This window comes from Miniopterus natalensis, chromosome X (genome assembly GCF_054644295.1).
Source record: "Miniopterus natalensis isolate mMinNat1 chromosome X, mMinNat1.hap1, whole genome shotgun sequence".
NCBI classification, from domain to species: Eukaryota; Metazoa; Chordata; class Mammalia; order Chiroptera; family Miniopteridae; genus Miniopterus; species Miniopterus natalensis.
Window position 1 is genome coordinate 88,699,086 of NC_142103.1, and position 131,875 is coordinate 88,830,960.

The 131,875-nt window shown below is 40.3% G+C and overlaps 1 protein-coding gene and 1 pseudogene across 5 annotated transcripts; both read left to right on the plus strand.

Moving 5' to 3' along the window:
- Window positions 1-17,328: 17,328 nt before the first annotated feature.
- On the plus strand, window positions 17,329-17,751 carry LOC107534447 (large ribosomal subunit protein eL32 pseudogene; annotated as a pseudogene).
- A 5,243-nt stretch (window positions 17,752-22,994) lies between these two features.
- TAB3 (TGF-beta activated kinase 1 (MAP3K7) binding protein 3) lies at window positions 22,995-86,089 on the plus strand. Of its 5 annotated transcripts, XM_087813576.1 has the most exons (11): window positions 22,995-23,071; window positions 38,481-38,583; window positions 42,360-42,445; window positions 50,802-50,870; window positions 52,926-53,116; window positions 57,758-59,198; window positions 60,038-60,198; window positions 65,554-65,647; window positions 68,725-68,808; window positions 76,289-76,390; window positions 82,112-86,089. In XM_087813576.1, exons 5-11 carry the CDS (start codon window positions 53,015-53,017, stop codon window positions 82,252-82,254), a joined length of 2,127 nt encoding a protein of 708 aa, XP_087669702.1. In that variant the 5' UTR covers window positions 22,995-23,071; window positions 38,481-38,583; window positions 42,360-42,445; window positions 50,802-50,870; window positions 52,926-53,014; the 3' UTR covers window positions 82,255-86,089. The 5 variants fall into 5 exon arrangements, with proteins under 5 accessions (XP_087669702.1, XP_087669706.1, XP_087669703.1 ...); XM_087813580.1 differs by lacking the exon at window positions 68,725-68,808; XM_087813577.1 differs by lacking the exon at window positions 50,802-50,870.
- Window positions 86,090-131,875: the final 45,786 nt, after the last annotated feature.

Genomic DNA, 131,875 nt, shown 5'->3' on the forward strand with positions numbered 1-131,875 from the left:
CTGGTTGACGTGGCTCAATGGTTGAGCGTTGACCTTTGATCCAGGAGATTTCGGTTCAATTCCCAGTCGGGGCACATACCCGGGTTGTGGGCTCGATCCCCAGCAGGGGGCATGCAAGAGGTAGCCGATCAATGACTCTCTCATCACTGATGTTTCTATTTCTCTTCCTCTCTCTTCCTCTCCCGGAAATCAATAAAGATATATATATATATTTTAAAAGTGTGAAACACTAAATATGTATATACAACTTCTAATAATTTTTGAGATCATCAGATTGACTGGAAAAGCAAGAACCACAAATGCTGCCTACAAGAAACCCACTTTGAATTTAGAGATGGAAATAGATTAAAGGTAAAAGCATGGGAAAATATATACAATGCTAACACTAATCAAAATAAAGCTGAACTGGTTATATTAATATTGAAGTAAATTTCAGAGCAAAAAATAATACTAGGGATAAAGAGGGTCATTTAGTAATGATATGGGAGTCAATTCATCAAGAGAATATAACAATCATAATTGTTTATGAACTTAATCACAGAACTTCGAAATACTTGAAGCAAAAGAAACAGAACTGAAAGGTGAAGTAGATAGTTCCATAATTAGTCAGATATTTAAATACAGAAAAATCAGCATACTTGAACAACACTATCAACTAATGTGACCTAATGAGCATCCACCAAGAACACAATATGCATCCTTTTTTTTTCTTTTAAAATGTTTTTATTGATTTCAGGGAGAGGGAGGGAGAAAGAGGGAAAAGGAGAGAGAAACATCAATGATAAGAGAGAGTCATTGATCCGCTGCCTCCTGTACACACCTTACTGAGGATCAAGCCTGAAACCTGGGATGTGCCCTAGACCGAAAATCGAACCATGACCTCCTGGTTCATAGGTTGATACAGGGGAAGTTTTCTGGCATTATTTTTTCAAATAGGTTTTCAATTTCTTGCTGTTTCTTCTCCTCCTGGCACCCCAATAATACAAATGTTGGGCCTGTTGAAGTTGTCCTGGAGACTCCTTACACTATCTTCATTTTCTGGATTCTTTTTTCTTTTTGCTCTTCTGGTTGGGTGTTTTTTGTTTCCTCATGTTCCAAATTGCTGATTTGATTCTCAGTGTCCTCTACTCTACTGTTGATTCCCTGTAAATTAGTCTTCATTACAGTTCGTGTAGCCTTCACTTCAAATTGGTACTTTATTATGTCATCGATTTTCTCAGTGGTTTCTGTAATATGATTCTGAACTCTGTATCTAGTAGCTTGCTTGGTTCTATTTCATTTCGTTCCTTTTCTAGAGATTTCTTCTGTTCTTTCCTTTGTGACATGTTTCTTTGCCTCCACATTTTGGCTGCTTCCAGGTGTTTGTTTCTATGTATTAGGTAGAGCTGCTGTGTCTCCTGGAATTTGTAGAGTGGCTTTGTGTAGGAGGTGTCCTGTAGGGTCCAGGGGCTCAGCCTCCCCAGTCACCTGCCCTGGGCCTTCTAGGTGCTCCCCTGTGTGGGCTGTGTGCACTGTCCTGTTGTAGTTGAGCCTTGGTTGCTGTTGGTGTCGCTGGGAGGAACTGACCCCCAGGCCAATTGGCTGTGGGGACCAGCTACAACTACAGCCAGAGAGCTGCTGTGCTGGAGACACCCCTGTGGAGCAGGATTTGCTTCAGTGGGGCTTTGGTGTTCACCGAGTGCGCCCCTTGAGTGTCACTCATGGCTGTGGTAGGGTTGTCATCCAGCGTGGTCGAGTCTGACCACCAGGTGCAGTGTCTCTGGGGCCTCCCTTCCCGGGAGGTGCAGAGTCAGCCTGTGCCAGTGCCTTGCCCAGGGCCCCCCAGCATGAGCTACACGGCAAACCGTAGTTGGCTGCTCCTTGTGCTGGGCTTGGAGGTGCCCAGGAGAGGCCAAGCCATGAGCCAGTGCAGCTGCCGCTAGTGCCAGGCCTGGGGCCGCTTATCAAGCCATATGGGGCCTGCTGCTGCTTGTTCGAGAGATTTTAGGAAAGTCCCAAGCATGAGGCTCAAGAGGCCACTTGCACAGAAAAGCCCCTGGAAGTGGCCTGGATGAGCTGCAGGTGGGGAGGGCGGGGCCTCCGGGAGTCACGGGGCGGGGCCAAAGGTGAGTCTGGTGCTGGCGACTCAAATATGGCGCCTGCCTGCCATGTGCGGGGAGGACTCGCCACAGGAGCCATGGCCTCCGCCAGCCCTTCTGCCCGGGAGGAAGCCGCCCTCCGCCTCCCGCCCGGGTCTCAGGCAGGTTAGTTCCTCCCCGAGTGTCCCGGGTCCCTTCAGGCCGCTGCCCGGCGCTGGGCTCAGAGGGAGCGTCCGAGTGAGTCCGTGCGCGGCCCTTTAGAGGAGCTGCTGGGGCTCCCGCGGCCTCCGCGACCCTCAGGGACAGTCCCCGCTGGGTTCACAGCCCAAAGCTGGGGGGACGTCTCTTCCCGGCCCTGGAGCCCTGGGCTGGGGCCTGCTGTGGGGCTGGGACCCCTGGCACCTCCGGGAATCCTCCGCCGCCGAGATTCCCTCCTGGGTTTACCCGCAGCACCGGGTGTGGGCCGGCGGCCGCGTCTCCGGGATCCAGCCCCGCCCCGCCCGCGTCCCCGCCCCTCCCCCGGTCTCGGGGCTGCCTCAGCTCCCTGGTTGCGGGGCTTCTGTGCAGCCGGGTCTCAGGAGGCTCTGAGCGATGCTGGTTCTGTGTTTTAGTTGTGATTTTGATGCGGCTGCGGGAGGCGGGTGCAGCTGTTACCTGTGCCGCCGGCTTGTTTCCTCTCTCCAATGTGATGTTGACTGTCAAAGACCTTAAGGTCTTGGCTCTACCAATCATCAGCTGTGGGACTTCCACAAATGACCTCTCCGAAGTTCAATTTCCACGTGTGTAAAATGAGAATAGTAATAGAAACCACTTCTCAAGTTTGTTGTGAGACCAGGAGACTGTGAAGAACACTTGAAAATGTTGATTTCAATATTAATGTTGCCCATCATTTCGGTCAGTGTCTTCTCAGCTATCATCTACCACCAGAGAAGCACATCTGAGACACTATATCACAAAATTGTGTTCTCAGAGTTTGAGCCCCTCTTCCTCTCTCTCGGTGTGAATATTCAGAGACATTAAACTGAGGTTCAGTGTCTTTTCACCCAGTCTGCATGCTTCTACAAATTTGAATAGTCTAAATTATATAATCCCACTGTGCCGTCTAGTTCAAATAGAAAAGATCCAACTCTCTTGCAACTACTTTAGTTAAATATTTTCCAGTGGAATTTAGGATTATTTAAAAGAAAAATATCCAGCCTTGGCTGCTTTGGCTCAGTGGTTAGATCACTGGCCCGTGGACTGAAGGGTCCCGGGTTCGATTCCGACGAAGGGCACATGCCTTGGTTGCAGACTCAATCCCTGACCCCAGTTGTGTATGTGTGAGGCAACCAATCAGTGTCTCTCTCTCTCTCTCTCTCTCTTCCTCTTCCACTCTCTCTGAAAAGCAATGGAAAAAAATATCCTCGGGTGAGGATTAAAAATAAAAAATCCAGCCCCTGGATTTTTGGTTAGAGTGTTTCCTGATATGCCAAGGTTGCGGGTTCAATCTCCATTCAGGGTACATACAAGAAGCGATCAATGAGTACATAAATAAGTGGAACAAACGAATGTTTCACGTTCTCTCTCTCTCCTTAAAAACAATTTTAAAAAATAAAAATGAAAAAATATTTTAAAAATCCATTAATACATTAATCCAATAAATATTTATTGAGTGCCCACTAAGTATTGTTCTATGTACCAGGTATACAGCAGGGAACAAAATAGACTAAGGTCCCTTATATTTCATACCAGTATAAATAACTACAATAATATAAACTTCTCAAAGTCTGCTGATTTTGTTCCAGAACTTCTGTTTAGAATGGTAACTGTCTCCATTCTCAGATAAAGTTGATATTTAATTTGTATTTTGACGGTGCAAATAAAGAAATCTTTAGTGTTAGAGATGAAGTAATCTGGAGTTTACCTGATAAAATGAACATCAAGAAAATGACACATAATAAAGAAAATGAGCATGCTAAGGAGAGAAAGAAAAATCTCTCTGTGACATTCATTAATTTTTCTCTTTCATTCTCTTTAAAGGCTTATATTATCATGTAAGGGAGGAAACATCATGAGATATTTATAATATATTAGAAGCTCCAAATCCACAATAAAAATATCTAAAACAAAATAAAAGAATTTTAGAAGTAACTACAGCAATCTGACCACCATATTGAAAGATTATAACAGTGCCTATGTTTTCTAATTTTTACAGTTTTAAAAGTCACTGTGTAGTTGTTTTACTATACTTTCAAAATCAAGTTTTTGATGGCCCAGAAAGCCAGCTTCATTGCTAGTTATGAGATAATCTTTGAACATTTATACCAATCAGATAAAAACTAGCAAAAGTTTAGCTGCAATGCAGAGGAGGGGGGAGCTGTCTGGGTTTCCTTTTTCAAATGAGTCCTTTGATACTAATCTGAGGGTGCCAGTTTTCTATTTCTCTGGCCCCATGCCTCCTACAAGTTGCTGACTCATATGATGGAGTGGAATTAAGAACGTGTCTGAATCAATAGGCATTCGTAGCACAGAGTGCTAATTCTCCCCCAACATCCATTTCCTATTTCATTTAAGGAAATAGAAATTTCAGCTAGGCACAACATTACTAAAGGTCGGCAAGATCTTGGAAAGCAGCTCACAGGCATCAAAAGCAATAGCATTGGGGTAAATCAGAAAGATTTATAACATTCAGCAGTGTCTGCTGCTTCTTGCTACTTTTAGCAGCATCCTACAGAGGGATGGACTCCAGTCTGAACTAACTAGATAGCAACCAAAAATGGAAGAGAGCATAATTCTGTCAAGAGTCATTTTTGTCCGTGGCCTGCAATTTCAGAGCCCCACACAATTGCAACTGCTTTCTGCAACTGCACAGTGCAGTTCAAAGAGGCTACAAAAAAGGAAGACTTGGAAAGAGATAATACTGGGCTCCCCAAGTACCCTCCTTCTTGACCTGAGAGCCAGAGCAGAGGTAAAGAGTATATTAAGAATGTCAACCTCCCACCCAAACCTATTAAGAAGAGCTTAAGGAAGGAACTATCAAGTTGAATGACAGGAAGGTGAGTCAGCGCAGAGCACAGAGAAAATGCAAGAGAATGTGCTTGGGAGAGACCGTGGGCTATAGTTATTTCTCTTTGTTTGTCTGTTTCCAAACTAGAGCTTTTGTCATCTTTTTACAGTAAAAAAAAAAAATCTTATTGTTGGATCATCGTTCCTCTGCAGCTGTGTTTGGGGCCACTCTGACACTCGGTCTCTTCATTACCAGTTGAGGAGAGGGTCTCTTGGGTATGGCATAGCTGCAGGGCCTCCTTGAAGTGCTTGGGAGGCAGGAAGCTCTCAGCATTCCCTGCTGTCGGGATCACCCCATTGGCAGAGCAGAAGGCAACGTCAGGTGTCAATGAATTCAGCCACTTAGCAAATTGGCGAAGCAGATTAGGAAGGAAAGAAGTTTATTAAAGACAAGTGAGAAAGCTGAGTACACCGAGGCAGTGCACACTAGATGGAAAATAGTATGGCTCCCCAATTTACTTCTGGGGTCTAGCTTATATGGTCACGCGTTTCCTCCTCCCCCTTTCATGAGCTGGCACTCGACTCAGGCAGGTGAAGGACAGATCACTTTGTTCTTCAGTTTCCCACCAGCAGGCTGATGCTGGTTTGCGCATGCAGGGTGGATTTCTTTGCTCTCCAGGTCCTTCTTTTGGCTGGCTGGCTCTGATTCGAGCAGGCGCAGAAGAGCTACATGCTCTAACACGCAACGTATGCTTCATTAACATCTTAGGTCTCCACTCAAGGGTGTGTCTTTTCCCTAGATTTGACTTGGGGTTAAGTGGCCTCCTACACAGGGAGTAACTTTGATTGGCCTGGGTGGCAGGGCCAGTGCTGGGGTCCCTCTGCTGCAGGGCAAACTGCTGCTTCCCATTGTTGTCCACCATGCACTGCACATCTTCAGCTGAAAATCTGCAAAACTGGGTCAGCTGCAGGAGGGCACCTAAGGACACAAAGCTGTTGACCCCCATGGGAAGTCCCAGCTTCAAAGCCCATGGTGCAGGGCTTGGTCAGGTTCTTGGGGTTTGTGAGCCCTTCTACCTCTGGGCCTTGCTCTTCCTGCCTCCTTCCACGAGAGGAGTTCATGGCCAAGACAGATTCCCACTGCCTGGCCGCTGGTCCTGCCGGATGGTTACTTCTACATGTAATTGAGAAGCAGCATATAGACCGGAAGCCTATTAAATGTTAGAGGGAGTCTGAAAGCCCAAGAAACTAAAACTTGGTTAGCAAATGCCTATGATGATTAGAGCTTCTGGAGGGAAGAAAAACTAATTTCCCCTCTACATTTCTAGGTTCCTGCCTGAGACTCCCCTGTAATAAAAGACAGACTAACAGGAGAAAAACAAACAGAAGTTTAATAACATGTATACCTCCTGTATACATGGGAGAGACTCAGGCAAACTGAGAGACTCTTGGAAATGATCCAAGCCACCACCTTAAATACCGCTTCCAGCTAAAGACCAGGAAGATGTTGCCTGTGGGGAGTTGGTTATGAGAGGGTGTCAGGAAAAGCACAGTAAATAAGGGTAAGGTTGTTATGCAGATTGAAGTGATTGCCTTCACCTTTGATAAGAGTTTCTCAAAATTTAGTCATCCATCTCTTCCTGCTATACAGAGGGAGACACCCTTACAAATGGAGATTTCTTTTACAAATGTAAATGTCTCTTGCAAAAGGATAACTTCTACTTGGTTTTTAGAGCTTACCCAGTATCTGCTGTTTCTTTAAAATAATTAGCTCAACATAATCCTTTTGTCAAAGACATATTTTGGGGTGGCAAATTCTGCTCCCCTTCACCATCAAGCAGTGTTAGTAAAACCAGACACAAGGGTTCCAGGCTGCCTGTCACTTCCTGAGCCAAATTAAGCAGAGACAGGGTTGAATCATAGGTGAGCATTTATTCCATTATTGCCAGCAAAAATGGGAGAGCAGTTGGTCACACTGGAAATTCTGCTCTGACTCCCCTCTCCAGTTGGCTGCTATATACCAGTGAGGGAGAAGATAACCACGTGCAGCTGTGAGCTACAAGTGTCACAGGGAAAGGGGAGGGGAGGGTCTGCAGTCCAGCCTTCAGGAGCTCAAAGTCTGATAACCAGGTGGCTAATCTTATATAATGTTACAAAGAGCTCAGCCCATTTCTGGGACCAGAGAATGGAGTCAGGGAGTCAGAGCATAATTTCCAGGGTGACGGACTACTCTCCCATTTTTGCTGGCAATAATGGAATAAATGCTCACCTACAATTCCTGAGGGAAACTACCAGAGGGGGTCAGGGTCCCGGCACAGCAACCAAACAAACCATGTCCTGTCCTTGGTCTGTTCTCAAAATCTATTTCTTTACTGAGTAATGGGCCCACCGAGGCATCTTATCTTTTTACAGCCTTGTTTCATCCCCCAGTTTCCCAGGGTCTGTGAGAAAACTTCTTATCTGTAGTCAGTAGGGTGAATGATTATTAAACAACTGTGGCTCTATTCTTATTATGTGCCCTTCTCCACTATCATTAGGACACCCAAACTGTTCAGCAGGAAACTGGCTGTGAAAGCTGAACAATTCTCAAGAAATGTCCCCTGCAGATGAGGCCATAATAATCACTGGAAATGAACCTTCCAGAGAGAGAGCAGAGACTAGGGCCATAGAGGACAATGGACAAGGGCTACCTTTAAGAGACCAGAGCTCAGGGCTGTCTGATGAGCTAAGGAATTTAATCAAATGCTAGCACAAGGAGCTTTTGCATTTCCAAGCCACTAGGACTCAATAATTGCCAAGAACAGATGACTGCTGAGTGGTTCTGTTGCTGGCAGAATGAATGGGCCAGATCTCCCAGACACAAGTGGGTGTGAGGTTGAGGTTCTTGGGGTAAGACTGAAGTAAGAATTTTCAGAAGCCCCCCCACAGGAAAATGAGATGTGGTAAAAGGCTTTATTTGCGTGGAGTTACATTTCTTGGGTTCCAAAGTCCCATGTCCCTGTAAACCAGCCCTGAAAGAGGGGTAGCTGGGGTTCCAGCAGAGTCCAAAAGCAAGGCCAGTGTCCAGAGCGTCCGTTGCGCGCGCGCGCGTGTGTGTGTGTGTGTGTGTGTGTGTGTGTGAGAGAGAGAGAGAGAGAGAGAGAGAGAGAGAGAGAGAAGAGAGAGAGAGAGAGAGAGAGAGAACTTCCTTTGTTTAGATATGTAAATGTTCATGTTCCGCTTGCAGTGCCATGCCTATTCTGGCCAGGAATTTGTTTCCAGGTATGACTGACAGACACGTAGGCACCTTCCCACATCACTTAGACCTTACTGGGCATGTGTCCAAAATGCCTTTGTCTAGTCCCTTCCCCCATTAATCAGCAGGGAACAGACTTGGAGAGTGTTAAATTAGCAAAGCTGTGTAAATGGCAATGCCTATATTATCTAGCCTTCCCTTTACTCCTTTCCAGTTAAATAATAACCAGATTATTATAACAGTATCGGTTCCAATTCTCCCTTTTCAGTATCAGCATTTCTTGTCACCTTGCTCCTACTACACTATTACATTGTGGATGGGTCACATCACTTGTCTTTTTTTTATATATATATCTTTATTGATTTTAGAGAGAAGAGAGAGATAGAAACATCAATGATGAGAGAGAATCATTGATTGGCTGCCTCCTGCACACCCCATGCTGGAGATCAAGCCCACAATCTTGGCATGTGCCCTGACCCAGAATCGGACCTCAATCTCCTGGATCCTAGGTCGATGCTCAACCACTGAGCCACGCCTGGCGGGGCTCACTTGTCTTTTTAAAAAATATATATATATGTTTTTATTGATTTTAGAGAGAGAAGAAGGGGGAGGGATAAAGAGAAACATCAATGAGAGAGACACCGATCAGCTGCCTCCTGCACGGCCCCTATTGGGAATCGAGCCTGAAACCCCCAGGCATGTGCCCTGACTGGGAATCAAACCAGGGACCTCTTAGTTAATGGGTTGACGCTCAACCACTGATCCACACCAGCTGGGCATGCTTTCTTTTTTATAGATTTCAGGACCACAAGGAGACACATCTAAACCTGACATAGGGGATCACATATCACTAAGAGATTCTGAACTTTGAGAGTATGTGGTATAGGAGAGGAAAAATAATTTTCCCTCTGTCCTTCTCTGCTCTTGGCTGAGACCTGACCCTCCCACCCCCCATAATAAAAGACAGATTAACAGGAGGGAAAAAAAAGTTTAAGTATATGTATACCTCCTGTATAATGAGAGCTCCCTAAGAAAACTGACTAACTCCCCCAAATTGTCCCAGACACCAACTTAATTTCTTTCAGTGAAGGACAAAAGAAGATGTTGGGGGTGGGGGAGGCCAGTTATGCTGGTTATCAGGAAAGCCCAGTAAACAAGGGTAAGATTGTTATGCAGATTTAAGTCCTAGCCTCTTCCATTGATAAGACTTTCTAGAGATCTAGTCTCTTCCTCTTCCGAGTAAGCTCCATTTACAAATGGAGATTCCCCTTATAAATGTAAATGTCTCTTAGCCAAGGGTAACCTCCACTCCTCCACTTAGTTTCAGAGCTTCTTCTGTCTCTTAAAAACAAGCAGATCAAGATAATCAATAGGCCAAAAAGGCATATTTTTGGAATGGTAAATTCTGCTTCCTTTCTGTAGTAACAGGATTGTACTTGGGAGTCCTCTCCCCTGGCAACAGGTATATTCTATGTGTGGGAAGGAGGGCATGCATAGATGTTTGTGTGGCCAGAATAATAGCATGGCAAAGGCTAATAGTTTCCCCCTAATGTGTCTTTGTTCCTTCTCATAAAAGAATTCTGAGCTGAGTGTGTGTCCACCGAAAATACAAGCTTTATTTCCTAGTCTCCCTTATAGATAGATGTGGTCATGAGACTTAGTTCTGGCCAATGGCATGTGAGAGGGAGTGATGTGTGCAACTTCTAGATTATGCCGTTTAAGACTAAGCACACATCTTTCGCTTCCCTCCTTCCCACTAGTTAGACTCTGGAGGTGATAGAGAGCCATCTGGAATCAATAGACTATGGAAGCATTCTAAGGATGGCAGAACAAAACAGGAGCCTGGTTTTCTGATACTATACAGCACCATACTACCCTAGACTTTCATAGGAGAGATTTTATTTACCTTTTATACAGTCATAGCTTAATTAATAAGTAATTATATATCATAATCTAATTCTAGATACCACAAAGAAAATAGAGTACTTTTCAGCTTTGTATAAGAATGACAACTTCTTTAGCTTCAAGCCATATGAAATACAAAATGTGATAGAAAAAGGATTTATAACTATACCATACTAACAACTCATTCAAATTTATAAGAAAGACACCTAAAGCCTGTAGTTAAAAGAGAATAGTCAATTTATTCTTGAGGAAATACATACAAGTGAAGGAAAATTACTTGGAAAATGTTTTTCCTACACAGACATCAAAGAAGTGAAAATTAAGCTCATTGAAGATTTTAGGTTACACCTAATAATTATATTAGCTAATGCTTATTGAGGAACTGTTTCATGGTAGGCACCATGCTAAGTGTTTTACATCATTTAATCTTCACAACATTTTATATATGAGAAACTGAGACTCGAAGAGGTTAAGCAAATCACCCAAGGTCACTAATTAAGAAGTGTTCAGAGCAGGATTTCAAACCCAGCGGTGTTTGACTTCAGTCAGTACTCTCAGCTACTAAACTGTGTTGCTTCCCATGCCAAAAGAACATTTGTAATAACACACAGTGCTGGAAAGACTGGTAAGGTGGCTTACCAGTTTGCTCTCAGATACCTCACTGCTCTTCTCTGCCTCTGTTTTGTATCAGAGGAAACTAAATTGTCCAGGTTCCTTTATTCTTTGGCTGCTGTGTAGTTTTTGCCCAATGAACAGTGCTTGCAGAAGATTGGTGAGCAGGAAGAAAAACGTTTCTGAGTATTTCTCTCTTTTTCTGCTTCTTACAACATCTTCTCCGTGGGTCCAGCTTTTGCCAGACCAAACCTCCCTTGATGGTCCCAGCTAGTACTAGACAGTTCTGACCAGGCAGACCCAGTCATGGTTCTAGTTCCCTCCAGATGGCCCTGGTTTCTCATGTAAGTGTCCCTCCATCCCTGGGGGCAACAGCATCTGTCTGCTGTTGCCAGTCTCTGAGTTATTTTACCACTGACTTCTCAGCTTCTCCATTACTTTTAACGTCAATTTCCTGTTTTTAGTTTCCCTCTGCTAAAGGTACCAGAGTAATTTCTGTGGGTTTTGGTGGAACTTGACTTAATATACAGACAACACACCCCTTTGCGGAATAATAGCAACAATGATGATCATGATCATTCATTTTGACCCAGTTTTCTACCCTTAAAAATGTAGCTTAAGGTTCCCTGGCCAAGTAGCTCAGTTGGTTAGAGCGTCGTCCCCATATGCCAAGGTTGTGGGTTCGATCTCTAGTCAGGGCACATACAAGAATTAATCAATGAGTGCATAAATAAGTGGAACAACAAATCTGTGTTTCTCTCTTTCTCTCCCTTCCTCTCTTGCTCTAAATATCAATAAAAATATTCTTTAAAAAATGTAGCTTGAGGAAATAATTTAACAGAAACAACAAAAATCTGCACATAGATATACATTTTGGCATTATTTATGATAGCAGAAAATTGAGAACTACCTAAATGTTTAATATTAGGAGAATGAACTAAAAATTTCAGGGTACATAACACAAGGGAATACATGCAGCCATTATAATTATTGTATTGATACTGTTGTAATTAACCTAGTTATTAATAACAGGAAAGGAGCAAAAGGAAGGCCAAATATTATAGGCATATCATTTGGGCAGCTTTGCCAGGAAGCTACAACTTCACACTCCCCAGGGAGCCACCGGTCTATTCCCCCAGACAGCTGGGGGAAGGGACAAGACAAGAGAGAACAGAAGCATGGCAAGTAAAGCTGGGGTGACTTCGGGAAGGTACTTGACTCTCAGTCACATCTGGGAACAGGTCATTAGTCAGAATGGGCATGGCCACTGAAAGCACTTGGAATTTTGGGATATTTAATCCCCTAAACAAAGGAGATCGCTCTCTTGGCATGTTGCACTTGACTCCTGGCTTGTGGGGCTCTCTTGCCCTTACTTCCTGGCATTCTCCAGTGTGGCCTACAGCCATGTGGACCCCCAAAACAGAGGGCTAGTAGACTGCTGCTAGCTTGATGCCAAACTGGACACAGCTGCAACATGGAACACAAACTTGATATTGGCTTTGCTTCTAGCTTTATTAAAACTTTAGCTATACTTCTTCTGTCTGGAATGGGACTTTGGAAACACAGGGATGTAACTCCACGCCAAAAAAAATCACTCATCCTCCTGTGCGAGTCTCATACAATTATTTTTCTCAAGATATTGTAAGGACCCCGTTCCCAACACCCAGTGAAGAAGAGGATACCCCAATTTATCCAATAACAGTATCAGCTTTTGCTAGATTATGTTGCAGTAACAGCTGATCCCAAAATCGCTGATTTATCACAGGTTTATTTCTCAGTTACCTATCCTTTGCAGGTTAGCTGCAGCTCTGCTTCACCCCAGGACCTGGTTGGAAAGACTAGCCCCATGTTGGTCTCAAGGCAGTGAAAAAAAGAGCAAGGATAGAATTATACAATAGCTCTTAAAGCTTAGGCTCAGATGTGGGATATGTCACTTCTGCTCCAATTCCACTGGCCAAAGCAAGCCATATGACTAAGCTTGATATCAGTGAGGCAGATACTGCTCCTACAGGGAGGCCCACCAGGAATTGGCTCTGTAAAAATGGTCCCAGACGAAAGGGGCAGCAAATATTTTCAACAATCATAACATCTACCACAATAATCAAGACTATAAAGTAAGGGTGGGGAACGTCTGGCCCACGGGCCTTATAGGGCCCGTAAATCATTTGGTCTGGCCCTGCCAAGGCAACTGTAGGCAGGACTCGAAATTCAATAAATCTAGGAGCTTTTTTCATAGCTAATTTTTAAGTTGCTAATTTTGTGTGGCCCAGCAAATGATGTTATAAATATCCAAATGGCCCTTGGCAGAAAAAAGATTCCCCGCCCCTGCTATAAAGAAACATGAAAAATGTTTGATATAATGAATCTACGAAAAGATTTTACATATATTATTGTGGTTGAGTCTGCTAGTGGTCCACCAAAATCCATTCTAATGTGTTTCCTGGGTATATGAAGTTACATATAGTCATATGACTAAGTTCTAGTCAATGACGGTATCTATCTGAAGATAGTATCAGAGCCCATAGGTGAAGGGCTCAGTCCTGCAGGACTGCCCCTTCCCTCTTGACTTCAGATACCAGCTGCAAGTCCAGTTTGTTACCTGATCTTCTGATTAGCTGGCCATAAATTGGAGGTTCCTATGAGCCTTCCTTGTGCTTGATTTATTTACTAGAGCAGCTCACAGAATTTAGGTAAACAGTTTACTTGCTGGTGAGTTTATTATAAAAGGATATAGCTAAGGAACAGCCAGACAAAAGGAATGCCTAGAGCAAAGTAAGGCACACCACCTTCCTGGTACCTCCACCTGCTCACCAACCCAGAAGCTCTCTGAACCCCCTCCTTTTGCACTTTTATGGAGGGTTCATTAGAAGGCCCAATTGATTAAATCACTGGCCATTGCTGATTTTTATTTTATTATTTATTAGAGAGAGGGAAACACTGATGTGAGAGAGAAATATCAATCGGTTGCCTCCTGTACCTGTCCAACCAGGGATGGTACCCACAACCTGGATATGTGCCCTGACCAGGAGCCTAACCCACTACCTTTCCGTATATGGGATGATGTTCACGATGCTCCAACCAACTGAACCACCTTGGCAACCAGCCCCCATCCTTAGGGGCTTTCCAAAAGTCACCTCATTAACCTAACCTCAGGTGTGCTTGAAAGGGGCTTGTTATGAGTAAAAAAAGGCACTTTTATAACTCGTATCACTTCAGAAATTCCAAGGGTTTTATGAGCCTGAGGCTAGAATGGAAACAAAAACCAAATGTATATATTTCTTATTATAAATAACAATATTATAAGGACCTACTCTCATGCACCCTGATTTACCATCTCCCAGCTTTTCCCTCCCACATCACTAGGCTCAGGACAATGGGTCAGAAGATTATAGAATGAGAAGTTTAGAAAGAATTCTTGTGATGCTACCACCCTCTGATTGGGAGCATGAGATTTGAAAGGAAACAAATTATGTTTTTTAGGTACTAAAGGGGGATGAATAACTGCGTGCAGAAGGTTTATTGATAAATTCTCTTACGAAACACACCTGTAAGGAACTAAGGAAAACAACATTGGGCAGAGGGAGACACTGACCCAGAATGAAGCTGCAACCAAAGCTTCAGCCTGTCTCACATGAAGCTCTGAATCTGCAATGGTCCTTCAGAGTTGTCCCAAATTAATGCAAGGATAGCAAGACTATGTATTTCCACAGCAGCCAGTCACTAGCTGTGGGTCACCTACTGAGAGAGTGCCTAATCTTTGTGAGGCAATTGCTAGTGAGGAATATAGATGTAAACTGTCAGGAAACAACAGCTCCAGCAACTCAGGGACAGGTGTATTGCCCTGAAGAGGGGATCTTGGTGGAGCACCACAATTTCCACTACAAATGCTCTCTACCTTTGTTATAATCCTTTTTTTTTTTAAAATATGTCTTTATTGATTTCAGAGAGAGGAAGGGAGAGAGAGAGAAAGAAACATCAATGATGAGAGTCATTGATCGGCTGCCTCCTGCACGCCCCCCACTGGGGATGAGCCTGCAACCCGGGCATGTGCCCTGACCAGGAATTGAACCTTGATCTCCTGGATCACAGGTCGATGCTCAGCCTCTGAGCCATGCCAGCCAGACCTTTGCTATAATCTTAATGAAGTCACTCCATATGAACTCTTTTTAATTCATCTACCCACTCATTCTCTTCTGTTTGTTTAGCCAAAAACAGTGTTTTCCTCTCCTGTCTTCTCCTACCACTGTTGTCCACCCAGTGGATCTATAGCAAACCTACCTTGCTGCCTTACTAGACAAGAGATTTTTCTGAAGAAATCTCTTTGTGATTCTCTCAACTTGAGAGTTGAGGAAGGTGGGCAACTGTCAGCCTCTGTATGAGGATTCTCTTAGAGCATCACTGAGCTGACCTAGCATTAAGGAAAGATAAATTGAGAGTCAAAATTAATTTACTTAGAAGAAGATATTGAGCATGTTTTCTATTTGAAATGTACTTTTTGGGAAAATAAATTAGAGATTACTTTGTACTGGTTTAAGAGAATTGGCCCCTTACATGTTTTTATACCTATTATTAAACTTTGAGTCCAAACAAGGAAAAGATGTTGAACCAATTTTAATTAAGCTCTTTCTTCTGAGAAAGGTTACCACTCCCAAGATAACAGCTTTGGTAGAGATGGGCCAGTTGGGAATTGGCCACTTGGTGGAGGCACTTGGTGTTTAGGAGTAGGGAACTAGCAGGGAAAGGGTTGATCCTGGTCACCAGCTGGAGTTACGGAGATTAGTATACTGTTTTCATCCAGTTCAGATGATGGCCCAAGACCCAACCCAACTCCTCTGGCTTGTCCCAAAAAGAGTCCTGGTGAGTACAGGTGAGTCATGTTCCAGTAGGAGTACTAACCCATTATCTATCACCAGAAACAAAATTCCCAAGTCAGAGAAAGCTGAACCAAGAGACAATGAGTATGTCCCCACGGGTGAAAGGGCAACTGGTGTCTCTTCCTTCTTTATCCTTTGCACTTAATTAATAATTTTATTTCCACTTTGTAAGTGTCTTGGTATAAGACAGCTCAATTCCTTTGTTGCTTGTAGTTATAAAAGGGAAAATTAAAATAGTCTGCCTTTAGTTCTTCTAGCAAACTCAGTAGGCATTCTGACACACTCATTATTTAGGGTATTGTCCAGTACAGGGACAAGTGCTGAATGAAGGCTGTTAGGTGGGGAGTATAGAATACAGGAAAAAATTTAGATTGTAAGGAACCCCTTTCCCATTGAGAATCATCAAATCACAAGGTAAAAATCAATCAAAGGGTCTATGCAGAAGTGAAAATTAACGTCATTTAAACAGAGTATTTTAGTACAAAGAGCACATTTGTCTGACAGTGATCCTAAGAATTCATGCTGGGTTGCAGGCAAAAAGCTAACTGGAAGCAGGGATCTGCTCTTCCCCCAGAGGGATGGTCTGCACCCAAGCTTAGCTTCCCATGGGATTTCCTCCCCTTACAGGAGGACAGTAATATCCATTCAGTCTCAGGGTCCCAGACAATGCCTATAAATAGCTGGCACCCTAAATCCAGATTGCCTGGCACCAAGCAGCCCAAGTAGTCCATCTCCCACAAGGTTCCTCGTAGGCTTGCTCTATAAGAAGGGAGAACCCAGGATCACCCTTTAGGCCAGACAAGGGCTCCCTCTCACCAAAGTTCAATTAGCTACTACTTGCCCAACCTACCACCCGCAGAAACCAACACTGAGCCACAGTATGGCATAATTCCTCAAGGAAACCAGCCAGCCACTTGGGTAAATTGATTACTTTGGATGCCTTCCACATGGGGTGTGTGTGACCGTGGGGCAGCAATTCATTCTTTCCAGAACTGATTCATACTCTCATTATGAGTTCGCCTTTCCTATCCACAGCTCCACCAGCAGCTCCACCATTGAAGAGTTTACAAGATGGTCATCTATTAATGTGGTATCCCATACAGTATTGCCTAAAACCAATGGACCCCTGTTACTGCAAAGGAGTTGCGCGTGACCATAAAAACCACTCGTGTCATCATTATACCTCATCACTCAGAAGCAGGCAGCCTACTGAAATGGCCCATTAAAGGCTCAGCTAATTTTTTAGCTTTTAGACCATACCCTGTGCAGTTGGGGTGACTTGCAAAGAGGGAGCTCTTGTTGGTCTCATGAATAGCTTCTATTCTTGTGACCATGAGTGACCCTGGGTGAGACCAGAAGAAGAGCTGCCCAGCTGAGCCCAAATCAAATTGCTAACCTTCTCCATAATGAGCAAAAACAATGGTTATTATTTTAGACTCTTATGTCTTTGTTATGTGGCAATAGATTATTGATACAACAAGTAAGCCCAAAATATCTGAAATGGTACATAAGATGTATCTGATACAGCTGAAGAAAATACAGGCTAAGTTCTATCACATTCTAAAGAGAGCTTCACCAAAAGGCAGCAAAACCGGTTCTATGACTATCACCTAAACACCTCCTCTAGCCTGAATAAAAGATGACTAGCTCTGCCTACGGAGCTGGCAGCCATCTCCTACTCAGAATCACGGCTGCCCTCAGACCCCTCATAAAACCCAAGATTGTAAAAAAGAGAACCAAGAAGTTCATCCGGCACCAGTCAGACCCATCTGTTAAAATTAAGAGTAACTGGTATGGAACATTCAAGGGCCAGGTCTTCATGCCCAATGTTGGTAATGGGAGCAACAAGAAAACAAAGCACATGCTGCCCAATGGTTTTAGGAAGTTCCTGGTCCACAGCGTCAAGGAGCTTGAAGTGCTGCTGATGTGCAGCAAATCTTACTGTGCTGAGATTGCTCACATTTCCTGAAAGAACCGCAAAGCCACTGTGCAAAGAGCAGCCCAGCTGGCCATCAGAGTCACCAATCCCAATGCCAAGCTGTGCAGTGAAGAATATGAATAGACAGTTTGTGTGCAAACTGCATCTGTGTTAATAAAACCATAAAATTCTGCTCCCCCCCAAAAAAGACTAGAAGGGAGATTTTTACTACTTACTACTTTTGAGGAAACGTAGATTTTCTCTCCCACTAGGGAGGGCAAAGCCAAGTGAGGGGGCCTCCGAGAGCTGAGTGAGGAGTGTCTTCAAGATGTATCACCTTGCCCGGCTGGCATGGCTCAGTAGTTGAGTGTCGACCCATGAACCAAGAGGTCACGGGTTTGATTCCTGGGCAGGGCACATGCCCAGGTTACAGCTAGATCCCAAGCAGGGGGTGTGCAGGAGGCAGCCAATCGATGTTTCTTTCTCTTTCTCTCCCTTCCTCTCTCTCTCTAAAAAAATTAATAAAAACATTAAAAAAAAAAGACATATCACCTTCCAGCAGCTTGGTTACTGAACAGCAGCTATCTGTAGGTTGAACCCAGGCAGAGAATTTTAGAGAGAGCTGGCCACATATCCTTGGAGTTTGGAGACCAGAGTCAGCAGAGACGCTGGTGGCTGCCTATTGCCATCAGAATTATGAAGACAGGAAGATTGCTGGAGCAGCAGGACAGGGTGGTATGTCTGTTCGGCATAGCAAGGGCATATGAGTTTCCCATGGATCAAGCGAACATCAAAAAAAGCAAACAAGCTTGTGCCTTGTCAGTGGGTGAGGGGATCCTGGCAGTAAGAAGTTGTGGTTATTCCGCAACAGGCAGGGACTGAGAAGTTAGAAAAGGCTGAGTCCATGCCAAAGAACCGTACCTTGAAGAATAACACTCACCTCATGAGAGAGCCAGCATTTGGGGGCCAGTCGCATAGAAGGCATTCCCAACTAAGAGAGGACTTATAGCAGTATCAAAAAGTGGAAGAGACCAGGGGCTGAGGAAAGAGAGGCCAGACAGAGGAAAGAGCATTATTTGTGTCCTCAAATGTGTTATCGAACCTTCCCAGGGGAAACCTAAGAACCCCTAAATGAAACCAAGAGAGAAAGAGCCAATTTTAGGCATCTGCCATGTGCAGAGAAGACAAAGGCATCTTTTTTTTTTTTTTTTTTTTAAATCCTCACCCGAGGATATTTTTTCCATTGCTTTTCAGAGAGAGTGGAAAGGAGAGAGAGAGAGAAGCATCGATGTGAGAGATACACATCGATTGGTTGTCTCCCACAAGAGCCTCGATCAGGGCTGGGGATAGAGTCTGCAACTGAGGTAGGTGCCCTTAGCTGGAATCGAACCTGGGACCCTTTGGTCCGCAGGGCAATGCTCTAACCACTGAGCCAACCCGGCCAGGGCGACAAAGGCATCTTAGGACTGCACCTGTAAAGCAGTAACTTGCCCACCTCCATCCCCACCCTCTTCATCCTTGCAGGAGAAGAAACTGGTTAGCAATCTGGGAGAGGAGATGTAGAAGCCTATGGCACAGAAAGAGAAGGTTTATACCTCCTCCTTTGACCTTAAACTCCTCACTGGTGAGAGAGAACAAGGTATAACTTTATTTTTACTTTTAAAATTTTTTATCTTTATAGTTGAGAATATTACAGATGTCCCCTTTTTATCCCCATTGATCCCCTCCACCCCGCATCCACCCCCTGTCCAGGCCTTCCCCAGACCAGTGTCTGTGTCCATAGGTTATGCTTATAAACATGTAAGTACTTTGATTAATCTCTCCCCACCCACACCCCCCTCCCCACCTTCCCTCTGAGATCCCTCAGTCTGTTCCATGCTTCTATGTCTCTGGATCTCTTTTGTTCATTGGTTTATTTTGTTTATTACATTCCACATATAAGTGAGATCATGTGGTACTTGTCTATCTCTGACTGGCTTATTTCACTTAGTATAATACTTTCCAGGTGCCTCCATGCTGTCCCAAAGGGTAAGAGATCCTTCTTCTTTACAGCTGCATAGTATTCCATGGTGTGAATGTCCCACAGCTGTTTTATCCACTCATCTACTGATGGGCACTTGGGCTATTTCCAGATCTTAGCTATTGTAAATTGTGCTGCTATGAACATAGGGGTGCATAGACTCTTTCTGATTGGTGTTTTGGGTTTCTTAGAAGTGGGATCACTGGGTGATATGGAAATTCAATTTTTAATTTTTTGAGGAAACTCCATATTGTTTTCCATAGTGGCTGCACCAGTCTGCATTCCCACCAGCAGTGCACTAGGGTTCCCTTTTCTCCACACCCTCGCCAGCACTTGTACATTGATTTGTTGATGGAGCCATTCTCACAGGGGTGAAGTGATACCTCATTGTGGTTTTAATTTGCATCTCTGATGATTAGTGACTTTGAGCATTTTTTCATATGTCCCTTGGCCATCTGTATGTCCTCTTTGGAGAAGTGTGTATTTAGGTCCTTCGCCCATTTTTTAATTGGATTGTCTTCCTTTTGTTGAGTTGTATGAGTTCCTTATATATTTCAGATATTAACCCTTTATCAGATGTGTTGTTGGCAAATATGTGCTCCCATACAGTGGGCTCCCTTTTTGTTTTGTTGATGGTTTCTTTTGCTGTGCAGAAGGTTTTTATTTTGATGTAGTCCCATTTGTTTATTTTCTCTTTTGTTTCCCTTGACCTAGGAGACGTATCAGCAAACATATTGCTCCGAGAGATGTCTGAGATTTTGTTGCCTATGTGTTCTTCTAGGATTTTTATGGTTTCACGTCTTACATTTAAGTCTTTTATCCATTTTGAGTTTATTTTTTGTATGGAGTAAGTTGGTGGTCTGGTTTCATTTTTTTGCATGTACCTGTCCAATTTTCCCAACATCATGTATTGAAGAGACTCTCTTTACTCCACTGTATGTTCTTGCCTCCTTTGTCAAATATTAATTGACCATAATGGCGTGGGTCAATTTCTGGGTTCTCTGTTCTGTTCCATTGGTCTATATGCCTGTTTTTGTGCCAGTACCAGGCTGTTTTGATTACAGTGGCTTCATAGTATAACTTGATATCTGGTATTGTGATCCCTCCAACTTTGTTCTTGTTTCTCAAGATTGCAGTGGCTATTTGGTGTCTTTTTTGGTTCTATATAAATTTTTGAAGTGGTATAACTTTATATTAAGTTCTCAGTTTTGATTATTTTATGGGGCTGCTAGTTCTCTCCCCAACCTTTTTTCTAAAGTCATAGATTTTAGCTAGGTACAAGACTGCTTAGAAGAGGAACACATTCCCCAGTCTCCCTTGCAGGTAAATACAGTAATGTGATTAAGTTTTTGCCAAAGGGCTGTGAACACAAGTGATGTTAACAACTTCTGGGTTGTGCCCTTGAAGGAAATGGGTAGGACTTCTCCTTCCCGCTGACTGGAATGTGATGTGGTCCTGAGCCATTCTGGACCAAATATACTAGGACAACACTCTAGGGATGGCTGAGCAAGAAAACAGGAGGAGACTGACTCCTGCTCACTTTGTGGAACAGAACTGCTATATTATCCACTTTTGCCATGTAATAGGCAAAAGTTTCATTGCCATATTACAATGCACATTTGTTTTTCACTCATGGCTTTGTGAGTTGGCTGGAGCAGTTCTGTTTGATATGAAACCCTGAACCTGAAGCAGGTTTTCTACAAATGTTTTAACACGATGGTCCCCACTATGTGGGATGTGCAACAGGAGCGAATGGCCCCCTTTCTGACCACATCCAGCTTCCAAAATGAGTGGCTCTTAACACCCAAACTGCTCTGCTTCAGGATGTGGGTCAAATTCAGCTCTGCTCTATATGTTTCATTCTCATCAGCAGGCTGAAGGGAGATTAGAAGCTCTCAGAAGGACAGTGGCAGTTTCTTCCCATAGCATCACTTGGATCCCGTTTGCACACACTAGTGGAAACAGCATCTTGAGCCCCTTCAGAGACAGCAGTACCAGAAGATGCTGCTCTGTCCTCACAGGTCTGAGTTTCAGTTCTACAAGCCCCCTCCTCTAAATTGTAATAATCGAAACCTCTTCCCTTAGTTCCCCAAGCTCTAGGCATAGTAGCTGCTTCCTGCAGTTGCTATCTCCGTGATATATTGAGTTCTCTTCTTGTTTTTCCAGTTACCCAATTGCCAATTCTTTATTTAAAATTCTTTGTTAAAATGATCGCGGTGGTTTGTTTCCTGACAGCACCCTAATCCTATGCCTGTGAGACTCCCCTCAATAATTTTCTCAATGATATATTTCATGACAGCCCACCCCCAGTATCTGTCACTCCCCTGTACTCATTTTTATCACGAAATTATCTGTGAACTGTCATTATTGTTGTTGTTTTTTCTCTCATCCAACTCCATCTCGGGCTAATAGCTCCCTGAGGTCAGAGCACATGGGTTTCCTCAGCACCTGGCACATAGGAAACTGAATGACACACGTTTGAATGAATGAATAAATGAATGAGCGAGGAAAAATAAAACAGGACCAGAAGCAGTAAATAGTATGAGATTTGGAAGGTTCACACAGCGCCAAAATGAAAGAGAAAGTTAGACGGTGCTGTGAGAAACAGGAGGGCTGTGGCTGCGAGCCCAGCTCTGAATACACATTAAGCTCGCAATAAATAAGCAACAGCGGCATGAAGGGACAGCTGAGGCTTTGCAAAGAATGCTCGGTGACAGGGAGGGTGAGAAGGGTAAGGCTGGAGAACTCCCGGGGACGCCCTTTGGGCTCTAGAGGGACGACCCAGCGCTACGGGACGCCTCTCACTTAGCCAACGGGTCGTGCCCAGCCCTTTCCGGAGTTTCATTGTGGTTCCTCCGCCCCCTCCTTCTCCGCTCCGCGCCTCCAGAGGAAACAGGTAAAACACGGAGTACCGGGGTGCTATTTAAGGGGCCTTTCCGGGCATGCGTGATCGCCCGCGACCCGCCCCTGCGCAGGCGCATTAACCTCCTGCGAGGAGCACTGCCCCTCGCCGATTTGGGGGAGCGTACGCTCCGAAGTCGGCTCAGCTAACTCTGACCACCTTTCCAGGGGGCCCCCGCCCTCGGGTTGCTTTAGGGAAAGGCTCGCGAGATCGCCCTCGGCAGTCCCCGACGGCGCCATCTTTGTGCCTGGCGAGCGACGGCGCCCGAAGGGAGACCTGAAGCCGGCGGTTCGCACGCCGAGTTCTCGCTGAGAGCGGATCCAGGAAATACGAGGCGGGCCTCGGTGGGAGGGACGCGCTGAGGGAGGAGGGAGGAAAGGGGGCGGTGGCGGCGGCTCTCACCGTATCCGGGCTCCGCGCGGCGCGCACCCGAGGGGGGGGTCGGGCGGGGAAGCAGCGCCGGCCCGGACCCCCCGCGGGAACAGGCGGCGGGAGTGACTGCGAGGCGGCGGCCGCGGCGAACCGGGAGCAGCGGCTGCCGGGTGAGTGTCCGTGAGGAGGCGCGGCACCTGCCGGGACTGGGGCATAGGGGTGGCCCCGGGGTCCCCACGGTGACCCCGCGTCCGGGCGGTGGGCGTGTGCGCGACTGCTTGTGGCCCGGGGGCTCGGCTCGGCCTGGGACTGTGGGGCTGCCGGAGGTCTGCTCAGGGCCTGGCGCGCCCGCCCGGGACGCCCGGGGAGGCCGAGGAGAGGGAGTGGCCGGGGGCCTGGGTTAGCCCTGGCCCCCCGAACGGAGGGGATGATGTCCTTCCTCGCCGGACCCCGGACGTTGAAGCCCCGGCAAAGCGTTTGGGGAGGGGAATTAACGCGCCAAGGTTGGAGTTGTTGAGAATCGTGGGGAAGGTTAATAGTAATTGTTCTGAAAGAGGTTTGCAAATGATTGTGGGCAGGTGTAGAGTAAGGAGAAAACATCGTCTGCGTTCAATTAAAGATCACACGAGCAGCCCTCTGAGGTCCAACACAGAGTTATTACCAGTGGAGTTCTATACTTAGTCCTGTGTGCCAGCTCATTAAAGTTCATAAAAGCAGGATTTTGGGGGGTGTCATGGGGGACAAGGCAGATTATAAAGTAAGCTGCATATAAAAGTTCATACTGTTGATGAAAAGCATTTTTGCCCTTTCTGAAACGAAATTTAAAAAAATTGCTTAAGGAAACTTGTCACCTTTGCTCCAGACAGGGCTTGTCAATTCCATGTGTTCTTCAGTGAGGTTTGTCGAACAGACAATAATTTTGGCATGTGATGTATTTACTTCTGGTTTGTGAAAACAAGACTGAATGGGAAAGAAGAACAATTTGACAAGCTTCTTTTACACACTTTTTTTGTTTTGAAAGTATAAGGGGATTTATTTTTTCGTTGCAAATTTTTTGCAGTAGTATGCAAGAACATTTGTAAGAAGAAAAAAACATTTAGATCAAAAAAGGGTTTTTGAGATGAGAGTTTGATTTTTTTACAGTATTAAATTTTAAAGGGTATCGTTGCTCATGGTATGTTGTGTGATGGTGTCTTTTTATGAACACGAAGATTGCAAGCATGTACACATACATAATTTTAAATCAGTGTATGAGATGAAGTTTTTCAACTTTAACTCTCCTCCCATTTGCTTACAACTGGTTTAATCCAGGGAAAGACTTTAGGGAAGGTAAATATTAAATGTGATTTTCATCCTTTACATTTGACAGAATATAATCTATGTTTTGTCACTCTGAATTTTCTTCCACATATTTGACCGTTTTCTTGATTATAGATACCACACTCTGTACACTTTGTGTTGGAGCAAAGGGAGTTAACATTTATTCAAGCACTGGGCTTGGTGAATTATGTACTTTTGCATTTAGACCTCATTGCTACCCGGTGCCAAAGATAATGTTGTTATCCCTGTTGCACAGATAACGACACTTTCGTCTAGTCTTCAGTAGCTTTCCTGAGGAGGTCGTTATAGCTGGTAAATTGCAGAGCTAGAACTCACACTCATGTGTGTCTGATTCTAGAATGTGTTTTTTCTTTTCTACTATGCTCTGCATAAGTGTATGTGCTGACTGATACAAATTTTATGAAAATGGAAATTTTTGTCACAAAGGGACCTTTCAATTCTGTTGCTAATCTTGAAAGCTTTCAGTGTTCTTGGCTGAAGATTATCTCAAGATTTTCCCCCCAGATGTCTTCGTTTTCTAGCCAGAGGTAACATTTTAGCAGGTCTGCTGATTAGTAAGGATTCCTAGTAGCCGTAATGACCTATCTGAAATTCAGATGTTTTCATTAACTTTGCCTCCAGTTTCAGCATGCCCAAGATGCTTCAAATATTTTGTTTATTCTGGTCCTGAATAGTTTTTCAAGTTATATTATTAAAATAAAATACCAGCTATTTATAGGGGTTTGAATTTGCTTTATCATAGCTTGGAGGTATACAGACACGTACCCACCCACCTACTCCCTTACCCAGCTCTACCTTCTCTAGCAAGTGGAGTACTTGATAACGGGCGCTGGTTTTCTTCTCGTTAATTTAGTACAGAAGTTTTGGACCTAGTTAGTTCGTGGTTTGCAGAAAACACAGTAGCTATTCTGGGATCCAACATAATCTTCTATGGGGCTAGGGAGTGAAAGACTTTCGAGGTTCCCAGGCAGTATCTTAGATGAAGTGAAACAGCAGGAATATCTTGCTAGTGCCATTGGTTACTTTTATCCCTCACTGGTCTCTGCCTTTGCATTTTTGATGTGCTGCTGAGCTTGCCATCCTGGTCATTATCTCTGCGTAAGAGAGTTTAACTGGAAGAGTAGCTGCTGAAATATAAAAATAAAAAGGATGCTAGGTGCTGGCGCTCATCCTCCAGCAGTTCCTTTGGTTAGGTTTACCTGTCCAATTAATTTTCCCTGGATGGAAGTTCTGGAGAAGTTATTATGGAAATTGGGATTTGCTGCTCCATCTTTTAAGAAGTAAATTGGGGGTCTTCAGTTAAGAGCCATGTCCCATGGAAACATGGGCATTAGAGGCAGAGAGGAAAAAGAAGTCCTGTGCTCCTCGGGATGCATCTATGTGTGTGTTATATGGAGTTTGGAGCTTTGCTTGAAATAAAACCTTGGAATCCTGATGGGCAGTGTTTGGTCTGAATGAGCAAGTTTTTCGTTAGAGTTAGACTTCCAAGAAAGAGTTAAGTATACTTCCTTATTTGTGAAGGTAATTACTCGTGGTATTTGGGCTATTGGAGTGAAAAAATCGAGAAATGATAATGTAACTGAGTACTCATCAAGTAAATAAAGCCTTTCTGAAATGATTTATATTGCTGCTATATAAATAAAAGACACCAGGAAATTGTCTCCGATGTTTTTAGAAGCTTATCTTCATGCCTTCTCCATAATAAACCTCAATTTATTACCATGGCCACAAATATTCATTTGTCAAAAAGTGAAATGGAGCTGATGAAATACTTGGAACTGTCAAAATGAATTAATCCTAAATACTTAAGAACATTTATTATAGTTTAATTCATTGGCAGGTCTATTAATTTGTTCGGCTCTGCAACATCCCACTTCTTCCTGCTTCAAATTTCTTTCCTTACTTTCCCTCCTCTCTTTCTGACATTGTTCCTGCTGGTATCTGGAACCTTCCCATAGTTCTTAGTTGTCACTGAAGTCTGGCAGAGTGGATGCTGACAGGGAGGGCAACAAAACTTGAAGTCCACTCCTCTTCTTCAAATCACTGTGATCTAGGAGTTCAAGAGGGACCTGGACAAGACCCCGTAACTCACTTCATTCTTTTTTTTTTTTTTTTAATATATCTTTATTGATTTCAGAGAGGAAAGGAGGGGGAGAGAGAGAGATAGAAACATCAATGATGAGAGAGTCATTGATTGGCTGCCTAGCCCACAACCCAGGCATGTGCCCTGACAGGGAATCAAACCCCGATCTCCTGGATCCTAGGTCGATGCGCAACCGCTGAGCCACGCCCGACCGGGCTCATTCTTGTTTTTTGTTTGTGTTTTTTTTTTTACTTTACTGAGAGAGAGACAGAGACAGAGAATGGACTTGCTGCTCCACCTATTTCTGCATTCACCAGTTGACTCTTGTAGGTACCCTGACGGGGACCAAACCTGAAACCTTGGTGTATCGGGAGAACTCTAACCAACTGACCTACCTGGCCAGGGCTCCATTCTTTCTTTCTCTCTCTTTTTTTAATCTTCACCCTAGGACATTTTTTCCATTGCCTTTTTTTTTTTTTTTTTTTTAAATATATCTTTATTGATTTCAGAGAGAGGAAAGGAGAGGGATAGAGAGATAGAAACATCAATGATGAGGGTCATTGATCAGCTGCAGCCCTCAACCCCGGGCATGTGCCCTGACCGGGAGTCGAACCCCGATCGCCTGGATCCTAGGTGGACACACAACTGCTGAGCCATGCCCGGCTGGGCTTCCATTGCTTTTCAGAGAGAGTGGGGGGGGGGGAAGGGGGGGAGAGAGAAACATCTATGTGAAAGAGGCACATCAATTGATTGCTTTCCGCATGCACCCCAACTGGGGCCAGGGATCCAGCCTGCAACCGAGGTACATGCCCTTGGCCAGAATCAAACCGGGGACCCTTCAGTCCCAGAGCCTAACCAATGAGCTAAACTGGTTAGGGCTTCATTCTTTTTTGAAAGTAGCCAGAGTGAGGGAGCCAGTGTCAAGACCCTTCCCACGGTTTCTCTCTCTCTTTTCCTTCCCTCTGCTAAGTGTTAGAGGAAAGTTTGTAAAAGCCTGTCTGCTTCAGGAGCAGGCACTGTTCCCTTGTCCTCTTTTGCAGCCCACCCCAACTCCCACACTTTTTCTTTGTTTTTTTTAGCGGCTATCCCCACCCTTCATCCTTCTATCCCAAGTAGGTCTTGCCTTCCTCATCCCAGGATCTCCTCCCTCTGCAACTCTGCCTTTTTGTCCTAACCCTGAGGCCTAATGCACTGCCCGCCACCCTCCTTGCCTTTCCTTCATGCCTCTGCTTTGATCATGGAAGCCTGGGCCTTTAGTCCTAGGGGAGTCCAGACTCCCATTTAGGAGAGGGAAGAATTCTACTTCCAGGGCTGAGTGGGGCAGGGGTAGATGCTTTTATTCTTAAGTTGTATGCTAAATGGGTTTTCCTATAGGTTTGGTAATTTATTATACTTCTGTAACCTTATGGGTGTTTAAGTTTTTGCGGGTTGGCTTGGAAGCCTGGCATATAGACCTTTGTTTCCTGGGAAAGCAAGTTCTGAGGTTCAAATAGATGATTTTAAAAATCAGCTTGTGCTCCAGAAGTTTGGGGTTGCATGCTTTTTGTTAATTACTCAGTGGGATGGTAGGGAGCACACCTTTAGCTCTCCAAAATTAGATGTGTTATGTGGCTTAGATGGCTCTTCTGGGAGATAAACTGAGAGCCTTTTTAGATTGTCAGTGAAGAATTTCTTAATTCTTCTGAGAATTCAGGGACATGTTTTGAGTTCAGTCCATCCCAGGTTAATGTTTGTCATTAAAGCAGATGTTAGTGTTGTGGAAAGGACAGTTTTTCTTTGTCATAAAAGGAATATCTTGTTCCCACTATATTTTGCTGCTGTTTTGAAACTTTTCAAGGGTATTGGAATTCTTAGTTATTTTACCCTAGTTTACTTAGTGGTAAACATTGACAGTGGATTTTACCTGAAGATTTTAAAATAAAGTTTTATTTGTCTGTTGAAGTTACATGCAGTTACAGCTGTTTGTAGTGTTCAATTAAGTGAAGGATTTCAAAGTGATAAAAGCAAAGCCAAATATATTTTAAGTTTATTCGCCATAAATGTGCTCAGTTTTAGCTTGGTTGAAGGACATATTCCTAATAAAAGGCAAGATGGGGGGTGTCTCCAAACCACTTTTGTTTTATAAATGAATTTGAGTCAGCCCCCTTTATGTTGAGAGTTTACCAAATTATTTAATTACACATAGAGCGCAATGGTTAAAAACATGATCTCCAAGGGTAAAATGCTCAAATATTCAAATCTTACTTTTGACACTAACTAGCTTGGTGATCTTGGGCAAGTTGCTTAATCTCTGACCTGTTTCCTCATTTTTGAAAATGGGATAGTGTAATATCTACTACCTCACAGGATCTTTGTAATGATTAAAGGAGCCAGAGGATGTATAGTATTTAGAACAAGCCTAGCAATGGTAAATGCTCAGTTCTTTTTGTTATTACTTTGTCATCGTCGTTATTGCTGCTACTATTACTACTTTGGCTACGTTCTGAGATGACACACACCCCTTCTGTTATGGGTGTGTGTGTGTGAAAGATATTTATTTGGTAGTAAGTTTTAAATGTAAAGTTTATTGCGGGTCCAGGCAGAGGAGTATAGTAACTGTTGAATACGTCCAAAATTGGCCATAGTGAAGAAAATCCATAAAATACTCAGCTAATTTTTCCCCCAGTAACACCATTCCTATTATGTTGGGTATAAGGAACTGTGCCACTTTGAGCAAAACTGGCTTATTTGAGTAAATGCAGTGTCTTCATTAAAATTTATTTATATTATCTTGGGATTTGGGAACTGGGTAGAGGGATCCTCAATTTCTAAATGGTCCAATTATAAGAATTTCTTTTTGGAAATCAACTCCATTTTCCCACCGGAATGTCACATATGGCCTTCAGATTCCCAGGCCAGCCCAACATATCTAAACTTGAAAACTGATAATACTGTAAAAACTAGCTTCTATGTATGTATAACAGTGTCTCAGCAAGAATGGCACTGAGTGCATCAGGTACTGAAAGACTATTAACACAATGTGGTGGAGTCACATTCCTTCACGATCCTAGCAAGGACTCCCAAGCTTTGGGCAGAGGGATTTTTTCCCTAGTGGAGGCTGAGGACAGGGTGAGCAGTGTGACTTGGTCTCTAGAAGGCAGGAGGATTTTCCTGGGCTGGCTCCTCAGAGGCTGTATAGTATAGTGGTTGCCTTCAAATCTCTGTTCTATCAGTTATAGAACTTCTCATCTGTAAAATTTATTTATAAGTACTGCCTACCTTACAGGGTTCTTGGGAGGGTTAAAGGTGTTTATATAAAGCACTTTAAAAAGCACCTGGCCCATAGGTGAATGCATAGGAAATGTTATATATTTACTATTAAGCTTTACTGTTCTAATATCTCTAGAATACCCCTCTCTACTTGGTGGCCCACTGTCCGTATCTATTGTACTTAAATAGGATTGATTGTTCTTCTTTCCCACTGAGAAATGGTTTCATAGTTTTTCATGTTCATCCCTCCCTAAAGTAAGGATATTTTTTTGGGGAGGCTTTTCTGGGGTTTATTTTATTTAGTAATACTGGAGAAATAGGTAACATTTAGAGTCCTTTCTGTGAACCTGTCCCCATCCCCTTTTGGCTTTGTGGGGATGGAGATACTTTACTTGAAGATACTTGAATGTGGACATTTAATTGGGTTAGAATTTTGAAGTACAAACCTACTGACTTTTGGTGGAAATTCACTTTTTTGGAATAATTTTAGATTTGCAGAAAAGTTGCAAAGATACTACAGAATTTCTGTACACCCTTCACCCAGGTATACATAACCATGGTACATTTGTCACTAGCATTGGTACATTACTATTAGCTAAACTGCAATTTTATTCAGTTTCACCAGTTTTCCCACTAATACCCTTTTTCTGTTCTAGGATCTAATCCAGGATACCATGTTGTATTTAGTTTTTAAGTTTTAATTGTTTGTGTTTATATCATTGACACCTCTAGTTCTTTAGTAAATGAATTTCTGTGGCCGTAAAACCATTTTCTGATTTAAGTTTTCTTTGGGTCCTCAAAAGGCCAGGTATTTCCCCTGGGGATGAAAGTCCAGGGATTCATCTTGGCACTGAACTTTATAGTTTGAAATAAAAGGAGAGAGTCCTGTGATAGAGGCAAAGATCTTGGTACTGAACTTTATAGTGTGAAATAAAAAGAGAGAGGCTTATGATAGAGGAAAGAATGGTATGGGAATAGAGTGGAAACAAAAGCATTTTTATAACTTAAAAATGTTTTCACAGAGCTAAATGAGCTGTTTTATGTAGTGTTCACTTTTGATGGATTTTGCTTCAAAATGACATCATTCTTTTAAAAATGTTAAAGTTAGTAGAAAGCATACTTCGTGCTGGAGATCGAAGCTAACTGGAGTGAAATTGGTTTTTAGTACTTATGATTGATTTAGTAAGGAATTAATACTGTTAGTACATATAATAATTTATTGTCCCTAATTAGCACACTTGTTTGTTTATGTGTACTGGTTGGTTTGTGGTCATGATTGATTTTTTTTAAGTCTTTTTCAAGGGTACCATATGCTGTAGGTGCCATTGTCATTCTAAATTATCACGTATAGCTAAGTTTGATGTCAAAGTTGTCATTTAGTGTAAACAGAAAGTTATCAGTTGGGTTGCACATCATGAACTTTACTTTTAAAAGTCTTATCTTTTCTGCCCCAGAAATAGCTTTTGGCTATTAGTCATGGATGACAAAGAAATTAATTTTGAGTTTGTAACATTTGGATGAAAATATTTCATTGAATATGGTATGTATTGAGGGACACTGCCAGTAAACTAACTCTCTTGGTGGGTGGAAATCCCCTAGAACTTCCAAAAAATTGGTAGAGGGGTGAAGTTAAATGACTTCAGTTGTTTCTATTTATCAGGAGTTGCTTATGACCTTGGACAAATCACCCAACTGCAAAGGACCTTGGTTTCTTCATTAGTAAAATTAGATTTGACTAGATATGTGAATCTATAAGTTCATTTCTGAGCAACTTTAATAAAAACCTATAAGACCAAGTTGCTTGTTTTAGACCTTTATAAATCAACACTAGTCACTAAATCGAGATATAAATAAATTTATTTGGTGGGGGGAAATTTCTTTCAAATCAATGTTACTGTGAGTTTGAGAGTCACTAGTTGGCTTGACACCTGTGAATACTTTTTTGTAATTAGCATGTTGTGTAATATACCTGCTTTTAAGTTTTTGTTGATTTATTTCTATGCTTTCACCTGAAGCAGTGTGGAATTGAAACCTTGTTGCTCTCATATCTCCTAACCAATTTTTAAAAATAGGTACTCTTTCACGCTTAAAAGAATTTATTGAAGCTTAATAGCTTAAAATACATGCATAGAGTGCATATCAGTAGTGAACAGTTTGGTGTATTTTCACCAACTGAGCACACCTGTATATCAGCACCCACATCAAGAAAGTGAACATTACCAGCCACTTAGAAGCTCCTTTGTTTGCTCTTCTGGTCACCTATCCTATCTCACAACCATCACCCCGACTTAACATCACAGATTTGTTTTGCCTGCTTTTGTACTTTATACAAATGGAATCCTCCTCTACTCCCTTGTGCAGCATTATGAATGTGAGATTTATCAATAGTGTGTGTAGTTGTACACTATTCTTTCTCATTACTATATGTTCAGTTGTGTGAATATATCACTATGTATCATTCTGTTGTTGATGGGTATGTAGGTAGGTCTCAGGTTTTGGAGAATGTGATCTTGGCATAGGCAAAGATTTCTTAAACAGGACTTTTAAATTTGTTCTAGAGTTTTAAGTAGAGAAAGAATGGGGGAACTGGTTTATTTTAATATAGGCATCTAAATTTTTTTAAAATGTTAATATATAGTAAAGTCTTTTACTCTGTAAATCTCAGGGAAAGGGTCAGTATTTATAACTAAATCTTCTAGGTGACAAAGTTTGTGCTTTCGTAACTATATTGGGTGGAATTCCTTAAAAAGCGTCAGGTAGTTCCTTGCCTATTTTGACTAGTTCTAATGTTAAATCAACTTTGCGTTCTAGGAATAAACCCAGTTTCGTTAATACCACATTTTCATTTTATTTGCATAGAAAATTTGGATCTTTGTTCTTGAGTGATATTGGCCTTTATTTTGTTTTCTTGTACTGTCCTTGTCAAGCGAGACAAGGCCTTGTAAAATGAGTTAAGGAATATACCTGTTATTTCTTGTTTTTTAGATAGTATATATAATAGAGATCATACAGTATTTGTCTTTCTGTCTTTTTTTACTTAGCATAATGCTCTCCAGGTCCATCTGTGTTGTCACAGATGGCAAGATCTCGTTCTTTTTTATGGCTGAATAGCCCACTGTATATGTATACTACATTTTCTTTATCCGTTCATCCATTGATGGACTCTTAGGTTGTTTCCATAACTTGACTGTTGTAAATAATGCTTCAGTGAACATGGGTGTGTATTAATCTTTCTGAATTTGTGTTTTCATTTTCTTCGGATAAATACCCAGAAGTGGAATTGCTGGGTCATATGGTAGTTCTATTTTTAATTTTTGAAGAACTTCCATACTGTTTTCCGTAGTGGCTGCACTTGTTTATATTCCCACCAACAGTGCACAAGGGTTCCCTTTTCTTCATATCTTCACCAGCAATTGTAATGCTGGCCTTGTAAAATGAGTTTGGAAGTCTTCTCTCCTCTTCTATTTTTCGGAAGAGTCTGAGAAGGATTGGTATTGGTCATTCTTTCTCCTCACTAGTAATCTGTCCAGATTTTCTATTTCTTCAAAATTCAGTCTTAGTGGGTTGTATATTTCTAGGAATTGGCATATAATTAATTGTTCATTGTAGTCTCATGATTATATTTCTGTGAAATCTTTGTAATGTCTTCTGTTTTATTTCTAATTTTGAGTCCTCTCTTTTTTCTTGATGAGTCTAAAATTTTGTCTATTTTGTTTATCCTTTCAAAGAACCAGCTCTTAGTGTTGTTGCTCTTTTCAGTTGTCTTTTTCATCTTTTATTTCCTCTCAGGTTTTTGTTATTTCCTTCCTTCTACTCACTTGGGGCTTTGTTCTTTTTTCTAGTTCCTTGAGGTTTAATGCTTTGTTGTTTGAAATGGTTGTTTCTTGAGGTGAGCATTTATCGCTATGAACTTTCCTCCTTAGACTTGCTTTTGCTGAATATATAAATTTTGGTATGTTGTATTTTCATTTTCATTTGTCTCAAGGTATTTTTTAAAAATTTGTCTTGATTTTTTTCATTGACATTAGTTTTTCAGCAGCTTTTTGTTGAATCTCCACATATTTGTGAATTTTCCAGTTTTCTTCTTGTAATTGCTTTTTAGTTTTATACCATTGTGGTCAGAAAAGATGCTTGATTTTTAAATTTTTTTTACAACTGTTTGATAAATTATATTTTTATAAAAATTTGTCCGTTATATATTTTGGATATTAACCACATGTCGGAGCTGTTGTTTGCAAATATCTTCTTCCATTTGGTTGGTTGCCTCTTTGTTTTGTTGGTGGTTTCTTTCGCTGTGCAGAAGCTTTATAGTTTGACACAGTCCCATTCACTTATTTTTGCCTTTACTTTCCTTGCCTTTGGAGTCAATTCATAAAATTTCTCTAAGAACAAGGTCCATAAGTTTAGTACCTGTGTTTTCTATGTAATTTATTGTTTCAGATCTTATATTTAGGTCTGTGATCCATTTTGACTTAATTTTTGTATATAGGGACAAAGAGTATAGTTTCATTCTTTTGCATTTGGCTTTCCAGTTTTCCCAGCACCGTTGATTGACACGGCTTTCTCTTCTCCATTGTATGTTTTTGGCTTTTTTGTGAAAAATTATTTGCCCATATAAATGTGGGTTTAATTCTGGGCTCTCATTTTATTCATTTATCAGTTGATGGACATTTGGATTGTTTTCACTTTTTGACTATTAGGATGAATAATGCTGCCATGAACATTCATGTACAAATTTTTGTGCAGACATGTTTTCATTTCTCATGAACCTTTTTTATTCTTTTTTAAAGAAAAAGTTTTTTTATTTCAGAGAGAGGAAGGGAGGGGGGAGAGAGCGAGAAACATCACTGGTGAGAGAGAGTCAGATTGGCTGCCTCCTGCACGCCCCCTGCTGGGGATTGAGCCTGCAACCCTGGCATGTACCCTTACTGGGAATCGAACTGGGATCTCCTGGATCCTAGGTCGATGCTCAACCGGTGAGCCACGCTGGCTGGGACCCTTTTTCATTCTTGATGCTGGGTTTATGTATCTTTTTCCTCTCTTTTAAAAAAAAATTTTACTAGAAGTTTAGCAATTGTAGTAATTTTTCCAAAGAACCAATTGTATGGATGTTTTTCTATTTTGTTAATATGTGCTTTTATATTTATTATTTCCTTTTACTTCTTTAGGGTTTATTTTGCTTTTATTTTTCTAACTTTGTAACGGGTAGTTAGGTATTCATTTGCACCCTTATTGCCTTCTCAACATGCATGTAAAACCACACCTTTCAATTTGAAGTATTGTTTTACCAGCATCCCATAATTAAAAAAAAAAATTAAAAATATGTTTTTATTGATTTTTTTTTTTTTTTTTTTAAGAGAGAGGAGAGGGAGAGAAACATCAATTGGCTGCCTCCTGCATGCCCCCCCTGTGAATCGAACCCACAGCCTCTCGCTGCATAGGACCACGCTCAACCAACCAAGCCACACCAGCCAGGCGTAATTTTTGATATATAATATTTTCATTATTTTACATCTTCTAGTTTTCATTGTAATTTTTTCTTTGATCAATGGGTTATTTATTTTTAAAATATATCTATTGATTTCAGAGAGAGGAAGGGAGAGGAAGAGAGAAATAGAAACATCAATGATAAGAGAGGCATCATCAGTCCCCCACTGGGGATTGAGCCCGCAACCTGGGCATGTGCCCTGACTGGGAATCAAACCACAATCTCCTGGATCATAGGTCAAAGCTCAACTGCTGAGCCATGCCGGCCGGGCGGATTATTTAAAAATGTATTTAATTTCCAATAATATGAGAATTTTCTGACTCTGCATATTTGATAATTGGTGTCTGGTTTTATCAGTTTCTTTAGAGAACTTTCTTTGAGTGATTTCAGTCTTTCAAAATTTCTTGAGATTTACTTTTGTGGCTCAGCATGTGGTCAGTCTTTTGTAAGTATGTAAGTACTTGAAAAGCATATATTCTTCAGCTGTTGGATATCGTGTTATATATATGCCTATTGATCAAGTTTGTTATTTGTGTGTATCTGTGTCCTCACTGATTATTTTATCTGCTTATTCTTTCACCTACTGAGAGATATCTTAAAATCTGCCACTATGATACTGATGTTTCTCTGTTTCTCCTAGTAGTTCTGTCATCTTTTGCTGTATATATAATTTGAGGCCATGCTATCAAGTGCAGGCAAATTTAGTTAATTATATTGTTCTGGTGAAGTAAACATTTTCTCATTCTCAATATGACTCCTTTAACTCTAGTGATGCTTTTCTATTTTGTCTGAAAATAATTTAGCTATACCATCTTTATTTTGGCTAATGTTTACATGATGTATTTATCCTTTTACTTTTTTTAAAAATATATATCTTTATTGATTTCAGAGAGACGAAAGGAGGGGGAGAGAGAGATAGAGAAACATCAATGATGAGAGAGTCATTGATAGGCTGCTTAGCCCGTAACCCGGGCATGTGCTCTTACCAGGAATCCAACCCCAATCTCCTGTATCCTAGGTTGATGCTCATCCGCTGAGCCATGCCCGGCCAGGCTATCCTTTTACTTTCAACCTTTCTGTATTATGTTTTACATGAGTCTTTAGAAAGCAACATATATTTGTAGATATTTAAAAATCTAGTCTGATAATCTTTTTCTTTTTTGGAACATTTAATGTAACTACTAGTATTTTGAGATTATATACAGCACCACATTGTCGTCCCACTCATTCTGTATTTCTTTTTCTCTTCCTTTCATCATTTTCTTTATTGGTTCAGATATCACATATTTTAATTTTTTTATGATTACCTTAGCATTTATGAAAGTCTAGTGTTAATTGATATGTTTACCTTCCTCCTGGTTGAAGCAAGAACATTAAAAATACCTTAATTCCATTTACTTACCTCCTGACATACATGCTGTTGTCTTATAATTCAATTTTCTATATGTATATATGTGTGTGTATAAATATATACATTCAAAAGCTATACAGATTAATATAATACGTTATATTAAGTTTAGAGATAAGTTTCTGTACATATTTTAACTCCCTTAAGAAATTATTATACAGTGTTCCATTAGATTTCTCATGTTTACTTACATTTTCATGGTTCTTCATTTCTTTCTGCATCTGTAACCTTCCATTTTGCTTCAGTTTTCATTGCTTTATGATTTCCTGGTGGGGATGTGCTGGATGTGAACTCTTTTTATTTGTCTGAGAATATTTCATTTTCATTCTTGATGGATATTTTCTCTCCAGTACAATACTAGGTTGGCGGTTGTTTTTCTTCTCTCTCTCTTTTTTTTTAAATATGCCTTTATTGATTTTAGAGAGAGGGAGATCGAAACATCAATGATGAGAGAGTCATTGACCAGCTGCCTCCTGCACGCCCCCCCACTGGGGATGGAGCCTGCAACCTGGGCATGTGCCCTGTCCGGGAATCAAACTGCAATCTCCTGGATCATAGGTCGATGCTCAACTACTGAGCCACGCCGGTTGGGCTCTTTCTGCTCTTTAGAGATACCATTACACAGTCTTTCAGCTTTCATTTTTGTTGTTGAGAATTATGCTATCCATCTAACTGTTGCTTTGAAAGTAATACTTTCTACCCTGGGGATGCTTTTAAGTTTTTCTTTGTTGATTTGAACCTAGGAATTCATAGAGATTCTTAAGTTTATTGTTTGATATCTTTCATCGTTTTTGGAAAATTTCTGTCATTCAAATAATCCTGTCTCTCTTTTCCCTTCTGGGATTCCAATTAACTGCGTTGGATGTAAGACCTCACTGTATCCTCATATTTCTTACCCTCTCTTCGTTCTGATCTTTCTCCCCTGACCTATCTTCTGATTCACCGTCTCAACTGTGTCTGTCTATTGGCTGTTAAAACTGTTCATTGAATTCTTAATTTCAGTTTTTGTATTTTTCAGTTACAGAATTACTCTTTGCTTCTTTTAAAAATCTGCTATGTCACTTTCTATGGTTTCTACTTAATTGCTGAGATCAAGTTTGGTTTTCACCTCCTTGAGCATAGTAAACATAATTTAAATTCTATATTTGATAATTCTAATATTTGGAGTACTGGTGAGCCTCTTTGTGTTGTTTATATAGCTTTGAATCTTGTTGTGTTGTCTCCTCATGTGCCTGGTTGTCTTTAATTTTGTGCTGAAAAATTGTTTAAGAAATCATCTGAGACCAAGGATGATGTCTTCCAGAAAGGATTTTAAATTCTGTGTGTGTGTGTGGCATCTCTGAGGGAATCCAGGATTACTTAATTTCTGCTTTCAAGATTTTTTTTGGCCAACCAGATAACTCAAGGCCAAGCTGCGTTCTGTGTATGGCCTGATTAATTTTTGGTTTATCCCTATTTCTGAGGTGCAGCCCTTCCGGTTCCTAACCTGAAGGTGGGGGAAGAGGATTTTCCTTTTGTCCCCCTCGGCCTATCAGGCTGTCAGTTTAACCTCTAGTTTTTCTAGATTACTTGGCTCTCTGAATTCCAGCCCTTTAATGGCTTTGGCACAGTTTCATAATCAAACCCATTAAAATTTAATAACTAGTACATCATGGGGAGCTGTGGGGACCCCTAATGGTTTGCCAGGGATGCAACTAAAGTTCCTCTTGCTAGCTTTCTCTAAAGCCAAAACCTCAGAAAAGCTTTAGCTGTCCACTCTGCTGTTGCCAGCTCTGCCTTAGGTACTAGAGGTGAGTGACTGGGAAGTGGAGCAGGGTGGTTCAGGCAGTCAGGTGAACTTTCTGTTAGTATCTAGCAACATAAACTTCATTCACTGAAATTTCAGATAGTAAAGATGAACAAATGGCTGCGTTCTTTTTTGTCATCTGTTTGTATACTGTAACACTTGCTCATGCTGTCTTCTTTAAACCTTTCACGGTTTGAATCTTACCTCTTTGGTCTTTTTTTTAGGACACTGTTTTCAGCCTTTTCGTCAAGGTTTTTATTGTGAATTATCGCATGTCAAACTGGACAAGGTATCATAGTTGAAGTTGCACCAGTTGACAAATTGGAGGTAAGGAGTGTATGTTTGTAGCTGGTATTCCTGTAATATATTAGAGTAAAAACTTTTTTGAAAACAAATCCATGTTGCTGTTAATATCACCCCACCCCTTCACCCTCATCCCTTTTGTGCATTTGAGAGCAAGGAAAAGATGTTCAGGTGATTTCATGTGTTTAGATTTACGCCCTAAATCAGGACCCTGAGCAAGTTTTTTTGTACAATTCATTTGCTATTAGAAAGCTCAGCAGCAAAAGGAAGGGTAACTCAGCAGTTGATTTTGAATAAAAGGTGCTAATCTATCCTACCTAGTTCCCAGATCCCCAGTGGTTGGAGCTGGTAGAGCTTGAAAGACTTGCCCTATGGAGTAATTGGGTGTGCAAGCATATTCTGATCTTCTAACTTCTTAGTTTTTATTGTAATTCTTCTTATTCTAAGATATGTGTTCAGTAACTAAATCGTATAGGTGATAAATCTAGTATTATGAACAAATCAGGGTATAATTTTAAAAATGTAGCATAATTCTTGCTTTGAGCCATTGGTAGATTTGTATCAAGAAAAGTTATTTAACAATATCAGCTTTGATTTTTAGTTAGTTTGTTTTTCCATCTTACAAAGATGTTACCACTCTTTGTAACAGCTATTTCCTAGTATAATAACATATGTGGGTGGATGTTTTGACTTCAAACTGGACAAGATGTTATGAAGTCTGTTTTTAAATCCTTCTACACAGTTACCGTGTTGTGTAAAACAAGGTTGGGTTCAGGGTTTCTTAGCTTTGGCACTATTGATATTGGGGCCACATAATTTGTTGTCAGGGGCTGTCTTTTGCACTGTAGGTTATTTAGCACTGTCCCTGGCCTCTGCCCACTAAATGCCAATAGTGCCCCTCCCCAGTATGATGACCAAAAATGCCACCAGATTTGCCTTGCAGGGCAGAATCATCTCCATTTCAGAACCACTGAGTTAGATGATGTATAGAGTTCCTTCCATCTTTATACTTTCATTATTTTTTAATTCTATTTTCCTTTGCACCCCAGCTTAAATATCATCTCTTCCATGAAGCTTTCCTCAGTGCCCCTTTTCCTTGTCCTACCTTAATTGTTTCTTTTCCTTACAACCTATAGGTCTTGGTCTTGTTTTTGTTTTTTTAAATCTACCTAGTGATTTCAGAGAGAGGAAAGGAGAGGGAGAGAGAGAGAGATAGAAACATCAATGATGAGAGAGTCATTGATCGAGCCCGCAACCTGGGCATGTGCCCTGACTGGGAATCGAACCCCGATCTCCTGGATCCCAGGTCGACACTCAACCCCTGAGCCACGCCCGGCCGGGCTAGGTCTTGGTCTTAACCTCACTCCATTATAGCTATCGGTGTTTCTCTCACTTTGAGGACATGAATCTTCTGTGTCTCTAAGTGGAATGCTCAGATTTTATTAACTGAACAAGGCAGGAGTATTGTCAGGCTAGACGTTGTTAAATAAATGATTATCAATGGCATTTTTGTAAATCTTTCAAACCCTTACAATAGGAAATTCCCACAACTTGTCATCTTGAATTTCTAGGTTAATGAGACTGGTAACTCATTTTTAAAAAAATCTTTTATTTTTATTTATTTAAAATATATCCTTATTGATTTCAGAGAGAGGAAAGGAGAGGGAGAGAGAGATAGAAACATCAATGATGAGAGAGTCATTGATCAAGCCCGCAACTGGGCATGTGCCCTGACCGGGAATCGAACTCCGATCGCCTGGATCCTAGGTCGATGCTCAACCGCTGAGCCACGCCTGGCCGGGCAAAAAAAAAAAATCTTTTAGAAGGCAGGAGCCTCCAATAGAATGTGAGGGAGTTGCACAAAACACATCGAGGCTGTATTTAAAGAAAAGTCACATAAAAATTTATAACAGTTTCAACTTTCACATCCAGAAGTTTCTCAAATAACTCCATTTTATAAATTCAAAAACTGCCAGATAAAAATGAAAAGAAAAGGTGCTAAATATTTTTCTTACATAACTAAAATACCTCATTATATTCTAGTCAGTATTTCTCAAAGCAACCCACAGTAAGAAATACATTTTAATCATTATCTAGAACATATACATCCCTCAGACAAGTTTTTGGAATCAGTATTTACCATTACTACGTGCGAAGCACTGACATATTTTCTGTTATGTTTCTTTCTTTTTCTTAAATACTTGTCATTACCCGATAAATTTATTGTACAATTCACTAAGAGGTTACAACCCATCATTTGAAAAACACTTTTCTAAATAATCTATTAAGTAATCAAATGTGGAGATGATCTTCCTGTGGCATATGTTATGAATATGTTGTCCTGTCTTTAAATAATGCCATTTAATAATTGACCCAACTGCCCTAGTCGGTTTGGCTCAGTGGTTAGAGCGTCAACCCGTGGACTGAAGGGTTCTGGGTTCGATTCTGGCCAAGGGCACATACCTCTGTTGCAGGCTTAATTCCCGGCCCCAGCCAGGGCATGTGCAGGAGGCATCCAATCAATGTGTCTGTCTGTCTGTCTGTCTCCCTCCCTCCCTCCCTCTCTCCCTCTCCCTCTTCTTCTTTCCGTCTCCCCCCCCCCCCCGAAAAGCAATGGAAAAAAATATCCTCAGGTGAAGATTAAAAAAATAATTGACCCAACAAAGACCTCAGAACATCTCAACCAGAGAGAATTAGTTTTTTAATTACTTAAAAGTCCTACAAAGTATTTAGTGTGCACAAGGCACTATAGCTACAAGAGTATGTTTGGTTTTCATTCTCAAGATGTATAGTGATAAAATCTAGAGGAGAATTAAAAATTAATAAACATTATTTCAAGTGCTGAAAGTGATACTACACAATGACTTTTAATAGGCCTTTAGAAAGGGTAGAAAGCTATGCTGATTGAAGTTGATAGGAGAAGGTTAACATGAATGTGGTGTGGATTTTGCATTGTCATGCCAGGAGATTGGAAGCAGCAATTGTACATGGTAGAAGAGAGCATGTATGTAGGTGCACAGTACTTCTTGCTCATACTTGAAGTTCATTTTTGGGGTAATGTTTAAGATAACGTAACAGAAATTAAGATAAAGTGCTGAAATTATACAGTATAAGCAAGGTATGTTATTTTAGCTCTACTGTGGTTTATAAAATGAAGTTGAGTCAGGAGATTAATTAGAAACCTGTGTGCATGATGATTCTGATATAAGCCAATATTTGCCCTAAAATGATAAAGTTAACATTAAATTACTAGGTTTATGGGGAATGAAGATAGCTTCTAAATGATGGGGGGAGAGAATGCTCATTTGTCAAAATAAGCCAATAAAGCCACTACTATTCTATATACTATATAATTGTTCTTCATAGAACAGAAATGGGTTATATAATAGTATTTTTAGAAAAGTTATGTTATTTTGGCTATGCAATCAAAAATTTTATACATGCTTGATAGGCCCAGGCTCATCCTTTCTTCTCTAAATAGAATGGGGGGCTTAGGATGGCAAGTCACAACCAGGTATGTTGCGAAAGCCTTAAGAAAATGAGCGGTGGACTATCCTTTTGTCTTTCTGAACTGCTGCTCTCTTCTGTGGGATAATGTATAATTTAATTACTGTAGAAGAGATTTGTGACCTAAAGGAAAAGAGGACGATTCAGCTTGTGATGATACTTGGGAAAGAACCACCTGCCCTAAAAGTGTGGTCTAGCCTTCTGTTACTATGTCACCAGAAGGCTATGAGTTTTTGTCATTCTTCCATTTGAGTTCCGAAGTTAGCAGAAGGATAACTGTCTCATTTTGTCAGACTTCCAGACTACTGAAAAGGTGCTTGCTTACAGAGCTGGAGATGTGAATAAGACTCCTATGCCAGGGCTCCTGAACCACTTTGAGGTAATTAAAAAAATTTTTACATAGATTTTATTTTTCAGAGCAGTTTTAATGTTATAGAAAAATTGAGAAGATAATACAGGGAGTTCCCATATACCCTGCACCCAGTTTCCTCTATTACTAATAGCTTACATTAGTATGATACATTTGTTAAAATTAATTAACCAATATCGAAACATTGTTATTAACTAAAGTTCAGATTTCCTTAGTTTTTACCTAATGTATGTTTTCTGTTTCAGAATCCCATATTACATTTAGTCTTCATGTCTCCTTAGGCTCCTCTTAGCTGTGATAGTTTCTTAGACTTTCCTTGTTTTGATGACAATGACAGTTTTGAGGAGAACTGATCAGGTATTTTATAAAATGTCCCTCAATTGGGATTTGTATGATGTTTTTCTTATGATTAGACTGGGGTTATGGGTTTTGGGGAGGAAGACCACAGAGGTAAAGTGTCATTCTCACATTCTCATCACATCAGGAGTACACACTATCAACATGATTTATCACTGTTTGTGTTGATTTTGGTCACTTGGCTGAGAAGGTATTTATCAGGTTTCTCCACTGTAATGTTACTCTTTTTTTTAAAATTTCTTTCCATACTGTGCTGTTTAGAAAGAAGTCACTATGTATATAGCCCACACTTGAGTAGAAAGTCATGTTCCATCTCCTTGAGGGTGTTCTGCATAAATTATTGGGAATTCTTTTGCATGATAGATTATGTCTCTTCTCTGCCACTTATTTGTTTATGGGCTAATAGATATTTATTTTATACTTGTGTTATAATCTACTACTTTATTTTGTTGTCTAAATATTTCCAGCTTTGGCCCTGGCTGGTGTGGCTCAGTTGGTTGAGTGTTGTCCTGTGCACTGAAAGGTTGCTGGTTTAATTCCTGGTCAGGGCATGTGCCCAGGATTCGGGTGCATTTGGGAGGCAGCCAATCGATGTTTCTCTCTTTTTCCCTCTCTTCCTCTCTCTCTAAAGTCAATAAAAAAAATTTTTTCCCCCCACCTTTGGTCATTGAAAGTACTTTTGGTTGGCTCCTGTATCACTTTGACATGCCCCCATTCTCATAGAGTTGTTTTGTTTGTTTGTTTTTGAGCACTTCCTTACTTGCACTACCATACATTCCAAGCTCATCCTGTATATCCCCTGTTCCAGTTCTAGAATCAGCAGTTTCTCCACAAAGCCCTGTTTCCTTTTATTAGAGAATACTTTTGGTAATCAATATCCGGGTGCTAGGTGTGCTCATTGCTACTGGAGTATTGCTGCTTCTGGGCCCTCATAGTTGGAATCTTGTGTATGTACTATCTGTATATTTATGCATGTCTATATTTCTATGTATCCATTTCTATAAATCTCTGTTATATATAAATATGTATCTGTATTTATCTGCTAAATATGAGTTTATACTGATGTCTCCATCTCTGATGCATTACCACATGGATCGTTCTAGTCTTCTCCCCTTGCTTATCTATAACCTCCCACTCCAACAATGAGAAACATGGCTCCTGCCATTCACCATCATTTACTTAATTGTTCAATCCCAGTATACATTTATAGATGTATATCAGTTTTGTTAGCCTAATACTCCGTATCTGAATTGTTAACCTGTACTCCCACGGGAAACAACTTTATCAACTAGAGTACAGGGCTTATGTACAGTTCTTTTAGTCTTAAAGACTCCACTCATTTTCACAGTCATTTTGATTACCATATTTTCCTCTAACCCCTGCAGTGATACTGTTTCATACATTTGTAATACAATTAGATTCTGTCATACAGTGTCCATTTCTTTCTGGGATCTCCTGACCTCCTAAAAGGTTTTTTTTTAAATTTGTATACTTTAAGGTTCACTCTTTGTGTTGTAAAGTTCTGTGGGTTTTGACATGTGCATCATGTCATGTATCTACTATTATAGTATCACACAGAATAATTTCACTGCCTGACAAATTCTCCCATGCTTCACCTATAAACCCTCCCTTCCTCCCCACAAATGTCTGGCAACTACTGACTTTTTATTGTCTCCATAATTTTGCCTTTTCCAGAATATTCTTGAGATTTTTTTTTTTTTAATACATCTTTATTGATTTCAGAGAGAGGAAAGGAGAGGGAGAGAGAGAGATAGAAACATCAATGATGAGAGAGTCATTGATCGAGCCCGCAACCCGGGCATGTGCCCTGACCAGGATTCGAACCCTGATCGCCTGGATCCTAGGCTGACGCTCAACCGCTGAGCCACGCCTGGCTGGGCTCTTGAGATATTTTTAAAGTCACTTTTATAGGCAACTTTTGATTTCTCTAACCTATATACTATTTTTCCCCAAACACCAACTCATTATTCTTAAACAAAATATTTCTAATAAATAAGAACAAAGGCTTTCCCATTTATTTATATACCATTATATAAAGTCATTAAGCTTTGTTTATTTTTTAATATCCTACCTCCTTGTTACTAACCTCAGAATTGGGAAGCGAACCCAAGTACCTTTATTTTTATTTTGGGGGGAGGTTGATAGGGGAAGGCAGAGTGTGGCACATATGATAAGTCCTGTATAGGTGGTAGCTGGCAAATATTCACTTGTGGAGAGGAGCATTACATTTAAATTTAATCTGAGTATACTTCTATTTGTTTCTAGGGGCTATATTTAACTTGACAGTGCTTGTTTATATTTATTGATTTCAGAGAGAGGAAGGGAGAGGGAGAGATAGAAGAACATCAATGATGAGAGAGTCATTGATCGGCTGCCTCCTGCATGCCCCCTACTGGGGATTGAGGCCCCAACTCGGGCATGTGCCCTGACTGGGAATCGAACCGTGACATCCTGGTTCATGCATCAACGCTTAATCACTGAGCCATGCCGGCTGGGCCTGACAGTGCTTTTAATGATTCTTTTTTAATGTGAATAGTATTTTGGTCCATAGTATATCTCTTGAGAATATAACAGAATGTGAAATAGTCACATATTTGCTGCATCTATTTCTAAATGGTTTCCACTGTAATTAAAATCCTATACGACAATTGTTTTAGAAATTATTTGGAAGGCTCATTTAGGGGAGATAACTTATATTCTTATCTTTCCCTTGTTATTTGGTAGCACCTTTATATATATGCATGAAAAAACTTGAAGTTAGGACCCTTACCTCTGCCAGTAAAAGATTATTTGTTGTGGTTCAATATTAGCCATTTCTTGTTGCCGTTTATCTTGAAGAATTCACATACTGGTACAAAAACTCTTCTGTTTTAAAGCAATTTTGGGGTTAAACTTTACACTGTCTTTAAGAGTTATGACATCAGGCCTGGCTGGAATGGCTCAGTGGTTGAGCATCGACCTAGGATCCAGGCGATCGTGGTTCGATTCCTGGTCAGGGCACATGCCCGGGTTGCAGGCCCCATCCCCAGTAGGGGTCGTGGAGGAGGTAGCCGATCAGTGACTCTCTCATCATTGATGTTTCTATCTCCCTGACTCTCTCTGAAATCAGTAAAGATATATTAAAAAAACAAAAAGTTATGACATCATCAAAGACTTACCATGTATCCAACAATACAGGAGAATAAAGGTTAAAGCATAGACTTCAAGTTTGTATCCTCTTTGCTGCTTAAACTGTGTGACCCACGGGCAAGTTATTTACTCTCTCTGAGGCTCACATTTCCTTATTGGTAAAATATGGATGATATTACCTCTCCTATGGGATGATAGTACAGATTAAATGTGATTAAGCCTATAGCACAGTGCCTGGTACTTAGGATCAGCTCAATAAATATGATCTAAAACCAAAACCTTCAAAGCAGCAAGAAAATGGATAAAAGTTCCAAAGATTTATACTAGTATACATCTCTTTGTTCAACAATTATTATTTGGACCAGACCATTCAGAAAAATGATCAAAATGAATGATTCTTTTATTTTTTAATCTTAAAAGTCCTCTCAAGAGAAGGCTGATTCTTCTTCAAACCTGGGAAATGCTCACCTCACCAAACTTAGCATGCTAATAGTGGTTGTCAGCATGAGATACTGTTGTCTCCCTAGGCCCCACTTTGGGGTGTTCCTGGGATCTCACAGGAGGGGCCAGGATGCTAAAAACCTTGTGACACATGGAACAGGCTTGCATGATGAAGAATTGTGTTTCAAACTACCACAATAATAGTATACCATTAAGACACACTAGACTAGACTGATACAGTACTATCTTTAAGCTTCTCTTTCAAACACATTTAGGTGTCACAGATCAGCAAATGTGTCAATGAATAAAGCACGGCCAGGCCTTAGTGTCTGGGACACAGTAGAAATTAAGCAAGATGGAGAGTATATGTCCTTTCTAAACCAGAGAGTGACTCCTCACCTTCAACCAGTTGTTGCCTACTGTTGCTAGATCTTCTGATTTTTCAGAGGAAAGCTAGATATTCACATTTTTAACTCTGCCAAAGCAGATGGGTGGGTTGGATTCAGCTCACAGACCATTGGTTTGTGATATAATTACTTGAGTAAGTTAGCTAAAATGCTGGCAGAGGAAAACAGTCAGGGCCATTACAGCCTCAGAAGAGTTTGTGGAAAGAAAGCACTAGGTGTCAAGGTCATTTTCTAGGGGTTTGAGAGTTGTAGCATCAGACCAGAGCTCTTGGGGAGCTTCCTCTGGGAGGAGGAATTCTGTTGGGAGAAATCCCAGCAGCTGCTGTGTCCTGTGATGCCGCCACTACTGAATTTGGGGGGGGGGGGGGGGGGGGGGTAGCTGCACTACTGGAGGAAGCTTGAGCGATTCCACTGCTAAGCATACTATCCCAAACACCCACTCTTCATTCTTCATCTTGCCTTCAGAAATTAGGAGTCCCTGCAAAGCTCACAGGCAATAAAGGCTCGACCCCACAGAATCTCCTGGGTTTTGTGGCTTTGAAACTGTGATTTATGCCTTCACTATTTCTTCTTTCTTGACCTAGGGTTACCACCTACACAGCTGTGTCCATCTGTGCTTTAGTGGGGGTGTCTCAAGGGCCTAGGAATTTGGTCACATCCTAGCCTAGCCAGTACAGGTCAGATACTGCTTGAGTCCTCTGCCTGTTTTTGTTTTGTTTTTTAAAATATGTTTTTTATTGATTGCAGAGAGAGCAAGGGAGAGGGAGAGGGAGAGAGAGATAGAAACATCAATAATGAGTCATTGATCGGCTGCCTCCTGCATGCCTCCTACCGGGGATTGAGCCTGCAACCTGGGCATGTGCCCGAACCTGGAATAGAACTGTGACCTTCTGGTTCATGGGTCAACACTGAACCACTGAGCCACATCGGCCAGGCTCTGCCTGGTTTTAAGGTATCAAATCATTATTCATCACTTTAATATTGTATAAAAACTAGCTTCCCAGTATAATATTAGACAAACTCCATGTGTACTTTGCATAGTTGTTGCATACATTGATATACAGTTGACCCTTGAATAATGTGGGGGTTTAGGGGTGCTGACCCCCATGCAGTCAAATATCTGTATAACTTTTGATTCTCCCAAAACTTAATTGCAGTTGTCTTTCAGTATCCGTGGGGGATTGGTTCCAGGATGACCCCCCCCCCGCAGATACCAAAATCTGCAGGCGTTCTAATATCTTATATAAAATGGCATAGAATAGTGGATACTGTTGGCCCTCTGGATCTGTGGATTCCCAACCAAAGATCAAAAATACTGGTTTTGATCCGCAGTTGGTTGAATTCGCAGATGCGAAAGTCAAGATTACACATGGCCAACCGTACATTTATTGAAAAAATCTGCATAAAAATGGACTTGCGTGGTTTAAACCCATGTTGTTCTAGGGCCAACTATATATGGACAAGAATAGATTGTTATGTTTTGATCTGTATCATATCCAAATATAAGATACTATATGACAGTGCTTCATTTTTGTTGTATTCCGTGGGCTGAAATACAAAAATATAGTGTAGAACATTATTGTAAAATTAAGTTTTGTGGGGTTTTTGAAAAGATTTTTTTTGAGAGAGGGAGAAACATCAATGTGAAAGTGAAACATCAATTGGTTGCCTCTTGCACACCCCCTACCAGGGATCGAGGCCTCAACCTGGGCATGTGCCTTGACTTGGAATCAAACCAGCAACCTTTCAGTGCATGAGACAATGCTCAACCAACTTAGCCACACTTGCCCGGGCTAATTTTAGCTTTCTTAATGTGGCTACTAGAACATTTAAAATGACTCACATTATATTTTTATTGAAAATGCTGCCTTAGAGTTTCAGTGACTTGCCAAGGTAGGACTCCTGTTACTCTAGTTAGGACTCCTATGACTGCTGTAAAATTATAGATTGCCTTATTGGGAAAAATGGAAGTAATGTTTGATCAAAAAGGTGGATAATTCAAACACTAAGAACTTTGAAATAATCTTCATTGATTTCAGAGAGAGGAAAGGAGAGGGGGAGAGAGAGAGAAAGAGAGAAACATCAACGATGAGAGAGTCATTGATCAGCTGCCTCCTGCACGCCCCCGATTGGGGATCGAGCCCGCAACTCGGGCATGTGCCCTGACCGGGAATCGAACCCCGATCGCCTGGATCCTAGGTCAACGCTTAACCGCTGAGCCGGGCAATAATTTACATTTTAAATTAAAGCCTATATTGTTAATCTGGTAGAATCTCTCAGCATTTCGGACTTGGGATGTTTTTAAAGGGGCAAACTGGAAAAATATACCCACTGATTAAGTAGCCTAAACTCATTTTTCTTTTTTCCTAAGCATTCACAAATTGTTCTATATAGGTGATCGCTGATAACCCAGTATTTTATTGGGATGGGTGTGCAGGAGGTAGGGGGCAAGGTTCACCTAAAGGTTCATCTATAAATTTTTCTATCTTTCTTGCTAGATTGGTTTAGTATAGTAAAATTAATTCTTGTCTGGCTGGGTATGGCTCAACAGTTGAGCATCCGGGTTCAATTCCTGGTCAGGGCACATGCCCAGGTTGTGGGCTCAATCCCAGTTGGGGGCGTGCAGGAGGCATCCAATCAATGACGACTCTTTCATCATAGTTGTTTGTATCTCTCTCCCTTCCTCGCTCTGAAATCAATAAAGATATATTTTTAAAAAATTTAATTCTTTTTCATTTAATAAACATTTGAGCAGATACTAGGTAAGGCTCTGGAAATGTAATGGTGAACAAGGCATAGCCCCTGATAGAACTACAGGCTTTCTGTTTGCTTTTTGTTTTGTTTTGACTTTTAATTTGGAAATATTTCCAAACTTACAGAAATTACAGGAATAAATATAGTACAAAAGAACACTGTATACCCTTTACCCAGATTCACCTACTGTTAACATTTGTTATTTGCTTTATAATGTACCGCCTCTCTATGTGCATGTATGTGCATACATATTTGTGCATACACACATACATACATTTGAGAGTAAGGTACAGATGTCATTCCCTTTACCCCTAAATGTTGCATTGCATAATTCCTAAAAAGTAGGGATATTCTCATCTATAAGGACAGCACAGTTATCAAGTCAGTAAACTTAGTAAATTCAATAAATTTAACATTAATAGAATACTTTTTGTAATCTACCATCTACATTTCAATTTTTTCAGTTGATCCTTTCATTTATTAAAATATTTTCCCCATTTAGTATAAGATTCAGTCTAGGATTGGGTATTCAATTCAGCTGTCATAGCTCTATCTCCTTTAATCGCTGATATTTTTCTAGCCTTAATCTTTTATGACACTGGCATTTTTAAGATGACATTACCACCCCCTCCTACCTTCTGCTTTTTAAAAAATCTTTATGAGGTTCATCTCTCTGTTTTTTGATTTCAGAGAGAGGAAGGGCGATAGAAACATCAATGATGAGTCATCATTGATCAGCTGCCTCCTGCACGCCCCCTGCTGGGGATCTAGCCTGCAACCTGGGCATGTGTCCTGACAGGGAATTGAACCGTGACCTCCTGATTCATAGGTCAACACTTAACTACTGAGCTACACTGGCCGGGGCTGCTCTTTTTTTTTTTTTTTTTTTTTTTTTAAATAGAACATGTCTCATATGGGATTTGTCTTTCCTTATGAGTCGTTTCAGGTTATGCATTCATGACTGGAATACTATAAAGTGATATGTTCTCTGGTTATCACATCTGGAGGCATACGTTGTCCATCTGTCCTTCATTGATGGTGTTATTTTATTCACCCAGTCAAGATGTTTCTCAATTTATCCACTGTATAGTTAAATTTTTTCCCCTTGCAACTAATAAGCAATTCTTTGGGGAGATACTTTAAGACCATTTATATATCCCTCATTCAGATTCCCCCCTAGATTTAGTATCTATTGATGATTGTTGCTTAAAGCAGAGTCTGTATACTGTGATGGCTACAAGTGATGATTTTTTCAGTTCCAGCACTCTCTGCATGTTTACCAGTTGGATTCTACTGTAAGGAAAAGCTCTCCCTTCTCCACCTATGTAAGTGTGTATTTCACTATTATTGATATGGACTCATGGGCTCCTTTTTTCTACAGGCCTATAATCCGTTACTGTCCTTAATTATTTTGGTGCTTAAATTGTCACAGATTTGGCCAGTGGGACCCTCTTTAGGCTGACCCATAAGTCCTGTGACCAGCTCCCATTATTTTTTGAGCTCTTCCTCACTCTCTGGCATAGCAGCACATTTCAAGTAGAGCTACAGTTTTATATGAGACCCTTTGGTACACAAGTGATTTCAGTATAGTGTGTTCGGTACTCCCGTGAGGAGCACAGCCTGACGTGGTAGCACAGTGTAAGGTCCTCTAGCCTAGCGTAGGAAGAGAGGCAAGGCAGTAGGACTAAGGCCGAGGGTGGGGTGGAGGGAGTGTCAGTGGAAGGTGCCACCAGTGCCAACATGTAGGGTATCAGTATGGCTTGGAAAAGCAGAAGGGAGGGAGGAAGATAGAAAAGTGCCTCAGGCAGATTATGATCATGGGCTGATGCCCTGAGAAAAGGTGGCGCAAGGACATCCATGCAAAGGATCACACATGCTGTTTGGTTTGGAAAGAGAATGTACGAGACATGATCAGATTTGCATGTTAGAAAACAAATACTCCGTCTGTGATGTGGAGGAAGGCAAGACCTATAGGGAGATGAGCAGGAAGTTGATTAGAATATTCAGACATGCCCTGAATAATAGTAACTAATGTTTCCTGACTTACTACTGTTTTCCATTTAAATTCTACTGTTATTTCCATTTTACAGATGAAGCTTCAAAGGCCTAAGGATTGAATATCTTTTCTTGAGACTAATAAATGCCCGAACCAGGGTGTAAACCATGACCCACTTGATTTCACACAGTTTAGTTGGTTATGCAAGAACGGGAAGTCACACCCTGGTTTCTAATTTTGTTAACTGAGGGGTAACATTCATGGAGAGAACAGAGAGTGTTTGTGATAGAGTTCCTTTTTGGATATAGTGACTGATATCTTTGGGCATATTCTTATGGTGCTGTGTTTTAGGCAGTTGGTTATTATGTGTCTGGAGTCTTGGAGAGAGTATGATGCTTAAGATACCAATTTGGGAATCATCAGCCTTTAACTGTTTTTGAAACCTTAGTAGTGGGTGTGATCACTGGGAAAAAACAGCTAGAATGAGAAGAAGCAATTTAGGGCAAAAATGAGGGGAACATTACTGTGATGAGAAGTGGGAAGAAACCAGGCTACTATGATGTCACAGAGGCTGCAAAAAGGAAGGAGTGGCCTGGCTGGGCGTGGCTCAGCGGTTGAGCGTCAACCTAGGATCCAGGCAATCGGGGTTCGATTCCTGGTCAGGGCACATGCCCGGGTTGCGGGCTCGATCAATGACTCTCTCATCATTGATGTTTCTCTCTCCCTCCCTCTCCCTTGCTCTCTCTGAAATCAAAAACATATTAAAAAAAAACTGTAAACAACTCAAAGAATTCTAACAAACTCACGTCTTTCTCCTCCTCCCAAAAATAAGAACTATTCCTAATATGCACTTGACAAGTTTTCACTTGCTCAAACTATACAAATTTTAAGAAACACTGTGCCAGATGTAAAAGATAGCTATTTAAAAAAACAACAACGGGAGAATATAAGGCAAACAGGACAAGCATGCTTTGTGGTGATATTATCAAGTCTTGTTTCCTTATTTTATTACTTCAGCCATCAAAATAATTATGCTGCTTTAGAGAAGTGCTGTGATGATAGCCCTTGGGAAAATGAGTGATTATATATAAGTATGATTTTTCAAGGCTAGAAAAGTATAGTTGCCAAGTAATACTACTATGTATTTTTAATGTAGTTGCCTTTGTTTGTTTGTTTGTTTGTTTGTTTTAAATGATTAAATGAAATTGAAGTTTGAGGGGTTTTGGCTTTTTTTGTAATATGTGGCTATATTACATCAGAAAGGTCTTTGGCTAAGTTGAATTTGTCAGTTTTCCAACTTTCCATTTTAATATATTAATGGTTTCTATTTGAATAAAGTGACATATGTAATTAAATTTAACCATACCTTGATTTCTTTTCATAGAAAATGACTGCGGTGTTGGAAGACCATTGCTATTGGAAGGCCGGTTAGCATCCATTTCCTAGAGAAACTTGACCACCATTTGCTCTGGCATGGCGCAAAGCGGTCCACAGCTTGATATGCAGGTTCTCCTTGACCTCCGACAACGTTTCCCTGAGATTCCAGAGGGCGTGGTGTCTCAGTGCATGTTACAGGTAGATTAACCACCAGTGATAGTGATTAAGCTACATATTTCCTTACTAGAGGAGCTAGCTTTGTGTGTGGCGACCAGAACTCGGTTAAATTTTCTTGTGTAGGGGGAAGGAAGGAATGACATTTGGAGCAGGATTTCTCAGCTTTGGCACCATCAACATTTTAGGCCGGATAATCTTTGTTGTGGTGGTCTGCCTTGTACATTGTAGGATGTTTAGCAGCATCCCTGACCTCCACCCACTAGATGCCAATAGTATCCCCACACTTGTGACAGCCAAAAATGTCTCATTGACATTTGCAAATGTCCAATGGAAGGCAAAATCTTCCCCATTGAGAACCACTGATTTATTAGAGAAAAAAGCAAATGTAGCCCCCCCGAAAAGGTAGTAAAAAAGATTCTCCTCACATTTCAATTGCTTGGGCTGTCATAAGACCCCAAAACTGTAGAATTGAATTTTGAATCTCAGATTTATAACTTGTTGGACTATATACTTTTGAGTCTATTTTTAAAAGTTTGTAGAGTTCACTCCCTTTCTTACTGTTTTTCTACTTGGTAAATGCCACTAAGGCCACTTTCTTTAGTTTAATCACATTCCTTTTGTCTTGTCTTCTAGTGGAATAAAGGTCTTTCATCTCTGGTAGACCATGCCTTCTGCTCAAGGCAGCAGACTTATATCATCCTTCGGAGGATCTTGGGGTTTTGGGTTATAGTGTTTCCCTATTTGGTTGACATTTGGGAGCAGCACTTCTTGCCTACTGGATTCCCTCACACAGTCAGTTCAAACTCTACCTTATTGCAGTATGAGTGGCTCAGGATATAGCCTAGGCCTGTATACAGTTGAGATTAATTACGAATAGAGAGACTCACAGTAGAGTGGTGGTAACAGAGGTGCTTCCTTTGTTTGCAAGCCGCCCTACTAGGTGTAGAACTTTGGGCTTCTGGTTTTAGCGTTATAGTTTCTTTGTTTTCTCTCACACACATTCCCAGTCTGAATTTCTGCTCTTTAGCCTCTTATTTTGGCCTCTGGTAGAGTAAAGGTGATACCAGACAAAGTGGGGGTTCCTCTTCTCCACTGGGCGCTGCTGGGGGTAGACTTCTTACTCCTGTGCAAGTCTCAGAAAATTCCTTTTCTCGGGAATTTTCTGAGACTTGCACAGGAGGATGAGTGGTTTTTATTTGCGTGGAATTAAGTCCCCGCGTTTCCAAATTCCCATTTCCTTCAGTCAGTCATAGAAGTGTAGCTGGGGTTTCAGTAAATCCAGAAGCAAAGCCAGTGTCCAGAGTTTCCTTTCCATGTTGGAGACAGGTCCAGTTCAGTATGAGGCTAGTTGCAGTCCATTAGTCCATTGTGTGGGGGCAGGGAAGCAGGAGCAACAGAGCCCCACAAGCCTACAGTCACATACGTCCCAAGCCAGCCAAGAGCATAAAAGAGTGAACGTCTTTGTTCAGGGAATTAAGTATCCCAAATCTTCATGCACTTGTGTGGCCACGCCCATTCAGGCCAAAGACCTCTGTTCCCAGGTGTGACTGATGAAAAGCACCTTCCCTAGACATCCCAATTTTACTGGACGTGTGGCTACCTTCCTTTTGTCCAGTCCCTGAGTGTTTTGCAGGGAACATGCCTGTAATGTCTGGCTTTCCCTTTTTCCTTTCCTATTATTAATAATTAGCTAATTACAATGGTATCACTTATTTTCCACTGGAGTGAAATCAAATGAGGCTCTGGTTTAAAGCACTGGTCTTTTTATTTTATTTAGTCCTTTATTACCTGTATTTTTTCATGGCTTAGTGTCTTCATGTAATGGAACTATAAATTCAACTCAGTGAACATTTGGTGATAACTTTTACATTGTCCTTAGTCTTACTTTTTTGTTCCTTTGGGATTAATAGAGTTAACTGATACGGAACTTACCTCCTACTGGGTCTGGAAATACATGGTACCTCGGTAGTTTTCATTTAATACATAAGCCTTACAGCCTCTCTCTGGGCTATCATCCCTCAATTTAGGATCACTTTTTGAGAGTATGATCCTTTTTTGCATTGATGCTTTCAAGAGTATTCATATATTTCTTCATAAAAATTCTGACCTCTTTAAACAGTTTTGATTTTTTCATGTTTATTGTTTGAAAAAAGTTTTTTTATCCATTTTTTTTCTTTTTAAGACATTTACCAGGTTAAATATGACATTTGAATCTATTAAAATATCTTTTTTATGTGATTTAAAATTTTTCTTCATAGGAAGATTTACTCAACTTGTCACTGTAGACACATTTGAAATAGGCTGACAAATCCAACTTTGTATCATTTTTAGTTTGGATCCTTTGTGCAAGAGTACTAATTAGGCTACCTGATTCAATGTAGAAAACATGAAATTTCAGGATCATTAATAAAAATGTCAGATAGTAAAGTGTTCATGACTGCTTTAGGTTTCAAATAAAACTCTTAAGTTTGTGTTCTTCCCTTAATCCATTGGTTTATAAAAATACTTTAAGGAGATAGTTTTATTTTCACTTTTCATATTTTTCCCCCTTCAGTTATGTCAGTGAAATTTCTAGTTGGCAATCAATTTGAATCCTTTGGCTCCAAATTTGCTTAATATCTAGCTTTTCTCCCTTGACCAGTGCGATTTCCAAGAAAGATAAGAAAAAACCCAGACTTTGAGTTCTGATTATTTTCTTCTTAAATTTCAACATTATGGTTTTCCTATGGCTGAGAAAGTATTTTTAAACGTATTTGAATTTGAGTATCAAAAGTTTTATATAAGGAAAAAGATAAAAGTTACCTATGGAATTTTCATAACACCAGTTTAAATTTCTGAGAATTCATTTTGCAAAAGTTTGCTTGACCAAATCTTTGTACTTCCTAAAGCTTTATAGTAATGTACTTTTGGGCTAGCATCCTCTCCCTTGAAGTTTTTGTGTTTTAGGGGAAAGAGCACTGGAAGTCAGGAGACCAAGAATCTAGCCCTGGCTCTCTTGTTAACTAGTTAAGTGCTTGTTGGCAAGCCGTGCAATTTTCTAGGCATCACTTTTCTTATCTGTAGATGAATTGCATTGGAGTAGATGAACCCTAAGAGTTCTCCCAGCTCTAAAATTGCAGCATCGTATGTCCTATCTTAGATTTAACCTTATTTGGTTCTCGGTAGAAGTATACTTTTCCGTAAAATAAATATATGGTGATAGGTATGTGTATATATTTATGAACTACCGAGAAGGTGATGATAATTGAGGGATGTTAATAGATTATTTCTTTTCTTTTAAACTTTTGAAAAAAATTTTTAAAATTGATTTTGTGGAGCCCTGGCCACTGTGCCTCAGTGGTTAGAGCGTTGACCTGCGCACTGAAGAGTCATGAATTCGATCCCCACCCCTGGTCAGGGAGCGTGCAGGAGGTAACCAGTTGACGTGCCTCTCTCTCACATCAATGTTTCTCTCTCTTCCCCGCCATCTTCCCTCCCTCCCACTCTCTCTGAAAAGCAATGGAAAAAATATCCTCGGGTGAGAATTAACAATAAGAAATTTGATTGGGTAGGGGAGAAACATTGATAGGAGAGAGATACATCTATTGGTTGCCTCCTGTACATGGCCTGACCGGGGATTGAACCCTCAACCTTCCAGTGCAAGGGATGACACTTCAACCAGCTGAGCCACACCGGCCCGGGCAAGAAACGTTATTAGATTATTTTAAAGACAATGAATAATAGTGTTTTAAGCTAATAAAATAGTTGTGAATTTGTTATTTTAATGAAAAAACTAACTTATATCTTAAAAAAAGGAGGAATCCTGTTAGTATTTTCATTACCGTCGATTGGAACATCTGAAATGTTTGTGTGCTATTACCATCTTTGTGTGTGTGTAACTCAAATGATTTTGAAAGTTGACCTAGTTGCCTTTCATTGGGTAAAAACTCAAAGACTAGACTGTAGGAGTGTGAAGAATTTCATTAAGTCAGTCAAGACCTGGTTTTGTGTTAAATTGCCATAACTTTGGCGAAGTTATGGAGCCATAGTTCAAAAAGTGGACTTTTCTTTTTTACTTATTTCTTTGTTTAGTTTAATCTTTCACAATGATACAGACAGTTGAAGTTATAGAGGGATACCTTTGGTTAAAAGAAAAGAGTGTTTTAGAATTTTTATTGTTTTTACTCTAGGAATTTTTATTATAATTTTTTTCTCCTTTTGTTCAGCTCCTTTAGAAAACTAAAGCATGGTTATTTTCATGTTTATCAGTTTAAATATTAATGATGGCTATTACTTATACTTGTATATTTGCAGCAATTGTGGTGAAGCCAAGATTAGCCCAACATTTTAATTTGTTGAGATGCAACAAGTATAAAATGAGTCCTGGAATTGGAGTCAGAAAAGTTGGGCTTGAGTCACAGTGTTCCTTAGTAGGTACTTTATTTTTCTGTAGCAGTAGCAGTAGCGGTAGTACTAGTCATGTGAGCGAAATGTCTATAAAATAATATGAATCATTTGAGATATCCTTTTCAGGATAGATAACCATGAAGCTTTTTGTGCTTAAAATACTGTTCTCTGTTTATTCTGTAACAGTCATATTTGCATAAGTTGGGCAAAGCTTGACTTCCACTATTAGGATTTGTTAATTTTGCTAATGTTACTTTTACCATTTTTCTCCCCTAGAATAACAACAACCTTGAAGCCTGTTGCCAAGCCCTTTCCCAGGAGAGTAGCAAATACTTATATATGGAATACCATAGTCCAGATGACAACAGGATGAATAGAAATCGCCTTTTGCATATTAACCTGGGTATCCATTCTCCTGGTAGCTACCACCCAGGAGATGGAGCGCAACTTAATGGTGGTCGAACACTGGTACATAGCTCAAGTGATGGACATATTGATCCACAACATGCAGCAGGTAAACAGCTGATATATTTAGTTCCGGAACCTCACTCGGCCCCAGCTGTTGTGGCTGCTACTCCCAACTACAATCCATTTTTTATGAATGAACAGAACAGAAGTGCAGCCACTCCTCCTTCACAGCCACCTCAACAACCATCTTCCATGCAAACAGGATTGACTCCATCTGCTATGCAAGGGCCTTCACCACCACCGCCGCCACCTCCTTCATACATGCACATACCTCGGTATAGTACAAATCCAATTACTGTTACAGTATCCCAAAACCTCCCTTCTGGACAGACTGTACCAAGAGCTTTACAAATTCTTCCACAAATTCCAAGCAATCCCTATGGGTCTCCTGGTTCTATTTATATTAGACAGACATCTCAGAGTCCATCAGGAAGACGAACTCCTCAGAGTACCCCATGGCAGTCCTCACCACAGGGCCCAGTGTCTCATTATAGCCAGCGTCCTCTACCTGTTTATCCGCATCAACAGAACTATCAGCCTTGTCAGTATTCTCCCAAACAACAGCAGATCCCTCAACCTGCTTACCATTCGCCGCCTCCTTCTCAGTGTCCTTCACCCTTCAGCTCTCCACAGCATCAAGTGCAGCCTTCACAATTGGGCCACCCAAGTTCCCACGTCTTTATGCCACCTAGTCCTTCAACTACTCCACCTCATCTGTATCAGCAAGGACCTCCTAACTATCACAAACAGGGAAACCATTCAGTAGCTTATCTCCCATACACAACATCTAGCTTACCCAAAGGACCCATGAAGAAGATAGAAATCACAGTTGAACCCTCTCAAAGGAGTCCTTCACCTATCAGTAATCAGCCGTCTCCACGGAATCAGCACTCACTGTACACGGCCACCACTCCACCTTCAAGTTCTCCTTCAAGAGGGATATCCAGTCAACCAAAACCTCCCTTTAGTGTCAATCCTTTGTATATTACATACACACAGCCAACTGGACCTTCATGCGCTCCATCACCATCTCCTCGGGTGATACCAAACCCAACTACAGTTTTTAAAATTACCGTAGGCCGAGCAACGACTGAAAATCTTTTAAATCTAGTGGACCAAGAAGAACCTTCTGCAGCCCCAGAACCTATTCAGCCCATTTCAGTGATACCAGGCTCGGGGGGAGAAAAGGGAAGCCATAAGTATCACAGGAGCTCTAGTTCTGGATCAGATGACTATGCCTATACACAAGGTAATTCTATCCCTTCTATGAAATTTAATCTTTGTGGTGGGGTGACAATCTCCTATTCAAAATGAAGTCATTTATATTAGCTGTTCGGTTTTAATTAAATGTTTAGTAGTATTCATTAAATATTGGGCAGTAGCACTGCTATTAAGAATAGGGTTAGTGCTTGAGGGCCATCTACAGACTTAATTTTAAAATAGAAAAATGTAGAATAGTGACCTAATAAGACATTTTTTTTAGGAACAACAGGCATTGGGAGAAAAATATAGACAAGTGAAATCGATACTGTCAAGAATACAAACTACAGAGTGGGGAAAAAGAGGTTTATAGAGGGTCAAGCTCCTCAAGGTGAAAGAATTGGAATCTTTTCTGTAGAGGATGGCTTAAAGGATGTGATGATATTTATAAGTTGGCTTGGTAATAAAGAACACTGTTAGATTAGTTAAAAATGGACCCAACTAAACATACAGGAGAAAAGAGTTTTTTAAAGGCCTGTTCAGATTGTTTGAAGACATCTGAGAATTTAGCATTCTTTTAGTATGTAAGAAGGGAAGTAATTGATTGTAATTCAGTATGCCTGGTATTTAAAATGAGGAGAATCTTAGGGAAACTTTGGATGTCAGAGCAAGAGGGATGTGTAGATGATGTCATTTTGGCAGCAGTTACAAGCTAAATTAAAGCAGATATGGAGGTAGAATAGCATCAGAAAGACATGAAAGTAAATGCCAGCTCAAGTTGGATGACAGGGTTCCTCACAGGTATTCTGTACGTTAGCTGTGCATATGGAACTTTCCCGGTCACTTGTTCAATGTTATTCTCTGCAATTTATCTGTAACGCTATATAGCTTTGCTGTTACACCAGCGAGCAAGGATGGAGAGGTTAGCAAAGCAATTGAAACTTGAGAAAGAGGAGTTAGAGCGATTGAAGGCTGAAGTTAACGGTATGGAGCATGACCTAATGCAGAGACGGCTCAGAAGGGTCAGCTGCACCACTCCGATTCCAACGGTAAGTGATCTCTTGGGATGTGTTGGATAGGCAGGGGGGTAGGGGGTGTTCCTGGCAGTTTTTTGTTTTTAAACAATGGATGAAGAACTTTTGCCTTCAATGATTCTCATCAAAATAATTTCGTGCTTTATTTTTTTTCATATGTATGAGTTCCATAGGCTTATTAGTATTTTCAAATACTGACAATTATAATCAAGCTATAGATCTCATTTACAAAAGTTGCTTTCTGTCAAAATAGAAATGAAGAGTGCACCCTTAGCAAATATTTTATAAATTGTTCTCATGTATTCATAGCACATTACATATATTTTTCCAAACATTTAAAAATTATTTTTCTAAGTATATTAATTCAGATGAGGTACAATGAGATCAATATGAATTTTGGGAGTGTTGACTATAGACTGTTTTAAGGCAGAGCAATTTTGTTAATTAAGTGTAAATAAATGTAGAAACTAAGATAGCGGTATTGACAACAGTCTTAACAGGAACTGCTCTAATGAAAAGATTTGGATAATATATTTTTAACGTGTCGGTTAATATTTAATAAAGATCTTAAACAATTCTGAAAAATTTGAACAAGCCTCTAAAATCTTATGATATCACAAACTTTCTCTGATCCAACCACTTATCATTTCACCTTTTAACATTCAGTCAACGATCATATTTTAGTTTGTGAATGTGGTCCAGTGCTAGGTTCTTAGTGCATACCTGCTAGTGGAGAAATAGATATCAACAGATAATACAGTGGTAAGTGCTCTGTATGCTCATGGTTAGTGATAAGAGAATTCGTACGTTAACTAGTGTCTGTACGTACTCAATGCACTTCTCTGCTCTCTCATATTCCTCCTGCTGGAATGCCATTCTAAAGCTCTGCATGTACAATCCTGTTTTTCAGGGCTCAACTCGATCTCTACTTTTTTCAGAGCCATTCCTCATTTTCTTAGCCCCTCTAAACTAAGGATAATCTCTCTCTCAAAGTTTCCAAGTTTAGAGAAGTGGGCATATATGTCTGGCCTCTTGCAGACAGATTGAAGGAAAAAGGGGTGAGGAACCACTGCCCTAAACAGTATAATATTGCTGTGTAAGCAGAGAGGAAAGGGGAAGGCATTTTAGAAGGGAAAAGAACATGAGGCAATGACTTGAAGTCGAGACAGAGACTTTCAGGAAGCAGCAATTACAGTTCCCTCCCTTTAAGCTGAGATTTCTGATGTCTTAACAGGGTCATGTGCATAGGTGGAATGGGGCTTACGCCTTGAACTCCAGGTTGAGGTGTTTGACCTTTATTCTGCTGGTCATGTGGAACTAGTGGATGTTTTTGAGAAACAGGCAGTTTTTGTTTTTAAATATTTTTTTAATCCTCTCCTGAGGACATACTTAGAGAAAGGGAGAGGGAGAGGAAGAGAAACATCGATCAGCTGCCTTTCGTACTTGCCCTGACTGGGGATCAAACCCACAACCCAGGTATGTGCCCTGATCCGGAATCAAACTGGCAACCTTTGAGTGCACAGGGGGATGTTCAGCCAACTGAGTCACACCAGCCAGGACTGAGAAACGGACATATTTAATAATTTAGTGAAATTTTTTCTAATGTTGAAAACTTGGAATATTACTAAGTTATCTTTAACTGAAAGGTGATATTTCTGTCTTATTTTTTCTCACTTGAAGTCTTAATTGAATCCTCTGATGAGGGGAGATACTGAAGAATGTAACACATAGGGAAACTACCTATGGTGGTTGGGCACAAGTCTTTTAGGTACTTGTAGGGCATAAACAAATTTTCATAGCATATGTTATTTTCTCTAACAAAACCATATAAGCTTTAAATAGCAGCCCTTTACTGTGTGATAATCCCTGCTAAAAATAAAGCCCTATTGGTTTTTTGTTGTTGGAAGTAGAGAACTATATAATGTAGCACAGGTTGGTGCTTTAAAAAACCCAGATTTTAGATGAGAGCTTGTATTGATGAGACTTCTTTAGAAAAAAGTGGGAAGTTGTTAAAACTGCTGACCTGGGTTGTAATTTATTTTATAAAAAAAGTTAAGAGAATTTCAAAGATAAATAAAATAATGAACTCCCATGTAGCCATCACCCAGTTTCAGAAATTGATAATATTTGAGGAGTGAGAAATTTGAATGTGATTCCCCTGTGTTTCTGCTGCCAGGCCTAGAGTAAAATGGAGGACTATTAGGAGTGCATGGTTGAGGGACAATTACAGTTAAGACAGTGAGCTCTCAATTCAGGTGTGAATTTGAATCCTACTTCTGCTGCTCTCCTATCACTCATATATCCTTGGATAAGTAACCTTCTCTGTGCTTCTTATCTATAATATATGTCAGTACCCATCTGATGAGATTGTTGTTATGATTAAATAACACATTAAACAATTTCTATAATGCTCAACAAATAGTATAAAATTAGGGTTGGTTGCAAGATACTGTAAAAATCTGCTTGAGATATATACAAAAATCTGAAGCATTTTATAAAAATGATTTCCTTTTAACTTTGGGAACATACATAACACAAGAGTATATTATATGTAGGAAATTAATCAGAAAACAAAGGATTTTGTCAGAATTTCCTTTTTGTTCATAGGGGCTTATTTGAGGCACATGACATAGTTGAAAGAGTGCCCTCATAGGCTCTGGAGCTGGAATAGCTCTGGCACTTACTGGTTATACCTAATTTCTCTGCAGTTGATTTTCCCTAACTAGAAAAGGGAATTATAACAAGTACATTTTAATAAAGAGACAGTGTATGTAAAGTGGCTGGCATGTTGTAGGTACTCAATAAATGGCTATCCTTATTTATCATTATGTAGGATTACATAATAGAGAATTGACTTTTTTGCTATTGAGCACATATTGCTACCTTCATGTTTTCAAACCAATTTATTTCTTACCAAGCAGTGTATAAAAAATTGGTTAGAAGTGTGACTAGTGAGATGGAACACACATCTCTGATCAGCTTGTGTGTAATTGCAAACTTAGAGGAACTAAGGAGGGTGAATGTGCAAGATGCACGACCGCCAACATTTTTCTCAATATACTATTTGTAAAGCATTGTATTCAATACTGTAGATGTCTTCTCTTAAAGAGGTCTGTATGTAAAGTCTGTATGTATTTGTGTGCGTGCATGTGTGTGAGAAGAGATAATGCAAGGCAGTAAATCAGAAGTGCTTGCCAACCTAATGGTAGTGATATTAAATGCCTTCAGAGTTCAGAGATAGAAATGTTTGTTTGCTGGTAGGGTTCAAAGGTGAGACAGTTTCAAGGAGAAGGGGGAAATTAAGATTTTAATAGGCAGAGAGCTGATTACACACATACCTGTGCCCAAGTTTTTCCTCCCGTTCATCTTGTTCTGACTACTTGGGGTTTTGGACTAACCCACAGCACTGAGTCCCAGATGAATAATTGGGGCCAAGCCACGAAAGAACTTCAGTGGTCTTCAACCTTGGTCTCTGTGAGACAGCTTCTTAAAGTGCTGAAATAGTTGGCTGAAGGGATTTCTGTCACCTTTTGAAAAAAGTTTAGATATAAACATCTTGGTAGTTTACGAACAACTAAACTACGCATAGCGAATCTTGAAACCCCTTCATGAAAAACTGTGCTTTTTTGACAAATGATAGTGACTTCCAGAAACAGCTTTTTCCCCTCAACCAGAAGCTGTGAAAAAGGACAGGAATCTTACAGATAAACTGTTTAGTGAGTTCCAGTGGTTCTGCTGTCTTTGGAAATGAGCCTGTTGACAAGCTTTTTTTGTTGTTGTTACTAGCAAATGTGTAGTAGCCTCTTGAGTATAAAGTGTAATACAGTATTTGCAGACTTAGTTACGGAGCTTCACTATTCAGGGACACTATGGCTGAAACATCTCCCCCCCCGGCCCCCCCCCAATATATAGGAAGGATCAGCTCCTTTAGGTACTTGACTTTGCTGATATGATCCTACAAAGAAAACAGGTTCTTTCACATAGTCCTAGGAAGACAGCATCACTCTTTGAAATCCTTGAACAAGTGCTTTATCTTTAAAACATACCAGAGCATTTACATTAAACTCTTAATATTGCCTATTTGGTAGACAAGGTATAAGCACTTTACATGTTAATGTCACATAGGAATGAGAAAAGAAAAGCAATCCCTAATAAATATTTCTAAATGACTTTTATGTTCCCCTGGCATTCTAAGGGATTTGTAGCTCTTACTATATTTTGCCTGTAATAGCACTTATTTTAAACTCTTGATACCTGCTGATTTAGTGGGCATTCTCTGTTATTCTAGTAATACCTCCTAACAGCATAAGATCTTGCATTATTGTGAATTAAAGTAACCCTTTTTGCTCATTTTTCTTCACCCTTATCATAACATATTTAGCTTTTAGCAAAACACACGTTTTTAATAGAATGGGATTTTATTTTGTCTTCCTATCATAGCAGATTTTTATCTTGTACTTTGTAGAGTCACTTTAGAAACCAAGTTAATATCTAGGCTGTGCTGAAAGCTTCAGTACTCATGCCTCTGGTGTCTAAACCCTAACCTCTTTACATACATGTAAAATAGTAAAGGCATTCAGAATGACAGGAAATAAAGTCTTCCAAAAAGCCTTACATAACTGAAGAATAAGGCGCTTTTCATATTTCAGTGTCACATATCTGCCCCGAAAGGCCTGGGGAGTCGGCTGGGCTAGAAAGGTTGAGGGGGAAGGAAATAAAGTTGGAGGAAGAATGGAACCCATTTGTTCCTGAAATTTTCATGTACTAGGTTAATTGCTTCTATATAAGTTCATATAGATGACTTATATAAATTCTGTCTCTTTTATAACCTTGGGAAAATTATATAACCTCTGCGCTTCAGCTATCCTCATGTGTAAATTAGGGGTGATATTAGTATTTACCTTGAAAGATTGTTTTGAGGAAAGAATGAGAGAATTCTGATGAACACAGTGCCTGCCACTCAGTAAGTGTCAATTAAAATTAGTACTATTGTAATTTTAACTACCCTGGACAAAACTACAATCATGGATGTTGCTTGTTTAAAAGGTTCATACTTAATTTCCCTTATAATGAAAACATAGAAATAAAATATTCTCAGTGTTCTGTGATTAAAATGGTAGTATTTTGTATGATAGAACCGTCTAGTATTGTAGCCTGCCACATTATATGTGGCCATACTGATGTCCCCATTTTACCTGACAGTTCCTTGAAAAATACAACACATACGACTTCTTAATCATGCCCTCTTATGGACTAAGGCCATATTCTTGGTAATAAGCAATCAGAATGATTAACATGAATAGCAGTTCTTAAATGTTGGGCTTGATAATGACTTTCCCACAATTGCTATTTTGGGTCCTTTCTTACTAGCCTGAGGAAATGACAAGATTGAGAAGCATGAACAGACAACTCCAGATAAATGTTGACTGTACACTGAAAGAAGTTGACCTCCTTCAATCTAGAGGTATAGACTTGATTATTTGGTAAACCATAAGTAATAGTGTGGTGTTTTAAGCTGCTTAAATAGCAATCATTTTGGTTTTATAGACTTAAGAGGTAGTTTTTATCCATTATAAGATTACCATCTTGGTAAAGAGATCGCTCCACCCCATTGTCATAGATCAGATTGGTAATTTCATCATTATTCTCTTTTAGTCATTTATTGTAAATATTTTATAAGTTGATGGGTTTTAATTCTAAAACTTAGTAGGTTCGTATTATGTGAGTCATCTAAAATATTTGTCAAAATAGGGATCCCAAATTAGAGTATCAGATTTCTTGGTTTTAAAGTAAGTTCCATGTGCCATTTTTTATAAGTTTTCTGTTATATGAAAACATCCAACTATATCTTAGAGTTTTTGGTTTGTTTTTTGTTTTTGTTTTTTTACTTTCTTAGAGATGTATACTACAGTAGAAGCTTTTTTAACTGACTTTTGTTTACCCAGCTCACCAGGGTCAAGGTGTTCTTATTATTGCTCCCATCAGTATAATTGTCTGCTTACCAAGAGCCAGTTGTGCTATTTCCTAAACCTGTTTATGCCAGTTACTAAACAGACATGAAGGCAGGAGAAGTTGCTTTTCCTATAAAAATCAAAGGCAAATAACCTTTTAAAGACTCAAAGGCAAATCAAATAGAGACTGTGAATTAGACATGGGTGAAAGTAAGTAACTGTAAAGGGTCAAGGAGGAAATTAAAAAATCTAGGGGGATTCTGCCTTCAAATTAAATGTTCTTACAGTATCTTTCTTGCTCCATTCTAAAGAAATGAAAACACAAAATTATAGATCAGGGTTCAGCAAATTAGCCTGCTGTTTAAATAAAATTTTAATGTAACATAGCCACACCCATTTGTTTATATATTGCCTTGGACTGCTTTTGTGCTTCAGCGGCACAGTTGAGGGCTTGCAACAGAGACCTGCATTACAGGTCCACAATGACTAAAGTGTTTATTATCTCCTTTACAGAAAAAGTTTGCCCACCATATTTTTAGCTAATCACAGATGTAGTTTATATAAGAAAGGCAATATAGAACCTTCAGTCAACAGGTAAAGAAAAGGTCTTGGCCTGACATTAAAATATTGCCATGTCTATGTTTTGTTACATTAAAGTTGACTTGTAATTTTTCTTAACAGTTCTATGTTTTAATCAGCCACCCTCCCCTTACTGTTCTTAATTATGGCAGCTAAGAGAGCTTCTACTGTATATTAAGAGTTACATATAAAAGTACCCCATTGCCATTTTTAGGCAAGGTTAAACAGTAGAAGCAAGGAAACCTAAAAAGATATGGAACTATCTGAATAGAAGTAAATTTGAATGTGAAAGTTGAACGATCTAGTTAGGTGCCCTTAAAGTTACTTTCAGAAGTCTAGTTACTCTACAGCCTACTAGGTTTAAGCAGTGAAAGAATTACTATGCATAATGTGGGGTCTATACAAACTGTTGCTACTATATTAGAAGATAGCACTGATATTTTTCGTTTTGCTTATATGTTCTTTGAGGCAAAACAAACACTTAAACATCTGGTTAGAATATTTATAGTAAGCCTAATGGGATCTAGAAATTAGAACATCAGCTGTAACTTAAGTAATTGAAGAAATACATATACAGCATCTTAAAGCATAAAAAGATCCAATTAATATGTCAAATAGCATTGTGGCTTCCATGAGCTGTCATAGGAATTATTTTCAGAAAATATCTTAAAATAGCACAGCCAGATGGATAAAAGTATTTGTAATAGGACCTGCAAGGGAAACCATTATTAAGATTTTATAAGCAAATAGCTGTATTTTTGGTCTCCATTGAGCAACAAAGAGCTCTTTTTGGTGCTTAAACATTTCTAAATCTTTTCTATTCTCTGGAAAAATTTTATATGAATTTTCAATCTAAACTTCTTAGTGAGAGGAATCTAGACATTTGGGGGTAATTAGATTAGATGTAAATCAGTGCATGATTATTTTTTGAACTTTTTTAAAATTGATTTTTAGAATGAGAAGAAGGGGGAGAGAGAAATATTGATCGGCTGCCTCCTGCACACCCCCTACTGGGGATCAGGGAATTAAGCCCTCAACCCAGGCACGTGCCCTGACCTGGAATCAAACTGGCAACCGTTCAGTGTTTGGGATGATGCCCAACTAACTGAACCACACCAGCCGGGGCAGTGCATGATTTGATGAAAAGCAGCTTTATTATTGGTTTTGGTGAGAAAAACTTTTGTTGGGGAAAAAATTAGGTCTAGAAATCAAGAGATCCAGTATTTGAATTTTATCCTCTAGAAATAAGCATGGGTACAGATAAAGCTTAATTGGAATTGTGCAGAACAAGCAGATTGTAGTGTTAGGTTCACAGAAATGAGGGTAGGGTCAATAGCTGGCCCTGGATCAAAACTGACCTTGGAGGAGTTCTGGCAGGAGATGGGGCTGAAATAGACACTAGACTGGGGAGTGAACATTTTAAGAGGGATGAAAATTTTGTGGCAAGGCAACATTCTTAGGGATTATTCTGTTACTCTGAAATTGGCACCATATCATCTTTTATCATTGATAAATCTGTAGGTGACATTTAAGATTCTCCTTTTCTTGAAGATAGGAATCTATGAGCTGCCCATCTCATAACACCTGAAAAATCTTTTAAAATTTATATATTTGGGTTCTTTGACAGTTTAATTTATAATAGATTAAATTTTAAGGTAAATTAAATCTTCATTTTGTTCATTAAAATCAAAACAGTTCAGCCATCCTTTCATTTCTCTCCTTCACTGACCTCCCTAAATGCGCCACATGCTTAATCCTGCCTAAAGAGACTAGCTTTACTGTTAGAAAAATATTCCTTTAGACACTGGCGTGTTAGTCTGCTTGGGTCTTTTCTCACAATGATACAGAAAACAATTTCAGGGGGAAGAGAGTAGGATAATATAATGAGTTTTGAAACCCTGGAAAACAGTTTCCCTTCTTACATGTTTTATTTCCATATTTTCCTTAACAAAATATTGAAATAACAGGAGAAAGAACTCTAAATGACCCGGTGATTTTATTTTATTTATAGGAAACTTTGATCCAAAAGCCATGAATAATTTTTATGACAACATAGCACCTGGCCCAGTGGTACCACCCAAGCCATCTAAAAAAGGTGAGTAGTGCCTGGCTTAGTGGTTGAGCATCGACCTGTGATCCAGATCTAGGTTGATTCTGGGTCAGGGCCATGTCCCAGTTGTAGGCTCCATCCCCAGCAGGGGGCATGCAGGAGGCAGCCAATCACTGACTCTTTCTCATCATTGATCTTTCTATCTCTCTCCCTCTCCCTTCCTCTCTCTCTAAAATTAATAAAAACATTTTTTTTAAAAAGGTCAATAGGGAAATATCAAAAACATCATACAATAAATATAAAAATTTTTTGGTAGTTCACATTTATAGGTGAAGAAATTTCCACTAGAGATATTCATTAACTTGTTCAACATAAAAAAGTCAGCATATTGATGTTATTGTGGCAATAGTAAAACATCCCCAAACTTTAAAATTAACTCCTAGAATTATTGTCAAACGTAATTAAATGGGATATGTAGTTTAAATAAAAATAAATAAGGAAATAAATATATCTTGATTGATTGGAGAGGAAGATAGAAACATCAATGACGAATCATTGATCAGCTGCCTCCTACACGCCTCCTACTGGAGATCGAGCCCGAAACCCGGGCATGTGCCCTGACCGGGAATCAAACTGCAATCTTCTGGATCCTAGGTCAATGCTCAACTGCTGAGCCACGCCTGGGCATATAATTTATTTTTTTACGCTGAAGCTGTATTATATAGTTAAAATTTACCCAGCACTGTAAAAACTATAATCCTAAAAAGTAATTCTTGCAAAATAATGAGAATTATAAAGGTCTTGTGTTAGAATGGAAAGTTTGATCTGTAGTAGAGCTAAGATTATGTGACAGGCCATAAAAGAATCCTTGTGTACCCAACAGGGGAGCATAACAGTTAGATCCTATATAAATCCATGATTTAGGGAAATCACTTTTGAATAATTGTTAAATCATTCCCATGTAATATTAAAGGTATCAGATCTCTTTTCCTTACTTTTATGTACCAGATGTTTAACTGGCATTTCAGTTATCTTAAAAAATTAATTTGAATTAAATTTAAATGAGTCATTAAGTTTAACCTTTTTCTGCCCCAATCTTATTAATAACCCATGTTATTTTATAAATATAATTCTCAAGACTGAACTAAAGTATGCATTTCAGATTTTTTTTTTTTTAATTGATTTCAAAGAGAGGAATGGAGAGGGATAGAGAGATAGAAACATCAATGACGAGAGAGTCATTGACTGGCTGCCTCCTGCACACCCCCTGCTGGGGATTGAGCCCAAAACCCAGGTATGTGCCCTGACCAGGAATCGAACCTCAATATCCTGGATCATAGGTCGATGCTCAACTATTGAACCACACCAGCCAGACTGCATTTCAGATCTTAATCCTTAAGGCTTTAAGCAACTCAAAATAGATTGATCATGAAGACATATACAATAGTGGAGAATGTCTTGGAGGGGATCAATGGGGGGAAAAAGGGGACATCTGTAATACTTTCAACAACAACAAAATTACCTAAGGGTGTAACATTTAAAAATCTCATTAGAATTATTATTAATCAGGGAGTGTGTAAATGTTACCTGACCTAAATTACTTAAATTTTGGTTGAATAACTTTCAGTGTACTTTAAAGCTCAGTACAGAGTTTTGTGTTTCATTTATAGGTTACAAGACAGTACCTGTTGTTCCTTTTATTGTTTAATACTATCATGGATGTTTCATCTAAAAATGGCACAAAGAAGAATCTTAGTGGATGACTACCCAGTACCAGATTTGGTGCTGTGGCAACATTATATACAGCTTCAAGTTGAAAGTCACTGGGTTATATATCACTGATCGCTTTAACCATTTGGATTAGTAATATATGAGTCTGTATTTTTTTGCCTGAATAGGTCTACTAAGGAAACATTACTCACTGGTAATCCAACAGATAAACTTAATTGATTCAAGGGCTGCCATGGAGCAATCACCCTATTTAAGGGAGTATGTTAGAAAATTGTGATCTGGGCCCTGGCCAGTGTGGCTCAGTTGGTTTGGCGTCGTTCCATGCGCATGTCCAGTTTGCAGGCTCAATCCCTGGTAGGGCGCATGCAGGAGGCAGCTGATCTATGTTTCCCTCTATCTCCCTTCTCCCTCCCTCTTTCTCTCTACAAAAAGAAAGAAAAAAAAACAAAAAAAACCCCAACTGCAATAAAAAAAAAAAATCTTAAAAAAAGTTGAACAAGGACGAAGTTGGTAAGAAATGGTGCATGGACAGTATGTCTGCCTTGAGCCACCTCATTAGCATAAACTTTCAGGTATGGTCTGAGGGTCCCACCATAAATAACAAGGACACTTCTATCACTTGGTAAACTTCAAGATTTTAGAGGTTATCTCCCAGGAGCTGGGGACAAAGCTAGACCCCTCTTTGGGCAACGTCAAATTCTTGAGTACACAATGGTTAAAGCAGTGTTTAGAAGGAAATTTATAGCTTTTAATGCTAGTACAAGAAGATCTGAAATCAGTGACCTAACATTCCACCTTAAGAAACTAAAAACTAGAAGGGAAGATAACAAAGCCAAAAGTTTGATCTCTGAAAGACGAAAATCAATATGCTCTAAAGTCAACTGATTATGAACATTTTTATGTCAAACTCAACACCTAAGAGGAAACTGACACATTCATTGAAAAATGTAACCTACAAAACTGAAAACAAGATGAAAATAGGAAATATTCATAGCTTTACATCTATAAAAATTGAATCTGTTTAAAAAAATTTTTCCACAAAGAAAACTCCAGACACTTAAGGAAGAGATAATATTAGTCTTACACAAACTCTGAGAAAATAGAGGAAAAAGTAAAGCTTCCCCATAACCTGGTAAAGACATTACCTACCCACCACTCCCAAAAGAAAACAAAATTATAGATTAATACCACTCATGGATGTAAAAGGAAAAAAGCCCATGATCCTTGCACTAGATGCAGCTAACTAAAAAACATCTGACATTTTTAGCAGTGATTGCAGATGACATAATTATTTGAAAAGAAAATCTAAGGGTACTGAAAAACAACTGTCAAAACTAATAAGGGAATTTAACAAGGTCTTGGGATATAAGTTCAGTATACAGAAACCATTTTTATCTATTTTATTTTCCAATGGTTTGCTAATACATCTTCACAGTACCATCAAAAAACATGACCCATGAGTAAATTTAACCAGAGATATGTACATTGGAAACTATAAAACATTGCCAAAAGAAAATTAAAGACCTAAGTAGAGTAATATAACATTATTTCATGATTAAATCAGTATTGTTAAGGCTACGTATTCTTCCCATGGTGATTCATAGGTATAATGCAATACCAATTGTAATTCCACTAGGCTTTTCCTTTTTTTGGGGGTAGAAATTAATAAACTGATTCTGAAATTTATGTGGAAATGCAGAGGACTTAGAATATTAAAAACGATCTCAAAAAAGAGCAAAGTTGGAAGTATTATGCTAACCAAATTTAGGACTTACTATAAAGCTATTCTCACATAGGGATAAAAAAAATAACTGCAACAGAATAGAGAACCCAGGTGGAGACCCTCACTTACACTGCCATTTGTCTCTTTGACAAAAGCACCAAAGCAACCAATGGAGAAAGGAAAGTCTTCTCAATCAGTGCTGGAAGGACTGGATACCCTTGTGGCGGGGGGGGGGGGGTGATTTTGATCCTTATACTATACATAAAAATTTGAGATAGGTCATATACACCTCACTGTAAGAGCTAAACTATAAAGCTTCTAGAACATAGAATATCTTTGCAACTTAGATGTAGAGAAAGATTTTCGGACAGGACACAGAAAGCAATGGAAAAAAATTGGTAAGTTAGCCTTTATTGAAGTCTCCTGCTCATTAAGAGACACTACACTAAGAAAGTGAAAAAGGGTTGCCCTGGCTGGTGTGGTTCAGTGGTTAGTGTTGCCCCCCCCCCCCCCCCCCGAAAGGTCGCAGGTTCAATTCCCTGTCAAGGGCATGTACCTAGGTTGCAGGTTCACTCCCAACCCCCAGTCGAGGCTCATGCAGGAGGCAACCAGTCCATGTCTCTCTCACATTGATGTTTCTCTGTCTCCAAAAGAGCAATGGAAAAAAATATCCTCATGTGAGGATTAACAAAACAAAACAAAAAAGTGAAAAGGCAAGCCACAGATTTGGAGAAAACATCTATTGGGTAAAGAACTTCTATGACAATAATAACCCAATAAAAAAGAGGGCAAAACATTTGAGCAGACACTTCACAAAAGAATGTATATAAATGGCCAAAAAGCACATGAAAATGTTCAACTTGAGTAGGCATTAGGGAAATGCAAATTAAAATATTGAGATACCACCTCACCCACCAGAATGACTTAAAATCCCAAATTTTGGAAAACAGTTCAGCCATTTCTTGTAAAACCATTCACCTGCTCTAGAACCCGTCAATAATCCATCTAAAGATTTAGCCAAGAGAATCTAAAGCATATGTCTACAAATGATTTGTTTTTTAGAAGATTCATACCATTCTTATTCACAATAACGCCAAACTAGAAATAGCTCAAGTGTCCACCAAACTGTGAATGGACAAACAAATTGATATAGGCGTACCAAATAATACTCAACAAAAAAACTGAATTACTGATACAGGAATCTCAACAACATAATGCTGAATGAAAGAAATAAAATACGAAAGAATATATACTACATGATTCTGTTTATATGAAATTCTAGCTAGAACAAGCTAAATTAATTTATGGTAAAAAATGTATGTGTCAGAACTGTGGTTGTCTCTGGAAGCTGAGGTTGGGGCATAACTGAGAAAGGTATGGATTGATTTTCTGGGCTGATGGTAGTGTTCTAAATCTTGGTAGGAATTTGAATTATCCAGGTGCGTTTGTTAAAACTCCTCAAATGGTACACTTAAGGTTTCTGTATTTCACTGTATACATTTTACCTCAAAAATTTACAAAGAAATAAGGATCATTTCTTAGAAGTAAGGAGCCCATATACTCAGAGTTTTCTAGCAATGGTGATAGAATTTTTGCAGATGCTATTTGGCCTCTGTCTTTGAGACCCACACCATGTATTTGAGGTAGGAGGTTCTTGTTTGGTATATGTCTCAGCTGGGAATTGTGCAGGAATTGCATTAATATTCCATTAATATCTAGCTTCATCTAGCTCTCCTACAAGTACCTTTACACTAAAAAGGCCCTTTTCCATAGAACTTTTAATTCTAACAAAATTTGCTACAATTGATAGTGGATAGTCCTTTAGAGTTAGTTGTAATGCGATTCCAATGACAGTCTCTTAAATATGCAGCTGGATTTTGTAGATAGATGCTTGATGCTACAAAGACATGACTCCTACCCCAAGCAGCTTATACTCTACATACACTGTTTTAATAAAAAGTATACTAGAAAGCCCTCTAAAAATATCTTTACTATAAACAGATCTCTGCATTAGAAATCTAATTGAACTTTATATAATATATACTGTGCGTGAGAGTATAAATGATGCTGTTATACACCCTCTAGTTTTTAAACTTTTCACCTTTTTCTATTAAAATTTATAAATAGAATTTGATTAAATACTGTAGTTCTTTAGGAAGCCTTTTCATGACAGATTTATAAAAGCTATTCGATTTTTTGCTATAAAGTCAAATTTGTTTTCTTTTAAACACAGATTCTCTCTTTTATTTTAAATATATTTTTTTAAATTTCAGAGAGAGAGGAAGGGAGAGGGAGACAGAAACATCAATGACGGGAGAGTCATTGATTTGCTGCCTCCTGCATGTCCCCTGCCCGGGGCTGAGCCCTAAACCTGGGCATGTGCCCTGCCCGGGAATCGAACCTCGATCTCCTGGATCTTAGGTCAATGCTCAACTGCCGAGCCACGCCGGCAGGGTCAGATTCTCTCTCTCAACTAAATTGGCCTTTTATGTTTACCTAGTTTGATGCAAATCATCTTGCGTACCACTTCAATTTAAAAAGCAAGTAAAATGTAAATAACGGTTAGAATAAATGTCTTGGGGTTATTACAGTTACATACTAGAAATCCAAATGGAATATAGACATTTTCCATCTGATTATCTGAATAAGTGTGATAATTAAGGAGAGAGAATGAAAGATAGAAAGGGAGACAAATTTGCACTGGATATTGTAAACAGTACAGTGTGCATGTAAGCTCCTGTGCTGATTCAGAAAGCCCCGCTACCCCCACCCTGTCATTGGTAACTCATAGTGGTGAGAGCACTGACCTTGGTGTCCCATCAATTGAGTGCTGTTCCTGGTTGTCTTGGCCACCTGACCTTGTTCTAATCCAGTTTGTGCACCAGAGGTGATCAGTGCTGTAAAATACACAAGCTAAGTAAGGGTCAGTAAGAAGGAGGCATGGGATGCTATAAAGTGCTTTACAAATCTAAGAAGTAGAACTTTACCTTAGTCTTTGGAGCCTAAGGAGAAAATTTACTCTGCTTTTGTTTACTCTGACAATGGAGTGCTTTAGTGCCTAAGCATCACACTGAGGATTCTGGAGCATTGATTTTCCAAAGGTGGGCTGTACTAGGGGAACTGCTTATAGGCTAAGAACTGATTAGAAAATGCAGGATATTTTTTTGGTTCTTAAATTTCTTGTTTGTACTTACTACAAAGGACTACTTACTAATAAACTATAAATTAATAGACAGTATTCTAGCAAGAAATTGGGATGTCTGCAGTCCATTATTGGAAAGTATCTGCTGGGCTTTTGTACAGGTAGGTAATTGGAATTTATGAAATGACTGGTGAGCATGTATTGTCAGTACATAGGATTATTTTGAATTGGTTCTGATTTTTCAAGTACTGCTATTCCTGTTCCTTAATTATAAAATGCTGTAGTTTAATGTTATTATTTTTTAATATATCTTTATTGATTTCAGAGAGAGGAAGGGAGAGAGAGAGATGGAAACATCAATGATGAGAGAGTCGTTGACTGGCTGCCTCCTGCACACACCCCACTGGGGATGGAGCCCGCAACCCAGGCATGTGCCCTGACTGGGTATCAAACCACGATCTCCCAGATCCTAGGTTGGTGCTCAACCACGTAGTCACGCTAGCTGGGCTGTTATTATAATGGGTTCTTTGGTTAGCCTTAAATGGGCAGTTTGCTTTCAACCCATAATTTTCTAATAACTATTGCTTAATCAGGGAATTGCTAAAATATACTATCCCAGATTTTGCTTTCACTTTGACATTTCATTCCTGAGTTTGTACCCCGAACCCACTAGAAAGTGGGCAGTAGTAAAATAGGGCACGTGTCCCATGCAGTTAGAGAGGATGAAAGAGTCCTAAGAGCCACGACCCTGTATAGGCTGTAAAAGTAGCATTAAACATGGCACTTGCCCTCAAAGGGGACTTACGGGAATATGAGGTAGCAGAAGGATAACACTTAACTTGCATGCCCTGTGAAAATTTCTGAGCCTGACCATTCTTCTAAATGACTGGCTTGATCCCTTCTAACTGGCTTCACTTTTTCTCATGCAGATTCATTAGACCCCTGCACAGTTGAGAGGAAAGCCCGAAGAATTAGCGTGACCTCCAAAGTACAGGCAGACGTCCATGACACCCAGGCAGCAGCTGCAAATGGTTTGTACTTGTGTGTCCGGAGTTTGTGCAAAATGCCCAAAGACATGTAGAGCTATCATAAGTAAAGACTCACTTTTTTTTTTTTTTTCATTTAAAAAAAATTACTCTCTACTGAGTTTCTAAGGCTGTGCTGTCCAATAGAAATGTTAGCCACATAATTTAAAATATTCTAGTAAACACATTTAGAAAGTAAACAAGTAAAATATATATTTAAATCTAGTATATACAAGGTGTTATTTCAATATGAAATCAGTATAAATTGTGAGACATTTTACATCAAGATTTTTTAATTTTTTTTTTAAATCCTCACCGAGGACAAGTTTTTTACTGATTTGAGGGGGGGGGGGGAGACATCGATGTGAGAGAGGAACATCGATCACCTGCCTCCCATACGGGCCCTGAACAGGGATCAAACCCATGACCTTTCGGTGCACGAGACCATGCTCCAACCAACAGCCATACCATCAGGGCTACATTTTTTATTTTATACTAAATCTTCCAAATCTGGTGTATATTTTACACTTATAGAGCATCTCAATTTAGGGCAGCCACATTTCAAGTGGCCACCACTTTGGACACAGTACTCTAAGATAATAGTATCTAGAAAGCAAAGCCAAGTAAATAAAACTTAAAATCTCTGGACTTTATAACTTTTCACTGAACTTTTATAATGCTTCTTGAAATTTATCCTGTGATTCAGTGAAAATAAGGTTTCTAAAAATATTGTACATGTTTAGGTTTGTATTAGTATTCTACTTGATATTTCTTTTTTTAATGTTTATTGTTGAGACCATTACAGATGTTCTCTTTAACCCCACTGATCCCCTCCCCAGACCAATGTCCGCATCCATACCAATAAACATACAAGTTCCCTGATTAATCTCTCCCACCCACACCCCCCTCCCCACCTTCCCACCTTCCCTCTGAGATCCCTCAGTTTGTTCCAAGATTCTATGTCTCTGGATCCACTTTGTTCATCAGTTTGTTTATTACATTCCACATATAAGTGAGATCGTTTGATACTTGTCTTTCTCTGACTGGTTTATTTCACTTAGCATAATACTCTCCATAGGGGTGCATAAGTTCTTTACAATTGGTGTTTGGGGTTCCTTAGGATATATTCCTAGAAGTGTGATCACAGGGTCAAATGGCAGGTCAATTTTTAATCTTTTGAGGAAACTCCATACTGCTTTCCATAGTGGCTGCACCAGTCTGCATTCCCACCAGCAGTGTACTAGGGTGCCCTTTTCTCTACACCCTCGCCAGCACTTGTAGTTCGTTGACTTGTTTGTTGATGGTAGCCATTCTGACAGGGGTGAAGTGATACCTCATTGTGGTTTTAATTTGCATCTCTCTGATGATTAGCCACATTGAGTATTTTTTCATATGTCTCTTAGCCATTTGTATGTCCTCTTTGGAAGTGTCTATTTAGGTCCTTTGCCCATTTTTTAATTGGATTGTCTTTCTTTTGTTAAATTGTATAAGTTCCTTATATATTTTGGATATTAACCCTTTATCCGATGTGTCGTTGGCAAATATGTTCTCCCATACAGTGGGCTTCCTTTTCGTGTTGTTAATGATTTCTTTTGCTGTGCAGAAGCTTTTTATTTTGATGCAGTCCCATTTGTTTATTTTCTCCTTAGTTTCTCTTGCCCTAGGAGATGTATCAGCAAACATATTGCTATGAGAGATGTCTGAGATTTTACTGCCTGTTTTCCTTTAGGATTTTTATGGTTTCATGCCTTAACAGTTAAGTCTTTTATCCATTTTGTGTATGGTGTAAGTTGGTGGTCTAGTTTCATTTTTTTGCATGTATTTGTCCAATTTTTCCAACACAATTTATTGAAGACTGTCTTTACTCCATTGTATGTTCTTGCCTCCTTTATCAAATATTAATTGACCATAATGGCATGGGTCAATTTCTGGGTTCTCTGTTCTGTTACACTGATCGATATGTCTGTTCTTGTGCCAGTACCAGGCCGTTTTGATTACAGTGGCTTTGTAGTATATAACTTGATATCTGGTGTTGTGATCCCTCCAACTTTGTTCTTTTCTCAGGATTGCCTTGGCTATTCGGGATGTTTTTTGGTTCCATATAAATTTTTAAAGTGTTTTTTCTACATCTGTGAAATATGCTGTTGGTATTTTAATACGGATTGCATTGAATTTATAGATTGCTTTGGGTAGTATGGACGTTTTAATGATGTTAATTCTTCCAATCCATGAACATGGTATATTTTTCCATTTGTTTATATCTTCCTCTATTTCTTTTTGTTTTAGTGTCCTGTAGCTTTCTGAATAAAGATCTTTTACAAAAAAACTTTGGTTAAGTTTATTCCTAGGTATCTTAATTTTTTAGTTGCAGTGGTACATGGGATTGTTTTTTTAGTTTCTGTTTCTGAGAGTTCATTATTGGTGTATAAGAATGACATCAATTTCTGGATGTTAATTTTATATCCTGCAACCTTGCTTAATTTATTTATTAAATCTAGTAGTTGTCTGGTGGAGTCTTTAGGATTCTCTATGTACAATATGTCATCTGCAAAGAACGACGGTTTTATTTCCTTCTTTCCAATTTGGATGCCTTTTATGTTTTCTTCTTGTCTGATCGCTGTGGCTAGGACTTCCAGTACTGTATTGAATAAGAGTGGTGACAGTGGACACCCCTGTCTTGTTCCTGTTCTTAGGGGAAATGGTTTTAGTTTTTGCCCATTGAGTATGATGTTGGCTGTAGGTTTGTCATATATGGCCTTTATTATGTTGAGGTATGATCCTACTATTCCCACTTTGCTGAGAGTTTTTATCAAAAATGGGTGTTGGATTTTATCAAATGCTTTTTCTATATCTATTGATATGATCATGTGATTTTTATCTTTCAATTTGTTTATGTGATGTATCATGTTTATTGATTTGCGAATATTGTACCAGCTTTGCATCCCTGGAATAAATCCCACTTGGTCATGTTATATGATCTTTTTAATATATTGCTGGATCTGATTTGCTAATATTTTGTTGAGGATTTTAGCATCTATGTTCATTCTATTTAAACACTACTTCCTTATAATGAAATGAGCAGTGTCTTTTTTTCTTTTTTTTTAGGACCAACAATATTTCTAAATTAGGTGTCTTTTAAATATATTTGTTGAGATGTTACTTCAGAGTGCTTTATTTTTCCAAAATAGTTAGGGTATTGAAGGGCAGCAAATATGCCACCCCAAAATATGCCACCCCAAAATATGCCTCTGGCATTAGGGTTATTTTGAGAAACTGCAGGTGCAAGAGAAGCTCTGAAAACAGAAGTTACCCTTTTGTAAGGGACATTTACATTTATAAAGGTAATCTTCATTTGCAAGAGTCCAGTGACTAAATCTTAAGGGAATTTTAGCAATTGAGAAAGGCAACTACTAAATCTACATAACAGACCTTACCCTTGTTACTTTGCCATTTGGTCATTACCTTTCACAACTGGCCTCCCCCACCCCCAACATCTTCTTTTGTCTTTTGCTGGAGGTGTTATTTAAGGTGGTGGCTTGGGTCATTTGGGGGAGTTGCTCAGTTTTCCTAGGTGTCTCCCCTGTATACAGGAGGTATACATGTTAGTAAGCTTCTGTTTGTCTTTCTCTAACTTCCTAATCTATCTTTTATTACAGAAGGGTCTCAGCTAAGAACTCAGAAAGGTAGAGGGGAAAATGTTTCCTCTTTTACAGTACTGAACAGGGAAGCAAATCCCCAGGTAGCCTGGATTAGTTAGGTTCATGTAGTTTAGAGAAAAGAGGAATTTGAAAAACCTTTTCATATTAAACATTTGCACTGCTACAGTCTAAAATTGAAGGCTACATTTGTAGTTAGCATAAAAAGATGTGACAGTCACATCTTAAATTTTAACAGTTCAGTTTTCAGGGCATTTTGTTCTTTTAAAAGGTCAAGATTACTATAGGAGAGAGGATCTTTTCTAAAAATGAATGGCATGTAGAACATTTTTCCTCTAACAGAAAGCTTTGACAGTGTGCTTAATGTGCTTTTTATTCCTCCATGAGACAAAAAAAAAAAAAAAGACTATTAAAAGGTGGTAATCACAGGTAAAAGCAACAGTTGAGGCTAGAGAAACAAGCCCATCTCCTTTTTACAGATAGGAAGAGGCTAGAGAACCCAGTGGTTTTCTCTTCTGTTGTGAGGCTATAAGATCACCTCTTGATTAAAGCCTGAGCCTTAAGTTTGTGGTAAGGTCCAGAGTCTAACACTCAGTTCTCTGCCTCTTGGAGAACGTTCACATGAGCATTAAAGACAAATTGGTAAACCACCGTCAGCTCATTAACTTCCAACGGAACATATGCTTAACCCCAAATGGTAACTGATTAAAACTTCCAGATCTCAGTTTCTTTTGTTACCTGCTCCTTACCTTAGGTCATATGTCATCTCCAGTTCATAGTGAGGAATTTCCAGTGTTTATGGTGGATTTTCACAGCCTCCTGACCTTGCTCCAGATTCCAGGGGAATTCAATCTGGAGATCTTTAGCCTCTAGTTGCTGGTAGGGACTGTTCCTAAAAGGCAGGATTTACAAATTAACTGTAGAAGCACAAAGCCAGAGAGTGAGGACCTAGGAAGAGTATAAGTTAAGTTTCAAGGTGTGGTTTTTCTTTGGTCTTGATTTTTTTTTAAGAGAGGGAAGGAGAGAGAGGGAGAAAAAGAAACATCGATTTGTTGTTCCAATTATTTATGCATTCATTGGTTGATTCTTGTATGTCCCCTGATGGGGGATTGAACACACAACCTTGGCGTATGGGGACGATGCTCTAACTAAACAACCCAGCCAGGGCCTAGTTTTGAGGTGTTTTTTTTTAAATATATCTTTATTGAGTTCAGAGAGAGGAAAGGAGAGGGAGAAGCATCAATGATGAGAGAGTCATTGATCGAGCCCACAACTCGGGCATGTGCCCTGACCGGGAATCGAACCCGGATCGCCTGGATCCTAGGTCGATGCTCAACCGCTGAGCCACGCCCGGCCGGGCCTGGTTTTGAGGTTTTAAAAAAAATATCCCAAGGACTAACATAAGGTTGCCGGCATTTTATATTGCTAGGTATAGACATTTAAAAAAATTAATAGGTAGGGAAGCATCAGAATAAAAGATAATTGTTTATAGTGAATGAATTTAGCTTTATGAAAATCTAACTGTAGGGTCTTTATCTTTCTCTTTTTACCATTTTGGGGAAAACTTTGTTATGAACTCTTACTGCCATGTATGAACCATTATTATTAAACGTGCATATTGTGAAAATGAAGGTCTCCTGGAAGAAGGCACACGTTTAATCAGATGTTTAATGTCGTGTGGCTAGTATAAGAGGGAGTCCCAGAGGGCTGAAGATGGCAGGAGGCGGCAGAATTAATTTGAACATGCTATGTAGCACCTCACTTTTCATTTGGCTGGAATAACTACCCACTCTCTGTGGATAATGAGCTGGGAAGGTAATCTGTGCTGGATTTCTATCGTACAACAAAACAGTAAATCATTTAGAACAAAGTAGAATATATATCATAAACTTCCTGTTTGGTTGTGCATTTCTAGTAGCTATGTATACCTAATGTGAAAGCCAAAGCCAATTAGTAAAGTAGGAAGCTCCCTCCCTTTTTTTTTTTGTTTTTGGGTAGTTTTTAATTTCAGTTTGGATTATACTTGGGAAAAAATCAATCTCTTTTCTTTCTCTGTCCTCACTTCCCTCAGAGCGTCTACCTGGCTCCAAACACAATCCTCACACACAACCCCGAGATGAAGACTATGAAGGGGCGCCATGGAATTGTGACAGCTGCACCTTTCTGAACCACCCAGCACTAAATCGCTGTGAGCAGTGCGAGATGCCCCGGTAAACCTGAGTTCAGAAGAGTCTGCACCAAGTTGACAGTGAAACGGAGTGACCATTAGAAGAGAAGGAAGCGCGGGGGTCTCCACCTGTCCAGCCTTTCCATTTCAGATTACGTAGGGGGAGGAGGGATGGCACTGTAGCTGCCGGTGCTCACTACAGGAAACATGGGGAGGGGTTTTTTCTCTTTCTTAACTCATTACAGAGTGAGACAGAAAGGGATACTTGAAACTGGGAAAGGATTTATTCCTGAAAGAATGTACACAGAGAAGCCAAGAGCTCTTCTGTGGAATCCCAATTGTTCAAGTTACTGCTGAGTGGCCCTTATTTTATAAACTAGAACTTCGAATCATAGTGTGACATGTTACAGTTTATGCAGGCAAACTGTGAATCCCCAGAGCAGACTTACCTGGTCAAAGCTCTGGAAAACCAAGGCTCCCCATGCTTTTTCCTGTTGCTTCCTGCTGAAGAGAAGGACAGGAAAAAGCACTCAGAATATGATTGGGAGGGTGGGGGCAATAATAAGGGTATTTGTAATTGCTGCTTTTTTTCAGGGGCAATTTCCAGCACACAAACAAGATGTTTTAAAATGTGATTTGCAGTAGTCACGAATTAAGCATATTGTGCCCTTTGTCAAAAGTACAATCAGAAGTGATGAGATCCCTTTTGCTTGTACAATGATTCATCAAGGTATATCAACACTGGTAACTAAGACCTAATTGCGCCACATAATAGATATATTTTTTAAGTTACTGCATGCTTTTATTAGGTCATTGGTTTTAAAAATAACAAGTCCTTACAAAGTATGATTTTATGAATGACCTTCTCGTAAATCTGTGCTTTGCCAGTAGCACAGTGAATGTATGCCAAATGTAAACCCATTCCAGAATCCATTTGGAAATCTTGGGCTCAGCTGTGGTTCTACAAGAAATACTTGCAACGCGTAGGGCCTTTTTTGCCCCCTCCTTTCAGTTTTGTGAGGAATTCATGATGTTTACAGCACAGATAATACTTTGTGCCATAATCCTAACTTAGGTTAAAAAAAAAATATTAGTTCGATAAATATTTATTTGCACATACATTAATGAACCCAGTGAGGGAAATTGCAGTTGGTCAGCATCATAAAGTTGCACGCTGCATTACGTGGGGAGGGCGAGAGGGCTGGTCAAGAAATGTGACTAAGAGCAAGGTGAGTACAGAGGACTTCAAAACTAAGAACGTCTCAGATTTAACATCCTGTACTCAGAAATAACACTGACTTTGTTCCAGGTAGCTCAGGTGATACTGAAGCACTCTTTATTTATGAAACTAGAACTTTAGGGTGTGCGTAACTGAAGAGAGAGAAAATCGTGATTCACTAGAATGCACCACTGGAAAATTATTAGTAAGACATTTAATTAAGGACTACCATCGTGGAGAATTGGATTTTGGAATCTTCCCCTTATTTGGGTAAATATAACAGCAGTAAAATCGGTAGGCTTTCTAATCCTTAAGGATTTTTCCTGAGGTTATAACTTTAGGAATATCCACACGCACCCCCCCACACACACACTTCGAGCTGTTGTATTCTAATTTGGCAGTGATCTCTGGCAGACCTGGAAAAATAAGCTGCACTTACTAGCATAATGAAACCAAAGGCATAACAACTCATCATAGTTTTCCATCAAAATCATACTTTCACACTCTACAAAGCGTGGCTATGTAATTACACTGATAAAACATCTCATACAACAACTGTGGCAAAACTGTGAAAATAATGGTGAGAAAGCAGATGGACTTAAAAGCATTGACCTGAAAACAGCATTCTTTAAAGGCTTTTGTAACACTGGTATCTGTCAGTCTCCAATAACAGTCTAGCAGTCCTGTTTTGTAATATGCCATTGCCTTTGCCTTTGTATGGTTACATATCTCTTTAGTGATGGTGGACCCCACTTGGTATTTAGTAACAGTTTAGGGGGAAATATATATACTGCTTGGTGTTCTAGCTAAAGGTTTCCCAGTATTCTTAGTGATATGCTCAAGTGGCAGCAACTAACTTAGCCGTTGTCAGTTGAGAATGAAAGTAGCATGTATGGAAACAGTTTGATGCTTTATTAAAGCCATGTAGATGACTTTAAAACGATTGCATGAGCATACATCCAGGTTCCTAAGCTGCTATCATACAGTAGATGCATGGTTCCAGTCCTTTGGTGATATATCTAGTCAATCATTGTTTTCACCTGCCAGGGAAAAGGAGAAACCAGTCTATTTGATAGGTGTAGACAGTGGGGTATGAGACATCAGATTGATTTTAAGGAAGTTCTTTTGTATGTGTTCATTTCTGATTGCGCACAAGTTTCATACACCAACATAGGCTGTATTCAGTTTTTGAAATAAGCAAAATCATGACACTGATAAATTTGATACATTTAACTGTCCCATATATCCACTACTTCTTGCCTGTGACCAGTTTGGACAAGAATTCAGGCAACTTTCCAGGTAAAGGATCTCCTTAGGTATGTACAGACAATTGGCATATAAATGGCAAGATACAAAATGGGTGGTGTCTGCTTCTGAGGGGTGCCTATGCTCTTTGGATCAATTGGTGGTGCACTTCTTTCTATTAAAAAGGTTTTTTTTCTTAACACAGACCTAACTACACATTTTAAATATTTCACTGTTTTGTAAACTTGATTTTTAGAAAGCACATTTACCATTTTGTTACAGTGCATGGCCCCTAAATTTTGGAGTAGGTCTTAAAGGTTTATAGAGGTAATAGAGGAGCCACAAACTTTCTAAGCATTGTAAAAATGTTTTAAATTGATAATGACCTTGTTTGGAAGAGGGTAGAGGCAGGGAGTTTAAAGAAACAAAGAAATGCATTGTAAAAAAGTAGTTTTTAGAGCAGATTAACGATGGTGGGGAAAGTGTTGCTAATTTGTTTATTTCCCTGAAAGAAATGGGATGTGTGATGAGCAGTTTAATAATTTTTAAGGAGCTGGTCTCAATTTCAGTACTTTAATTATTTCCTTCAATTTTGTCATTGCTTTGTCCCAGTTATCTAGGGTTCGTATTCAACTTTCTGTGGCAACTCAAGTTTTATAGGATTTTAAAAGGTAATTGTAATGTCTGACAGTATAAACAAAAAGAATATAAGGTATAGGGAGATTGCTCTTTGAAAATATCAACAATATATCCTGGAATGTGAAGATGTCCCTTTATAGTTAAAATTGATTTCTCTTAATACTGTAGTCATTGTTCAGACTTTGAATGAGTTCATGTTACAGTGTGTCTGTATATCTGTAGAGAAGGAAAAATGATAATTGAAATGTTACTTTAAAAATTAAAAAATTGGGCACTGTCTGTGTTGCACCACTACTGTATCTTTCTGAACGAATTAACAGTATTTTCTTATTGTTAAAGTTAATTCTGATGATGTTTTCACATTGAGCAGAAACGCATTTTTTCCTACATTATGTGCAACCCCAAATACTTAAAACAAGTAGGTTTTGCATGGCATGGGCATTCAGAGATTAATAGAATGGCTCAGTTTTCATTTTTAAAGCCATGAAAAGTTACTTTGATACTGAACAATTATGAATTCTTACAATGATACCCAGTGTCCATGTTTCCCTACTGTAAAAGAATTGATCAGTTTCTTTATTAAAACAGCAAGAACTTATTAAATCTTGTAAATACCATGTCTCTTAGATTTCTGTGTATGCTGTGAATCAAATTATTTTGGAGTGAAATTGTACAAAGGCATTTTAAAAGGCTATGCATGCATTGTACCTCCAAACAGTACATATTCGGAAAGTCAATGATTCCTGCAAAATAAATTAATAAACTAAAAGTAAACATTACATTCTGCATCTTTTCTGTGTAGTTAGAAATTACTTTCGGTATCAAACTTATCCTAGTTCCACACTTACATGCTGTCTCAGAAACCTATTCTTTGATCACATTTCTCTTCTATTAAGAACATGTAGTAGTGTTAAGTTTGAGGTATTAAGTGTACATTACTCTAATTTTAAAATTGGTATATATAAGTATATGTAAGTAAATATAAAGTATTTAAAGTAAATATAAGTATATTGGTATATATATAAGTATATATAAATAAATTTTATATAAAAGTTGGAATGTTAGGAACTTATATTATTTATTCCACTTCAGTATTACTTACAAAAGATAGTAATTTTCTTTTTTTATCTTTATATCATTTGTAGCTAGTTTTTCAAAGACAAATAATCACAGAAGCCCTGAACCTCATTTTGCTAGGGTCTAGAGTCAACCTTTCCAGCTTTTGCACAGAAATCACCACAAATGAATTATAGTAGATAGGCTTCCCAGTGATTAAAAATATGTATTTAAAGTCAAAATAATTTCTACTACATTTTTTACATAAAACATGTCAAACACAGGCAAGTACAGAAGAATCATATAATGACCCCTCATTTACTCATTTCTCAACTTCCAAAATTATCCATATCTAAGCAATCTTATTTCATCTGTATTCTCATCCACCTCCCTGATTATTTTGAAACAAATCTCAGACATAGGAAGTCATTTACATTTAACCTAAGCACCATGTACTCATACCACACCTTACAAAATAATGTATTACTACCTATCCAGCGTTAAGTTACCCAAGTAGCCTCACGAATATTTTTTACAAGCAGTCTAAGTTAGGGAGTAAATGGGACACTTGATACTGTTACGTCTCCTGCATCTTTAATCTGCTTATATATTTCCCCTCCGTCTTTGTTAGAAATCATAAGGATAGTTGACATCAACTATTCGGATATATCCATCACTACCTCATACAGTAAATGCATAGGAAGAACATCAAAGATAACTTCTAAAAAAGTATCTTTCTTACTCCCCATGCCATCATTTCCCACATCCGGGGTTGTCTCTTGTAAGAATAATTTATTGATTTTTAGAGAGAGAGCAAGGGAGAAGGGGAGAGAGAAACATCTGTCAGCTGCCTCCCGCACACCCCCTCCTGGGGACCGAGCGGACACCTCGGCCACGTGCCCCAACCAGGAATCCAACTGCAGCCTTTCGGGTACACGGGGCGACGCCCCACCAACTGAGCCACACTAGCCAGGGCTTGTCTCTCAAACAATTTATTTAGAAATAGAAAATTACTTCCAAAAGGAACAATAAATAAAAAATTACTTCAGATCGTTTGGTTACAGTAGTGATTCATCGTGGTGCTCATTTGGGCAACTAGGCATCTGTGAGCGCATGATCTGTAATCTACCTGTATGGTGATTTCTCTCGGTACTGACTAGCTCGGTTTCCCACCCAGAAGAGGGGGGGCTGTTTGGTGCGGGATGCCCAGTGGGGAGAAAAAAGGACATCCGTAATACTTTGAACAAAAATTTTTAAAAAATGCAGGTGGGAGACAAACACTGGGCATCCCGCACCAAACAGCCCCCCAACTCTTCTGGGTGGAAAGGGTTAGCATTCTGGAAGGAGGACATTATTCTACAGAATCAGAGCAGAAGAGCAAGCTTTAATTTCTAATTTTAATTCTGAACAAAATTTGCAGTAATGCCAATCTCTCTCAAAAAGGAGCAACCAGAAGGAATGGTTGCTTTCAAATGAAAAGTCATTTTTAGGACATTCTAAACTACGAATTCAGGCAGTAAAACTTCAGAAAACCGAGTCAACGGAGAACTTATTCAAGAATTAAGAAGTGTGACTTCTAGAGCCAAGAGATGCAATACGGGCCACCAGGAAGAGCAAACACAGCAGCTGGAGAGAGCAGCAAAGGCGGCGTCGGAATTCTACACCTTTGTGTGAAACCTGAGCACACCTCCGACTGGAACATGCAAAGCAGACAAAACCGCGAGCTTAGCTGAATCTCCATACAATAAAATTTTGTATTTCACATGAACTAAATCTTTCAAATGTCTACCGAACTTTTTTTTTCTCATTGATTTTAGAGAGGGAAGGAGGGAGGGAGGGAGAGAAACATTAATCGGTTGCCTGCCATACATGCCCTTATTGGGGATCGAACCCCCAACCTTTTGGTGTACTGGATGATGCTGAACCAACTCAGCCACACTGGCCAGGGCTACCAAACATTTACAAACATATATGTATGTATGTATGTATGTATGTATAAATATATAAAACCTCAAGTTTTAAAACAATTATACAGGCCACATTTTTCTTTTTTTTATATATATATATATATATTTTTAATATATCTTTATTGATTTCAGAGAGGAAAGGAGAGGGAAAGAGGGAAAGAGAGAGAGAAACATCAATGATGAGAGAGTCATTGATCGAGCCCGCAACCCGGGCATGTGCCCTGATCGGAAATCGAACCCTGATCGCCTGGATCCTAGGTCGACGCTTAACCACTGAGCCACACCCGGCTAGGCTTTTAATATATCTTTATTGATTTCAGAGAGAGGAAAGGAGAGGGAGAGAGAATGATAGAAACAGTGAGAGAGTCATTGATCGGCTGCCTCCTGCACACCCCCTGCTGGGGATCGAGCCGGCAGCCCGGGCCTGTGCCCTGACCAGGAATCGAACCGCGATCTCCTGGATCCTAGGTCGAAGCTCAACCGCTGAGCCAGGCCAGGCCAGGCCAGATTTTTCTGACTGCAATACATTAAACCCAAAAATTACTGAAACAAACCACAAGTAGTAAGAAGTCTGAGAAAAAATGAAGAGGTGCTTAATGGGAGCATCTTGAATTTGAAATCCATGAGAGACCATTACAGGATCCACACAGGTAATCGAGTGTGTATCTTTCCTAGCTCATCAAGTCTTGTCAATTTTATTCATATTTTAAAAGAATACATGTCTTTCTAACCCATCAATATGCTAGATTCCAATAGCAAATATGAATTACTCTCAGGATTAATGTATAGCTACAAAGAACAAAAGTTTACCTTCTAAATAGCCACAGTGAAGGAAGCAGAATATTAATCCCTCCATTTGTGTTCATTCTCTAAAATAAATATATTCCTCCAATTACAAGCACATGCATGCGCGCACACACACACACACACCCCTTTTTTTTTTTTTAATGCCACACAACTTCTTATGAGAGTGTTTTGTCTGTTTTAGGTGTGAGAAGTGCCTGGACTATTAACTGTTAAGGATTCCAGCCGTGGAGGTAGACTACCTGACCTACCTACAACCTACTTGTTGCAGGACCTTCTATTGCCTGCTTGCTTTCTCTCAAACTCAGTCACCTCATCTGTGAAAGGTGGACAATAATAGCACTCTATCTCACTGGGTTGTGAAGATAAATTATTATATTTAAAGCACATAGAATAGTTCCTAGCATATTCTAAATGCTCAAAACTGTTAGCTATTATGATTATGTTATTACTATTTTTGAACTATCACTATTATTACAAAATATATAAAGCAAACTGTCAATTGAAGGCAGAGGTAGTTCTAAAATAGTTGGAGATTTCAAAATAACACCTTAATGGATAAAACATCTAGACAGAAGATCAATAAAGAAACAGAACTGGAACAACACTATAAACATCTACACCTAACAGACACACAGAAGGCTCCAACAACAGCAGATTACACATTCCTCTCAAATGTACATGGAACATTCTCCAAAATAGGCCACATGTTAGGCCACACAAGTCTCAATAAATTTTAAAAGGCTGAAATCATGCCAAGTATTTTCTCCAACCATAACAGAATGAAAGTAGAATCAATAAAAGGAAAACTGAAAAATGCACAAATACGTGCAAATTGAACAACACAGTCTTAACCAATGAACCAAAGAAGCAATTACAAGAGAAATTAGAAAATACTAAGAGATAAATGGAAAACAACATACCAAAACTTTTGGGGTGGAATGAAGGCAGTGCTCAGAGGGAATTTTAGAGCTACGAATGCGTATATTTAAAAAAAACAAAACAAGCCCGGCCGGCGTGGCTCAGCGGTTGAGCATCGACCTAGGATCCAGGAGATCATGGTTCGATTCCCGGTCAGGGCGCAGGCCCGGGTTGCGGGCTCCATCCCCAGCAGGGGGCAGGCAGGAGGCGGCCTATTGATGTTTTTCTCTCCCATTGATGTTTCTCTCTCTTCCTCTCCCTTCCTCTCTCTCTAAAATCAAAAATATACACAAATATATGAGAATGTAATTTATTTTAAAAAATGGTTAACATGGCAATTTTGTTATATATATGTTACTATTAAAAATGGAAAAGATGACAATATGGGACATCTATTTTAAAAATGTAGATGATCACATCCCACCCTGAAGAATTCTGATTCAGTAGATCCCAAGAGGGGCCCGGCATCTTCACTGTAATAAGCCACCTAGCTCTTCCCTCAAGTGATTCTGATATAGGGAGTCCAAAGATCTCACTTTGAAAAACACTGGTACTGTTCCTCTGGTGTAAATATCACTTGGGCCCTTTCCTCCACGGGGCTCTGACACCTAAAATTCTTATTTGGATCTTAGATAGAAGGAAAACTTTATTTTTATAAAAGATAATTCATCACCATTGTATCTAGTTCTATTTGTTCAGAAGGGTGGCAAGTGGCAAGTAAAGGTCCTTTGATGCCCTATTTCCACTCCCCAAAGACCACCAGTTATAATACAGTGGCAAAAGTAGGTTTATAGTAGTTCATATGGATAATAATACAATAGTTAATAAATAATACAAGAATAAACTGTGTTTCACATATGCATAACAAAAACCTACTTTTGCCCCACCCTGTAAATATACAGGGTGCACTCTGCAGAAAGGAAAGAGGGCTGGCTTTTCTGTTGCATACCTTCTCAGAGCCTTTAATATGCTAATATGTACCAAGATTCTCCAAAATATTCTTTTTTTTCCTTCTTTTTTTAAAAAAATATATCTTTATTGATTTCAGAGAGAGGAAAGGAGAGAGAGAGAGAGAGATAGAAACATCAATGATGAGAGAGTCATTGATCGGCTGCAGCCCGCAACCCGGGCCTGTGCCCTGACCGGGAATCGAACCCCGATCGCCTGGATCCCAGGTCGACGCTCAACCGCTGAGCCACGCCCGGCCGGGCCAAAATATTTTTTCTTGATCCAGACTATATCCCAAGTCCCAGCCAGATGCATTGGGGCACCATGTCCACAAGCTGCCAAAATCAGCTCAGTGCAAATCGCCCGTATAAAGACTATTTCTTAAAAAACATGGTTGGAATTATCTAACCTTGTTTTAGATATTAAAAGGTAAAGCAAATGATGGGCTCTGAATTGGGGGCTTTTCCTGCAAAATACTGTTTTTCTTCCTCCCCTTGAAAACCAGATGTACAGATTATACCAGCATGCTTAAAGGTTCAGTTATGGAAACTGTTCTGTTTTAAAAATGCAAAATATGCTTCCCGGGGACCAGGTGTGTGGTTGAATTAGTTCTTTACATCTTGGCCTCGATGGCTCTCAGCTTCTCTTCCACGTTGCTAGTCCATGTCACTGAGCTCTCAGCATGCCTGGAAGGCAAATTTTTAGATGCCTACAGAATAGATTAGAAACCTAAAGATACAGGAAATCTTAGCTCTGTTCATCCATCCGCATGGATGGGCTGCTTTGCCAAAATATTTGTATACATTTCAATTAAAGCAGATAAGTAGTGAATATAATGATTATTTATAACTGAGATATTAACGTGCAGGAGTATCATTAGATTTTTAAACTGCCATGTTATCTCTTAGAATAGCATAATTTATTCTGCAGAGTTAAATATCTTATGACGTGACTTAAGAATTGTCGCATTGCCCTGGCCAGGTAGCTCGGGTGGTTAGAGCGCTGTCCCAATACGCGGGGCTGCAGGCAGGGAGCAACCACTGGTGCATGAATAAGTGGAGCAACAGATCAGTTTCTCTCTCTCCCTTCCTCTGTCTCTAAAAGTCAATAAATAAAATTTTAAAAAAGAAAGAATTGTCACATTAATTATAGAAAATTAATGAGGATAAAATTTTGAGGATATATGAATTTGGAAAGAATCAAAGGCTGACCCACTCATCATTATGCACCGTGCTCAATTTAGAGCAGATGAAGCTCAGACAGAACATGCTCTGCATTCTCTCGCATAGAATTACCACCTCTTACAGAATGAAAGGTTATCTTAAAAGAGCATGCCGCCGCTCCTTTTCTATGCAATCGTCAGTAGAACCAGATGAAATTACATCTGAGAGAAAATTATTTTGGCCAATCGGTTTGTTTTCTCTGCTGTAAATATTGACTCAACTCAAAACCATTAATATAAAACGCTGTCATGATATTACACCACAGTTAAGTATGTCACCACTTAGGGGAAGCCGGGTGATGGGTTCATGGGACTCTGTACTAATTTGCTACTTCCTGTGAATCCATAATTATTTCAAAGTAAAAAACAGTTTTAAAAATGATATCAAAGGCCCAGCCGGTGTGGCTCAGCGGTTGAGCAGCAACCTAGGATCGAGGAGATCGGGGTTCGATTCCCGGTCAGGGCACAGGCCCGAGTTGCGGGCTCGATCCCCAGCAGGGGGCGTGCGGGAGGCAGCCGATCAATGACTCTCATCATTGATGTTTCTCTCTCTCCCCCTCTCCCTTCCTCTCTCAGAAATCAATAAAAACATATATTTTTTAAAAACCACAGTACAGTACTGGCATAAAAACAAGCACAGAAATCAATGGAGCAGAATAGAGAGCCAAGAAATAAGCCCACTCCTATATCAATTAATTTCTGACAAAGGAGCCAAGAATATACAATAAAGACAGTCTCTTCAATAAATATTTTGGGAAAACTGAACCATCACATGGAAAAGAATAAAATTGGCCCACTACCTTACACCATACACAAAAATTAACTCTAAATGGATGAAAAACTTGAACACAAGACCCGAAACCATAAAACTCCTTGAAGAAGACATAGGTGGTAATCTCCCTGACATTGGTCATGGCGATGACTTTTCGGATTTGGCAACAAAAGCAAAAATAAACAAGTGAGACTGATAGTGGGGAAGGGCAGGTAATAAAAATAGGACCACAGTTGTTTAATAATCATTCACCTTACTAACTATAGATAAGAGGTTTTCTTACAGACCCTGGGAAACCGGAGGACGTGTTGCAAGAAGGAAAATAGGGCTGTAGAAAGTACATTTTGAGAACAGACCAAGGTCAGGGCATGCTTTGATTTGGTTGCCGTGCCCGGACCCTGACCCCCTCTGGGAGTTTGCCTCAGGAACGCTGACCACTCTCCAGTCCCAGGAACGGGCCGAGCTGTTTGCAGTGTCATAGGTTAGCCGCCTGGTTATCAGACTTTGAGCTCCTGAAGGCTGGACTGCAGACCCTCCCCTCCCTTTCCCTGTGACACTTGTAGCTCACAGCTGCACGTGGTTATCTTCTCCCTCACTGGTATATAGCAGCCAACTGGAGAGGGAAGTCAGAGCAGAATTTCCAGGGTGACTGTCTGCTCTCCCCATACTGCTGGCATTAGTGGAATAAATGCTCATATATGATTCAACCCTGTCTCTGCTTAATTTGGCTCAAGTGGTGACAGGCAGCCTGGACCCCTGGGGTCCGGTTTCAGGACTACATCAAACTAAAAAGCTTCTGCACGGCAAAGGAAACCATCAACAAAATAAAAGGCAATCTACAGAATGGGAGGAAATATTTGCAAATCCTGTCTGACAAGGAGTTAATATCCAAAATAAACATTTTAAAAACCTCATGCAATTCAATAGCAAAAAAAAAAAAAAAAAAAAAATCCAATTTAAAAATGGGTAGATCTGAATGGACGTGTTCTCAAAGACACAGAGATGGCCAACAGGTACAGAAAAGACCCCCAACGTTAGTCACCAGGGAAATGGAAATCCAAATCACAAAGAGCTATCACCTCATACCTTTCAGAATGGCTGTTATAAATAAAAAAGACAGTAATTGGAAGAGATATCTGCGTCCCCATGTTCGCTGCAGCATTATTTACAATAGCCGAGATATGCAAGCAAGCCAAGCATTCATTAACAGATGAATGGATAAAGGAGATGCGGAGAACACAGCCTTCACCATTGGCCCAGACACCACATGCTGCCGCCTGGCTGTCGCCAAAGCAGAGTCTCTGCTGTCCTGCTGCTTGGTCACCAGCCCCCAGCAAACTTCAGGGAGGTTCTATCTGATGAGCTGGGCCCCCGCCCTTGGGGAAGTGAGTGGTGGCATTTCTGCCTTCTGAGACGAAAGGGGCCCAGGCCCTGGGTGGACAGAGCTGTCACGGGCCCTGACAGGGTTCTATGTCACCATTCACTTCGCCTGGCTCTGTGGGTCAGCCCTGGGCGAGTGGGAAGCCCAGGGTGTCCCCCACACCCTGTCCTGCGCTGGGCTTTCTGGGCATCCCTGGGCATTGCTTAGCCTGCCAGCCCCAGGCAGAATTTGCCCACAGCCTGGCCCCAGGCTGTATGTGAAAGTCTCAGGCGAAAATAGTCATTTTTATTAAACTGGGTATTTGTAGAGAGTTCAGTAAAGGGGCCGTTCGCAGAACTGCAGGTTAGGTTCAGGGGGCCACCCAGGCTTGGTGCAGCCACACGGTGCTAGCATCGGTGGGAGTCCTTTCTGTCCCTAGGCCTGTAGGGGCAAGGCAGGGAAGGGCTACTAGAACGCGGTGGGACCACTGCCCCCGACCTCTTACTGGCCCCCCGCCGCCAGTGTCCGCTCCTGTCCACCAGGGGGCTCTCTCAAGTCAGTTATTCTAGGACCTCAAGATAAAATGCTTCCCCTCTCAGCTGGCCTGGAAGCTAACAGCTCCTGCTACAGATCCGCTCATCAGCTACAGAAATTCTGCCAGAGGCTTTAGCTGACCCCAGGTTGAGAAGAGGTGGGGAAACATGTACAAAGTAACGACTCCAGAACCGGACGCAGGGGGTGGGAATCAACCATTAGAAATTCTGACACTTTTCCTTGGACCCCCCCTTTGTCACCTCTTTGCCTCACTCATTTGCCCTTCCCCTGATCTATAAGACGCCTGAATTTTGAGTTCTCTTAAGATGGATTTGAGAATTAGTTCTCTCAGCTTCTGGAGCTAGGCCTTTTACGTCAAGAAACCTTTCCTTACTCAAAAAAAAGAAAAAATATGGGGTATATATACAATGGAGTATTATTCAACCCTAAAAAAGAAAATCTTGCCATTTGTAACAGCATGGAAGGACCTTGAGGGCATTATGCTAAGCGAAATAAGTCAGTCACAGAAAGACAAATACTGTATGATCTCACACGTGGAATCTTAAAAAAAACTAACCAACCAAATAAAAACTCAAGCTCATAGCTAGAGATTGGTGGTTGGCGGGGGAGGGGGTAAGAGGTAGGCAAATGGGTGAAGGTAATAAAAATGTACAAACTTTCAGTTTTAAACAGTTAAAAGAAATAAGTCATGGGGATGTAATGTACAGCATGGTGACTACAGTTAATACTGTATTGTGTATTTGAAAGTTGCTAAGAGAATAGGTCTTAATTCTTATCACAAGAAAAAATTCTGTAACTGTATGGTGACAGATATTAACTAGACTTATTACGGTGATCATTTTACAATATAGACAAATACTGAATCATTATGCCGTACACCAGAAGCTAATATTATGTTGTATGTCAATTATATGTCAATAAAAAAAATTGCACGTACTTGTGCTGTTGGGGATGTGAACCTATTCCATAGAAAAATATAGGACATTAGAAAGATGAACCCTGCCTGCTTAGATTTCTGCTTTCCTCCAGAATCACTGTGTGCTCCCCGATGAAAATTCTTACAGACCATGCCTTACTCCCCAATTGAACATTAATTCTCCCACAAACTCTTTCCAGGGAGCTGAAATAAAATAAATGAAGCCATATGTATTCTAGGTATAAAAGTCTGTGAGTGTACGTTTGTGTATCTCGAATGTTATCCCATCAAATGTGTCTCATTTTTAGGGTTTTTTGAATTGTGTCACACAAAAATAGGTTTACAATTCTAAGCCGAGGCTAAAGTGCACGGTTCGAAAACCCAGCTAAAAAGGACTATGATCGTTTCCAGAAGGAAGATTGAGGAAGCTTTGGCAGAACTTCGGCCTCTCCAATGGACTGCTTTTTTTAATATTCCCGAGTTCGATGTAACTCTCTCTGGGTATTTTGACAAAAGCATCTGCTGGTCTCATTTCTGGTTTCTCCTGTGGACCATGTCTCATCTCCAGCAATAGGGCAGAACTTGCCCATCTCTGCAGAGATAAGTTTTGTATCCCAGCTTTGAGCAGATAACCTTTGTCCTTGGTTTAGTCTTTAAGGATATTTGCCATGATACATGAATTGGGTCCCCGAAGATTGCTGGAGTTAAGGAATTTCAGTTAATGGATGAATTGCTATCTTACTCCCTTTATTATCTTTTTATTTTTTATTTTTTCAAATATATCTTTATTGATTTCAGAGAGAGGAAGGGAGATAGAAACATCAGTGATGAGAGTGTCATTGATCAGCATGTGCCCTGACCGGGAATCGAACCCCAATCGCCTGGATCCTAGGTCAATGCTCACCCACTGAGCCACACCCAGCCAGGCCCTTTATTATCTTTTTAAGCCAATGTGGACCAGTATTTATTCCCCCGACCTTCTAAAGCACAGTGACGCTCTACAGCATCAGCTCTTGCTCAGGGTCTGCCTGGATTAGGAATGGATGGATGGTGGGGCCCAGGAATCAACATTTTTAACACGGCTCTCTAGGTGATTTTAACCCAGCCAAGGGTTAGTCACTGGACTAGCCTAGCCTGTTTCACGTGCATGAGCACTAGGATTTTGTCCACCGACTTCAGGGGAACACCCGAGATCCTGAAAGAGCTGAAGCAATGAATTGCCTCGACAACTTGACTGCCAATCCCACGGGAGTGGGGTTCTTTCCCTGTGAGACTTTAATGTGTATCCTCATTGGAAGTGACTCACAGGTTTGGTTGAATCACATATTCATCAAACTACATTTGGCCTGAAGCACCCTTACATCATGAACTCTTTTTGTCAACTCTGACAAATTCTGTGCCGCTCTTGTTGGCACCAGAAAGTCAAATGAAAAGGGAGCCCTCCCCCATCCTCCCATCACTTATTTTTAAATTCTAGCTTCAGAATTCTGGCTTGTTTTCTGATAACCACTTATTGGGATTGCTATAAATACATCACCTTTGGGTAATGGGCAGGCTTTCCCTGTGGAACATTTTAAGTTTTCTCTCTCTCTCATATATATATATATATATATATATATATATATATATATACACACACACACATATATATACACACACACACACACACACACACATACACACACACACGTAACAACATTTTGGCTGACTTGGGGCTGGGATTTGAATCTTCTGGTACGGAGATTTAAGCACCATCTTTCTATCACCTAATTCCATCCCTTGATTTACACACTGTTCAAAAGCAACTTTAGAGCAAAAGAAAAACTTAATGCATCTCCCCATCACCTCGGGTTTGATTAATTCGCTAGCGCAGCCACAGGACCCAAAGGAACATTTTACTCACTAGATCACTGGCGTTTTATAAAAGGATTAACTCACGAACAGCCCAATGGAAGAGACGCAGGGCGAGGCCTGGAAAAAAGGCACGAAGCTTCCAGTCCCCTCCCCGAATCTCCACGTGCTCACCAACTCCGAACCCGGGCCTTCTGGCTTTTTAGTCTTCATTACACAAGCACAACTGACTCAACTCACCCTCCAGCCCCTCTCCCCTCCCTGGGGCCAGGAGGTGGGACTGAAAATTGCAGCCCTCTAATCACGTGGTTGGTTCCCCAGGCAACCAGACCCCCACCCTTAGGTGACTTAGGGGCTCCCCCAAGTCACCTCATTAACATAACAAAGGCACCTTTATCTCTCACCGCTAGAAATTCCCAGGGTTGTAGGAGCTCTGTGCCAGGAAAGTGACAAAATCAAATTTATATGTCTCATTATCAATCATAATATCAATCAGATAGCAAGAAAATAATTATTTTAATGAGAGAGGACAATAAGGGTCTGTTTTCTTATATAAGTTATTGGTAGTATAAAAATGTACATAAATCTTAAGCACACAGCCTGAAAAATTTTACAATATGTACCTACTTATATAAAAGCATGAAGACATGGAGCATTACCAGCTCTTAGACGGTTTGTCAACGTAAGAAACATTCAAACCTGTGAAGAATTTCTGTGAGTTTATTTGAGCCAAACTGTGGACAATTGACATGCTAACCTGACTAGCTCAGGGCAGGCCTGCGTGGCGGCCTAGCAAACTCAGAGACCTAAAGTAACCACAAAGGATGGTCTGAAATGAAAACTTTTTCAACTAAAAGCAGTTCATGATGGGTAGTCATGTCCTAAGGCAGTATTTTTCCCTAACAAAGGTTAATTTGCACCTTAACTAAGTCTGTCCTTGTGTCTTTATCTGAGATAACATACCCGATTAACATACTCTGCAAAATCAAAGTAATTTCCAGAGAATGGCAGTTTTGCCCTTATTTTATACATTACAATCAAAAGAGAAGAAGTGTAAGTGGGTTACATAAAATTCATTGGTGACAGATTAGGGAGACAGGAGAAAGCAAATGGGGGGGGGGGAGAATCTCCGGGATTGGATAAAAAGTAAAATGATACATCTTTTACATAACTGGGTACAGAAGAGTTAAGTCAATTAATATGATAAAAATAACAATGAGAGGATTTGTAGTGTCCTCCCCGGAGGGCGTCTGGAAAAAATAAGGGAAGTTACCCCGACATTCCAAAAGTGTTAATAGATGCAGAAGACAACAGTCAGTTAACATAAAGATTGACTTCAACTGACTGTCTAGGCTAGGCTACGACTACCTGCCATAAACTGCTTTTAGTTAAAAAGTTTTAATTTCAGACCATCCTTCGTGGTTATTTTACGTCTCTGAATTTGTAAGGCCATCAGGCAGACCTTCCCTGAGCTTGTCAGGTTAGCATGTGGCCCCTTTTTGTACACAGGTTTAGTTCTCCCCAAAGGATAACCATTATTTTAATTTATTATTATAGATCAGTTTTGTCCATTTTGAACTTCATATAAAGAAATCACACAGTTTGTGTGTGGGGCGGTTGGTGGGCAGGACAGGTTTTTTGAGGCTTTTTTGGACTAAGATTGCTGTAACCTAGAGGACATTTGATGGTGGGATTCAGAAAGACAAACAAACATGCACTATAAGGAGTCCCTTTGTTGGGGGCAGAGTTGTTGTTCATGCTCTCCTGACCGTGACTGTTAGCTATGGTTACAAGAAATATTAATCACGTTCTGTTAACTGTGATTGTTCTGTTCTAATACGAGAGAGCACATTCTAACCTGGCTGGGAGTTGTAGGCCCTGGGACATGGGAGTTGACCTTGGAGTGTGGTCCATTCCTTTTATCAGGGAAAGATAACCTTATTGGAGAAACAAAGGGGTCCCAGAGGGCCCCACCTTTTTGCAAACCGCAGCCTGCATTTCCGGTAACCTGTAAACCATTACACCCATTCTTATTCCTTTTTGCCCACTGCCCCATGTAATCTTTGTCCTTCTACCCAATATAAGGAACTGGCTTAAGGGGGGCAGGCTAGAGCAGATTTTATGTGGATGAATCCCTCTGCTCTCCCATGTTGGCGGCATTATTGGGATAAACACTCAAATATGATTCAACTTTCTCTGCTTAATTGGCTGAAGTAGTGACAGGCAGCCTGGACCCATTATAAAATGATTCCAAGATGCCATATTGTCATTAATCCAATAGTAAGCAACAGCTTATTTCTTAATACTATTTTTATATTCTAATTTCCTGACATTGCCATCTGTCACATTAATGATCCAGATTATCAGATTTTATTTAATTTTCCTCTAGCTCTCAGATTTGTCCCTACTTTTCTAAAATCCTCTTTGGTCCACTGACAACATAAACTGAATCTTCCCTAAATATTCGGTCTGAAATGTTTTATATTATGCAAGGGTAGTTTTTACTTCATAGTGAAAAGGAAAGAAATAAAACACATAATGAGCTACCTGTCCGGGACCCCTCTCACTGCAGTGGAAGCTTTTGTCTCTCCTGTCCTTCAATAAACTTTTGCTTTCCCTTACCTCAAAAAAAGAGAAAAGAAAGAAAGAAAAAGAAAGAAAAAGAAAAAAGAAGGAAGAAGGAAAGAAGAAGGAAGGAAGGAAGGAAGGAAGGAAGGAAGGAAGGAAGGAAGGAAGGAAGGAAGGAAGGAAGGAAGGAAAGAGAGAGAGAGAGAGAGAGAAAGAAAGAAAGAAAGAAAGAAAGAAAGAAAGAAAGAAAGAAAGAAAGAAAGAAAGAAAGAAAGAAAGAAAGAAAGAAAGAAAGAAAGAAGAAAGAAAGAAGAAAGAAAGAAAGAAAAGAAATAAAACACCTAATGAAAAATACTTATTCTAAATTGGGTGCAATTGAATAAACTTTGATTAGCATATAAATGTTTCTGGTAGGATTTGAGTGTATTTGTTTGTTTTTGAGGTTGTCACAGTAACTTACTTTTTTTCAGCCAAACTAGAAGTGTTCTGTTTGGCCTAATTAGAACTGAAGCATTTGGTTTTCATCAAATATAAAATGACACTGTTCAGTGTTTTTCTTTCTTTTTTTTAAATATTTAAAATGTTTTTATTAATTTGAGGGAGGGAGAGAAAGAGAGAAACATCAATGAGAGAGAAACATGATCAGCTGCCTCCTGCACGCCCCCTACTGGGGATGGAGCCTACAACCCTGACTGGGAATTGAACTGGTGACCTCCTGGTGCATGCTCAACCAACTGAGCCACTCCGGCCAGGGCTACTGCTCAGTGTTTTTCAACTTAAGTTTTAAAAAATCACTTTCTGTCCTGGCCGGGGTGGCTCAGTTAGTTGGAGCATCACCCCGCACACCAAAAGGTGGTGGGTTTGATTCCTGGTCAGGGCACATACCCAGGTTGTGGGTCCCATTACCAGTCGGGGCGTGTAGGGAAGGCAACCAATCAATGTTTCTCTCTCCCAATTTCTCTCTCCCTTCCTCTCTTCTAAAAAAACACTTCCAATTTTGTAGTAGATCATATATCTGAAAACAACAGCAGCAAAAACTACCACCACCACCAGCAACAATCAAACAACTCACAGCCATTACTGAGGCATATACGAGTTGATTGAAGGTCCCCTTTGAGATCATCCATGCAAAATGCTATCTGTGGGTATCAATGTCTGCTTAAGAGAATGACTACATTGTAGACTAGTCCCAATACATTTAGTTCAATTAATGAATGGATGAGTGAAATGTAAAATAGAATAGTGAAGAGGGAGATTCATATACTAGTAAAGGCACATGAATTAAGATCAGTGAGTTCAAGGCTTAGTTCTTCGATTAACTGCATATGTGACTTTAGTCACAGATCTAAAAGGTACCCTAAAGTTTATCACATTGGTTAAATGAATTTGGCTGAAAAAGAGCCCCAAACCAGAGGTGTCTGCCTGCCTAAAGGCTTATGGCTTAATGATTGTGATATGGCTGCCAGGGCTCAGGCACTGCTCGCCTTACATGCCTTGCTCCTTTCATAGGGGGAGGGGAGCCTTTCCCAGAACCTCCTAGAATTCCCCTGCTATTTCATTGGCCAGCAATGAGTCATAAGGCCAATTCTGACTTCAGAGTTGGCTGGATCAGTGAGGATGTGGCATAATCAGCCTCATGGGGAGATAGGCAAGGAAGAAGGCTGGTGGGAACGGCTCTCAGCTAGGCAGCCAACAGAGTCAGCTGTAATCCAGCTTTCTGGTTTTACAGGCGATGAAGAGGGGTTCAGAGATGGAAAGGGACTTGCAGCAACTCGGTGTGAGGGCCAGAATCAGAATTGAAACCTATGCCTTCTCAGTGTGCAGTTCTGAGCATCGCCTGCTAGCCATGCAGAGCTTCTTCAAAGGCACCATAGCCTCACCTCTGAAACACGGCGCTTGACTAGATGCAATTAACTCAGCAATTTATAAAGAACATTAACCTAGCATTTAATATACTCTATGCACAGAGCAAAGTACAGGAGGTACAAGGTTGAATGGGGTATGGTTTCTTTCCTTAAAATTGCAACGATCTCTAATATTCCAGATTCACAGATAATGTAAAATTTTTTTAAAACATTAAAGTGCTCATTAAAAAAAAAAAAAAGGTTTAGAATGTACACGTAAATTTTTTAAAATATCACTATTAGCTTACATAATTATCTAAGGCTGAGGTTAACAAACTGTAGCCTGTGGGCCAAATATAGCCCACTGTCTGGACATAAATAAAGTTTTATTGAAACACAGCCATACTCATTTGTTTATATATTATCTATGGCTGCGTTCCTGCTACAATGGCTGAATTGAGTAGCTGCAACAGAATTCAATAGTTGTAATGGAAACTGTATAGCCTGCAAAGCCTAAAATATTTACTATCTGGGCCTTTACAGAAAAAGTTTGCCAACCCTTTGTCTAAGGGGGGAAAAGAAGAATGTTTATATAAAATATAGATAACTTATTTATTTCATCATGTCCTCCAAATGTTTTACCTGCATTTGACTCTCGATTTTGGCTTCCTGCAAATTCAGGAGACAGTAAATCAACATCAGTAATATAAGACCTTGATTACTTGTGCCACTGTTGCCTTGAAAACATTAAAAAATACTTCAACTAACATGTATTATTTTTGGTTCAGAGAGCATGAACTTACTCTGTTCAAGGTGATAAAGATTTGACTCGGCTGGCATAGACAAACTTTTTGGATAACTTCCCTAGAATCCAAAATGATATGCGTGATTTTACTTAGAAATTTTAATTTGTTTAAGAAGAATACATCAGTGTATGTATGAGGATATTGTGTGAGGCAAGTCCTATGCAGCCAACCCCAATTTGCTTCCTGGCCTCTCCCAAGACCCTCAGGAGTTCCTTCTGGTGGCTGGAAGTTCATACCTGAATGCTCGCCCATGTCTCAGATGCAGCAGATTTCAAGTTCAACTCAACTCTTCCCTCTACATTGTTCCATGTTCATGATGCCACTATTGCCCTACCCAAGCAGGTGTTACAAAGGCTTGGGTTCAGATTCTCACTTGAAATGGGGCACATTTGTCAAACTATCTCAAGCTTGGGTTTTCTCTTTTGCACAGCAAGAATAACAACATTCACCTCATTCAGGGTTGGTGTAAAAACTAAAGGAGACGTTGAGTGTGAAGTGCGTGGCACACAGCAGATATCAAAATTACTTCCCCTTCCATACACTTTTCAAAATGTTAGTCACCCATATTTCTTCCCTGGATTTCACCCTCCACATCCACTTAGTCACTAAGTCCTGACAATTCAGCTTCTGCAAGAGGCTTCGAACCTGGTGCATCCTTTCCATCAATGTGGCCATCACCCTGATTCTTCCCTAAAAGGCCGCAACTATCCCCCACCTCTACTTTGCTTCTGATCGCTTGATCTTCAAGCCATCTTACTACAGCTTTGCTTAGAAATCTATATGTTTGTTTTTCTATTGACTCAAATACCATTCTTAGTGTGTTGATCAAGCCCATTCAACCACGATCTCCAAGCCCATCTTCCACCTCTCACAGCGCCTTTGTACTTCTTTACTAGTGTCCCATTGGACAGAGCAGGTGACACGGCCTAGAGTCAGGGTGGACAAAAGGGTATGTATACAAGCTGTACTTTTGGGGGGCCATTACTGTAACAACCTAGCCCAGCCACCTCCTGCTTCTGTGACAATGGACAAGTCACCCCACCGAGTTTTAGTTTCTTTAATCTGTAAAATGCAGATACTGTTTATATCATCAGGTCCTTGGAGAGATACATAATTTTAATTCTTTATATGTATTCACATATTAATTCTTTGCATCACTTGTAGTGTATCTGTTGTGCCTTACACTTAAACCTTTTGTTATATTACCTTACCAGGAACTGTGGAGGCCATAGAGATAAATAAACAAAGGGTGTCTGTAAATATCTACTGCTTATATAAATGAAATAATTGCCCTGAGAAATGAACTGGTCTTAACATGGCCTTTGTCAGAGATGTTTTCCATTTTAATGCCTATGTTCCTCTTGATTTTGAAATATCTCTTCATGGTAGGAAAATATAGGAAAGCACAAAGGTTAAAATAAAATTAACTAAAATTCCATTCCTAAGAGAAAACCACTTCAGCCTTGTTTTCTATGGAATTTTTCCTATGGATTTCAATCTTGTTAATAGCTTACAACTAAATGTACAATATCTTCTGAAAAGAATGGATTTAACTAACCCCTCCTCCGCTTTGAAATAAGTATTAAAAACATTTGTGTGTTGCCCTGGCCGGGGTTCTCGGTGGTTAGAGCATCGTCTCATGCACCAAAAGTTCTCGGGTTCGGTTCCCGGTCAGGGCAGGTGCCCAGGTTGCAGGTTCGATCCCCAGTCGGGGTACATCCAGGGGTGGGTGGGGAATTGATGTTTCACTCTCTCCCTTCTCTCTCTAAAATCAACAAAAGCATGCTTAGGATGAGGCTTTGAAAAAAACACCCATTTGTGTGTTGAAAGAAAACCCAACTTAACTTACATACCACTTCATTTTTGTTAATAGGGCACAAGGAATGGTGGCTGCGAGATGGCCGGGACACACAAAACATTCACGTGCTTCTTTGGCAGCAAACAAGACGTCACGGCCATAAAACTAACAATTACTGACACGCTATAAATAAATATGCTTTATTTTCCTTCTTAAAAAAAATCCTCATCGAATCAAAAACATTTCCTTTACTTGACTCATTACAAGGGCCTTGTGCCAAGAGTACCGGCTCCACGCAAGAGTGAAAGGCAACTCCCCTTTTTAAAGCAGGTTTGTTTTTTACAAAGACTATATTCTGTTCTTTCAGCAGCTTCTGGTTTTTCGTGTGCTCCTTCCTTAGCTCTTGGCTGCCCGACCAATTTCCCATCGACTTTCTCGTTGAACTTGCGGCAAGTGTATTGGGGCGTCCTTGGTCTTTCCCATTCAAAACTGTTACAAATGCACATGAGCCACGTGAATGCCGTTTCAACTGTTTCAGTTTACCAGGTTTCTACTTCGTTAGAGAGGCTTGACACATGGTCAAAAAAGTAATATAGGCAAAGAGAAAAAACTTCACCCCGATTACAAACCCATCATTGACTTCGTGACCTGCTACTAATCTAAACAGATGATTTCAGAGGCATTACGTTCCTTACTAACTCGCTGAAAGGGAAAGAAGAGAGGGAAGGAGAGAAGGCAGAAGGACTAGTAAATGAATTCTAACTTCCCATCATGAAGGTTTAGGTCATCTCTCTTCGTCTATATACGTAAATAGTCATCTTTTTGGACTGAATTTTCAAAGGTAATGCAGTGAACTAGTTGTACTATCACAATTATGATGGAATAGGTTCAGAGAGTCCACATAGCCAAAGGGGTAGGGTCACAGACAAGAACTGATTTTAGGGAAAACTTTTATTTTTTTGGCCAGCCGTTTGGAATTATTTGGTTGCGGCCAGGTTAGGCATGTACTTTCATAATAAAAAGACATCTGCCAAGTAGTTACTGGATCTCTACTTCAAATTAATCAATTTCACTCAGAAACAATCTGAATAAGTGAGGGACACTGCCAGAAACAATTTTTAAGAAATTTATCCTTATTGTTGAAAGTATTACAGATGTCCCCCATTTCCCCCCACTGAGCCCCTCCACCTTGCATCCGCCCCACCCCTAGGCCTTCCCCATATAATTGCCTATGTCCACAGGGTATGCACTTACGCATATAAATTGTTTGGTTAATCTCTCCCACCCACTCCCCCACCCCCTTCCCTCTGAGATCCCTCAGTCTGTTCCATGCTTCTATGTCTCTGAATCTATTTTGTTCATCAGTTTATTTTGTTCATTAGATTCCACATATGAGTGAGATCATTTGATGTTTGTCTTTCTCTGCCTGGCTTGTTTCCCTTAGCATAATACTCTCCGGGTCCCTCCATGCTGTCCCAAAGGGTATGATGTCCTTTTTCACAGCTGCATAGTATTCCACGGTGTAAATGTCCCACAGCTTTTTTATCCACTCATCTACTGACAGGCACATGGGCTGTTTCCAGATCTTAGCTATTGTAAATTGCACTCAATTGCCAAATATTTTTGTGCATTGTTTAGGTTTTTTTTAGAAAGTATTTTAGCAATCTACAGATGGTAGAAAATATTTGCAGATCACATATCTGATAAGAGTTGATAACCAAAATATATAAAGGACTTATTAGCAAAAAACCAACAATCCAATGAAATGTCCAGAGGAACTAAGACATTTCTCCAAAGACATGCAAATGGCCAACAGGTACATGAAAAGATGCTCAACATCATTAATCATCAGGGAGATGCAAATCAAAACCTCAAGGAGATATTACCTCACAACAATGAGAATGGCGATTATCAAAAAGACAAGATGAGTGCTGGTGAGGAAGTATAGAAAAAGGAACCCTTGTGCATTTTTGGTGGGAATGTAAATTGGTGCAGCCACTGTGGAAAACAGTTTGGAGGTTCCTCAAAAAATTAAAAGTACAAACAAGTATCACATGATGCTGCAATTCCATTTCTGAGCATATATCCAAATAAAATGAAATCACTAATTTGAAAAGATACATGGTGGTGCAAAGGTAGATTTACAGTTGTGAGTATGCAAAACAGAGTTCATTCTTGTATTATTTATTAATTATTATATTATTTTTATACAAATAACTGTAAACCTACTTTTGTCCGACCATTTATATTATGTAATATATTGAATATATATAGTTTATTATATTGGACTACATTATATTGGATTATATTTGTGTTAATGTGTAAAATGTATTATTTGTTATAATTTCTTGGCAAATTGAAACTGTATATTATGTTTATCATAATATAGTGATAATTTTTTTAATATGTCTTTATTGATTTCAGAGAGAGGAAAGGAGAGGAGGAGAGAGAGAGAAACATCAATGATGAGAGAGTCACCGATCAGCTAGCCCCTGCACGCTCCCAACTGGGGATGGAGCCCGCAACCCGGGCATGTGCCCTGACCGGGAATTGAACCCCGATCTCCTGGATCCTAGGTCGATGCTCAACCGCTGAGCCACACCCGGCCGGGCAATATATTGCTAATTTAAAAATAATCTTTGGTTATGCTTTCTGCAATGCATTCTGTTCTCTGTGCTTACATCTATTGGCTCACAGCTGGATTGCAGACTTTATTTGGAGAATATTATTTATCTCATCAGAACAACGATCTCCTTTCTGGAGCTGCTCCTTCCCCACTTCATCTGGGCGTTTCTGGAACTGCCAACCATAGTTCCTCCTTTCCCTTATCTGTAATAAGTGGCCCAGGGGGTGGGTGAATGGCCTCAGCTGGGCCCAAGTTCTTCCCCAGACTTTTCTGGATTGCAGCTCCAGAGGAAGGTTTCCTTCCTCAGTCAGAACACAGTAGAGAAGAGGAGGGTGCCCAGGGCTTCCCTGTCCCATGCCAGGTACTCTCTCTGGAGAATTCTCTCTGCTGAGGGACAGCAAAAATAATATAGTCTGTGCAAGTGTGTGTTGGGGGGGACCCGGGCATCACTGATACCTCTGTGTTCATGAATATAGCTCCACTGCTGGTTGGCTCCAAGAGATGATAAATTTCTGCTCCATCTTTTCCCCCCCTAAGGTAGCTTGATTTATAAATACCCACAACTGACATATTCGTGAAGTGTTAACATATTCATGAAATACTTTAAACAGTACTCTGGAATTCTGGCCACAGAAGATAGTGTGCCAGCCAATAGCTGTCCTCACCATTATAATTTTTTCCCAAAACATTATTTGGAAAGAAAGGAGTGTTTTTCTATTTAGTAACAAAAGTATACATGCTTACAGAAACACACTGATAAAATCCTTAGAATATTAATGTATCTGAATATGTGAGTACATATAACTTATACTTTTGGAACATACTGGACAATGACCTGAAGACAAAATATGCTGATTTAACCAAGAAGACAGTTATAAGCTATTTTGAAAATAACATTTATAGGCCTTTATGTAGGTAGTAAAGCAGTGATGTCATTTACAAACACAAAAGTAGAAAAGCAAGGTGGCCCGGATACACCAAGCTTGTGGGTTTGATCTCCAGTTGGGCACATATAAGAAACAACCAATGAATGCATAAATAAGTGAAACAACAAATCAATGTTTCTATCAATAAAAAATAAAAAATAAAAAGCACAGTCTGACAGTAATAAATTCTAGGTGATCTGAAACAAGTCTCCCATAAGTAAACTCTAATCAGCGTATCATCAAAGAGGCCAAAGTTTAATTTACTGGTAGCATCATGTATGCAAATAAAAATTATGAAAATGCCACCCTGGCGTGGCTCAGTGGTTGAGCGTCGACCTATGAACCAGGAGGTCACAGTTCAGTTCCCGGTCAGGGCACAGGCCTGGGTTTCAGGCTCGACCCCCAACAGGGGGCGAGCAGGAGGCAGCTGTTCAACGTTTCTCTCATTGATGTTTCTCTCTGTCTCTATCTCCCTTCCTCTCTTTGAAATCAATAAAAACGTATTTTTTAAAATGAAAAAAAATTATGAAAATTCCCTTTGAAGCCAAATTGCCTGTTTTAAAAAGGACATGGACTTTAAGTGGAATCAGAATCACTACTTTTAAACTATATTCAAAATTTGCAGATACAGATACTTTTCGCATAATATCGAGAGCAAATACTATTTTACGCAAAACACCTCTTCAGCACACTAAACTTCACGGTATGCTATGCTTTTTCATAACAATCAGATTTCTCTCTTTTAGCACACAATATTTAATTCAAGAATAATTACTAAAGAAAATAAACAAAAAGGCTTTTTGGCCAACTTCTGATAAAAAAAAAAAAAAAAACCACAAAAACATTTTCTTGTTCTCTTGTCTATGGTCATGGTGCATGACCAAAGATTTATGGACCCAGATTTGGCATCGAGTGATTCTTGCTTCCAATCGCAGTCTCCCTGTCCTTTATTTTTGGCTTTCCAAATGAGATAAAGAGAAGCAGGTTGCAGACTAGCCCACACCAGAGCACTGCTTTGAACTTGGCAGTCAAACGTATGACCTTAAGTGCTTCTAAGCCTGGTCCCTTCCATCCATTCAGTTTCTACTACAGGAGTGATATTAGGTAAATCCAAACCACTGAACTATATACCTAAAATTGCTATTTATTATGTATTTAAAACAACACCTGCATTAAGCTATTCAAATCTTGATTTTTGAAGCGAATCAAGCTTTTGACAGTCATTTTTTTCGTTTTGCATGCAGCTTTTAAATACTGTTGTATACTAGTAGGCAAGAATATGCCCTAAAAATAATATTCTGTAACCAATGAGCAAACTATTTCCTAGGAGAGGTCATTTTTAGCAGTTTTTAGCTAGTTGTACTTACAGATTTGATATTCAGAACATTAAGATAACTAGGAATGCAAGCCTTGGTATAGAGGGACAGCAATTAGTTTTCTGCATGAGATCTCTTTTCCAGAATTGCCTAGGTATTTCTGTCATGGACGGATATGAAGAAAATCTGCCAAGGCCCTGACCATGAAGAACCTTCTATTAGCAAGGATAGGTTAGGCTACGCTGCGATAACAACTCCCAAATCTCAGTGGCTAAATACAACAAAAGTTCATTTCCAGTCTCTGCTCAAAGAAGTCCTCTGGGGCTAGGCTGAGAGCAGTTCCACCATGATACTTGATCCTACAATCACTATAGCAGGGACAAGAGTGAGGCAGTGTCTCCCACCGACCGCTCCATGTAACATAAAACCTGGGCAGTTGTGGCAGTTATAATTTGCACCCTGTGAGTTAGAAACGGATAATGCTGGTCTACAGGGTCAGAGAATAAGGACCTCTGCCTGCAGAGAGATGAAAGAGTGACAGGGAAGATGATCTAGTTTTTGAGCACAATGTAACTCTAAGGCTGAGCTACCTTCCTGCCCTTGGGGTCCAAGATATACTCTAAGGTCTATCCAATAAATGCATTTCTTTCCTTCGGCTAGAGCTAGTTTCTGTTGCTTACAACCAAAAGCTTTCCTACAAAATCAACACCGTGTTTAATCCAAGTGTCCCCTTACTAAGTAGAGTGAGCTCCCATCACAGGCTCAGGCCTGTGCACTACTGAGGTATACAGTCATCTCATTCCAAAAGAAATAAGTTATGTAGAGACGTTGACACTTTCTCCTCTGAATTATCTTAACACATACTCTTGGAGACTATGAGCTTTTTTTCTCACTTCATTTCAGAGACTAAAGCTTCCTTTATTGATGCTGTAACGAATACAATAGCTGAATGTACTGAGTATATACTGTTAGACATTATGCTAAATATCTTCTTTTTAAAAAGATTTTTTTTTAATTGATTTTTAGAGAGAGAGGAAGGGAGAGGGAGAGAAACATCGGTATGAGAGCAGAGCATCGATCAGCTGCCTCCTGCACGCCGGCTATCAGGATGGAGCCGCCACCCGGGCTTGTGCCCAGACCAGAAATCAAATTGTCAAGTTTTCAGTGCACAGGCCAGCACCCAACTGACTGAGCCACACTGGCCAGGGCTGTGCTAAATATATCATAGTTTAAAAAAACTGTAGCTTGGCTAAACTAAGTACAATGCCCAGTGTCACAGAGTGACCTTCAACATTATCTGTCAGACCCCAGAGCCTACACTTTTCCTATTGTCCTCTGAACCTCAACCCAATCCAAACACCTATACCTCAACACCATGGACACGGATACATTTATATTTTTCCCATGAAAACTTATTTTTATTAAGAAATTATAGGAGCATTAAGCTGGCATAAGATGTTCCTCCTTTCTGTTCTCACTTTTAACAAAGAATTAGACATCTATCCCTGAACAAAAGCGCTTTTGTAGGAGTTGTGGGAACCGACACCTGTACACGAAGGGACCTGGGGAGGATTCCTGCCCACCTGTGCGTCTGGAAATAGGTACACAGACATTGGTACATGCCACAGAACAACTGGAGCAGCAAACCTGCCCTAACCTCTCTCGCTGCAGTTGAGAAAAAACCTGGAGAGCGCTCACCTGGGCAGATACCCGTGGAAGAAAGAGAAACTGCAGAAGTGCAGCCTTTCAAAGGGGAGATGCCACCAGGCCACTGGAGCAAAAATATATATACAAGTTTGGACACAGTAAGAATTGTACTGGCAGGCGGTGCCAGCCTCTCTTGCAGTGGAAAAGGGGGGCAGTGAGTGAGTGCCCAGCTGCTCCAGCGGTGTGGGATGCAGCTGGAGCAGCACCCAGAGCACAGCCAAGGGACCCCCATGGCTGGGAGTGTAGCGAAGAAAACAGGAAAGGGGCAGATAAGCACATAACGTGGCATTCAAGGGACACTGTTCTGCTCACTGCACTCGGCAGGAAGTCCCACCAAGGGCCTCTGGGAGTAGCACACCCAGGGAGCTCCCTACAAGATCCCCTGGCACCCCCAACCCTGTAAGCACACACCTCCCAGAGCAGCATCCAGAGCAAGATCTGGTAGGTAGATGGGAGTGTGCTCAGAAAACAGGGCCTGTGGCAAGGGAGAAACCACAAACTTGGACTGCAGCACCACCTTCTGGAAAACGAAAGAGGTTTCTAGTAGCGGGTCTGGTAACTTGTCAGAACCAGAAAAATACATAAAAGCTTAAGGATTCTGCCACGAGAGGGAGCAAGAAGAGTGGAGCCGGTGGACTGAGAGGAAAGCAGAGAAAACCTCAGGAAAGAAGGCCAAGGAACAGAATCCCCCATCTGAAGGTAGCTAACAGATTTAAGGAGGTGTCTGTTGCTTCAAGTGTGAAAGCAGTGATGCAAAACCATAAAGAACATGAAAAAAAATCAAGGAAACAAGCCATCGCCAAAAGCATAATAATTCTTCAATAACCTAAAAGGAACAACATTTTGCTATCTAGCTAATAAAGAATTCAAAAGAGCTGTTTTGAAGAAACTCAGGGAGCTACGGGGAAATACAGACAAGTCAATGAAATCACACACACAAAAATACATGTTCAAAATGAGATATTTACCAAAAAGATAGAATCATAAAAAAGAACCAAGCAAGAAATCTGAAGCTAAGGAAATCAATGAATAAAAACTTTTAAAAATGCAATAGAGCACATCTGCAGTGGAGAAGAGCAAATGAAAGACAGGATGACGGAGAGTGTAGGAATTTTCAAGTAATCCGGTTAGAGAACAACAACGAAAACAGTAAAGAGAAGAAAGCCTATGTGATCTGTGTGATTCCATCACGAAAACACATAAATATTAGAATAATCAGGCTTCCAGAAGGAAAAGAGATGGAAAAGAGATGGAAAAGAGATGGAAAAGAGATGGAAAAGGGGGCAAAGCTTATTTAAAGATATAATAGCTAGAAAGTAAAAGCAAAAATAAATAAATGGAACTACATCAACCTAAAAAACTTCTGCACAGCAAAAGAAACCATTAACAAAAAGGTAAGCAACCTAATGGGAGGTACTGCAAACAATACCTCCAATAAGGGGCTAATATCCAGAATATACAAAGAACTCATACAACTCAACAACAAAAAACCTCCAAACCAGCCAATTAAAAAATGGACAGAAGCCCAGCAAGTCATGACTCGGCGGTTGAGCATTGACCTAGGATCCAGGAGATCAGGGTTCGATTCCCATCAGGGCACAGGCCCGGGTTTCGGGCTCGATCCCCAGCAGGGGGCGTGCGGGAGGCAGCCGATCAGTGACTCTCATCATTGATGTTTCTCTCTCTCTCTCTCCTTTGCTCTCTCTGAAATCAATAAAGATATATTTTTTAAAAAAATGGACAGAAAACCTGAATAGACACTTTTCCAAGGAAGACATATACCTAGACAACAGATATATGAAAAGATGCTCAGTTTCACCAGTTCTAAGGGAAATGTAAATCAAAACTACGAGAGACCACCTCACACCTGTCGGAATGGCTATAATCAATAAATCAACCAACAAAAAGTGTTAGTGAGGATGTGGGGAAAAGGGAGCTCTTGTGCACTGTGTGTGTTAACCACTTAACTAGAATGTAAAGGTAAAAAGGAAAAAAATTTTTTTTAAATTATAGCTACTATAACTTGTTAATGAATATACAATTGAAAAGAGGTCAAAAATGACATCGAGAATATAAAAGGGGGAGAGTAGAAGGACAGTTTTAGTAGGCAAAGTTAAGTTGCTATCAGCTTAAAACCAACTGTTTTATCTATGAGATGTCTTATGTAAGCTTTATGGTAACCACAAAGCAAAAACCTAGAGTAGATGCACAAAAGATAAAGAAAGGGGAGATAGAACTTACCACCATGAAAAATCATCAGTTTACAAAGGTAAGCAGAAACAGGTAAAAAGCAATAATAGAAATATAAAACAACCGGAAAATAAGATGGCATTTATAAGTTCTTACATATCAATAAAAACTCAAAATGTAAAAAAATAAGGCCCAACTACATGTTCTCTATAGGAAACTCACTCCAGCTCTGAAGACACACATGGGCTCAAAGGGAGGGGATGGGAAAAGATCGTTCCATGCAAGTGGAAACCAAGGGAGCGGAGGCAGCTACACTTATACCGGACAACATAGGCTTTAAGCCAAAAACAGTAACAAGAGACAGAAAAGGTCATTACATAAAGATAAAGGGGTAAGTTTATCACCAGAAGTTTACCAAGAGGCTACATCAATCAAATATCTATGCACCCAACATTGTAAATATGTCAAGCAAATACTAACAGATCTGAATGGAGAAAGAGACAATAGAGTAATAGAAGGGGCCTTCAGTGCCTCACTTCAGCAATGGTAGGTCATCCAGACAGAAAAGTCAAGAAGGAAACACTGGACGTGAACCATACATTAGACCAAATGGACCTAACACACGCCTCGATCATTCCACCCAACAGCAGAATACACATCTCAAGTGCACAAGGAACACTATCCAGGATGGACCATATGATAAGACAAAACGAGTCTTACAAATTTAAGAAGACTGAAATCATACCAAGGACCAACCACAATGGTACGAAGCGAAGTATTATGAGAGGAAAGCTAGGAAATCTACAAATATGTGGCAATAAAACAACCCACTCCTGAACAACCAATCAAAGAAGAAATTGAAAGGGAAATTTTTTAAAATCTTGAAACAGCCCGGCCAGTGTGGCTCAGTGGTTGAGCATCAACTCATGAGCCAAGAGGCCCTTGGTTTGATTCCGGGTCAGGGCACAGGCCCGGCTGCGGGCTCCATCCCCAGCAGGGGGCGTGCAGGAGGCAGCCGACCAGTGACTCTCATCACTGATGTTTCTCTCTCTCTCCCTCTCCCTTCCTCTCTCTGAAATCAATACTCTTTTTTTTTAATTAATAAAAGAGAGACCAAGAAAACAATTTAAAAAAAGATAATCAGGTGGCTCAGGAGATAGTATTTTGTCATACATGGATTTTTCTTAAAATAGATTTAACGTGTCATTTGGTCTGTATTATGAAAGCAACTAATTATTTTGGTGTTTGTAATTTATAGCTCAACCATTAGCACTTCAAAGCCTCTTTTTGCTGCTATAAAGGAACATTTTTAAGAAGAAGGAATGCAGCTATATTTAGGCAAAGTAGTATTGAAGTGTGGCCCTCAAGCTTATGAGATTAATGGCTTTTCCTTCTCCACCTTGACTAAAGGTAAAGTAAAAACAGAAAATACAAAAAACTTAATTCACTCAGTATGACCCCCACCTAGAGACTTAGAATACCATTTCAGCGAAATTATCTACGTGAAACTGTTCTTTTCACTGATAAAGCCATCACACGTAAATCCCTGCTTTTAAAAATAGAAAGTTGCAAGAAAATAGGGTATATGTGAGCTTTGGAGAATAGGTGTTTACGGATCACAGATTCTTAAAGTGGCTTTTTAATCAATAAAAAATATAGGCCTTTAATTGGTTAAAAAATGGTTTACTGAAGCCATGGAAAAACTTTCTTACTCATTTGGACCCTAACAGATTAATTCATAATAAATCACTAAGAGTATTATATTATGGAAATACAAGGTCTGGAAGAATCTCTGGAGGCAGGAGATATGGGGCAAGTAATAAATCAAATACATTTTTCTTCTCTTCAGTTTTTAAAGATTAAAAATATTAATGTTTTATGTTGGGAGAGGTTGAACAGGGAGGGCACTCATGAATTGCTGAGGGCCTTATACACAGTGGGTAAGCCTCAGCGTTCCTTCCCTACAACTTAGAAGTATTTCTTTTATAAGCACTTTATCATTAGAAGGGGAAATGGAAAAATGCCCAAAGGCCTCAACAGAAGAATGTTCCCATAGTCTGGCTTATCACAGCAGCATTTTATTTTAAAGGAAATAACCCAAAATGTTCAACCACAGAAGAGTTAAATAAGTAAGGATACATCTATGTAATAAAAGGTTAGATAATAAACAGCCATGGTCAGAAAAATGTTCACCACCTGTTATTAAGTGAAAAAAGTACGTTTACAAATATGTAAAATATAATGCCATGTTTCAGAAGGATAAATGTTATTTGAATATGTAGGTAAAATATGAATGATATATATAGAATTATAAATAGTGATCAATTTAATGTGATAGGACTGCAGTATTCTTTTCCCCCCCCTCTATTTTTAATTATCTGTAATTTCTATATTTTTGCATTGACAATCTATTCTTTCCATAATAAAGGGAAAATAAAAGTTAAAAAAATAATAATAAAAATATATCAATGAGCCTGGGCAGGTGTGGCTCAGTGGTTGAGCGTTGACCCACGAACCAGGAGGTCACAGTTTGATTCCCGGTCAGGGCACAGGCCCGGGTTTCGGGCTCGATCCCCAGCAGGGGGCGCGCAGGAGGCAGCTGATCAATGACTCTCATCATTGATGCTTCTCTCTCTCCCTCCCTCCCTCTCCCTTCCTCTCTCTGAAATCAATAAAAATATATTTTTTTAAAAAGAGAGACCTTACAACTGATGCTTCAGAGATACAAAGAATTGAAAAGGACCGCTATGAAAAATTATATGCCAACAAATCAGATAACCTAGAGGAGATGAATAAATTCCTAGAAACATATAATCTGCCAATATTAAAAATGAAGAAATAGAAACTCTGAACAGACCAATAATGAGTAAGGAGATTGAATCAGTAATCAAAACCTCCCAACATGGGAAACCTCAGGATCGGATAGATTCATTGGTAAATTCTACCAAACCTTTAAAACAGAATACCAATTCTTCTCAAACTCTTTCAAAAAACTGAATGAACACTTCCAAACTCATTTTACCAGAGCAGCATTACCTTGGTATCAAAGTCAGATGAGGACACCAAAAAAAACTATGGACCAATATCCCTGATAAACATAGATGCAAAAATTCTCAACAAAAATATTAGCAAACTGAAATCAACAACACATAGAAAGGATATTACACCATGACCAAGTTGGATTGATTCCTGGGATGCAGGGATGGTTCAACGTACACAAATCAATAAATGTGACATACCACATTAATAGAAAGGTAAAAATCATGATCTCACGAGGTGCAAAAATATAGCATTTAACGAAGTACAACATCTTTTCATGATAAAAACCCTCAACAAATGAGGTATATACCTCAACATAATAAAGAACATATATGATGCCCAGCTGGTGTGGCTCAGTGGTTGAGCATCAGCCTAGGATCCAGGAGATCGGGGTTCGATTCCCAGTCAGGGCCCATGCCCGGGTTGTGGGCTCGATCCCCTTTGGGGGGCCTGCAGGAGGCAGCCAGTCAATGACTCTCATCATTGATGTTTCTCTCTCCCCCCACCCCACTCCTTGCCTCTCTCTGAAATCAATAAAGATAGATATTTTTTTAAAAAAGAACATATATGACAAATCCACAGCTAACATTACGTTCAAGGGTGAAAAATTGAAAGCTTTTTCTGTAAGATTAGAAACAAAACAAGGGTGCCCACTTTCACCACTCTTATTCAACAGAGTACTTGAAATTCTAGCCACAGCGATCAGACAGGAAGAAGAAATAAAAGTTGGAAAGGAGGAAGTAAAACTGTCATTATTTGCAGATGACATGATACACAACCCTAAAGGCTCAACCAAAAAAAAAAGGTTGGAAGTATCAATGAATTCAGTAACGTTGCAGGATATATAAAAATCAGCACACAGTAATCAGTTGTATTTCTCTATAACAACAAAACACCTAAAAAAGGAAGAAAGAAAACTATCCCATTCACAATAGCTTCAAAAACAATACTTCGGAATAGATTTAACCAAGGAAGTAAAAGATCTGTACAATGAGCCCTGGCGCGTTGGCTGAGCGATGTCCCTTGCACCAAAACGTCCCTGGTTGGGATGCAAGGGGACCAATGGATGTTTCTCTTTCTCCCTCTCCCTTCCTCTCTCTCTAAAATCAATAAAAACATTTTTTAAAAAGTGTTCATGTGGAATAATGTTTATAACCATATCTCGTTGGCACAGCAGCCACATAATTAATCAGGCAAACTTTACAAGAAATATATTTGAAGTTTATAAATCAATGGTGACTTCAAAGCAACCTCTTACTGGCATTTTCACAGGGTAAAATCCCATTTTCAAGGACGCTGGAGAGGATATTTAATGATTTCAGAGACACATGTTGTATATATGCATATGTACATATGTATATATATTTCTGTTGTGTATGTACATATGTATATATCTTTCTGTTGTGTATGTACATATGTATATATGTATATATATTTATTTTGTCCTGAAACGACTTCCTTTGGAAACTTAGCTGGTAATGCTCGAGGGACAGTTCTATAGACTGTTGTTCGTGGCCAAGACAGTGACAGCCCCCTCGGCCTGAGCGGTCGGGCGGCGTCACCACTCGGGCGCATTGCGCGGAAACGCCGCAGGCCTGCGTTTCAAGCCCCGCAAAGCGGCTCCGCGCACATTAACCTTCCAGCTCCTGCTTCCTCGGCACGGAGGCCACCTGGAGCCCCCAGGGGCCAGGCGAATGCGCAGCCCTGGCTGCTGCTGCTCCTCGAGGAACGTCAGCTAAATGTCCTTTGCATGTGGAGCATCTGGACCCGCTTATCTCCGTTTAACAACGTGCAGGGGGCGCGTCCTGACCGGGAGCCGCAGGAAGGCAAAGGAACCCAGCAAGGACAAGTGACTGCCAGCGTCTCTCCCTCCCTGCGACTCTGTCAGCGCCGCGTGTGGCGGAAAATCCCCAGTCCGCGTTTCCATATTCTAGGCTCTTCAAATTCTCAAAATAAGGTGAAAAAGTTGCCCCTGAATTAGAATCTACAGACACGTAGGTAATTTCATGGACACTGAGCCTTTCTCTGACCCACTCAATGACACGGGTGTGACAAACTACTGAACAAATCTTGGCTTCTCTTCTGAGAGATGTCCTCAGGCAGCCCCTGACCCCTCAGGGTGGAGGGGGCCTTCCCCAGGGCCACCACTGAAGCTCGAAGGTCTGTAAGTAGCGGGCTGACACATCAGGCTGATGTTTAGAAAACTCGGGGGGGGGGGGGGGGGGGGGCAAGATTGGCCTGTTAGTTTCATTGGGCCATCTATGAGTTACTTTAGAAGTTGTGTGTGGCCCTAGACAGTGTGGCTCAGTGGTTAGAGCGTTGGCCCACGGACTGAAGGGTCCGGGGTTTGATTCTGACCAAGGGCATGTACCTCGGTTGCAGGCTCCATCCCTGGCTGACCAGGGCACATATGGGAGGCAACCAATCGATGTCTCTCTCTCTCTCCCTCCCCCTTCCACTCTCTCTGAAAACCAATGGAAAAAAATATTCTCAGGTGAGGATTTAAAAAAAAAAAAAAAAAGAACTTATGTGTGGATTTTTCTGTGGCCCCGGTGATGCTGATACTAAGATATATATATCTCACCTGTGTACATGTGCGAGCGGATGAGGCTTTAACCAAGGTAATAAAGGGGAGGATCATGGGACAGGATAATAGGTTCTGTTTTGATTTCTATTTGTTTAAGAAAATTCACTTCAACTTTTGCTCATTTTTCCACTAGGAAATTTTAGTGTTCTACAAAGCAAGAAAATTCACCTTGTAGACTAGAGAAATGTTAAGTAATTATGATCACAAGGTATTTTCCCACAGAACCGCACCATTGTTTATAGATCCCCATCCAGAAGTCCCCATTTAAGTTTATTTTTTGTTTACAAATTAGTTCCATGTCTACGCAAAAGACCATTTAATGCACTAGTTCAAATAGAAAGGGAACAAATTCTTGTTCTCTTTTTGTCCATGTTCCTTTTTTAAAAAATATATCTTTATTGATCTCAGAGGAAGGGAGAGGAAGGGAGAGGGAGGGAGAGAGAGAGAGAGAGAGAGAAACATCAATGATGAGAGTCACTGATCGGCTGCCTCCCGCACGGCCCCTGCTGGGGATGGAGCCCGCAACCCGGGCCTGTGCCCTGACTGGGACTCGAACCCCGATCGCCTGGATCCTAGGTCGACGCTCAACCGCTGAGCCACACCGGCCGGGCTATGTTTTTATTTATCCCTTCAAAAGCCTCCAGTTAGATTACTCGTCCATTCCAATAACAGTTACTTAGCTTTTTGTGTGCAAGGAACACAAGGCCACGTAAGATACTGTTTTTCCTTTTGCTGTGCCCTCTCCCCCGAGCTGATTCATTCATCCCTCGTTCGTTAGCAGCTACCCACTGGGTATATTCTATATATGCCAAGCGCAAGTGCAGCTCTGCGCAGCAAACTCATTCATCCAGTCACCCAATACATGCTGCCGGTTTGTGCCAGGCAGTTTGCTCGCCATTAGAGCTCCCGGGGTAAGCAGAGCTTGGCATTCTGGACTTTCCGGAGCTTAGAGTGCAGTTTGGTGTGCTGCCGTTAACCTTAAAATCACACGAACATGAGTATACTCAGTCACAAAATGAAATAAGGAAAGAAGAAGGACCTTGTACCCTTTGGGACAGTATGGATGGACCTGGAGAATATTATGTTAAGTGAAATAAGCCAGGCAGAGAAAGACAAATATCACATGATCTCACTTATATATGGAATCTAAAGAACTTAATAAACTGATGAACAGAATAGATTCAATGACATGGAAGCATGGACCAGACTGAGGAATGTCAGGGGGATGGAGGAGGGCGGGTGGGGGGAGGGGGAGAGAGTAACCAAAGAATTTATGTGCATATATGCACAACCCAAGGACAGGGACCATGGTGGGGAGAGGGACTGGGGAGGGGGAGGGGACGGGGTGGAACGGGGCATTGGGGGGGGAAGGGACATCTGTAATATTTTAAACAAAAATAAAATTAAGAAAAAAGGAAAAGAAATAAGAGATAAGTACAATAAAAGAAAAGAATATGACCTGTGCTAGGGGCCCAGAAAAGGCTTTCCTAAGCAAGTGATGCCTAAGGTAATATGGGAAGGTTGGGAAGGGCGGGGGCAAGAAGAGTGGAATCAAAAGCGATAGCTTGCGGGACACAGAAAGGCTCTGGCAGGAGGAGCAGGGCCACTGCCCAAGGACAGAGCAGGAGGAAGGGCGGGGGCAGAGATGGCTGTGGGAAGCTGCGGGGATGAGGCGGTGGCGTGGGGGTGGCTCATGCCGTGAGGGACTGTAGGTCCTGGGAAACACAGGGGATAAATGCAAGTGGCTGAAGGGTTTTAAGTGAGAGGGGAGCATATTCAGATTGGTTTTTAAAATGATTGCTGTTACCTTGGGGTACAAATGTGAGTGCGGCCAGGGCGGATGCAGGGAGATGGGTAGGGGGGTTCCCTTAGTCCATGAGATGGAGTTCAGATTTATAGGGGGCAAAACCAGACTTTGGTGGTGGGTATATGTAGGCTGAGGGAGAGGGGGGTCTCAAAGCTGACTCCTAGATCTCCAGACGGTTCCAGAATACCTTTAGTAAGGTTTCTACCAATGACTACGCGCCCAATGCCAATGTGTGGGTTTTCCCACCGCCACCACGCAAGGCTCTCCCACACCAGCTGGGTGCAGTTTCACTCAATTGTGACTCTATCTACCTGGAGCTAGCGACAGATCCCACAGGTTAGGGGTCCAGTCCTACAAGACTGCCCCCTCGCCCCCCACTTCAGACGCCAATCACAAGTCCAAGCGGTTTCTGTGCTTTGACCCACTGGCTATAGCTCCGAGATTTCCAAAACCCCCTCCTCAATGTTCAATTAACTCGCTAGAGCGACCACAGAGCACAGAGAAACATTTTACTCACCAGATCGCCGGTGTATCAGAAAAAGATGCAACTCAGGAACAGCCAGGCGGAGGGGACGCGCGCGGCCAGGCCCTGCTGTCGGAGGCCGCGGGCTGCGCACCTCCGCGCGTCCCTCCGCCCGCCCGCCAGCTGCCCAGAGGCCCCATCACCCAGGCGCCAGCGCTTAAGTCATTAGCGGTTGGTGACTGCTTCAACCTCCAACCCTAAACCAGCCCGAAGGCCTGGGGGTGGGACTGAAAGTTCCAGACCTCTCATCAAGCAGTTGGTTGCCCTGGCAACCAGGCCCCATCCCTAGGCCACCTAGGACTTTCCAAAAGTTCCCCTCGTTAACATAACAAAAGACACCTTTAGCTCTCCGCGCTGGAAATTGCAAGGGTTTTAGGAGCCCTGTGCCAGGAACCCAGACGAAGATTCAATATCCCGTATATATTTCTTCTTCGAAGTCGCAATAGCACACTACCAGCTTGTTAGAGGTGGAGACAAGGAACACTTTCTTTGGGATAAGAATTGCAAAGGCGCCAGGCCAGTGTGGCTCAGAGGTTGAGCATCGACCTAGGATCCAGGAGATCTCGGTTCAGTTCTGGATCAGGGCACATGCCCAGGTTGCAGGCTCGATCCCCAGTCCGGGGCCTGCAGGAGGCAGGCAATCAATGTTTCTCTCTCATCATTGACGTTTCTATCTCTCTCTCTCCCTCTCTCTAAAATCAATAAAGATATATTAGAGAAAAAAAAAAGGAAAAGAATTGCAAAGGCAATTCATGAGGTTGTTCACATGGCCCATCAGTTAGCGTTTCCCCTGTCATAAACCATCCAGAAAATGTAATGGCTTAAAACAACCACCATTTGTCGCCTGGGGGTTCCTCTGCTCCCAGCCGCTGGGCTCGGACACGTGAGTGCAGTCAGCTGCCTAAGAACCCTCAGCTGATAACTTATTGCCTGGTCCACGCAATCCTCTCATCTCCTGGGGGGAAGCCAAACGTCTACACCTGGTGGGCTCAGAGCTCCAGACAGTGACAAGAGCAGCAATTCCCTAGGTGCTATCTCTTTTCCAGCTTTTGCTTGCAGCTGATTTGTTTTTGTCTCATTGGACAAAGCAAGCCACCTCGCCTCTCCCAGAGTGACTGCACAGGAGGATCTCCCAGGGCCGTGGATATAGGGAGCTGTGGCCAAACTGGAGACGATTACTGAAGCAACCTGTCACACATGCTTTCATTTTTGTAACTATGAGTGGCTTTGAAACTCATGAGAGGATTTCCTATGATCTCAGGGATTTATTTACATTACATACAAACAATAGGTTATTATCTAGGCACAATCACTATTTGACCTAGTGTTCTTTTGTATTCTTGAATAATTTTCTATTCTTTATCAATTTTTATCATTTTTTTAAAAAAATATATCTATTTTTTCAGAGAGAGGAAGAGAGAGGGAGAGAGATAGAAACATCAGTGATGAGAGAGTCATGGATCAGCTGCCTCCTGCACGCCCCCTGCTGGGGATCGAGCCCGCAACCCGGGCCTGTACCCTGACCAGGAATCGAACCCCGATCTCCTGGATCCTAGGCCGACGCTCAACCACTAAGCCACACTGGCTGGGTTACTCGTTCTTTTTAAAATTTGCCTCTCTCTCTCTCTCTCCCTTCCTCTCTCTGAAATCAATAAAGATTTTATTTTTTTTTTTAAAGTTTTAGGACACAATAGATTATTTCTTTGACTTTTTATTTTCAATTTTCCCCTGTGATGGTTATTTATCTGAGGTGCCTTTTCGTTTATCCATTTTATTTATGAAGTTAACAGAAACATTTTATTTTGTCTATTATTTCTACACCTGTCAGTTGACAGAACAGGTGGGTAAGAAATTTGTCCACTGAACTAAGTTATCAAGTGTATCACTCACTGTGCCCTTTTTATCCTCAGTATGTGAAGACAGTCTTTCCTTTTCTGGTATTATTAGTCACAGAGGAAGATCACCTTCTGTCCTCAACTTTAAATGGAAGTTCTAGACATTTATCAAACATCCAGCACTTTCAAAGGCTGCTCAGGCTATTTTGCCAGTTATCTGAGAGGCAATGGCCATGAAAAGAAGCTCTGAAATCCCCCCAGAGAATCAATGATGAAAAAAATGAATTACTCCTGAACAGATAAATCTTCTGTGGTTGACGGGATAGGAATTTGCTAATTTAGGGTCACCTACTTAGGTATAATTACGTATGCTTTATGGATTAATAATAAATATTAATGGCAGAGGTTACTGAAGTAGAAAATAAAGACTTGCAAGTAAATATACCTGCAAATATTCATCATAGCAACTTTGAGTGAAAGCAGGCCACACTTCTAGGAAGCAAGCGTTGTCATACACTAAAATGTGGAATCAAAGCTAACACAGTAGGGTTTCAGGGCAGGTGGCTGAATTCCAATTACCATCTACTGTCCCACTACCATTTCTTGGTAACATTTCTAAAACTGTACATTATTCAGCTTTTGGCCCCAGGAATGCATATGGCAGAACAACAGTTAATCATGATCAGAAGAGAGTCAATGATGCTAAGAAGTCTGGCTAAGAGCATTGGCTTTGGAGTCTTACACACTTGGGCTTGAGTCTCAGTTCTGCTACTAACTTGCTCTTTGACCCTGGGCCAGTCACTCGACTTCTCTGAGAGTCCTCTATGGATTCAGGGAGCTTGTCTGTTCCTGGGGAGGATTCTAGTCCTAGGATCAGCTTCCTTGACACCAACCGCTCCGTCGTCTGCTCCTCCCACTCCTGCCCACCTGAGAGGCCTCTGAAGTTCCCTGTCCAAGTTTCTGCAGGGAGAAGAGCCCCAGTCTCCCCTGTGGTGGAAACTCCGGGCTTTGTCTCCTTTCTTTCCTCACTCACTGCCCTTGGAAGCATTTACCTCTTTCTCCCCCTTCAAGGGACAAAAGGAAAAAAACACACATTGATTGGTTGCTTCCTACATGCACCCCGACCAGGGCCAGGGATCAAGCCTGCAACCAAGTTATGTGCCCTTGGTTGGTATCGAACCCAGGACCCTTCAGTCAGCGGGCAGACACTCTAACCACTGAGCCAAACCAGCTGAGGCAAAACAAACATATTGTAATAGCTCAATAAATTATCTAGGCAGAGTAGAGACAGTATTAACTAATTTAAAGGGTATTTATGAGAATTAAATGTGATCATTTGTGAGAAAGTATGTAAAGCAGTTCACCTGGATATATAGAAACGACTCAATAAATATTATTATTTTTGCCTACCTATCACCTCACATGAGCAACATTTTATAAACCAGAGGGTCAATACTTTCTATTAACCTTCACAGGCATTTTGCCCTGGAGACAGATCTAGATTCAAATTCTGGCTCCTCCTTGTTAAGGACATGCAATATTTTTTAGACTTTGGTAACCTGTCTCCCAAGAGCTTCTGAATTTAGTGTAGCCTGTTCTTATTTCCCAAATGTCTACTTTATATGAGTAGGATTGTGCTAATTAACATATGGGAACAGGGGCCTACATTCCCCACGGCAACAATCCCCATCCATACAGGGTATGTGGTCTGTTTCTACAGAGTCCCGGGTCTCCCTGTTTTCTTTACTTTCTCTCTTAACTCTACATTTCTTGTCTGGCCTCTGCGGGCATTTGACATTTTGACCTGGGCATAGGGCATGAAGGGACCAGGGGCATCCAGAAGGAAGAACAAAAACCCCAGTAGACCCTCTTCCTTTTGTAACACCTTATCTTATCATGATTATTTTTCCTAGCTATTAAATAATAATAGTGCCCGGGGGCCGTGGCTCAGCAGTTGAGCTTCACCTAGGATCCAGACGATCAGGGTTCGATTCCCGGTCAGGGCACATGCCTGGGTTGCGGGTTCGATCCCCAGCAGGGGGCGTGCGGGAGGCAGCCGATCAATGACTCTCTCATCACTGATGTTTCTCTCTCTCTCCCTCTCCCCCTTCCTCTCTGAAAATCAATAAAAAGACATTAAAAATAAATAAATAAATAAATAAATAAATAATAGTTAATATTTATTGAGCAGTTGCCCATGACACTCGTTCCAAGCAATTTGTATGTATTGTTTCACTTCATCCTCACAACTCTAAGAGGCAGAGATCCGCTATCTTTATTTTCTAGAGGGAAGGATGGAAACAACTTAAACTAGACCAAGGCTGCAAAACTAATCCCTGTGTCAAACCCAGGCAGAGCCCAAGATCATCAGTTCTTTTCACTCTGGCCCTGCTTAGAGTCCAGGAGCCTTCCCTGCAGCCTCCCGGGCTAGGACCAGTCCTGGAGGCGTCGTCTTTTCGGGTCCTTCTGTAATGCTGGAGAACTGCCTGCAAGACTCCCTTTGTTTCGACTGTGCCCCGATTCTGGACTCCTGGATCCCGGGTGTGAAGCTCATTCATCTTTGGTGCTCTGATAGCTTATATCTCTGATTATGGGCTATGGTTCCCAAATGAAAAATCCGCCTGGAGGTTCACTATTGTCTTTTCAGCTCTTCAATACTTTTGAGGCATTATTTTGACATTAAAAAAAAGAGTTTTCAAATCGATTTTGAGAGAGAGAAACATCGATGAGAGAGAACCATCGATTGGCTGCCTCCTGCATGTCCCCTGCAGGGGACTGAGCCTGCCACCTGGGCATGTGCCCCGACCCGAACTGAACCAGCAACCTTTGCATTCACAGGACGAAGTCCAACCAACTGAGCCACACCAACCAGAGCTATGATTCTGACATTTTGAATGAGCAGGTTGATCTAAATAACCTAGTATGACAAATGTGGCCACAGACTATCTGCAGTTCTTCCTATGAAGGGGTGGAGTCGAGTTTCCCTTCCCTTGAATCTCGGCCAGCCTTATGGTTTGCTCTGACCAACAGAAAGCAGTGGAAGTGACACTGTGAAAGTGGTCAAGCCAAGGCCTCAAGAAGCCTTACAGCTTCCACTCTTGCCCTCTTGGACCCATGGGGAAAAGTCTGAGCTACCCTGCTCGGGAGGCAACATGGAAAACAACTTAGGTGCTCTGGCCAACAGCCTCGGCTCACTGCCAGATGTGTAAGTGAGGTCAAGTGGGGCCAGCCAGTCCCCAGCCAACTTGTCATCTGACTGTAGGCCCATGAGTGATCCAAACAAGACACACAGAAGAACTGCCCCCACTGAGGTCAGGCCAAATTGACGGTCCACAGAATTGTGAGCAATGAAATGGTTATGGATTAAAAACATGACATTTTGGAGTAGCCTCCTAGGCAACAATAGATAATCGATACCCCCAGCTGACTGTTTATAAAAAACTCCAACTACCCTAAACTGAAATTTTTATGCTAAAAACTTCACTAACTTATTTTTTTTGTTATTATTTTGAGAAGCTATTTACAGTAAGCTCACAATCTAAGTAATTTTACTTTAGTAACCAAACATTTGATGGCAGAGTTGGATTTTAATCCATTTTTCCTTTTGATTTCAGAAAATCTTTATGCATACTTGGTTAGAATGGCCAAGTTCATTTGCATATACTAAAGTCAATTCATCACTAAAGCATGTAAGAAAAACTCCACCTTCCTTTCTCCAACCCCTTCCCCAAGGGGACTAAAATTAGCTCCACTAAAGGCAATTTTAGAAACAAAGCTCATTATTCCTTAACCTAGAAACCGGAAGGCAGAGAAAGGAACAGTATAACTCTAAGGCCATTCACTTTATTGCAAGTTAACATCCTACTCACGGTTCTGCATAAAAACCCTTTTAATGTCTTTCTACAGAAGAGCTCCAAGAAGAGTTTGGAAGCAAGGCAGTGTTTCACCATGCCTTCTTCCTTGTGTGTTTTTAGCATCTATACATCTACAGTTACATTTCTCACTAATAGTACAATGCAAAACAAAATATCATTGCTTCTCAGAGAAAATTAATTCAGATTATTCAACAGCAAAGTAGTCTATGTTTTTGTTTTTGTTTTTTTAAATATTTCTTTATTGATTTCAGAGAGAAGGGAGAGGGAGAGAGAGAAACATCCGTGATGAGAGAGTCATTGATCTGCTGCCTCCCGCACGCCCCCTGCTGGGGATCGAGCCGGCAACCCGGGCCTGTGCCCTGACCGGGAATCGAACCTCGATCTCCTGGATCCTAGGCTGATGCTCAACCGCTGAGCCACGCCTGGCTGGGCGTCTATGATTTTTTAAGAGTAGCATATTCAAATAAATTTCTTTTAAAAAGTGTCTTACTTTATATAAAAAGAATTCCACTTAAAATACACTTTACCCAAAAGATACCTAAAGAATTCGAGTATTAAAATTTTTGGCTCAGTAACTGTTTTCTGATTAAAGAAATGTAATCCTACTTGTAGCTTATTAACATTGAAATAGATCTATTGTGATTGTCTCATTCAACCGTATGTGGAAAATGTTTTCACCATAAAATAGTGTTTATAGTAAGTTAGATTACTCGTCATGTTCCAAATTAGTTAAGTTTTATTATAGTTGGATGCTAAAGTGCTTAGAACATATGATTAAAATACTGATGGACTGTAGCAATAGAGAATATTTTCTTAATAACTTCATAAAGCTCAATATGTAAAAAGCTAAAGACAATGATAATAGAGCTAAAAAAGGTCTACTTGGTATCGAGACAATAATGCTGGTACCAACATAAAGAATAATTAACACAATATGTCTTGTTTTGATCGAGTTTGTGGGTTGTTATAAAAAGAGATTATTTCTTTATAATTTTCTAGTACCAAATAGATGAAAGGCAAAAACAATAAAATAAGAAAGAATGAAAATAACTTGGTTTGTTTGGGGAAAATAATGCAGGCACAATTTTGCCTTGGAATTGATTGGTTGGTTCTACTATGTTATCTCCTGAGAGTTAAAACAGAGCTGTTTAAAAATAGGTTGTAACTAAGATCTTCATGATTAAATAAATTTATTAGAAAAGTATAGAATGTGTCATTAGCAAAGAGAATGAAGGTTTAAAGTTGTTAAATTCTAGATTATGAAGAAAATTATCTATAAATCTGACTTTTATCATGAGCTGAAAAGCCTAAGGAAAATCAAAGCTGCAGGAAAGTGTAAATGGATTGCTGGCTTCACTTAGGCCTTCGGTTTTCATGACCCAAGCATGAAAGCATTCTGGACATCACCCATGGTCACTGCAGTGCTTTCATTTAATTACAATCCCCAGGAAGCCCGCACCCCAGCAACCTCTGCGGTACAGCAGCGCCAAGGGAAGGAGGAAAGCCGGAGCGTGGGAAACAGCGCCACCTAGCGTCGGCTTTCTACCAAGACACGAGCTTTCCAAGCTAGTCGCTGGGCCCTATTCCACCCCGCCTTTAGCAAGCTGATCTAAAGAACTCAATAAACTGATGAACAGAATAGGTTCAGTGACATGGAGGCATGGATCAGACTGACGAATGTCAGAGGGATGGGGGAGGGCGGGTGGGGGGAGGGGGAGGGAGAAACCAAAGAATTTATATGCAGATATGCACAGCCCAAGGACACGGACCATGGTGGGGAGAGGGACTGGGGAGGGGGGTGGGACGGGGTGGAACGGGTCATTGGGGAGAAAAAGGGACATCGGTAATATTTTAAACAAAAATAAAATTAAAAAAAAAAAGATTTTAGACGGCAAGGGATGGGCCTTGATAAGATAGAGGAGTCTTGGATAGTACTGATAGTACTCCTTAATTGTGATTGCATATTTGAGACATTTCCTCAGAAATGGTTCAGCATTTGTTCATGCTATAGTCACTTAATATTGGCTTTACAGTGTGCGCGCAGAGAAGTGAAATACCAAGCCATAATGGGGAAAAAAGCCCAGGATAGGTAAAACTGGGTAATTGTTCAGTTTCAGAGTTCAAATTTCCCTTTCACAGTAGGTGTGAATCATTCTGATTCGCATCCTATCATTGTATTTTTTCTTTGTGGTATTTTAAATATATGTTAAGAAGACAAATTTCATCCAAATTTACTTAAATAATGTGCTTTCTTCAGGTTCTAGTTCTTGTGCCTGACTTAAAATCTAATACAGCCCAGCCGGGTGTGGCTCAGCGGTTGAGCATCGACCTGTGATCCAGGAGATGACAGTTCAATTCCCGGTCAGGGCACAGGCCCGGGTTTCGGGCTCCATCCCCAGCAGGGGGCGTGCGGGACTCTCATCACGGATGTTTCTCTCTCTCTCTCTCCCTCTCTCCCTTCCTCTCTCTGAAATCAATAAAGGTATATTTTTAAAAAATCTAATACAATGATGATCATGATTTTTCCCCTTGACATTAAACTTAAGTGTAGAGTTGAGACTTTTCTGTCCAGAAAATTTCTACCCTTCATATGTAATTATAAATGTGGTGAGCTTACAGCAGTGTAAAATTTGTGGAAGGTGCTATATAGGCAATAAGGCAAACGGGTATTTTTTTTTTTTTTTTTTTTGGTGTTCTAAATTTGGTTCATAACAAGTGAATGGCTAAACAAGAATATAATTTCTAATACACATTATTTCTCCTGCATATTGATCCTTTATGTACAGTGCTTGAAATAATTGTGCCAGAAGATCAATAAGGTTTCAGCCCTTTTAACTGGGAAAGCTCTCAGGTTAAACAGAATTTGCTAATGGGCAGTGAGTAATGGACTTAGATACAATTAGGATGGCAATCTACCTTATCTTTTTATTATGAAGTACTTCAAGCGTACAGAAAAGTAGAGAATATAGTAAATACATGTGTACACCACTCAGTCAGATCTCAAGATTTTGCTATACTTGTTTTAGCTATTTTTAAAGAACCATGGCCTTTCAGATTCCAGCGAGGTCCCTTTCCCTGATGCCATCGTCTCCCTTCCAGAGGTGACCACCACCCTACACTTGGTATCTATCATTCCTATGCAGGTTTTATACTTCTAGTTCACCTGTATGTGTCCATATATATCACACCTCATATTGTTGCGCATGTTAAATTTTTATATAAAGTTTATGAACATTTAAAATCTATAAAAATACTCCCTTAAAACTTGAGGAAAAACGTCAAAGTAACTACAGTCATCATTTCAGGACTATGGGTAATTTTCCACTTTTCTTTCTAAACTTTTTTTAACTCGAACCTGAGGATATGTTTTTGATTTTTAGAGAGGAAGGGGAGAGAGAAACATCGATCAGTTGCCTCCCGCACCAGCCCTGACCGGGGATCGAACCTGACACCTTTCGGAGTCACTGCTCCAACTCACTGAGCCACCCGGCCCGGGCTCACTGTGCTTTAACATCAGCACATTCTACTGGACAAGCCATGAAGGCCCCTGGGAGGGCGAGCGCAACCCTGGATCTTTCGTTGCACCAATCTTTTATGCATTAGTGACTAAAGCATTTTTTCTTATTTCCAATATTAAATGCTTGAAAACAGTGCAAGTGGGATAAAAAGGGAGTTAAATTTATTAACCACCATTTTCAAGAAATAGATAAAGTTCATTTGCTCCAGAGGATTCATTTCAGAGTCATATAGCACCCAGAAGAAACTCCACACTCATCAGCAGTCACCCCCCAGCCTCTGACAACCATTAATCTGCTTTCTGCCTCGGGATTTCTGTGTTCTGAACATTTCATATAAATGAAATGATGCGATATGTAGCTTTAGGTGTCTGGCTTTTTCCACTTTGCATAGTTTTCAGGGTTCAACCACACTGTAGCAAGTGTCAGTACTTTATTCATTTTTATAGCTGAGTAATATCCCATCGTGTGGATACACCACCTTTTCTTTATCCAGTCATCGATCGATAAGACATTTGGGTTGTTGCCTCTTTGGCTATGATGAAAATGCTTCGATGGATATTCATGTACAATGAATGACCTCTGAATTTAACTTTAAAAGTTTTAAATTAGTTTTGTAAATAGTTAATGTTAACATGGTTCAATATTATGCAGACTAACAATTAACGTGTTTCAAATATACATGTATACATGTAAAAGCTTTCCGCCACCCGTCCTCACATAGATGATCACTGCTTTCTACATCAAGACAACAAACATCATCCTGCCCACAGAAGGAAAACATCTTTAACGCAGACAACGCAGACATTGAAACTGTTAAAGATCCTGCTTACCTTGGTTCGATCAATTCCAATGGAGACAGCAGCCAAGAAATGCAGAAGGCTGAGACCGGGAAGGGCAGCGATGGAGGAATTCGGAAAGGTCACCAAGAACAAAGATGTGTCATTGGAGACCAAGGCTAGGACCGTCCACACCCTCACTCCCACTTACTCCGTATGGATACTAAAGCTGGACGGTAAGGAAGGCTCGATGGAAAAAAAATTCATGAGAAATACGGTGCTGGAGCTCTGGCTGGGCAGCTCCGTCGGTGAGTGTTGTCCTGGGGTTGGGGGGTGTGATCCTCGGTCAGCGCACATACAAGAATCAACTACTAAATGCATAAATAAATGGAACCAGAAATCAATGTTTCCCTCTCTCTCGTCAATATGCAAAGAAAAGTAAAGAAATATGG

Coding starts and splice junctions, on each gene's coding strand:
- TAB3 (XM_087813576.1), top strand. CDS start 53,015: ATGGCGCAAAGCGGTCCACAGCTTGATATGCAGGTTCTCCTTGACCTC. Junction 60,199..65,553: donor GCACCACTCCGATTCCAACG/GTAAGTGATCTC, acceptor CTTTCTTACTAG/CCTGAGGAAATGACAAGATT. Junction 65,648..68,724: donor TGACCTCCTTCAATCTAGAG/GTATAGACTTGA, acceptor TTTTATTTATAG/GAAACTTTGATCCAAAAGCC.